Genomic DNA, 144,179 nt, shown 5'->3' with positions numbered 1-144,179 from the left:
AGAACATGAAGATGCTCAACATCATGGCTATCATCAAGAAGACAAGAGACAACAGGTGCTGGCAAGGAGGTAGTGAAAGGGGAACTTATGTACACTTTGGCAGGAATATGAATTAGTCCAATCACTATTGAAAACAATATGGAATTTCCTCAAAAAATTACAAGTAGATCTATCATACAATCTAGCAATTCCACTTCTGGGTATATAGCCAAAGGAAGTAAAATCAGGATTTGAATGATATATATGTACTTCTATGTTTATTGCCACATTGTTCACATTAGCCAAGATATGGAAACAACCCAAATTCCCATCAGTGGATGGATAGATTAAAAATATTTGGTACATATACACAATGAAATATTATTCAGCCATGAGAATGGAGGATATTCTGCTATTTGTGGCAACATAAATGGACCTTGAGCACACTATGCCAAGCAAAATAAGTTAGAAAGAAAAAGACTAGTACTGTATTATAACATTGATATGTGGGTCTTAAAAAAGTAAAGCCTTAAAAAAAAAACACACACAAAAAAAAGAGAGTATGTTGGCTACCAGCAGATGAAGGGGGTAAGATTGATGGTGTTTAAGGGTATAAACTTGTAATAAGTATTAAATAAGCCATAGAGGTCTAATGCACAGTGCAATGAATAAAGACAACAATATTATACTATAATTATGAAATGTGATAAAATATCACAACAGCAATGCTACAACATATAAATTTCTCAAAGTAAAATTCCATACATCTTAAACTTATACAATGTTAAATGTCTAATGTATTTAGTAAAAAAAGATTTAAAAAATGGATTCAGAATAATCCGCTTTTAACAAGTTGTGAATTACAAGAAGAAATACCAGCAACTAAATGAAATTAGGAAGACAATGCATCACAAATGAGAAAATTGACAAATAGAAACCTTAAGAAAAAAAAGAAAGAAATCCTAGAACCAAAAAATATAATAACTGTATTGAAAAATTCATTAGGGAACCCCAAAAGCAGACTAGCTCATGCTACCCAGAAGATAGGACAATTGAAATTATCCATTCAGGCAAATAAAAAGAAAAAAGAATAAAAGAAAGAATAAAGAAAGTCTATGGGAATTTTTGACACAATTAAAGCAAATATTCACATTCTCAGAATTTCAGAAGGAGAATAGAAAGGGACAGAAAGTATATTTAAACCCACAATGATTGAAAGCTTTTGAAACACGAGGAGAGAAGTAAAAGAATTATCCAAATACAAATGGTCAAAAAGACCCAAAATAGATGAAACCCAAATAGGGCTACAGCAAGACACATTAAAATTCAAGTGTCAAATGTCAAATAGAAAGAATTTTAAAGTGAGCAAAATAATACTGAGTAGTTACAGAAAAAGGAACCTGCATAAGGCCACTGGGGTATTTCTCAACAGAAACTTTTTGGAACAGAAGAGAATAGGATGACATATTCAAAATATTGGAGGGGGGAAATGGTCAACCAAGAATATTATACCTACAGAAGATGCCCTTCAGAAAGAAAGAAGGAGTAAAGATTTCTCTGAACAAACAAAAGCTGAGAGAATTCATTACCAGTAGACCTACCTTACAATAAATGCCAAAGTTTTTTGACTAAATATAAAAGAACACTAATTAAATCATAAAACCATAAGGCAGTTTAAAATTCACTAGTAATGATAAATGCATAGTTAAAAATATATTCTGTAATAAGATAATGTTGGTACATTTGCTGGTGGGAATGCACACTGGTGCAGCCACTCTGGAAAACAGTATGGAGTTTCCTCAAAAAATTAAAAATAGAACTATCCTATGACCTAGCAATGGTACTAGGAGGTAATTATCCAAGTGGTACAGGTATGCTGTTTCAAAGGGACACATGCACCCCCATGTTTATAGCAGCACTATCAACAATAGCCAAAGTTTGGAAGGAGCCCAAATGTCCATCGATGGATGAATGGATAAAGAAGATGTGGTGTATATATAAATGGAATCAAAAAGAATGAAATCTTGCCATTTGCAACTACGTGGATGGAACTAGAGGGTATTATGCTAAGTGAAATTAGCCAGAGAAAGACAAATATCATATGATTTCATTCATATGAGGACTTCAAGATACAAAACAGATGAACATAAGGGAAGGGAAGCAAAACTAATATAAAAACAGGGAGGGGGATAAAGCATAAGAGACTCTTAAATATGGAGAACAAACAGAGGGTTACTGGAGGGGTTGTGGTAGCGGGGGATGGGCACAATGGGTAAGGGGCATTAAGGAATCTACTCCTGAAATTACTGTTGCACTATATGCTAACTAACTTGTATGTAAATTTAAAAAAATGAATTAAATAAAAATTTAAGAAAAGATAATGTTTATGCATAATTCATGTACACCTCTAGCTTAAAAGTTAAAAAAAACACAATTAGTAAAAACCATGACTACAATAATCTTATTTGTTATGCAATACAAAATTATTTAAATGATTGTATCAGTAACCTAAAATATGAGGGGGAGAGGTAAAACTGTAAGGCTTAGAAATTATATTAAATTTAAGTTGTTATCAGTTTAAAATAGGGTAGTATAGCTTAAGATATTTTATGTAATCCACATGGTAACCAGGAGGGAAAGCCTTGTAATTACACAAAACAACATGATCAAAAAAAGTCAAACATACTGATACCAACAAACATCAAAACATACAAAAAAAGATGACAAGATAAGTACCAAGGAACAGTGAAACTACAAAACAACCAGAAAAACAAATGACAATAAAACATCCTCATTGTCAATAATCACTTTCAACATAAATAGATTAACTTCTCCATTCAAAAGAGAGAATGGTTGAATGGATTTTCTTTTTTTTTTAAAGATCCCATAATATGCTGTCTACCAGAAACTCATTTTAGCCTTAAAGGCACACATGGAGAATGAATGGATGGAAAGATTTCAAACAAAGGGGAACAAAAAACAAATAAGAAAACCCAACAGGTGTAACTATATTTGTATCAGACAAAATAGATTTTAAACTAAAAATGATAAAAAGAGACAAAGAATGTGATTATATAATGATTAAGGGGTCAATACATAAAGATATAACAACTGTAAATACACATGAACCCAATGTCAAAGCTTCTAAATATATAAAGCAAAACCAACAGTTAAAAGGAGAAATAAACATCAATAATAATAGTTGGGGACTTCATTGTCCCACTCTCAACAATGGAAGTCATCCAGACAGAATCAATAGGGGAACCAGATTTGAACAACACTACAGCCCAAATGGATCCAACAGACATATGCAGAACATTGTATTTGACAAATACAGAACTCACATTCTTTTTAAGTGTATATAGAATATTTTCTAGGTCAGACCATATATTAGGCCACAAAACAATCTTAGCAAATTGAAGATTAAAATCAGACCAAGTATTTTCTCTAACAACAATGGTATGAAACTAGTCATCAAAAACAAGAAAAAAACTGGGAAATTCATGAATACACGGAAATCAAATCAACGGATTAAAGAATAAATTAGAGGGGAAATAACAAATTTCTTTAGACAAATAAAAATGGAGACACTGCATATCAAAACTTATGAGATCCTGCAAAAGCAGTTCTAAGAAGGAAGTTCATAACAATAAACACCTATATTAAGAAAAAAGATGCTGGGGTGCCTGAGTGGGTCAGTTGGTTGACCATCCCACTCTTGACTTTAGTTCAGGCTGTGATCTCATGGATTCTCTCTCTCTCCCTCTTTCTGCCCCTTCCCCATTCATCCTCTCTCTCTCTCTCAAAGTAAGTAAATAAGCTTAAAAAAAAAAAAAAATAAGATGCCAAATGAACAACCTAACTCTACACCTGAAGGAACTGAGAAGAATAACTGAGCCCAAAGTTAGAAAAAGTAGAAAATAGTAATGATTAGAGTAGAAATAAATGAGATAGAGAACAGGAAAAAAAAATAGAAAAAATTAATCAAAATAAAGTTGCATTTTTGAAAAAATAAACCAAATCAAAATGACTCCTGCTAGGCTAAACAAAGGGAAAAAGAGATAACCCATATCAACAAAATTATAAATGAAAAAGAAAAGATATTACAACTGACAGCACAGAAATATAAAGGATCATAAGAGGTACTATGAACAATAATATGCCAACAAAGTGGACAAGCTAGACAAAATTTAAAAATTTTTGAAATACACAAACTACAAAGACTAAATCAGGAAAAAATACAACAACAAATTACCATAAGGAAATGGAATAGTTAAAATATCTCCCAATTAAGAGGAACACAGGGCCAGATAACTTCATGGTGAATTTCACCAAACATTAAAGAATAACTAATACCAATCCTTCTTAAACTCTTCCAAAAAATTGAAAACGGAGGACATTTTAAAATTCATTTTGGGAGACCAACATCACCCTGATCCCCAAACTAGAAAATGTCACTACCAGGAAATAAAACCAATATTCCTGATAAGTATAGATGCAAACAATCTGAATGAAATACAAGCAAACCAAATTTAGCAGCACATTAAAAAAAAATCATTCACGCTGATCAAGTTGGATATATCCCTGGGATAGAAGGGATGGTTCAACATATACAAATCAATGTGATATATCATACTAATACAATTCAAAAAATCCCATAACCATTGCAATAGTCACAAAAAAAGCATTTGATAAAATTCAGCATCTTTTCAGGATAAGAACACTCAAAAAATTACATATACAAGGATGACCTTGACATAATAAAATGGTATATGATAAGCCCACAGGTAATATCATAGTCTATGCTGGAAGTTTGAGTTTGTCTTTTAAGATCAGGAATAAAACAAGGATGTCCATTTTCACCACTCTTATTCAAAACCGTACTGGACATCTTTGCCAGAGCAAGCCAGTGTGGGCAGAGGGGAGGGCAGCAGGTAGAAGACATTATGATTGGAGAGGAAGTATTGATATTTTATCTACTTGTAGATGAAATTGTTTTATACATAAAAATCCCTGAAGACTCCACCAAAAATTTCTTTGATCTAATGAATAAATTCAGTAAAGTTGCAGGTAAAATTGACATACAAATATTGGTAGTGTTTCTATACATTAACAGATTATCTGAAAAATAAATAAATATCCCATTTATAATAGCATCAAAAACAATAAAATACTTTAGAATGAACTTAACCAAGCAAGTGAAAGTTCTCTACTCTGAAAACTACAAGACATTAACGAAAGAAATAGAAGAAGATACAAATAAATGGGATTAAATTTTGTGTTCATGGATTGGAAAAATATATGTTGTTAATATATCCATACTACCAAAAACCTATGGATTTCAGCCCAATTCCTTTCAAGATTCCAATGGCATTCTTTTCAAGAAGGAGAAAAAAAACACTCCTAGAAATTGTATGGAACCACAAAAGACCCTGAATGGCCAAAGAAATCCTAAGAAAGAAGAACAAAGTGGGAGGCATCACACTTTCTGATTTCAAACTTTACAATAAAACCATGGTCATCAAAACTGGCATAAAAGCAGGAAACATATCAGTGGAACAGAATCAAGAGCCCTGAATTTAACCCAAGTACATATAGTCAACTGATACTTGACAATAAAGCCAAGAATATTCAATGGAGAGAAGACAGTCTCTTTAATAAATGGTGCTGAGAAAATTAAATATTCAACATGTAAGGAATCATACTGGACCTGTATCTTATACTACTCATAACAATTAACTCAAAGTGGACTAAAGCCTTATATGTAAGACCCGAAATAATGATACTTGTGGGGAAAAAACATAGGAAAAATTCCCTGACATGGGTATTGACAATGATTTTTTGAATATGACACCCAAGGCACAAGTAACAAAATCAAAAACAGAACAAGTGAGACTATTTCAAACTATAAAGTCTGCACAGCAAAATAAACAATCAGCAAAGCTAAAAGATAACTCATGGAATGAGAAAAAAATATTTACAATCCATATATCTGATAAAGGGTTAATATCCAAAATATATAGAGCTCATACAACTCAATAGAAAAAAAAATATTCCAGGGACACCTGGGTGGCTCAGTCGGTAGAGTGTCCACCTTTGGCTCACATCATGATCTTAAAGCTCATGAGTTCAAGCCAGACATGGGGCTTGCTGCTGCCAGGTTATCAGCGAGATCATGCTTTGGATCCTCTGCCTTCTCTCTCTCTGTCCCTCCCCAGCTTGCGCTCTCTCAAAATAAATAAACATTAAAAAAAATTCCAAATAAAAAATGGGCAAAAAATCTGAATAGACATTTTGCCAAAGAAGATATATGAAAGCCAACAGTACATGAAAAGACACTCAAGATTACTAAATCATTAGAGAAATGCAAATCAAAACACAATGAACTATCACCTTACATGGATTAGAATGCCACCAGCAAAAAGAAAAATAGTAACATTGCTACCAAAGATATGGAGGAAAGGGAACACTAATGCATTGTTGATAGGATTGTAAACTGGTATAGCCAGTACGTAAAACAGCATGGAAGACTCTGAAATACTTAAAAATAAACCTATCATGTGATCCAGCAGTTATACTTCTGGAAATATATCTAATGAAATGAAAATACCAACTCAAAAAGATATCTGCGCTCCCATGTCCTTAGCAGCAATAAGCTACAGTAAGCAACAGTACAATAAGCAACAGTTAAAATAAGCAACAGTAAGCAAGAAATGAGAATAACCTAAGTATCCATCAATGAATGAATGGATAATAAAGCTGCAGTATGTGTGTATATGTATGTGCACACACATACATACACACACACAATTGAATATTATTCACAAAAAGTGAGAAAATCCTGCCACTTGTGACAACACAGACTTTGAAGGCATTATGCTAAGTGAAATAAATCAGACAAATAGAAATAAGTCAGAGAAAAATACTGTAGGATCTCACTTCTAAGTTAAATCTAGAGAAAGAAAAAGAAAGAGAAAGAAAGAAAGAAAGAAAGAAAGAAAGAAAGAAAGAAAGAAAGAAAGAGAAAAATTTATAGAAGGAAATCAGATTGTGTTTACCAAAAGTGAGGGCTAGGGAAAGGGGGAACCTGAGAAAGGTGGTATAAGATACAAACTTACAGTTTTGAGGTAAGTAAGCACAGAGGTGTACAGAGGTGTAATGTAATGTACAGAGGTGACTATAGTTAAAACTGCTGTATTATATGAGAGTTAAGAGAGAGAATCCTAAAACTTTTCTTTACAAAATTTTTTTCTTCTTATATTGTATCTATAGAAAATGAAGGATGTTAACTAAACTTATTGTTATAAGAGTTTTCACAATTTATTTAAGTCAAACCATTATGCTTTACACCTTACATGGTGAAGGATGTTAATTAGGTCTCAATAAAACCAGGAAAAAATAAAAACATTGTTACAGAAATAAAGAATGCCTTTGATGTTCTCATCAGTAGACTTGAATAGTCAAGTAGACAATCAGAGAGCTTCACAATAAGTCAACAGAAACTTCCCACCTGAAATGCAAACAGGAAGAACAGAATGGGGAAAAAAAACCCACCACCAAGATCTATGGGAAATTTTCAAAAGATGAAATATATACATATATAATTGGGATACTAAAAAAAAAAAGGAAAGGAGAGAATGGAGAAGAAATAATTTGAAATGTTACGGATGAGAATTTTCTGAAACTAATGACAGACAATATACTTCAGATTCAGGAATTTCAAAGAACACTAAGTAGAAAAATATTTTTAGAACTATACCTATGTATATCATAATAAAAGATTTAAAAGAGGACTTTGTTACAAATAGTAACAATACATTGGGTAACACATGACATGGCATTTATTGATGAAAAATGTTGACTCATCAACCTGGATAGAGAAGCTGTTGTTTTTCAGCTATTACCCAAATTATCTTTGATTATGTGCAGGCATCATGTAATGTGTCATAAAATGTTGACCTATCATACTGTTTGAGAATTTTTCATACTCATCCTAAACAGTTTACTGACTATAATTTTGTATGATGACATTATTAGTCTTATCAACTCTTAGCTTTTACTTTTCTGGGAAATAAGATTTACTGGTAAATAACTTGTGTTTGGTGCTTTTCACTGAATTTTTTAAAATAGGAGCTTTACTGTGTTTGATACTATAACAGATCATTAAGAAATAAGCACTTTTAAGGGTCACATTCCAGTGTCCTGCAGTTAAGTGTTGTTTCAATTTTCCTGGAGTCATTTCTGTATTTGTAAGTTGTTTCCCACGTACAGCATACTGTGAAATAGGACAATCTGAATTAGCACACCCCAGCCCATGCAGTAACCATCCATAAGCAGCTCTTGTTATAAACATGACATTTTTGTGTGTGCGTGTCCCTTGTAGCAGTAGTGTAGTGAAATAAATCAAAAGATTATAATTCATCATTATTTATTTTAGATAAGAACTTTATTGAGATATAAGTCACATGCCATAAGTTTCACCCTTAAAAGTATTCAATTCAATGGATGTTAGTATATTCATATGGTTGTGCAATCATCCACAATTAAACTTATTGGATCTACCCCTGGGACAAATTTGGAATTCTATTTTTCCTATGTTACAACATATTTCCAAAAATTGTCTCATTGGAACAAACACATCTTTAATGTTTGTTTATTATCTGATGTTTATTTATTTATTTTTGAGAAAGAGAGAGAGACAGAGAGGCAGAGAGAGGGGGAGACAGAGAACCGGAAGCAGGCTCCGTGCTATCAGCTCAGAGTCTGATGCGGGACTTGAACTCATGAACCATGAGATGATCTGAGCTAATATCAAGTCAGATTCTTAACTGACTGAGCCACACAGGTGCCCCAAATGGTTATTTATTTTTGAGAGGAGAGAGGGGCAGAGAGAGAGACACACAGAACCTGAAGCAGTCTCCAGGCTCTGAGATGTCAGCACAATGCCTGATGCAGGGTCTGAACTTGTGCACCACGAAATCATGACCTCAGCTGAAGTCTGATGCTCAACTGATTGCAACCCCCAGGTGCTCCTAAACACGTTTTTTTAATACAAATACTAATGAAATATAAAGCAAAACAGAATAATATAGATATAATAAGAATAACCAAAAATGAGATCACAAAAATATAAAACCTTGACAAAATGATTCAATTCTGAGCAATGCAATTCACTTACTGTAAACTTTACAATAAAGTAGAAAAGGGCAAATGACTAGAAGCACATAAAACTTCGAGTTTTAGAATGAACTTTTCCTCTTAATTCTTTTCTATACTGAGGGAACTTGTTTGTATAAAAGGAGATTGGGAAGATAATTTACAAGAGAGAACATGATACTACCAACCTACACGGTCTCCTTTGTATGATACAGTGTGGGCTCTTGACCAACACAGGTTTGAAGTATGCAGGTCCACTTATAGGTGAATTATTCTTGATAAATACAGTATATTAGCATCAATGCATCCTCACTTTCTGATTATTTCTTTTTTTTTTTAATTTTTTTCAATGTTTTTTTTATTTATTTTTGGGACAGAGAGAGACAGAGCATGAACGGGGGAGGGGCAGAGAGAGAGGGAGACACAGAATCGGAAACAGGCTCCAGGCTCTGAGCCATCAGCCCAGATCCTGACGCGGTGCTCGAACTCACGGACCGCGAGATCGTGACCTGGCTGAAGTCAGACGCTTAACCCACTGCGCCACCCAGGCGCCCCACTTTCTGATTATTTCTTAATAACATTTTCTTTTCTCCAGGGAACTGTATGATTACAGTATGTAATACATATAATATACAAAATATATATTAATCAACTGTTATTGGTAAGGCTTCTGGTCAACAGTAGGCTATTAAGTTTTGAGGTAGGTCAAAATTTATATATGGATTCTCACCTGCTCAGAGAGATTGGGACTCCTAACCCTGGAAATGTTCAAGGGTCAACTATACAGTGCTCAACTCTCTATTATACCTATCATTAAATCTATATTACATCAAAATCCTAGAATAAACTGAGTCAATGATCATGGTTCTACTGCCCACTGCCCAGAGGACTAAAAAAATACTCTGAAGAAATTGTTACTGGGAATCAGTCACTGTTATCACTGAAAATGCTAGAATCACACAATATATGATGCTAACAAACAAACAAACAGACAAAACATGTGTTTGTTTTTTCTCATCACTAGCTCTTGAACTTTTACTGACATCTTAAAGAACTCTGGGGTTCCATGGACCCCTGCCTGAGTGACAAGCACTGGAGATGTAACAGTATAATTGTGTTCTTTGCATGGATCGTGTTACACATATAAAGGGTATTCCTTGCTGTCCTCTTTTTCGGGATGATTTCCTAGGCTCACTCTCCCCCTTGTCTGTCACTGTCAGTTAACTGGAAAATGTGTTCCTCCATCCTCTAGTCTTATAAAAAAAAAGTCTAAAATGATTGCTTCAACAGTTGAGACGAGGAACAGATACTGGACTTGGTATCACCCTTAGGAATTCTTGATGATTAGTTACATTAACAGAATTGTAAATGCTTACAGATATTCATGGAAAATGAGAGAACCTGTTAGGCAATTATGATGACAGTTCTGTAATCAATTGTCATATTAGAATGTGTTTATGTTCAATCATGACATTATCATGATTAGGCTAAGTGACTTTAAGTATTAGAAATTCACTCATTCACATAACAGATTTTTATGGAGTGTCTGTCTACTTTTTGGCAGGCAGATTTGAAGCCCTGGGATATGCATAATAAATGGAAGCCTACCTCAAACTCCCTTCTCCCAAAGAGCTTTAATTCTAGAAATGCAAGAAAATTTATATGGTACTTTCCTTTTTTAAGAAATGCTCTTTCTCAGGCTCCAAATCTGTATCTTCATCTTTTCTGTTTGTTTCATATAACAGACCACAGGGACTTACCCTGTTTTACTTCCTCATATTAGCTATCATGATCCTTCTATTCCATTCCATTCAATCTAGCTGCAGAAAAGGAATGAGTTATTTCTCCAATATCACTTTTCTCTTGTCCTGATGTTAAATATTCACTGCTCTTAAGTTTTGAGATTTTGATGGCATTCCATATGGAAGAAGCAGGAGTAAGCATAGTTTATTGGTAAGATACTACATTAACAGGTAAACTTCAATATCTTAGTGGTTTATTTCTTGCTCAGGTCAAAGAAAAAAGCCCCTAAGAGTGGATGCCTTTCTTCCAATGCTGATACTGAGACCTAGGCTCTTTTCACATAATGGCTTTATCATCTACAACATTTTGGCTTGCAATGTCCCAGTGTCACTGTGCTTCCCTGAATCAACCTGGCAGAAAAGGAGACTATGGAGTGCCCAATGCAAGAGATTTTCATGAATCAGTTTTGTAACTTGTATAAATTAACATCTCATATTTCATCATCTAGAATTTAGTCTATATTCATGTCTACTTGTAAGAGAGTCTGGGAAATAGAGTTTAGATATATGCTCAAGAAGAAAAGAAAAAACAAAACAAAACAGGTTAATTAATGAGGTAACCAATTTCTGTCAAATAATGAAGATTCTAGGATTCTGGAGCATTTCTAAAACTACTTATAGCAGTGGGTTGGTGATTATGAGCCATAAATCTCAATAGCTGTGATTTTATTTAAATAAGATTTCCAGGAGGTCAGTGGTTTTGTCTTCTGACACAACCCAATACATGAAAGTGCTTAGAGAATAAGTGTGTAAAAGAAAGAATGAAAAAACTATCTTTTGACTCAAGTGAAAAACTTGCCTTCCTACTATTTCACACTGAATCTAGTAGGACTCTATATTTAGTTATCAACTCTTCCACTTATTTTAAGGAGAGAATAAAATAATTAGGAAAATAATAAAGTGGGAGAAAATCTTAATTAAATATCTTAATTAAATAAATATTAATTAAATATTAAATAAATCTTAATTAAATAAATATTGTAGTGATTTATACCAAAGTTGGCCCAGAAGAGCTGTGACTTCTAAATGACTGTGGGTGTAGATCTACCTATCCTTTGTTATTTGCTGTCAGCCCAGAACTGGAGACCCATCTTGGATGTTAATTTCTAATAAGTGCATTACAATGTAATTCACAGCTGCATATTTTCAGTGTTGTAAAATCTCTAGCTCACCATGGACATAGGTCTTAGCATACCGTACATACTAGAAGAATGACAGACATAAATATCAAGGATCACAACACAGTTAGACGTGTGCCATAGTCAATGTATATACAAAACATAATCATTGAGCAGGGTAAAGAAAAATCAACTTTCTTGGGAGTTGAGAAAGCCTCTCCAGAAGGATTCCTCCTTGAGCTGAAACTTGCCATGTAAACCAAAAGCGGGAGGTAAATAGGTATCAAAAGTGCATGCAAAGGTTTAGGAAATCAAAGGGAGAAGTATATGTAGCTAGGGCATGGAGTGACAGTTTTTAGAAGAAAAAAATAGAAAGAAGGTTTGGATGAGATGCTGAAGGGCCTTTCATGTTATGTTAATATAGCTGCATATTTTGTTCATTGCCAGGAATAGAGAAGGATGGCTTGGAAGGGCCAATTATAGCTGTTTTGACACAGAGGATTTTTTTCACATGTCAAAATTCAAAAGCTATTAACTTTTACAACCAAATAGCATGTGCAAGACACACTCTCATTCTAACTTCTATCCCCAGGGTAGGTTGGAAGTACAATGAGCCCTAGAGATGGGATGACAAAGGCAGTATAATTTAAGAGTAAGGATGAGGATAGTATGCGCTCAGGGATGACGTAGGATGTTTGTTCTGCACATTAGTACTTAAAAAGAGAGACATGTAATAAACCAAAAAAAAAAAAATGCCTGGATTCTGATGGTGTGGGTTATTTTGGGGGCCACGTCAAGTGTACCTGAGTAAAAATGTCAAGTACCCTGTACTAAAACAGCTTTAACTAACCATTTTGTGCCTTGCAGGAAATATGGAAAAAAAAATTTTTTAAAGAAGAAGCTCTGTTAACCAAAATACAGAAATATAATGGATTGCCTGTAACTAGAGGAGCATTTGTAAAATAAATTAAGACCACTATGTTGAAATTATCGGGATACAGAGCCTAGATAGTTATGTATGTATGAATGTATAACTGATAAGTAACTAAAAATACAAAATAACTTCCTAGTAGTGAAGACTTCTTTGGAAAACTGGGTCCCAAGAATGAAAATATTCATACACGGGCTTAGAAGATGTTGTAAAAAAAATAATTCTAGCAATGTATGAGTTGTTAATCATTTATGTCTTCTTCTAAATCCTAGGTTCAACAATAATTATAAACGGTGACTCAACTCAAATTTCTAACAAGCATTTTTTGAGATTCCAAGTAAGACACAGCCCTTTGTAGAACACAGATTTTGTGATAATGCCAAGATACATGTAAAAGAAACTCTACTGCCCAATGTCATTTAATATTTGTTCAAATGGTGTTTATTAGGTTTCTATTCTGTGCCAGGCATTGGTTGTCAGTACTGTTGATAGTTTTTGGACTAAAATCAATAAAATTCCACATAGAAAATACATTTTATTGAAAGAAAAATAACAAGTAAATAAACAAATAAGAGCGACAATAACACCAGTGTGGGAGAAGCAAAATGATTTAGGGGGAAGTTATGGGAGAGCAATTAAAAAGGTCATGGGGCAAGATTAATGAAAAGCACAGTAAGGAGACTGGATTTTAATCTAATTGAGTAGAGAAGTCTTTCAAGTCTTTGAACAGGAAAGGATATAATCTTACTTTTATTTAAAAAAAATACTGCAGCTGGTATGTAAGGAATAGACTGTAGGGGATAAGAGTGTGAGTGAGGAACAGTACTCCTCACAAGGGAATAATGGCTTATACTTATACTAATAGCAGTATTTGGTATTTGATTTGTATTTTGAAGTAGCTCTTTCAGGAATCTTTAGTCTGGATAGGATGTGGAGTTATGGGAAAGGGAAATCAAGAACAAATCACAGATTTTAATCTAGAAAAACCAGTAAAGGTGGCAAGATTTACTAAATGGAAACATGACATTTTTTGTTTACTAATTTGGCAAGTGAAGCATAAGTAAGACTTTTTTACATCTGTAAATTTTGAAAACCTTATTAGATATCCAAGTGGAAATGTTGAGAAGGTAATTGACTATCAGTTGACTATTACTCTGGATCTCAGGACAGAAATCAGGGCTATCATTGTTAAACTTGGAGTCCTTGTCATGTGGCTTCCACTTAAACCATGAGACTTGATGGGATTATCTGGAGTGGCAATTTGGGAAAAGGACAGAGAATCTGGACTGAATTTTATGAGAGGAAACACTAACAATGAAAGTCAGTTAAGAGAAAAGTGAGAATTGTATGGTTATCTTGAAAGTCAACTGAGGAAATGAGAAAGCATTATGTCAAATCATACAGAAATATCAAGAGATATGATTAACTTCTCTGGCTAGACTGTTCCTAACACGTCAGTCAGAAACACCCATGCACACTTCGGCATGTTCACAATGTTCAACATTACAAAAAGACTCCACCTACAACTTGTAAATTGTACAACATCTACACTCCATTTACAACTTGTAAATTCCCAGTGTCCCAACCCTGTTGGGTTTTAATTGTTCAGACTCCCTGATTTCATCCATCCCCTAGATCCAAAATTCTCAAAATTCCAAAGTGTTTTATTTTAAACATCTATAAAACACTTCTCCTAGTTGGTTTGCCCCTTCCCAAATCACATTTATGTTTCAACAACAGAATTCCTATATTCAAATACTACAGAATAAAACTGAGTCCTACTAGATGTGAATCCACAATGAAGTTTGAAAATTGGTTTAGGCCATATTTTTAAGGGCCTTGAATTTCAGGATAAGTTTTTGGAAATGTTTGCTTTCTATGCAATCTGAGTTTCAGAGAAATGATTCTGGCAATAACATAAAAGTGAATTCAAAAAAGAAGACATCAGAGACCAGGTAGCAGCCTATCTAATTATTCTTCATTAAAAAAAAAAAAAAAAAAAAAAACAAGGGGTGCCTGGGTGGCGCAGTCGGTTAAGCGTCCGACTTCAGCCAGGTCATGATCTCGCGGTCTGTGAGTTCGAGCCCCGCATCAGGCTCTGGGCTGATGGCTCAGAGCCTGGAGCGTGTTTCCGAGTCTGTGTCTCCCTCTCTCTCTGCTCCTCCCCCGTTCATGCTCTGTCTCTCTCTGTCCCAAAAATAAATAAACGTTGAAAAAAAAATTAAAAAAACAAAACAAAACAAAACACACAAAGCCTTATTTGGACTTGAAAAGTAAAAGTAGGCATGATACACAGCAGAAGATTTGCAAAGAAGTAAGAATGCAGGACTATGACTCAGAAGAGTGTTTGGAAATATAAAAATATAATGGAGATTTCCAGGCAAAGAAAGTACAGTTGATATGTTGAGAAGAATAAAATGAAAAAGAGAGGAAAAGGAAATGAAAGAAAGTTATGTCTCAAGTTTGATAATGTCTACATTTAGGGATTAAAGGAGAAATAGAAGTTAGTTAAAAGACTGAGAAGAATAGAAGGAGGGATTACAACAGGGAGATGAGGGTTTAGTGTTAAAAAATAAAAAATTTTCACATTTAATTATTTGGAGACCAAAGCAAGGCATAGGTGTGTTTCTAGCCTAGAGTAAGGAGATTCAAACTTACTGTCTGAATTGGGACACTATTAAAAGGACATACTAAACAATAGCCATGCTATTTGATTTACAATAGCTACACAAGTAGGACTGTCCCTGGAATACTGGAAATTCAGTCACTCTGGATAAGAGAAGAGTGTCGGGGGACAATTATAGACTATCTAATTGCTAACAGAAAACTTGAACTCAGAGGGAAGAGAAAATAAAATTAAGAAAACAGCAGAGTGGTTAGTTTTGATAAGAAAGGGGTGTGTTCTTCCTAAACACAAAGCACAGTGAGAGTAGGAACACAAGTCCCAGAGGCATTTATAAATGGAAAAGAGGGCACTGAAAGATTTCCCTTTAGAGAGCCTCGATCATTTCAATATAGTAGACCACATGGTTAAGTCAGGAGCATCACAGGTAGAGCTGGAGATTTGAAAACATCAAAAAGGTTTTCAAAGGACCACTCTTAGACATGGTACAGGAAGTCGTTATACATTAAACGCACATGTTACCAAGCATGCCCCAGGTGCCATTCAGGTTTTTGACTCTTCAGAACGTTAAATAAACTTCACAGTAATTCTACTATCTGTTGATTATTGACTCTGCTCTACTGTGCTTTACCTGAGTACTTTCATTTTAATCTCAAAGCAACCTACGAAATAGATGTTACTATTATCCCCATTTTACCAATGCAGATACTGAGGTACAGAATGTTTACATAGCAACCCATCAAAGGTCACACAGCTAGGATGTAAAGTCATGATTCAAATTTGGCCAGTCTGGCTTCAGAGCCCAAGGTCTTGACTACTGAACACATTGCCTCTCAATTTTGATGTTAACTTTGAGTTTATAAAACAGATTTTAGAGTGGTATTCATTCTTTGAAATAAAAGGGTTCCACAGATTATATACATATGTAAGGAAAGCCAAATGGAGAGCATTGCCCAAGGAAAGTGTCTCTCACTGTCTGCATTTGTTGAGGCTTCCACCATGATCTGAAATGATGCTGTCATTTCATGCCAAGTGGGATGTAGTCAGTCTGTCACAGGAAGGTTTATACTACGTTGGCCTATAGTTCTACAACTGAAAAGATGATTTTAGTCTGTAGGGTATCATTTACTAGCGTGGTATTTTCAGCACTTCAAAGAATATCAATCAGAAATCCCTGAAAGCTGAAATGTGCTTTCCTGAAGTGAGCAAGCTGGTACAATAATTCTTAAATCCTTTGTTGTTGTGGAGGAAATTTCTATGGATTTCATCGTAAAAAATATTTTATACTACAGCTAGCAAAAAACCCTATCAATCTAAGATCTAACATTAGTTTTTTTTATGGTTTGGTTGCTAGGTAATAAACGCATACGGAAAAATGCAGTTTGAGGGAAAAAATGCCCCAATAAAGAGAATTCCCCTAAGGTTTAGGATGGCAATCTCAACTAATATTTTACATTTAAAGAATCAGAGATAGAAGTTCCTAAGAAAATTACAAAGGTCACCACAGTTTTACAAAAAAGATAATTTTTAGCATTTTTTACATTTCTTTATTCCAGCCCCATGAACAGTGCTTGCGTTATAATAAGTTTTCAATAAACAGATATTGAATAATTAGGTAGATTTTCATTCTGTAAATTCTAAACTATATATAAACTACTAAATGAACATAATTTTTTATGAAGTTACTTTCTTTTCAAAAATCTTCCCTCTCCCACTAAAATATATGCATAGCTGATAAGATTATATGCATCTGAGAGTGTAGGATTTCCAATGTAGGTACTGTTATTCAGTCATCAAAAAGTCAGGCTGTCTTTGATACATATTAATTACTTTCTAGAGCAACAGAAAGACAAATAAAGAAACTGATCCCATTCACAATTGCACCAAGAAGCATAAAATATCTAGGAATAAATCTAACCAAAGATGTAAAAGATCTGTATGTTGAAAACTACAGCTTTATGAAAGGAAAGCTTACAAAGGAAATTGAAGAAGATATAAAGAAATGGAAAAACATTCCATGCTCATGGATTGGAAGAATAAATATTGTCAAAATGTCAATACTACCCAAAGCTATCTACACATTCAATGCAATCCCAATCAAAATTGCACCAGCATTCTTCTCGAAACTAGAACAAGCAATCCTAAAATTCATATGGAACCACAAAAGGCCCCGAATAGCCAAAGTAATTTTGAAGAAGAAGACCAAAGCAGGAGGCATCACAATCCCAGACTTTAGCCTCTACTACAAAGCTGTCATCAAGACAGCATGGTATTGGCACAAAAACAGACACATAGACCAATGGAATAGAATAGAAACCTCAGAACTAGACCCACAAACATATGGCCAACTCATCTTTGACAAAGCAGGAAAGAATATCCAATGGAAAAAAGACAGACTCTTTAACAAATGGTGCTGGGAGAACTGGACAGCAACATGCAGAAGGTTGAAACTAGACCACTTTCTCACAACATTCACAAAAATAAACTCATAATGGATAAAGGACTTGAATGTGAGATAGGAAACCATCAAAACCCTAGAGGAGAAAGCAGGAAAAGACCTCTCTGATCTCAGCCGTAGCAATTTATTACTTGACACATCCCCAAAGGCAAGGGAATTAAAAGCAAAAATGAACTACTGGGACCTTATGAAGATTAACGCTTGTGCACAGCAAAGGAAACAGCCAACAAAACTAAAAGGCAACCAATGGAATGGGAAAAGATATTTGCAAATGACATATCAGACAAAGGGCTAGTATCCAAAATCTATAAAGAGCATACCAAACTCCACACCCGAAAAACAAATAACCCTGTGAAGAAACGGGCAGAAAACATGAATAGACACTTCTCTAAAGAAGACATCCGGATGGCCAACAGGCACATGAGAAGATGCTCAATGTCACTCCTCATCAGGGAAATACAAATCAAAACCACACTCAGATAACACCTCACGCCAGTCAGAGTGGCCAAAATGAACAAATCAGGAGACTATAGATGCTGGCGAGGATGTGGAGAAACGGGAACCCTCTTGCACTGTTGGTGGGAATGCAAATTGGTGCAGCCACTCTGGAAAACAGTGTGGAGGTTCCTCAAAAACTTAAAAATAGACCTACCCTATGACCCAGCAATAGCACTGCTAGGAATTTACCCAAGGGATACAGGAGTGCTGATGCATAGGGGCACTTGTACCCCAATGTTTATAGCAGCACTCTCAACAATAGCCAAATTATGGAAAGAGCCTAAATGTCCATCAACTGATGTATGGATAAAGAAATTGTGGTTTATATACACAATGGAGTACTACATGGCAATGAGAAAGAACAGAATATGGCCCTTTGTAGCAACGTGGATGGAACTGGAGAGTGTGATGCTAAGTGAAATAAGCCATACAGAGAAAGACAGATACTATATGGTTTCACTCTTATGTGGATGCTGAGAAACTTAACAGAAACCCATGGGGGAGGGGAAGGAAAAAAAAAAAGAAGAGGTCAGAGTGGGAGAGAGCCAAAGCAAAAGAGACTCTTAAAAACTGAGAACAAACTGAGGGTTGATGGGGGGTGGGAGGGAGGGGAGGGTGGGTGATGGGTATTGAGGAGGGCACCTTTTGGGATGAGCACTGGGTGTTGTATGGAAACGAATATGACAATAAATTTCAAAAAAAATAATAAAAAATTACTTTCTAGAAAAATACCTCAAGGCCAAATTTCAAATTTTAAAAATATTTCTATTATTTATAAAATTCAAAAGGCCATTTATAAAATGTGGTATAAAGAACAGGGTTGGCAAAATCCAGTACCTACAATTGCCTGGAGGTAACAAAATGAGTGAAAGAATGGGCTGGGAATGGAGTTTCAGTGGCAAATTGCAAGCAAGCCTGTCAAAAGAGAATGGCTATTATTATTCTTGCTACAGACCTTTGCCATGAATGATGACCATAAGCGATTCTGGAAGGGTTGATTTTAACATAAAACTAATGATTTAAAAAAAAATATTTTAATACATTCAGTAACATTTAAAACACTGTGCAAGAAAGAAAATACCCTTGGGGAATATGTGGCCTGAGCCCACAGTTAGTTACTTCTAAGCATGGAGTTCAGAGTACTTCTAAACAGGGGTCATAATCTTGGCAGGCAAGGTATTGGACTTTACTCCCAAATTTGTCATGCCTTCTTTATATTGGTTGAATCAACTCTTGTTCTCATAAGATGTGTTATCAGGCTCATTTGCTACTTATGGTACTTAAGTTACAACCTGAAAGCCTCTGAAGTACATGTTGTAAAGACTGAAGCAGAGTTAATGATTAAAGTTGCCACAGTCTTTCTTCTTTAAAACAAAACACGCAACAAGCAACAACAAAAAAATACGAACAGCAATAACAAAACCACAATTAATGCTGTCATGCTTCAGAGTTAAAGTTCCTTTCTGCCATAGGAGCTAATTAGTGTATTCTGTAACCAGTATAAAAAATAAAGACCATAAACTGTCTGCAATGGCAACCTGATTAGATTATTATTCACTTTCATTTTTACAGGTCACCAGGTGTCCAACTATTATAATTGCCAGGACTTTAATGTTAAAAATTCATTTACCTAAAGCCCAGGATCTCTTAAGTCACTGTTAATTTGGGGAAGACCTAATATAATGTTCTCAAGTGAATAAAATGAATGGTTCTAAACTTAGTTGTAAAATAAATTGAGAGTGTTAAAAAATAATTCTGCAAGTGTTATAAGAAATATTAAAATATTAGTATTACAAGTAATAGTTGCTTAAGAATATGAAATGACAAGCCAGAGACATGGAGGAAATCTGGAAACACATACTAAAGGACTGATTCTAAAATACAAAGAATTCTTATAACTCAAACAAAACAAAGCAAATTACCCAGTTAAAAAAAATGGGCAAAAGACACAGAGACCTTACCAACACATATACAGATGGCAAGTAAGCATGTGAAAAGACGCTCAACATCACAGGTCATTAGAGAGTTGCAAACTGAAATGAGACATCACTATTCCCCTGTGAGAATGGCAAAAATCCAAAACACTGACAATATCATATGCTGCTGTGGATGTAGAGCAACAGGAACTCTTATTCCTGGTTGGTAAGAATGCAAAATGGTAGAGCCACTTTGGAAGACAGTTTGTCAGTTTCTTACAAAACTAAACATACTCTTACCAAATGACCCGTCCATTAGGTTCCTTGGCATTTATACAAGTAAGTTGAAAAGAAAACCTGCACATGAATGTTTATAGCAGCTTCATTCATAATGGCCAAAACTTGGAAGCAAACAAAATGTCTTTCAATAAGTGAATGGATAATGAAAGCATGGTATATTCATACAATGGAACATTATTCAGTGATAAAAGGAGTTATTAAGTCACACACACACACACATGCACACACACACACATTCACACAAACATAAAGCAAACTTACATATATTTTGCTAAATGAAAGCAGCCAATCTGAAAAGACTACACACTGATTCCAATGATATGACATTCTGGAAAAGGCCAAACTATGGCAACAGTAAAAAGTTTAGTGGTCTGGGGGGAGAGAGGAATCAATAGGTGCAGCACGGGATTTTTAGGGCAATGAAACTATTCCGTACGGTACTGTAGTGGTAGATCCATCTCATTATGTATTTGCCAAAATTCCAAAGAATGCACAGCACAAGGAGTGAGCCCCAACATAAACCATGGACTTTCGTTAATAATAATATATAAATATGGACTTATCACTTATAACAAATGTACCACACCAAAGCAAGATATTAATAATTGGGGAAATTGGGAGGAGGATGAAGGGTAAAAAGGGAATTCTCTTCACTTTTTGTTCAGTTATGAAATAGACTTACAATCACTTAAAACAAGACTGAGTTTTTAAAAAGTTGGCATTCAAGCAAAAACTTCAGTCAATTTAAGGAAGATTCTCTGGTAGTACTGTATACATTTCCTACATACTAAGGACAACATTTTTCACATAAAGAAAATTTGTTTTCTCAACCAATGTATTTCCATAATGCTGAGCCATATTATCCAACTGCATGAAGTAGATAAAGTATCATGCCTTGTGTTGAAATAACACATGGATTTCAGAAACTAAAATGTATTTACCTGTAATTTATTGAAGTATTTCTTTTATAGCCAGGAACAATTAATTGGAAAAGTACGATACTAACTCATTATGACATGTAAGTATATTTATTGATTAAACTTCGTTTCTCAAGAATAATAATAGTTGTTACAATTTTTACAGGTAGGTTTCTGAGAGGAGAAATCCTTATTTTTAGATTGCACATAAAACATCATTTGAATTTCTACTGTTTTTTCATATGGTAGAAAATTCATTTACTGTTAAATGGATTTACTTTTAAATTGAAATTAATTAAAAGACACATAGACATCTTGAAATTTGTAATATTAATTGATAGTACACATGAACTGATGGATAATATACAGCTATGTACATACGTATCTGAGATATATGTATACACATATATAGAGAATGTATACACGTATATATATGTATACACGTGCAAGATATGGGGTAGTAATGCTCAGAAACACAGATTATTGTTTTCTTCATTTTTAAGACATACCACTTTGACATTCTAATTTCTCTAAAATTGGGAGGGTCTTAAAATTAACATCAACTTACAGCAAATGAATTTTAATGATCACACTGTTAAAAGATAGTAGGCATGAGATATTTTGAGCTTGAGTTTAGTTTAATGGGAACATTTTTGATAATGTAAGTTTCCAGCTCTATTTTAAAGGATGCAAGATTAATACCTAGGTAGGAAAGAATATCACATTTCACTTAGGAATTTTAGTGGCTTTAATGGATGAGAGAATGGAAACAGGGAGCATTAAGTACATGAAGAGGGTTTCCCCATTTTCTAGCTCATCATCTGGATGCTACCTTTTTTTCCTTCAATGTGTAATTGCTCTATATAAAGTGCTATATCAGGTCTTGAGTTAATTTTTCAAGGAAATAGGACTCTGGATTCATGTTTTAAAAGAACTTAGAGATTGTTGAAAAAGATCATAGAATATGTTATATAACATTTGACAACTTCAGCAGAATCTCTTCACATTATATGAGTGCTAAGGTTTGTATTTATTTTTATTATAGCTTGGTAGTATTAATCCAGGGATACATATTAGAAGAAAGAATATGAATCAGAAATTCAAAAATTAAAGAGAATTTTTTAAAAATGTTTATTTTTGAGAGAGGGCAAGCTGAGAAGTGTCAGACAGAGAGATGGGGACAGAGTATCCCCAAGTGGGCTCTGTGCTGACAGCAGAGAGCCTGAGGAGGGGCTTAAACTCATTACCAGTGAGATCATGACCTGATTTGAAGTCGGACACTTTTAACCCACTGAGGCACCTAGGAGCCCCAAAGAGATAGAATTTTGATATTGAGGAGAATGTAAGTTGTTTCAGGTTGAACAAATGGCTTATATGTTTGAGATAGAATGAACAGATGCTGTTTTTTAAAAAAATATTTTAAAAATCTATTCCTCAGTAGTGAGATACTTCATTAACTTAATTACTAAATGCAAAAAAAAAAATTTCTATTTTTTTAAATTGTTTTAACATTTTTTATTTATTTTTGAGACAGAGAGAGACAGAGCATGAACGGGGGAGGGGCAGAGAAAGAGGGAGACACAGAATCGGAAGCAGGCTCCAGGCTCTGAGCCATCAGCCCAGAGCCTGAGGCGGGGCTCGAACTCACGGACCGCGAGATCGTGACCCGAGCGGAAGTCGGACGTTTAACCGACTGAGTCACCCAGGCCCAGGCGCCCCATTTCTATATAGTTTATAGGTTAAATGTTTGAACTGTAATAGCTTCTCTTATTAGGAAACCAATGATTTTCCCAGTACCTCCATAGTACTTAAACAGCCTTACTTATTCACAATGAAATACTTTAATAATTAGTAGTATGATATTTATATCTTTTTCCTCTAGTACCAGTCATCAAAATATGTCAACATATTAAATTATTTTTATTATTTTCATTTACTTGAACAACTGGTGATTTGCATGTAACATTTCAAGCAAATAAAAAAACCTTCTAATATCTTCAAATAACTCAGATCTTTTCCAAAGGAAACATTCTTTGAAGTGTATGAGTTGTGGCCTTATTTAAAAGCAATGCAATATTTTAATATGCAATACATTTAGAAAGGATTGTTTTCTTCTTCACAAAGTCAAATCAAATTGTGTGGTTCTAATTCTGATTCTATCATCTATTAGCTTAGGCAGAAACAGCCTTTTCCTGTTTCAGTACACTCTCTGTAAAACGGAGACAGTATTAGGTTTAAGTGAGAAAATATTTATAAGGCGCTTAGGTCAGGCTGTGTCAGCAGAAACAAATAAAATTCTGAAACAAATCCAAAAAATGGGCACTTATACACACCGATACCTGAGTGGAGAACAATATTACAATGATATTTAAATAAAATAAATACTTATTCATATGCTTTTGAATAAAATTTTGTAATAGGTGGGAATGCAGACTGATGTAGCCACTCTGGAAAACAGTATGGAGGTTCCCCCAAAAACTAAAAACATAACTACTCTACGACCTAGCAATTGCACTACTAGGCATTTATCCACGGGATACAGGTGTGCTATTTCGAAGGGACACATGCACCCCCATGTTTATGGCAGCACTATCAACAATAGCCAAAGTATGGAAAGAGCCCAAATGTCCACTGATGGATGAATGGATAAAGAAGATATGGTATAGATATACAATGGAGTATTATTCGGCAATCAAAAAGAATGAAATCTTGCCATTTGCAACTACGTGGATGGAACTGGAGGGTATTATGCTAAGTGAAATTAGTCAGAGAAAGACAAAAATCATATGACTTCACTCATATGAGGACTTTAAGAGACAAAACAGATGAACATAAGGGAAGGGAAATAAAAATAATATAAAAACAGGGAAGGGGACAAAACAGAAGAGACTCATAAATATGGAGAACAAACTGAGGATTACTGGAGGGGTTGTGGGAAGGGGGATGGGCTAAATGGGTAAGGGCATTAAGGAATCGACTCCTGAAATCATTGTTGCACTATATGCTAACTAATTTGGATATAAATTTTTAAAAATAAAAAAAAAGAATTATTACCCTAAGTAATGGAATAATTTGTCTCTGGAAGAGAAGACTGGCCTTGAGACATCACATGAGATTTCTTAATACTTCTTGATAATGAAAATCATCATGTATGATTGATCTATTCAAAAGACTCAAAGTGGAAATTTCTGTTCACATTCTGTGATTGCTAGAGATTTATAAAGTAAAAACTTTAAAACTTGGAAAGAAAAAAAATGCAAGGATCAACGTAACAGAATGGAGAGAACAGAAATGAGCCCACATGCATATAATTAATGATTTTACAACAAAGGAGCCAAGGATACACAATGGGGAAAGGATGGTCTCTTCAATAAATGATGATGGGAGAACCAACAGCATGTGCAAAAAAAAAAAAAAAATGAACCTGGACCCCTATCTTCAACCACACCCAAAAGCCACTTCAAAATGTGTTAAGGATGGAAACATAAAACCTGAAATGATAAAACTGCTAAAAGAAAATGTAGGTGGAATACATCCTGACATCGTTCTTCGCCATGATATTTTTTTGGGGGGCGGGGAGCGTGACAACAAAAGTAAAGGAAATAAATGTAAAAGTAAACAAGTTGGACTACATCAAACTAAAATGTCCTGCACATCAAAAGAAACCATCAATAAAAATGAAAAGACAACCTATTGAAAGGGAGAAAATATTACAAATTGTGGTCTGAAAAGTGGCCTGTATATATCCACATAGAACTCAATAGCCAAACAATGAAGCCCTGGAAGGTGCTGAAATATGTAATCAGCAGGGAAATGACAATCAACATCACAAAGAGCTATCACCTTGTACCTGTCATAATCGTTCTTACTGAAAAGACAAAAAATAACAAGCATTGCCAGGAATGTGAAGAAAACGGAACCTGTACACCATCAGTGGGAATGTAACATGGTACAGACCCTTTGGAAAACAGCATGGAGATTCCTCAAAAAATTAAAAATGGAACTAGAACACAATCCAGAAATTCACTTCTGGATGTTCATCTGAAGGAAACAAAAAACATAATCCTAAAAGATATACCCACACCTACGTTCACTCCAGCAATAATTACAATAGTCAACATCTGCAAACAGGGTACATGACCATAGATGGATGAATGTGTACAGGAAACATCACACACACACACACACACACACACACACACACACACACACTGAAGTACTATTTAGCCATTAAAATAAAAAAATCTGGTCATTTGTATCAACATAGATAGAACTTGAGATCATTGTGCTAACTGAAATAAGTCAGAGAAAAATACACATGATCACTTATATGTGGAATCTTATCAAGAAAAAAAAAGCTCATAGATACAAAGAAGAGATTAGTAGTTTCCAGAAGTGGGATCAGGAGGTGGGCAAAATGGCTGAAGGTGGTCAAAAAGTACAAACTTCCAGTTGTGAGATACATAATTCCTGGAGATGTAACTAATGTGCAGCGTGGTGACTGTAGCTAATGATCTTGTCTATTTGAAAGTTGCTAAAAGTTTATTTTAACTACAAGAAATATGGTAAATATGCATGGTGATGAATACTAAAAAAAAATTGTAATAGGTAAAATAATCATGTATATTAACTCTCAGAGAAATAAGTAGAAGGATTACAGGAATTAAGATTAGTCCGGAAGTACTAAGAGTGAAAAGCTTTAAACTTCAGGATTGCATTTTTCCTTTGATTAATGAGGTCTGTGTGGGTCTGACTCCACCAACTGTGATGGAACTTGAGAAGGGCACTAGGAAAGTCAAGACATGACATACTACAGGTTTTCACAGTCTGTACTCTAGAGTATCAAGTATGTCAGTGAGAATACTTTGTAATTTAGGTTTTATCTTGATAATATAAGCTAAAAGGCTAAGATGTCTAGGTTTTCTGGGTCATGCAATGATGTTCTCCTCCATGTACTCAGGCACTCTTAATATGAAGTATAGAAAATAGCACCTGAAATCTTTCAAATGCCAATGAGATACAAAATGATCTATGCACAGGTGAGAAAATCCTTGTGCTTTAACAAACAAGCCAAATGTACTTACCTACATCTGATTATGATTTGGGGGAGAAAAATTTGCATTATATCTATTTCCAAATAGTATAATTTGGCAGTAATTTCCTATTTCAGAGATATAGACATTTCTCCTGAAGCTAATTAAAGAAGTATAAAGACTTCGCTTAGGCTTTGAAATACTCAGTTTTTCTTTGAATTGAGAGAAGAAATAGTTTAATAAAAATCAGTGTGCCTCTTAATTATCAAGGATACAATGCAGGTACCTTTCCATGCCTGGGATAAAATTCCTATAGAGCATACAGGCCAGATGTAGTATAAAACAAAACCCAATAGATTAGTTCAGTTTCCTCTTCCAATGCCTACTCGATCGGGCTGCCTAGCACTTGGGAGCAAGTAGGTACTATTTAGATTTGCTTGGCATCCATGTGCATTATGTGAAGCAGTCATCTATTTTACAGCTGCATAAAACAGTACATGGATTTCATGATGCAGAAAAGCAGTAGTTTATTCCTCATTTTCCATCATGTAAATTTTTACTGAATAGATTTGCACGAAGAGTCACCCTCCCTTTACAATACAAATGAAAAATGCCATCATTATACACTTTCCTTTTTCTAAGCCTTTCTTTGTCAGAATCAAACACTTTAAAGAAGGAGAAAAGACAGAAGAACATTCTTTAGGATAAAATTGCCAGCCAGAACTGCAGCTAATTTTAAATGTTGCAAGAATAAGTTTTACAGCAGGAATAGAAGCAGGTATAGTTTGAAAATAGACTCTTTGTATTCATTAAAAAAAATGGTGAAAAATATTCTTCCTGCCTACAAACTAAGAATTATGTATAAAATAGTAGAGTTATTCTCACCCCATAAAGTTAATACATTCAAATAAAAGTAAAACTCATGAAAGAATCAGAATATACTTTCCTAATAAACCATAAATAGAAATAATCTACATTATAACAAAATATGAAATAAAAGCCAATTGTCATATATATTAACTGGGAGGCATTACTTTTATTTTTTTTAACTTCAATTAGTAGTTTAAATTACTTCATTTAATCATTAAATAGTATGAAAATAAATCTGATTTTCAGATATGTCAGAAATTCATACTTTCATTTCTTGGTAGGATGAAATTACAGAATACCCAAAATAAAGACTTTTTAAAATCTATGACTGCTGAAAGTGGCATATATTTTGAAGATATGAATCATATATAAAAGTGTGAGTTTTAAATTTGATCAGTGCCAAATGATCCAGCAACCAAAAAAGAAAAGGTGTGTTTAGAGGATATACAAGATAGTATGATCTCAAAAAACTGATGTTTTCAAAGACAATCTCTTGAAGAATTTGTGATAACCTTGAAGAATAGGTAAGATATAAAGAAAATAAGAAAGCAGCCCTGAAAGAAGAAAGCATACTAAGACTTAGACTGTAAGTTTCTCAACCGTGGCACTATTAATATTTGGGACTGGGTATTTTCTTATTATGGGCAGCTATCTTGTACAATATACAATGTTTAGTTGCATCCCTGTAGGTGTCAGTAACACACTTCATTCCCTGTAGTGACAACAGAAACTGTCTCCAGATGTTGCTAAATGTCCCTGTATGTGAAGAAAATCACCCTTGGTTGAGATTCCCTGAGTAATGCAGATAGAGTTACAAAATGGAATAAAGGATAAGGAAACCAATGTCGATGTGGCAAGGTTAAGATAAAGTTATGGAGGGCCTATAAACTCAGGTTAAGGAATTTTCAAATCTTATAAACACTGGAAAACTCTGAATGTTTCTAAGTAATAAACTAACCTAATGGATGTTAAGCTTTAAGAATATAGGTGTGTATAATTGCATATTGTAGGGAATATAGAACAGACAGAGAGATCAGTGAGCAGGTCAGTTATCCTAACGCGGAACAACAAGAACAGAAATTAAGATGATAGCCATGAAAAAAATATAAAGGTGGGGATGAGGAAACTTCACAATAAATACTGCCAAGAGCAAATGATATAGACTATGTCCTACTCAGCTTATAGTAATGGAGGACCCTCATTATTGAAAGTCAAAATAGTATATTATAGAAAAGCCTGGAATTCTAGCCTAGATATGTGTTTATGCTACCAAGTCATGTGTAACTTTCACTACTTAGGTGGCTTGTCCCAAGGATTACCTCTTATGGGTGAAGTTATAAAATTTATTGAGAAAAATTTCAGAGACTTTTCTAACTTCAAAAGCTTATGAAACATCAGCAGTTCCAGATTTGTGGTTTGGTGCAGGAAGTCTAATGCAGTAATTTCAAAAAAGCAGGGTCAGTTATTTTCTGAGGAAATCATTATTTTTCATTTTCAAGGCTTGAGTTCACAAGGAGAAGACTTGTAACTTGACTAAGAATCAGCTAAATGAACAGGACCAGGTATGTTGCCAGTAACACAGTGCAATGTTTCTTTTTTATTTTTTTTAATGTTTATTTATTTTTGGGAGAGAGAGAGAGAGAGAGACAGAGCACGAACAGGAAAGGGGCAGAGAGAGAGACAGAATCTGAAACAGGGTGCAGGCTCTGAGCTGTCAGCAGAGAGCCCTATGCGAGGCTGAAACTCCTGAATTGTGAGATCATGACCTGAGCTGAAGTCGGATACTTAACCGACTGAGCCACCAGGCCCCCCCACAGTCCAATGCTTCTGTATTAGTCTCCTTAGCCTGTTGTAACAAAATACCAGAGTCTGGATGGCTTAGTAACAGAAATTTATTTTCTGGCATTTTGAAGGCTACAAGTTTAAGGTAAATGTTCAGGTTGATTTTGTTTTTTGGAAAAGGCAGTCTCCCTGGCTTACAGAAAGCTACTTTCTCATTATGTCCTCCTATGGCCTTTAGCCAATGCACTTGTAGAAAGAATGAACTTGCTAATGTTTCTCTTTTAAGAATACTAATCCTTTTGGAACAGTGCCCCACCCTTATGACTTCATTTATTCTTAATTACTTTTTAGAAGCTCAATTTCCAAATAAAACAACACTGAAGGTTAAAACTTCAACATTTGAATTGGGGGAGGGAGACAGGCACAAACAGTAAGTCAGTAACAGTTTCTACCATTGGATCAGAAACAAAGACTCTCCATGATATTACTGAAGAAGAAAATGAAGATCTCAATAGATAATATAAGGTGTATAAAAACAAAAACCTCATGCCATATAAAAAATGAACTAAAAATGGAGTCTGCTTCGATTTCTGTGTCTCCCTCTCTTTCTGCCCCTTCCCCACTAGTGTGCATGCTCTCTCTCTTTCTGTCTCTCTCTCTCTCTCTGAAAAATGAATAAATATTCGGGATGCTGATTGGCTCAGTAGGTAGAGCATCTGACTTCAGCTCAGGTCATGATCTCAGTTTGTTAGTTTGAGCCCCCCAGTCAGGCTCTGTGCTGACAGCTTGAAGCCTGGATCCCGCTTTGAATTCTGTCTCCATCTCTTTCTGCCCTTCCTCCACTCACTCTCTGTCTCTCATTCTTTCTCTAAAGTAAATATACATTAAATTTTTTTCCAAAATGAATAAACCTTAATTAAAAAAAAAGGCAGCAAGAAACAAAAAGTTACCTACAAGGGAAAACCTATAAGACTATGAGCTGATTTTTCAGCAGAAACCTTGAAGGCCAGAAGGAAGTAGCATGATATATTCAAAGTGCTGAAAAGGAAAAAAAAAAACAGAAACAAGAAATTCTCCACCCAGCAATATTATCATTCAGATTTGAAGGAGAGATAAAGAATTTCTCAGGGGTGCCTGAGTGGCTCAGTTGGTTAAGCCTCCAACTTCGACTCAGGTCATGATCTCATGGTTTATCAGTTCGAGCCCTGTATCGGGCTCTTTGCTGACAGCTCAGAGCCTGGAGCCTGCTTCTGATTCTGTGTCTCCCTCTCTCTCTCCCCTCCCCCCTCACGCTCTGTCTCTCTCTCCTTCAAAAATAAATAAATATCAAAAAAAATTTTTTTAAAGAATTTCTCAAACAAAAGATAAGGTGTTTATCACCACTAAGCCAGTCTTACAAGAAATGTTAACAAGATGTCTTTAAGTGGAAAAGAAATGGCCATAATTAGACATAAGAAAATTATAAGTAGAAAGATGTAATATATGACAACATGTACATAAAATGTAAAACAGAAAGTATGAAAGGAAAAAGAGATGGGAAGAAAAAAGAGAAATAAGGTGTTTTTTTTTTCTTTTCATTTCCAGAATGTATTTGAACTTGCATAACCAAATTCATGTCAGTAAACTGATATTTACTTAAGATGTCATATATGGACCTCATGGTAACCACAAATCCAAAACCTATGATACATACATAAAATATAAAAGAGAAAGGAAGCCAAACATAACACTATAGTAACTCATCAATCACAAAGAATAGAGAAGGAATAAAGAAGTACAAAAAAAAAAAGAAAGAAAATAAATTAAAAATGGCAATAAGTACATACCTGTCAATAATTATTTTTAATGTAAATAGCCTAAATGGTCCAATCAAATGACATAGGGTGGCAAAATGAATGAAAAAAAAAAAACAAGACTGATCCATATACTATCTAAAGAGGCTCACCTTAGATCTAAAGACACATATAGACTGAAAGTGACATGAAAAACATTCACCATCCAAATGGAAGCAAAAACAAAGCCAAAGTAGCAATATTTGTATCAGACAAAATGTACTTTAAAATAAAGACTTTAACAAGAGACAAAGAAGGGGATTATGTAACAATAAAGGGATTGCTCCTATAAAAGGATATAACAATTATAAACATCTGTGCACCCAACACTGGAGCACCTAAGTACATAAAGAAAATATTAACAGACAAAAGGAGAGAAGTTGATGGCAATACAATAACAGTAGGGGACTTTAACACTTAACATCAATGGATAGATCATCCAGGCAGAAAATCAATAAGGAAGCAATGTCATTGAATGACACATTAGACCAATGGACATAACAGATATATACAGAACATTCCATCCTAAAACATCAGAATACATATTCTTTTTAAGTGCACATGGAAAATTGTCCAGGATAGATCACATTATAAACTGCTAAACAAGCCTCAGTATATTTAAGAAGATTGAAATCATACCATGCATCTTTTCCAATCATAATGAAACTAGAAATAAATCACAAGAAAAAACGGGAAAATGTGCAAGCACATGGAGACTAAATAACATGATACTAAACAACCAATGGGTCAATTAAACAATCAAAGAAATAAAAAATACATAAATACAAATGGAAATGAAGAAAATAAAGTGGTCCAAAATCTTTGGGACACAGTGAAAGCAGTTGTAAGTAGGGTGTATATAGCAGTGCATGCCTACCTCAAGGAACAAAAACAATCTCAAACAATTTAACCTTATACCTAAAGGAACTGGAAAAAGTCAAAGCCCAAAGTGAGTAGAAGAAAGGAAATAATAAAACTGTGAGCAGAAATAAATCACTAGAGACTAAAAAAAAATAGAAAAAAATAATGAAACCAAGAGCTGGTTTTTGAAAAGATAAACAAAATTGACACATCTTTAGCCAGACTTATGAGGAAAAAAGATCTTAAAAAATAAAGTCAGAAACAAGAGAATATCCGAGACTACAACGAATAAGAGAATATTATGAAAAATTATAAGCCAACAAGTTGGATAGCCTAGAAGAAATGGATAAATTCCTAGAAACATACAGTCTTCCAAAACTGAACCAGGAAAAAATAGAAAATCTGACAAAATCAATTATAAGTAACAAAATTGAAATGATTATCAAACACTAACAAAAAATTAAAGTCCAGGACTAGAAGGATTCACAAGTGAATTCTACAAAACATTTAAGGAAGAGGTAATACGTACTATCTTCAAACTATTGCAATAAAAGTATAAGGTGAAGGAAAATTTCCAAATAGTTTCTAAGAGGCCAACATTATCCTGACACCATACCAGACAAAGACACCACAAAACAAGAAAACCACAGGACAATATCCCTGATGAAAACAGATATAAAAATCCTCAACAAAATGTTGGCAAACCACATACAAAAAACATTTAAAAGATCATTCACCCAAAACAAAAGAGATCATTCATCAGGATTATGTAGGATTTATTCCAAAAATGAAAGGGTGGTATAATATTTACAAATAAATTGATATCATAAAACACATTAATGAAACAAAGGATAAATTTATATGATCATCTCCTTAGAAGCAGAGAAAGCATTTGACAGATTCAAAGTTCATTCATGATAAAAACTCTGAACAAAGTAGGTTTAGAGGGAACATACCTCAATATAATAAAGCCTGTGTATGAAAACCCACACCTAACATCATCCTTAATGGGGAAAAACTGAGAGCTTTTCCCAGATTGGGAACAAAACAAGGAAGTCCATTCAAACCACTTTTATTCTCCATAGTACTGGAATTTCTAGGCATGGCAAGAAGACAAGAAAAAGAAATAAGAGGCATCCATATTGGTAAAAAAGAAGTTACACTGTAACTATTTGCAGATAAAATGATACTATACATAGAAAATTGTAAATCCACCAAAAAACTATTATAAGCAATAAATGAATTTAGTTGTAGGAAAAAAATTAATACCCAGAAATTGGTAACATTCCTACACACTAATAAAGTAGCAGAAAGAAGAATTTTACAAGAGCATTCAAATTTGCACCAAAAAGAATAAAATGCCTAATAATAAACTTAACCAAGGAGATAAAAGCCATACTCTGGAAAGTATAGAACACTGGTAAAAGATAGTGATGATGACACAACAAAAAAATATTCCATCCTCATGGGTTAAAAGAATTAATATTACTCAAAGCAATCTCTATCAAAATATCAGCAACATTGTTTTCACAAAACTAAAACAAATCATATTAAAAATTGTATGGAACCATGGAGAACTCCAAATAGCCAAAGAAATCCTGACAAAGAGGAACAAAGCTAGAGATATCACAATCCCAGATTTCAAGATATACTATAAAACTCATAATCAAAACAATATGGTACTGGCAGAAAAGTATACACATAGATCAATGGAAGAGAATCAAGAGGAATTAAATAAACCCACATTTATATGGTCAATTAATGTGACAAAGGAGACAAGAATATACAGTGGGGGAAATGATAGTCTTTTCAATAAATGGTGCTCGGAAAACTGGACAGCCACACGTAAAGGAATGAAACTGGACTACTATCTAACACCATACATGAAAATAAACTCAAGATGGATTAAAGACATAAATGTGAGATGTGAGACCATAAAAATCCTAGAAGAGAACATAGTCCATAATTTTGCTGACATCAGCCATAGCCCCTTTTTTTAAATTTTTTAATGTTTTCTTAATTTATTTTTTGAAGGAGAGAGAGAGAGAATGAGCAGGGGAGGAGCAGAGAGAGAAGGAGACACAGAATTGGAGGCAAGCTCCATGCTCCATGCTGTCAGCACAGAGAGCAACGCGGGGCTCAAACCCATGAACCATGAGATCATGACCTGACCTGAAGTCGGACGCTCAACCGACTGAGCCACCCAGGTGCCCCTAGCCACATTTTTCTAGATAGGTCTCCTGAGGCAAAGGAAATAAAAGCAAAAATAAAATGTTGGGACTCATTAAAATAAAAAGCTCTACATAGCAAAAACAAAGCAAACAACACCCCCGTCCCCCCCAAAAAGCCTCAACAAAACAAAAAGACAACCTACTGTTGGGAGAAGACATTTGCACATCATATATGCAATAAGAGGTTACTATCCAAAATATATAAAGAAGTTATATAACTCAACACCAAAAAAAAATTAAAAAAAAAAAAAACCTTGATTAAGAATTGGACAGAAGATCTGAATGGACATTTTCCCAAAGAAAACATTCACAAGGCCAACAGGTACATATAAAGAGGCAACATCACTAATCAAGAAAACGCAAATCAAATCAACAATGAGGACCTTGCACCTATTACAATGGCTAGAATCAAAGAAGATAATAAATAAAAAGTATTGATAAGGATGTGGAGAAAAGGGAACCTTCATTCACTGTGGGAATGTAAATTGGTACCACCACTGTGGAAAACGGTATGGAGTTTCCTCAAAAAAATTAAAAATAAAAAACACCAGGGGCGCCTGGGTGGCTCAGTCGGTTAAGTGTCCAACTTCGGCTCAGGTCACGATCTCGCGGTCCGTGAGTTCGAGCCCCGCCTCGGGCTCTGGGGAGCCTGTTTAAGATTCTGTGTCTCCCTCTCTCTCTGCCCCTCCCCCGTTCATGTTCTGTCTCTCCCTGTCTCAAAAATAAATAAACGTTAAAAAAAAATTGAAAAAAAAATAAAATAAAAAACACCATATGATCCAGTAATCCCACCACTAGGGATTTACCCAAAGGGAAAAAAAAGCGCTAATTTGAAAAAATATATACATTCCTATGTTCACAACATTATTTACAGTAGCCAAAATAGAGAAGCAACACAATTGCCCACCAGTGGATGAATGGATAAAAAATGTGGTGTGTGTGGGTGTTCCATATATATGGAATGTATGTGTGTGTGTATATATATATATTCCATGCATACATATATTCCATACATACATTCCATACATACATATATTCCATATATATATATTCCATATATATATATTCCATATATATATTCCATATATATATTCCATATATATATTCCATATATATATTCCATATATATATTCCATATATATATTCCATATATATATTCCATATATATATTCCATATATATATTCCATATATATATTCCATATATATATTCCATATATATATTCCATATATAATTTATATATATATAATTTATAAATATAAATTATATATAATTTATATATATATGGAATATATGTATGGAATATATATATGGAATATATGTATGGAATATATGTATGGAATATATGTATGGAATATATGTATGGAATATATGTATGGAATATATGTATGGAATATATGTATGGAATATATGTATGGAATATATAATATGGAATATATATATGGAATATATGTATGGAATATATATATGGAATATATAATATGTATTCCATATATAATATGGAATATATATATGGAATATATGTATGGAATATATATATATGTAATTATATATGTAATATATAATATGTATATTATATATATATGGAATGTATAATATATACATTCCATATATATATAATATACATATGTATATACATACATACATAAGCCATAAGAAAAGATGAAATCTTGTCATTTTGTGACAACATAGATGAACCCAGAGGATCTTATTCTAAGTGAAATAAATCAGCCTGGAAAGAAAAAATACCATATGATTCCTCTCATGAGTAGAATCTGAAAGAAAAAACAAGTGAATAAACATAAAGCAGAATCATACCTATAGAGAACTCATCGTTGCCAGAGGAAAAGGGGTGGGAAGTTGAGAAAAATGGGTGAAGGGGAGTGGGAGATATAGGCTTCCAGTTATGGAATGAATAAGTCATGAGAATAAAAGGCACGAATAAAAGGCACAGCATAAGGAATACAGTCAGTGATATTTTAATAGCTATGTAATGGGATGGATGGTAGCTACATTTGTGCTGCACATAGTGCAATGTATAAATTTGTCAAACCTGAAACTAATGTAACATTTGTGCCAACCATACAAAAAAACCTAAAAAACAAAAAAAAAAAAAAAACAAAAACCAAAAACACAGTGAAAGACCCTAATGTCCATCAACTGACAAATGGGTAAACAAATGTGGTATATGTATACAATACAACATTGTTCACCCACTAAAGGGAATGATGTACTGACACATGTTGTATCATAGACAGTCATTGAAAACATTACACTCAGTGAAAGATTCTAGATACAAAAGAGTATGTATTATAGGATTCCTTTTACATGAATTGTCCAGAATATATAAATCCATAGTAGCAGAAAATAGATTAGTGGGTACCAGAGTCTGGGGAATTGGGGATGGGGAATGACTGCTAATGGATAGAGGGTTATGAAAATGTTTTTGGAATTAGACGGTGGCTGTGATTGTACTATTTCGTAAATATACTAAATAAACATTTAATCATACACCTTGGAAGGATGAATTTTTTGGTATATAAATTATGGATCAGTCAAGATTATATGAGAAATAATGAAGGCAAAATAAAGATAATTTCAGAAAAACAAAAGAAAAAACAGGGAAAAATAACTTATTTCCCTAGCCTGGGAGACAGTTCTAGAAAAATGTTGTGGGGCACCTGGGTGGCTCAGTCAGTTAAGCATCCAACTTCAGCTCAGGTCATGATCTCACAGCTTGTGAGTGTGAGCTCCACATCGGCCTCTGTGCTGACAGCTCAGAGCCTAGAGCTTGCTTTGGATTCTGTGTCTCCCTCTCTCTCTTCCTTTTCCCCACTCATGTTCTGTCTCGTCTCTCAAAAATGAATAAATGTTAAAGCAAAATTTTAAAAAATCCCTTTAGAAAAACACTGCAAAGGCTGATGTCAAAGATTACTGCCTATTTTGTCTTCTAGGAATTTTATAGGTTCAGATCTTATACCTAAGTCTTTAATTTTAAGTTTATTTTTATGTATGGCATAAGAAAGTTGTGTACTTTCATTCTTTTTCATGTAGCTGTTCACTGTCCCAGCATTAATTATTGAGAAGACCATCTTTCTCCATTGTATATTCTTGCTTCCTTTGTCATAGAGTTTTTTAAATATTTAAAAATTTATTTTGAGATAGAGAGTGCATGAGTAGGGGAGGGGTAGACAGAAGTGGAGGTTAAGAATCCCAAGCAGGCACTGCACTGTCTGTGGGGCTTGGACTCATGGACCTGGAGATCATGACCTAAGCCAAAGTCAGATGCTTAAGTGACTGAGCTACCCAGGTGCCCCCTTCATTGTAGATTAACTGACCACATAAGCTTGGATTTCGTTCTGGGCCCTCTATTCTGTTCTGTCGATCCATATGTCTACTTTTGTGCCAGTACCATACTGTTTTGATTACTACAGTTTTGTAGTATATCTTGAAATCTAGGATTGTGATATCTCCAGCTTTATTCTTCTTTCTTAAGATCAATTTGGCTATTTGGAGTTAACTATTGGCACTATACCAAAATAAAAAGGTTTTGCAAAGAAAAGTAAACCATCAATATAAAGAAAAGGAAACCTACTGATCAGAAGATATTTGCAAATGATATATCTGACAAGGGGTTAATATCCAAAATATATACAGAACCTCTGCACTCCACACAAAACACACACACACACACACACACACACACACACACACACACAGCTAAAAAACGGGCAGAGGATATGAATAGACATTTTTCCAAAGAAGACATACAGATGGCCAACAGACACATGAGAAGATGTTCAACATCACTAACCATTAGGAAAATGTACATCATAATCACAATATCACATTAAACCTGTCAGAAACCTGTCAAATCAAAAAGACAAGAAATAAAAATATTGGTAAGGGTGTGGAGAAAAGGGAACCATCATGTGTTGTAGGTGGGAAGGTAAATTGGTACGGCCGCTGTGGAAAACAGTGAAGGCTCCTCAACATATTAAAAATATAAATATTATTTGATCCAGTAATCCCAACTACTAGAGATTTATCCAGAGAAAATAAAAACACTAATTTGAAAAGATTATGTATTTCTATGTTTATAGCAGCATTATTTACAATAGCCAAAATATGGAAGCAACCCAAGTGCCAATCAACAGATGAATGGATAAATGGTTGGCATTTATGGATAAATGGATAATGGATAACAGATGAATGGATAAATGAATGGCAACCCAAGTGCCAATCAACAGATGAATGGTAATATGTGCCTATATGTATTAGCCATAAAGAAAGAGGAGATCTTGACATTTGTGACATCTATGGACCTAGAAGGTATTATGCAAAGTTAAATAAATCAGTGAAAGACAAATACCATATGATTTCACTTATATGTAGAACCAAAACAAAACAAATGAAGAAAAAAAAAAAAAAGAAACAAACCAAAAAACCAGACTCTTAAATACAGAAAACAAATGTGGTTGCCAGAGGTGGGTGGGAGAAGAGTAAAATAAAGGTAGTTATGAGGAACAAACTTATAGTTATGAAATAAGTAAGTTACAAAGATGAAAATTACAGCACAGGGAACATGGTGATTGATGTAATAACATTGTAGTTATATGGTGACTACACTTATCACTAACTAATGAGCACTGAGTAATGTATAGAATTGTTGAATCAATGTTTTACACCTGAAGCTACCTTTATATTGTATGCTAATTATACTTCAATTTTTAAACAAAGCCTAATGGAAAAATCTTAACAGATAAGAAATTTAGTGAATATGCTTTAAACCATTTGCTTTTCACCTTAACCAATATATAAGAAATGCCTGGTTCTTCTATATATTTTCCATCCCCCCTCAGACACAATGACTGATTATATATTATGAATATACAAGCCTAATAAGCCTGTTCAGATAAAAACCAGATTTGTAACTCACTTTATATTTTAAAGTCCAAAGTAGATGTTTGTAGGGATAATTAAATGCAAGGGTAAAATCATTAGTTGTAAGTATTATTACTTGTTACTGTAAAACTTTTCAAATAAGTTTAGGAACTATAATTCCTGAGATTGGCCATTGAGAATAAATTCACGTTTTTAGCATAGGGAAAGAATTTAAATCTCTGCATTTAGGTTTCTGCTCACAATTTGTCTCAAATTTTCCAGTAATCCCTGCCAATGTATTCAATAAGTAAAAATCTGAATTAAGTTACTGCTTGGTTTCTCACTGCACTGAGAAGGAAATAAATACTGATATTGTTGTGTAAAGCCTCTATGCCCCAATTTCCTCTACCTTATGTTCACCTTTATTGTACCACTCTCCACTTCACGTGGTTTTCTTCAGCCACATGCTTCTTCATTCTTGCCTATAGGAGATTCATGATTGATTATTTATTCATTGAGGTTCTGGCATTAGGCTGATTGGATTAATCTATGGAGCAAAGTAATCTGTGAACCAGTTACCAATGTATGTAATATTCTTTCCTTCAAGGAAAGTGATGACATCATTCAAATCCAGGAATATATTTGTCATCTTGGCTCTCTACCTCCCTACACCTCTCATGAAGCATATTCAGTCAGATTCCAAACGGAGGTACTGAGCATGTTAGGAGGTTTGAAGGTACTGATAGTCACATAGAACTACCTCTGTAGAGAAGATGGTAAGGTATCCATCAATGACAAATGTGGCAAAGGTGTTGAATTTTAGAGGAATATTTTCTCATATCCAGAAAATGCCGAAATTTGCATTTAACAGTATAGATTTTAACTTTTTGATTAAAACAGAGACAAAATACCCAGCTCAAACATGTTATGAGAAGAAAATGAGATCATATATTAAATGAGAGAAACAAATCAGCCTTAAAATGCAGATACTGAATAACTAGATGGACTGTTTGCTATAGCAAGCACACTAGCACTTTCATTTTTTAATAACCTTATTGTGTGGATGTTCACAATCACTCAAAATAGGATAAACCACATGTGCTGAAAACACGCACACATGGACACACAGGCTGTACTAAATATTTACTGCCATAAAATCTTTGAAGAGGTATAAATGAGCCCATTTCTGATAGAATATCAGATAGAATATCAGAATATGTAATAGAATACTTAAAACAGTGTTACGTGTGGCTCATAGCTAGTCTCTGAGGGGGAAAATTGTTCCCAGGGCTGCATCTGTTCCAGAGTCCCCTACATGTTCCATATGCATCCTCAACTGTATCATCAGTTGGGAATGATGTCTTCACATGATTCTCACTCCTTTCTCTACACTCTGGTTTATCAGTAAGGCAAGTGTTAAATAAGTAGCACAAGTAACCCAAGAACCAAATGTAAGCTTTTGCCAAATACAAACCAAAATGCTATTATATTGTATCTATAGTTCATTAAATGCTAAGGAAACAACATGCCAGCTGTCACTGTAGGATCCTATATTTTTGAGAAACCAAAGGTAGTTCTTCATATGAAGAACAAAAATTTCTAACATGAAAGGAATGTAAAATTAATAAAGTTCTATTATCTTATTCTAAAGCCAAGTTCACCATTTGCTTTTCCTTTTTCATACCAAAACATAGAAAAATGGAGGGATATGCATTGTTAGGTACATGGGGTTTTGATTTTATAAATGTGTTTTACTCCAACCCATCTTTTGTAATTTTATACCTTTCCAAGGAACTAGAGAGAAATATTGTCTAGCAATGCAGACATAAAATGCAGTGTAAATGTGTGGTAAATTTACATTTTTGGATCCAAGCAAAATTTTGCCAAGGTGCTTCTTTCTGGCATTGACTGCAAACAATACTCAAGACCTATTCTGAGAAATACTTTCTGTTCCTTGTAATTCCTTATACAGCAAGACTAGTAGTTTTTCCATTTTCTCTATTCATATTTTCATTTCATAAAGCTCACACTCAATAAATGGCTTGAATCTATACATGTTTTGGAGTATTCAGCACTTAAATTTGTTAAATTTATCCATTACTTTACAGCCATCCACTCACCCACTCATCTATCCAACATTTACTGAGTATTTACTATGTGCCAGGCAGAGTAAGTTCCACATGCTTGGAGTATATGGAGAATGAACCAAAGATCTCTGCCCTGGTAGAGCTTATATTCTAGCTAATAAGAGAGAAACCATCAAAAGTAAGTTTAATAAATAACAATATTACAAATATGTTAGGAGATGATAAATTCTATGGAAAAAAGTTTAAGTAGAGCAAGGCAAGTGGATTTACACGTTCTGGTGATAAAACAAATGGAACAATGTAGTACTAAATGATGTGGGAAGGTAGGGTTCATTAAGATACAATTTGAGCAGATACCTGAAGTAGGTTTGTCAGTTGGCCAAATAGCTATTTGGGGCAAGAACATCTAGGCACAAAGGAGAGGTGGGGCACAGTCCTGAAAGTGAGCATTGGCTTGATACGTTTAAGGAAGTTATTAGATGTCAGTATGGCTGCAGTGTTTAGGGCCAAGGAAAGAGAAGTAGAAGATGAAGGTGGAAGTAATGTGAGCCTAGTCACCTAAAGACTTAGAAGACATTTTAAGGACTTTGGATTCTACTGTGAGGAAATGGCCAGCCATTGTAGTTTTTAGCAGAGCGGTAACATGAACTTACATTTTTGAAGGATTCTGTCAGTTTTGGGTTGCTAGAACAAAACAACAAAGACTGGTATCTTAAACACTTATTCCTCACATTTCTGGAGCATAGGAAATCTAACATCTAAGTGTCAGTAGATTGAATTTCTGTTGAGAACCTGCTTCCCGGCATATAAGCAACTACCTTCTTGCTATATACCCAAATGGCAGAGAGAGAAAGCTCTCGTGTCTCTTCCTCTTCTTATAAGGACACTAATTCCCTCATGGGGCCTCTACCTTCATGACCTTATATGAACCTAATGGCCTCCCAATGGCTCCATCTCCAAATATCATCACATTGGAGATTAGGGCTTCAACAAGTAAAGGGAGTGTGGAAATCACAAACATTCAGTCCATAACAGATTACTTTGGTTTCTCTGTTAATACTAGATTGTAGGAGTGGCAAGGATAGACCCATGGAGACAAATAATCAGGCTATTCCTTGTTTTCGTTTTCAGCAAAATAAAATTCTGGTTTAGTGTTCAACAACATTGTTTCACACATACATCAAGCGGGCCAATGAATAAATAAACAAGCAGCAACTTCATAGAGAAAAAAAGGGAAAAAATAAACTTTTTATCTTTGGTCTTTTTAGCCATCTCATAGAAAGTAACTACTTATAGTACAACTAAAAACATATACAAAAAAAAAGTTACTGGAATTCTCAGAATAAGATTGTTTTATTGCTTTTGCTTTTTAGAACAAGGTTATTTTCCTCCTTTAAGATCACAATAAAGATGATCACACCACAAGTAAAGTCAGAGATAGGACAGGGAACCTTCTGAAGGATGATTTGGTCATCCAAGATCATTAAAAATGACTGACCCCTAACAATATAGAAAAAGATATAAAATGTAAATAAAAAACACAAATTTTCCTTTTTAAAGTGTTTTTAAGGAAAAAAAGAACAAGGCCTTGGATGTTTTGGTTCTTTTTTTCTCCCGTGTTGCAAATTCACGTCGTGGTTGTGTGTGACATCTGAGGGTGGCGCTGCCCAGGATGGGTGGGTGAGACCGTCCATGGTGACCACGTTTGGATTCTGAGGTGGGAAATAGAGGGTGAATAGGTCGCGATGGTCTTTTTCTCGTTTGACTTTTCCTTTTTTGATGTCTAGTCATCTGTGTTGCTTTTCTGCTTCTTGTTGTGGATACTGTCATCCTCATCATCTTCAGCCGTCCACTTGCCAGTAGCTGCCTCAGCCTCCTCAGCCTCATCTTCATCCTCTTCCTCGCCTCGCCTTCCTCTCCTCCTCTTCATATTCCTCATCATCAGCCTACTGCTCCCCATTTGCCTCATTAGTGTTCCCTTCAGCAGGAGCGTCCTTTTCATTCTCCACCTCGTCTACAACTTCCTTCTTCTCCTTTAAGTCCTTGCTGATCTCAGAGCTGGTGCCTGGAGACGTCTGGCTTGATGGGGTCATGCAGGTGATCCAATGCAGGCAGGGGATTAAAAGGAAAGCAAGAGTACGAGGACTCTGGAGATAAAACTGCCTGAGTCAGTCGTGGCGGAGGAGGTGTACTGTGGATGTGCTTGCAGGGAATCAGGGGCCGGGCTGGGGAACAATCTATTCCTTACTTAAATTATGAGATTATATTGGTTCCACCAGGGTAATATAAGTAGAAGCTATGTAAACTGGTCAAACTCTGGATATTTTTGGTGATGAAACCAATAGGATTTCTTGGAAGTTCCTGATAGGTGAAGTAGGGTTCCAAGGTCATGTATTAAGAAACTGGAAGGATAGAGTTACGATTTATGAGACGGGAGAGGCTGCAGGAAAAAACAATTTGGGGGTTGGAAGTGTGAGAATTAAAGTTGTAGTTTGCAGTTGAGGTTCCATTAAAAGGTGAGGTGGAGATACAGCTAGTTGGATGTATGTCTGGAGATCACAGGAAATATCAGGGATATGGATATAAACTTAGCAATGAATACACACGATGGCATATAAAGATCCAAGCATAGATGCAGTCAAAACATGGATGAGTATAGATAAAAAATAGTGATGGTCATGGATTGAATTACATATTAGACTATTCCATATTAGAATATTAAGAACAAGAGAAGAAACTACCAAAGCAGACTGAGAATGAATAACCAATGAGGTAAGAGAAAATTTCATGTGACATCTGAAGCTCAATAAAGTCTACCAAAAAAGGAGTGATAATGATACTGCTTATAGGTCAAGTATGATGAGAAATGTAAATGGACCATTGGACTTAGCATTGAGGTTATAGGTGACTTCAATAAGAACATTTCTAACAAACAACTCTATGAATCTCTTCCTGACCTCTTTACCTCCTGCCTAGCCATCTTCAATTCTAACTTCTTCCTATTATGATTACCAGTTATTAATTTTTCCTTTTGTTTATAATTAAAAAAGGAGTATATGCTAGTTGAATTAGTGAAATAATTTCACACCATTTTCCATATGAACCTAAATGGAAAAATGTACAATTCTATTTATTTAAGGGTCAGGTTTTTAGCTTGTGTTGACAAAAACTGGTCCTAATTGCTCTAATAGAGAAATATAAATTTGAATATCTTTAGTAGCTGCATTTACATTAATATGTACAAATCAAAATTTAATCCATTTGTTCTGAACAAATAGTTATTTCCGGTTTTTGTCTCTATAGATGGTACTGTAACAGTATTTTCAAATATCCTGATATACCTGTATTTTTATTTCAGTTGGGTAGTTTTTCAAAAGTTGAATTCATAGTCAAAACATATGTATATTTTACAGTATAATGGATATTGTTGCACCCTCACTAGTAATTAATGAATTTTTATAGTATAATGGATATTGTTGCACCCTCACTAGTAATTAATGTTTACCATACCTTTACTAGCATTGGATTGTACTAATTTTGTTTATTTTTTATTTTTTATTGTTTTAGCATTTTCTAATCTGAAAGATATATGAATTGTTGCTGTGGTTTGCATTTCTCTGAATAGTAATCAGGCCAAGCACCATATAATAATAGTATTTTGATTTTGCTCTTAAGTGAATTACCCATTCTTTCCCTTTGTTCACTTCTTTCTCCTTTTTTAAAAAGTTTATTTTGAGAGAGAGTGTGCACGCATGAGACAGAGAGAGAGAGACACACAGAGAATGTGGGGTAGGGGCAGAGAGAGACAATCCCAAGCAGGGTCTGCGATGTGAGCACAGAGCCCATTGTGGGACTCGATCTCACAAACCCTGAGATCATGATCTGGACTTAAATCAAGAGTCAGATGCTTAACAGATTGAGCCACCCAGGCTCCCCCGTCCATTTAATTTTTAAGTAGTATCCCAGAAACTACTTTTTTTCCTACTATAATGTTTTTTAGAACTCCTTTTATTTCTTCCACATATGCAGTTGCATCACCTTGGGCAATCCTAGAAAGGTATCTTTTTGCTGCTTCTTTTTTCCTTATACTTCCTCAGGATTGATAAACTATGTTAATTGTTTCTAAGAAAGTTTTTTCTTTAATTTAGTATTTGTTTGGTTGTCACAACAGAATGGTACTATGCTAGGCACTAAAACCGATATAGTTAAGGAAGTAATGTTCCTTTAATGGTACAAGAAATGGAAAGTTACAAAGATAATTACTTGAATAGGAGACAACACAGCATGCTCACACAGAGAGTTAAAAGCTTACCAGTTTTTTCAAAGTTCCTCTGTAGAGGCATACAACCGCTCATGAGTGAGGAAATATCCCAAAAGAAAGTCTCCATTTGCCACACTGAAGGAGGTTTTCATATCATACTTGTTCCCTGACCTTCACTAAACCATGTTGGAGATGGGAGGCTAGGTATCTGACATTCTGATAATCAGGTACAACTGGTGTCAACACATTCTTGAGTCTCAATTACATAGCTGGGCTGAGAATTTCCCAGTTTTTCGGGTCTCATTTTATTATTTCTCCTTTTCAACATTCATTTCTACTTCTCTTCCCTTTCTTTGGGCAAATAAAAGTATTGAATACGTTTGTAGTAGTGACAGGTAACTTTCACCCTTATCTGTTTGCTTACTTCTTTTTTTCTTATTAACTAATTAACAAGGCAGTGCTGCTCCTCAAGGTTTAAGATGGTCTGTACTTACCAGCCTTTTTTGTAGGTAGATATGGCTGTATGACTAAGTTCTTGCCAATGAAATAGGAGTGGAAGAAATGCATGCTACTTTCACATCATTTACTTAAGAGAAGCATGCTGAGCCTTTGTTTCCTCTCTTTTTGTCTTCCCCGTGAGTTTTACTATGTAGTGGTCAGCCAGCTTCCATCATGATAATAAAGGCAACTTAGTCTACACAAGATAACCAAACCTAAGAACCAGAAATTTTGGTGGCTGCAACAGCAATGATTTTGGCCCTGCGCTGCCTATCCACCTATATAGTAAAATGAAAACACATAAACTAACCAAAAAAAAAAAATGGTCTTGTTTTGAGCCACAATATTTTGGAGTCTTTTCAAAATATCACAGTAGTCTAGCCAAGGGATTGGCAAACTCTTTGTGTGAAAGGCCAGACAGTAAACATGTTCAGCTTTGCAGGCCTTACAGTTTTTGTTGTGACTACACCATCTGCCCTAAACCTGTCCTTTCAGGGTAAAGGGAGACAGACATAGATAATACAGAAATGGATGAGCATAGCTGAGTTCCAATAAAACTTAAAAAAAAAAAAAACACCCAACTTTTTAGTCATTTGTTTCATGGATATAGTTTGATAGTTTGATGTCTGCTGATCCAGCCCACAATATCATACAATCTTTTTGGTCATACAGGTGTTTGAAAAAAATATTTTTGTGTGAATATACATTTGTTTTAAATTTATATAAATTGTATTGCATTAAAGACATAATTTAAAATTTTGTTAATACCGTAAATTTAAGATTATATTATAATTTGCATTTGTTATTGATTACTTCTGATTATTGCCTGGATTTCCATAATAATTAGTTAGGAGACAACTGATATGTTAATATATTGAATCTTCTGATAGATGAAAATGATATAGTTCTCCATTTGTTTAGGTCCTCTTTAGTTTTATAGTTTTTGGTGAGCCAAACTTACACACATATGCTTAAATATTTGGCTTAGTAATTTGTATGTTTTGACACTATTGTTAGTAGGGCTTTTAAATTTCCATTTCTAGCCATTCAAGCCTATTTACAGAATAGTATTTGAATTTACATATTAACACTATATAACACAACCTTAATTCATCAGTAGTTATGGTATCTTTTTCTGTGGATTCCTTAATATTCTCTATAGAGATAATTACTCTGATGGAAAAAATAAAATTTTACTTTTTTTCCCCAAGTATTTGTGCTTGTATTTCTTCTTTCTCACTTCACTGTACATTCACAAATTTTCAGTAATGAATACAAGTAGTAAGTGTAGACATTCCTTTTTTGTCCCCAATTAAAATGGGAAAGCATTCAAATTTTCATCATCGCCCATTGTGTCCATTGAAAGTGGTTTTGAAGATTGCTCTTAAGCAGAATGAGGAAGTTCCCTTCTATCTTTAGTGTGCTGAGAATTTTATTATAAATAAGTATTGATTTTTGTCAAATGGTATTTGACATAACCATGGCCCTATGCACATGGTTTTCCTCCTCTTTTCTGCTAATATGGTGAATTACATTTTTATAACATCTTTTTTTTTGTGGGTGAATAATTTTCTACTGTATGGCTATCCTACATTTATTTGTCAGTTTATAGACATTTGAATTCATTTCACTTTTTGGCCATTATGAGCATTTATGTACAAGTTTTTTTTTATGAACATATGCTGTCATTTCTCTAGCAGAATCTAGAGCAATGATTGGGTTATAAGTTAACTGGATGTTTAGCTTTAAGGCAGTGCCATGCTGTTTCGCAAAGAGCTTTCACCATTTTACCATTCCCACGCAATATAAGAGTTCTGTCTCCTACCATCCCTGTCCTAAACACTTGTACTTACAGACTGCTGTCTGCTGGGTCACTTCATGCTTTTCTCAGTTAACTGCATTTTATCAAAACTCATTGGAACTGTCCAAAGATCAGTTTTTGCCACTTATACTGTAATCACTATGTTTAATTAAATGTTATGTCAACAATTAAAAAAATGCAAATAAAGAATTTGTTTTCTTGAAATCTAAGATGAATTCTTTAAAGGACTTCAAAAAAGCTAGTTAATAAAAGAACGCAGACAAATTAAGCATGGACAAGATAATGTAAGAGATTAGATGGAACTTCACAAAATTGCAAGAGGATTCTACACTCAGTTTACTTTGGAAGTTTCTGGATATTTCTCTACCACTTTTAAGAAAATAAATTGGAAATCATAATTGATATTTTATGGGAATAGTTACAAAAATGAAAGAAAAAAACTGAAGAAGAAGAAGAAGAAGAAGTCCCCCTCCCCCAAAAAAAACTCTATTCAGTGGATATGTTTATCAAAAAAGCATGCGCCTATATGAAGATTGATAAATGAATACATACAGGTGTTTATGTTAACATAAAATGTTTAAGAGTTTATTTTGTATTTTGATGATTCTCTATGTTTAATTAACGGTTAGTCAATGAACTACAACTAAGAAAACTATCAAGCATTTTATATCATTACATTGTCCTTGATCTTAGAGAAGGCATGTATTTTGCTGTTCTCCTCTTAAAATTTTATTTTCTGGATGTCAATCTTCCATCGAAATGGTGAAACTCATAAAATAAAATAAAATAATGGAAATAAAGAGGACTTGATCAAAAATGAGGTTGAGTATATTCAAGGCATATGTTGCTAAATTTGCTGGGCATATGTTGTTCATTTTAAAAATCATTGGATGAATGAGTGAAACAAACAGAATAAAAACTAGATTTCAACTTCTTGTTTGAAGTTGAAATGATAAAATATTTATCATGGTAGAAATATCTTATATGAATAAAAATATATGTGGTAAAACAAATGTGCTGATATTTAAGTACTCATGTGTGTTTATAAATTAAGTCACTCATATACAAGGGATACTCCTCAGTAACAACTGAACATATTCAAAGTCCTAAACATATAAAGGCAAAGAAAAACATAGTGGAAATATTTAAAAAAAATTTTTTAACGTTTATTCATTTTTGAGAGACAGAGAGAGACAGAGCATGAACGGCAAAGGGGCAGAGAGAGGGAGACACAGAATCCGAGGCAGGCTCCAGGCTCTGAGCCATCAGCACAGAGCCAAAGCAGGGCTCAAACTCACAGACTGCAAGATCATGACCTGAGCCAAAGTCAGTCGCTCAACTGACTGAGCCACCCAGGTGCCCCTATAGTGGAGTTTTTTAAAAGAGAAAGATAGGAGTAGGTCTCATATGGTAACATAAATTTCTAGGACTGCCTATAAATAGAACTTTTTAAATACACCATTTTTTAACATTTTATATTAAAACAATGGAAAGGTACCACAGAGAGTTCCTATATACCTAGCAAACTCTTTATTATCTGCTAACATTAGTAAGGTACAGTTGTCACATTAATGGAGTGGTACTGATGCACTGTTATGAAGTAAAGTCCATACTTAAAGTAGATTTCCTTAGTTTTTCCCTAATGTTCTTTTCCATTTGAGGATACCACATTATATTTGGTCATTATGTCTCATTAGGTCATGGCAGGTTTTCAGGTTCTTCCTTTGCTTTTGTTTGTTTTATTTTGTTTCGATAATTTTGACAACTTTGAATATTAATGGCCTGATTTTATTTATATATATATATATATATATATATATATATATACACACACATATATATATGTGTGTGTGTGTGTGTGTGTGTGTGTGTGTGTGTGTGTGTATGTAATCAGGCCATTATTCTTCAAAGTACACACACATATATATACACATATACATATACACACACATATATATTTTAGAATACCTCTCAATTAGCTTTTGTGAAGAAGACCTGAGGTAAGTACCATTCTCATCACAACATATCAAGGGTATTTACTATCAATATGACATTTCACTATTGCTATTAACCTGTAGGTAATATGGTTTTTCCACTGTAAAATACATACTGTACTCTTTCGAAGGAGGTTAGAATGTACAGCCTAGCTTAGAGTGTACAGTTAATCTCCACTTCCTTCCAGGAAAAATATCTCTGTCAATTAGGTTTATTTTTCACAAGAGGTTTGGCACTTCTACCTCTATTTATTAAATAATTTATGTCAGTATGAAAATTTATTTTATACATTAAGTTATAATCCAATACTACTTTACTGTTTTGCTTAAATTGTTTCAGCTTTAGATATTAGTGTTCTTTCAGTTGACTACTGTATCCCTTTCACTTACCCCTATCAATGTTGATGGACTTTTTTTTTTTTTTTTTTTAGCACATCCTTACTTTCTGGTACTACAGGATGCTCTAGACTTATTTTGTACACTTCTTGCCCCAGTTCTAAAATCCATTATCTCTCCAAATAGCCCAGTTTTTTTTTTTTTAACTAGAGGTCCATATTAGAAACAAAGATCTTGGTTCTAGGCCTGCTCATTGCTCCTGGGGTATCATTGCTTCTAGGCAATCTCAGCTAATACAGCAAGGAAACATACAGATCTATGGCAACCAGTGTATGTACATGTATCCATAAGTATATCCATATGTATCCATCTGTATATATATTAAGGTAAACTTAGGTTTATGCTGATGTTTTCACCTCTAACCCATTACCACATGGATCATTCTACCCTTCTGCCCTTGTTTACCTATAACTACTCACTCCAACAGTGAGAAACTGTCATCATTTACTTAATCAATTATTTTTACAGTCTGCATTCCATTCTTGGATTCCACAACCTTCTAAATGACTTTCTAAAACTAACATACATTAAAATTCACTCAGTGCTGTGAAGCTCTATGGGTCTTGGCAAATGCCTAGTGTCATTTATCTGCTATTATAGTATCATTCATAATAGATTTATTGCTCTAAAGTTTTCCATTTTCATTTATTAACCCCCCAAAAAAAACTGGTAGCCATTGATCTTTACATAATTTTGCCTTTTTATAGGTCACATAAGCATACAGTATTCAGTCTTTTCAGAATGGCTTATTTTACTTTTGCAATATATATTTAAGGTACATCCACATCCTTGGATGAATCTTATACATAAATTTGTATACAAATAGTATAAAGTTTTCTCCAACTTTTTTCGGCAGTTAAAAAATCTATACTCAAAACAATTCCATGTCAGTATACACAGACCACTTTGTTTTTAAAAGTATAATATACTATACCAGAGAATGGATAATCTACTTTAAACATCTCACTATTGGTGAGTATTAGTGGTTTCTAATTTTTTTGCTATTACAAATATGACCTCACTGACTCTCCATAAAGCTTTGAATTTGTGGTATTTGCCCAATTACTTTATAGGTAGAATGAATAATTGATTTTGGGGGTACTCCATATTGTTAAATTTAAATTTTTATTTTGAAATGATTTTGGATTTACAAGGGGGTTGCTTCTTTAACATCTTCCATTCACCATGGTTTTATATCTAGCATTTGATATATAATACATTTTTGCATTCCAAGGAAGCTGAACCAATTTATACTCCCTCTAAAACTATGTAAAGAAAACTCTATTCTATAACCTTTTTGTAAATTTTTAAAATTATTATTTTTTTAATTTGAGAGAGAGAAAGCAAGGGAGAGGGGCAAAGGGGGATAAAAGAATCCTAAGCAGGCTCCATGCTGGACGGTGGAACCCAAGAGGGGCTTGATCCCAGGCCCCTGGGATCATGATCTGAGCTGAAATCAAGAGTCAGACACTCATCCAGCTGAGCTACCCAGGCACCCCTCTATAGTAGAGGTCACTCTTAATTTTTGTGATTTGATGTGTATATATTTCTTGTGCTTAAATAGCATTTTCTTTATTTTAGTGAAGATATATTTCCACATGATTATTGTAATCTTTATAATACCTTGATGATTCTTTTATTTTCTTTGATCATTTTTTGTCATGTATCCCTCATGAGATTCTCTCAGCCTCACTTGCCTCCAAAATATGTTCAAGTGTTATCCATCTCAATAGCTAACAAATCTGTGCAGCTCTCCCTGACTTTGCTGCTTTAAGGCACACCTTCCATGCATCCAGAGTTTCTGGTTCAACCCATCATTTTTTGGAATTGGATGGGGTAACACAGCACAAAAATTGGGATTGGCTTCCCAATCAGGCCACGACATGCAACCTAGATTGTCAAGGGGCTAACTCTTTATGGAGGAACTTTGACAGATGGGAAAGAAGCAGGATGGTGTAGACAAATAAATTCCCTATCCATTCCTTGGTCAGATGGACATGGTTTTTGGATTGCCTGCCTTTGGTTTTCTTCTCTTCTCCCTGGCTCATTTATTTCCCTCAATCTTTCTGCCCTGAGATTGCATCTTACAATAAAATATTGCACACTGCATCTAAGATCGACCTCAGGCTCCTTTTCAATTGGAGTCTGCGTTAAGGCACCATTTTTCTCTTGGGTAGGGCCCTTCTTTACCAACTTGCAAAATACCATCAGGCATTATGGTCATTATTTCCTTCCTATTGTACATGTACTAAGTATTTTTGCAGTGTGTATTGGCCTAAGAAATTGATTGTATATACTTCTCGTTTGTGAGAGACAGATTTTTATGTTTGTTATATCACTCTTTCCCTTATGAGTTCTGGTGATTCCTATGTTGTTCTGGAAGGCTTTCTCGATTCCAAGATTATTTTTGAAATTACTAATAGAGGGGTACCTGGGTGGCTCAGTTGGTTAAGCGTCCAATTTAGGCTCAGGTCATGATCTCATGGCTTGTGGTTTTGAGCCCCACCTCAGGGTCTGTGCTAACAGCTCAGATCCTGGAGCTGCTTCGCATTCTGTGTCTCCCTCTCTCTGCCCCTTTCCTGCTCATAATTGGTCTCTCTCAAAAATAAGTTAACATTAAAAATTTTTTAATTACTAACTGCGTATAAGATCTTAACTTTTTCTCAATTCATTTGAAATGTATTTCTATAATGATGGAAGTCAGAAATTGATTTCAACTTCAAAAGTGATCTTCTAATTTACTTTATCCCCAATCCTTTTTGCTCAATAGTAGAAAGTCTCTGGAAACATGTGGAAATAATTTTGAAAGAATCTCCACTCAAATTACCAAAAAACAACCATTTTTCCTTTGGCTCCAACATGACAGACCTAACGACATAAATCAGATATAGGCAAGACCAAAAGCCAGCCCTCATGTAGGCCAGTTCTCCTTGAACTTCCATTTCAGGGAATCCATTCTCCTCTTTAATTGCTAATAATAATATGAAGTAATATCTTGCCGAGTTACATTTACACAGAACCATCAGCATACTTTTTTTTTCTTTTTCTGATCAGGTTGATACTTATAACACACTTCTATGCCAACTAGAAAAAATAAGTTGTTCCTTTCAGACGGGTAAAGCTCGGTAGGTATGCAGCTTGGCAAGCTCTCATCACTTCTGCACAAAGTAGAAAAGGGCTCCACCTCAGGATTAAAGCAGCCCCACCTCAGGCAAAGAACTTGGAGAGCAGAGCTCACCTGCATTTCTTTTCATACCAGCCTCCTCAGCCACATGTACCAGTGTAATGAACTTGCTTACATCTATGCTGGAGATCTGCTTAAGGCAAAGCTGTCCATGCCCTCTCCCTCAAATAAGTATGGCAGGACTGATTTAGTCTTTGAAGAAATGTAGAAGGTAATTTGAACATATTAGAAAAACAAACGAGGAAGAAGAAAGGTATGTTAAATATTCCAAGATCTTTCTTCTAAGATCCTCAACTCTCTGGAGACTCCTCAAAGGTAGAGGGTTTCCTTGAGGTAGACTCATCTTGTTATTTTGTGAAGATTAAATACAGCAACCCCATCCCTTCATTTCAATTTATGTGAGGATTTTTATCCTCTGTGGTTCCTTTAATTCTCCACAGTGGAGTGGCACAGAACATTCCATTTTTGTTAAATCTTTATTTTTTTCTTTTAATTTTCACTTAAATTTATGCATTTATATTTTAAGGACAGTGTCCTATCATATACTGAAATGTATCATTTCTCTGTACTTAAATAATTTATGATTTTTCCCACTTTATACTCCATTTTCTAATTCGATTCTTATCTTCCCACAGTGTCCATGATTTTATTTAAATGTACGTATTCCTGAAAAATATATGTTGCTGTTTTTGTGCTGTAAATCTTTTCTTACTTTTATATTCAACATGTTTTTGAGCTCAATTCATGTGAGTATATGTACATCTAGATCATTACTTTTAACCGATCCAGATTTTATATATATATAAAAATTTATATGTATATAAAATCTGGATCGGTTAAAAATAATGATATAGATTATATATACATATATTATATATGTATATTATATATGTATATTTAATACATACATATTATATAAATATATTAATACATACATATTATATACGTGTGTATTAATACATACGTATTATATACATCTGTATTAATACACACATATTATATAATATATAATATATAATATAATATAATATATATTATATAATATTATATATTAATACACACGTATACGTGTGTATCTATATTAATACACACGTATATTTAATACATATATATGTATTATATATATGCATATTTATGTATTACATGTATAATATTTTAACTTATCTATCCTTCCAGCATTGGATTTCTTGTGTTCCTACGCTGCAGCCTTTGCTAATTCTCTGTGGTTTTTATCTGCTTATAGTACTTCGTCCCCAGGTATACATTCTTAGTATAGTTAGTTTTCTCACTCTAGAGGTAAAACTGTCCAAACTGAAAAATCATATCTCAAAGATGTCCTTTGGGGGATGTATGCATGAGAAACAGAGAAGGCGCAAACAGTCCATAATATACCTATCCCACCAAAGATCTCTGTTCTCAGAAGCCATGTTTGAATCTACTTTTAAAATTGTTAGGGCGCCTGGGTGGCTCAGTCCGTTAAACGTCCAATTTCGGCTCAGGTCATGATCTCACAGTCCGTGAGTTCGAGCCCGTGTCAGGCTCTGTGCTGACAGCTCAGAGCCTGGAGCCTGCTTTGGGTTCTGTGTCTCCATCTCTCTCTTCCCTTCCCCTGCTCATGCTCTGTCTCTCTCTGTCTCAAAAATAAATAAAAACATTATAAAAAAATAAAATTTTTGTAACTGGACAATGAATCTTCAACATAGACTCTCAAAATCTGACCCTAGTATTATTCATCTTCAGTACTTTCAATGAAACTGACAGAATAATTTCTGCTACCGAATCAGCTCCATTTTATCACATCATATATTTTTTTTTTCTTTAAGAGACTGGTTATCCTTTTGGTTTTCATCTGTAACCCTTCCTGATACTCCTTTGCTGTATTTACACTGCTTGCCACTGCAAACAATTCATAATACTTTTTTGTGCCTTTGTTAATGACTGCCATCCAGTCTGAGAAAAAAAAATCAATTATACTTTCTTTAGCTTATTGTCCTTAGATCAGGTAGTGGGAATCATCCGTGGCTGCTATCCCATATCTGCCCACTCTGAGCAACTAGATTTGAATGCAGGTACACTACAATTTTATTATCACAGCCTCTGGCACATTTTGAGGAAAATGAGGCACTCAGCTCTACTCTGTGCTCCTCCAAATCTGACAACTGTGTGACAAAAAATGATATTATGGACACAGCCTACTGAAAAGAATGTGTTCTAGTGTAACATACATTTTTATTTTTAAAAAAATGCTTATTTTTAAGAGACAGAGACAGAGACCAAGCACGAGTGGGGGAGGAGCAGAGAGACAGGGAGACACAGAATCTGAAGCAGAGTCAGGCTCTGAGCTGTCAGCACAGAGCCTGATGTGGGGCTCAAACTCATGAACCACAAGATCATGACCTGAGAGGAAGTTGGATGCTTAACCAACTGAGCCAGCCAGGTGCCCCAACATACATCTTTAAATAGTAAAAACAAAACAAAACAAAACCTGTACTTCTAACTTTAGACTCTAAGAGGAAATACTCTCCATTTAAAGGGAGATGAACATATAAAATCCTCCTTCAGTTTCTCACTTAAGTATCAGAATAAAACAACAGAAGATAAGGCATGTACAGAATCAACAAGTAATTTAGCTCCTTTACTAGTTTCTATGGCAACCTTTCTGCATGCAAGCTAAGAACAAAATGCACTAAAAAATTCAAGTTTGCCTTGGCCTTGGTCATTGACACTTTCAGCATTACCTTCTTCAACACAATGTTCAAAGCAATCAAAAACCTATACGAGTCAAAGTGCTAACTCTCTATAGAAAGACTTTTATAAACTTGGATGTAGGACAGTGTTTAGTCAATGGGGCAAAAATAAAGTTTTCTTTTTAAAAGTCAACTTAAAAAATTATGAACTCTCGCCTGTTGACAATGACTGAAATAAACCAGTCTACAAATTGCCAGTCTGAAAGGGATTTATGCAGCTGGGGCAGTCCCATCAGCTCCTGAGATAAAGTGTCTTTCATGCTATTCCCCTGGAATTTTCTCTGCTGACCCCGAGTCACTGCAGATGAATGACTTCTCCAGGTTGTCCCAATAGAGTCGATAGCAGCCTTAAAAGCCTTCAGAATAGGTCCTCTGAGACTCTGATCCTTGAAAACAAAGGTGGACATTGAATTGTGGAGTCTGTGTGTTTGTTTCTATGAGAGGGAAGGTAATGCTGTAACACTGGCACTTGATTCACGGACTACAGAGCTCTAATATGCACAGACACATACATCTGATTCTATGGTCATGGCAATGCCTATAGTTCTATAGTACAATGACATCTGGGGTCAGTTTTTTCACATGATGTTTTCCTGCAATGTGTATTAGAGCAGATGATATTCTTGAGTGGTATCTTAGTCCAGACCCCTGACAAAACTAGAAATTTTTAAATGGGCATTTTCTTTCTAGGCTCATATGGCTTAAGACTTTATTTTTTTTCTTTCATATTTTTACTATTCACTGTAGATTTGCTTTTGCCTTTCCATTTGAATTTATTCTTAATATTTACTTCACCATTCTAAGTAAAACTTGGTTAAGCACATATTTATTGCCAGGCTCCAGGGAAGGAGTTGTGGATAACAACGTGTCCTTGCCATTAATAGATATATGTGTATGGTTCCAGAGAAAAACACAATTTACACCAGGGATGTCAAGAAAGTCTTCTAGGAACTGTTATTTTTGAGAAAAAAAATATCTGGGGGAGGAGAAATTATCTACTTAAAGAAATGAAGAAAACATTTTTGGCAGAAGGAATCTCAGGTGTGAGAGAATGCAAGTGTGAAAGAGATTGGCAGATGCAAGGAACTGGAAAGATTACCAATTAAATATGCCATACATGTGAGAGCAAAGGAAAATGAAGCTAAAAAATGTGGTAGGTAATGAAACCTATGGGACACTAAAACCCTATGCAAATATTTTGTGATTATCTTTGCATGGGATAAAGCTCATTTGTGTTGGGAGGATGTAATAGAAAGTAGTATAAAGCACAAGGTAACAGACATGGAAACCATTTGAGTCAATTTTAATAATTTATACAAGAATTAATAAGGACTTCAATACATGTAATGGAAGTAGACATAAGAGAACAGGAGATCTCTAAGGTGTGGTAAGTAGATTGTTTTGATAGGGTATTTGTAACTTCTTATTTTCAAGTAATTTTAGACTTCAAGGGCAATTGCAAGGTTAGTACAGTTCCTGAACACCTTTCTTTTTTTTATTTAAAAAAATTTTTTAATGTTTATTTTTGAGAAAGACAGAACAGAGCTTGAGCGGGGGAGGGGCAGAGAGAGAGGGAGACACAGAATCCAAAGTAGGCTCCAGGCTCTGACCTGTCAGCACAGAGCCTGACACGGGGCTCAAATCCACAGACCGTGAGATCATGACCTGAGCCTAAGTCAGGCGCTTAACTGACTGAGCCACCCAGGTGCCCCCTGAACACCTTTCAACCAACTTACTCCCAGTGACAACATTATATGTAACATTTTACATAACTGATTACATGAAATTAAGAAATTAACTTTGGCATAACATTATTAACTGAATACTGGCTTTATTCTAATTTCTTCCATTTTTCCACTAACATCATTTCTTTTCCAGGATCTAAACCAGACTACCTGTTATTACCTTCTATTTAATTTTCTTATGTCTTAGTCACTTCCAGTCTGTGACAGTACATTAGTCTTGGTCTTGGTGACATGGATACTTTTGAAGACCACTGATCATATATTTTGAAGAAAGTTACTCAATAGGAGTTTGTCTGATACCGTCTCAGACTGATGCTGTGGATTTAGAGGAAGAATATTGAAGATGTAAAGGGTCTTTTATAGTATCATTTCAAGGGATACACAATGCCAATAGGTCTTATTACTGATGCTGATCTTGATCACTTGGTTAAGGTGGTGTTTGCAAAATTTCTCAATTGGAAAGTTTTTTTCTTGACATTGTATTCATTAGAAAGGAGTCTTAGGTACAGCCTTTATTCAAAATGAAAGAAATTAAGCTTCACTTCTTAAAATTTGTGGACATATATTAAAACCACGAGAGTATAGCCAAAGGGTACTAATTTGAGGCTCTGCAAGTTTTGCCTACTAATTCTATTATTAGAATTACTATTCTTGCCTGTAGTCATTATCACGCTTATGTTATAATAGTGATGGTCTGTTTCCCTTATTTCTAAAGTAATTGCTATTTTAAGAAAGCCATCCCTCTCCATTTATATATTATTCAATTATTTATTTATACCAGAAATGACTCACACATACTTATATTTTATTATTGAGGTTATAATCATATACTATCTTACGTATTTCACAAATTCTTCTAGTTTTGACTACTGGAGTTCTTTCAAAATGGCTCCTGTGTCCTTTTGGCAAGCCCCCCGATTTTTTTTGAAGCATTGTATTACTTTTGGCACAAAAGGTGTCCAAGAATTATTTTTTCCTGCTCCTGTTTTTTTTAATTTTAACGTTTATTAATTTTTTGAGAGACAGAGCACAAGTGGGGGAGGGACGGAGAGAAAGGGAGACAGAATCCAAAGCAGGCTCCAGGCTCTGAGCTGTCAGCTCATAACCCAACATGGGCCTCAAACCCAGGAACTGTGAGATCATGACCTGAGCCAAAGTCAGATGCTTAACTGGCTGAGCCACTCCGGTGCCCCTCCCTGATCCTATTTTAAGATCAGCCAAGGAGATCTTTCATTTCAAAATGGTATTGAGAACCCTGGATCTGAGTGTGGGGTATACTTGTTGCTACTTTGATGTCCCTTCAAAGCCATCCCTCTGGACAGAGGTAAGGAATGTACATTTATATGCCAAGATGTAAAACAATTATATTTGTATCTATCTGGCTATTGGTAGGTATGTGCATGTATATGGTTTATATTTGTATAGTATATATACTCATATTGACATCTCAGACTCCAGTTTGGTACCAAATAGCTCATTCCAGAACTCTCTTTGTAACTATTTCTCTGAAAGCGAGAAAATGGACCCTCATCATCTATAATCTAGGTGTTCAAACCTAGGTATGCAGTTTCATAATTTCTAATGGGTACCCCTATAAGAAAAAAATTTACCAGTGAGAATATGGGGTTTGTATTCTATAAAATTTTGACTGTATGTGAGGAATAGGTAAAAAAAAATAATTGTAGGTCCCTAATTTGAATGGCTGGGTGCATGGTGAGGCCACTGATAGAATGGAGAATTCACCATAGAAAAAAAAAAACAATGATATAAGATGGAATTAACGTTAGATATATTTGGTCTGAACTGGCTACAGTTCATCCAAAAGGCATTTGGGAGGGTAGGTTTAAGGGCCAGAAAGAAGTCTCAATTAGAAATAAATATTTGAGTTGTGTCAAAGATATCCAAACACAGTATATAAAGTGAGAAAATAAAAGTATTAATAATTGAACACAATGAAAACATATGTATGCTCTGTGAAAATTTACTAGCTGTAGAATGGGGATAATAACTGCATCTCCTGAAACACACATTAAAAATTTATGGCATAATCCATATAAAAACTATTTGAAAAGTACCCAATAAATATTTTCTAATATATACATTTAATAAGCAACACTTGGATTCATTGTCCATGAATGTGGCTTGTGTATAAACTGCTTATGTTTTCTTATATATTTAAATATTCAGAGGTTATGTTTGTATTGGTGCTGTAACAAATTACCACAAACTTAGTGATTTAAAGCAACACAACTCTACTATATTAGAGTCCTGGAGGCCAAAGATCTGAAATGGATTGGCAGGGATCTATAATTTCTGTAAGATCTAGGGAATACTCATTTTCTTGTCTTTTTCCAACTTCTAGAATCGGCCCATGTTTCTTGACTTGTGGCCCTGCAGCTCTCCGATCTTTTCTTTCATGGTCACGTCTCTTTCTGATTATGGTACTCCTGCTTACCCCTTACAGTGATCCTTATGATGACATCAGGCCCATTTGTATAATAGAAGAAGCTATTTTAACACCTTCAGTTTATCCATATCTGCAAAATCCCTTTTGCTATATAAGATTATAGAGATTTCTGGGATTAGGATGTGGACAGCTTTGGGTGGGTGGAGGCATTATTTTACCTACCACAAGGGCATTAGAATTTGTAATATACCTAGGAGAAGGACCATGTGGGGAATACCGACACCCTGGGAAAGTGTTGCATGGGCCAGACAGTCATGTAGTGCCTAGCACTTCTGCCCACATTCCAAAGACCAGCACTCAGTCACATGTCTACATTTGACTGTAAGGCTAGGGAATTTAGACTAGCTATGTATTAAGCAGCAACAACTATTGAGTTTGGTGAGCAGATATCTGATTTCTACCACTCAACATGTTTATAAATAAAGGAACACTTCAGCATCTTTTAAATTAATACTAGTTTAATCTAGTAAAAAATAGACTAATTGTAAATTGTATAGTTATGAGCTGAAGCAGTTAGCTGAAGGATAAAGAGCTCTAAAGTCTCCATAAGATATAGGATATTTTTCCATTTACTATTATTTTCCAACTGGCATAAGCTTACCTGACAATTCAGACAGACTCTAATAAAGGAAATAATCGCCTTTTGGATGTGGGGGGATTTTATAGAATCAGATTTTAAAGAATATTTTCAAAAATATTCTATTAGATTTACATATTAGAGGACAATCTATGTGCTTGTTTAATACAGAAAAAACACTACCTGTTTAATTCAACTACACATTTAGTGAGAACCTTGTATTATAATTGTTGTTTCAGGAGAATTTTTTTCTGTTCGTAGTCACGAAATGGACTAAAATTAATATTCATTTATAACCTAAGCTGGGAGGTTTTTCTGTCATCCTAATGATGACATGATGATTAGGTATCTTAACATTCTCCAAATCTAAGACTATTTCTGTAGATCATTTCATAACAGCAATGGATCAAGGAGACATCCTAGAACTCATTAAACAATGGTCATCCTATCCCTAATAATTTTATAGGGCCCTTTGTAAATGATTTCCAGGGAAGAAAGCACGTGGCTCCATTGTTCAGAGCTGTGGAACTGAACCTAAACAACTATCATGACACATTGTATTTGCTGTCAGTGTTGTGAATATGTTCTTCGAATCAACATTTTCAGAGGTTTAAATTCAAGAGAAGAACAGTCTGTTATCAGGCAGAATTAGGATACCATAGTCATATTTAAAAACGTATGTAACAAATGTTTGTGACACCAATCTTTTCCCTGCTAATATAGCAACATCTGACAGTTTATTAAGAAGAAAACCAAGAAATCAACCCCAGTAGCATGGAGTGAATTAATTTGATATTTAAATGCATTACAGAATGATACTAATCCAATTATATGGAACAAAGTTTAAAAGAGAAAAATGACTGCCAGGATTGCCACAATGTGTGGAAGATAAGAGAAAATAGTCTTTAAAGAGCATTTCTCTTTGCAATGAATAGTCAAAGAAAAGAAAAAAAAATCCTGAAATGATCACATGAAAGCATAAGGTTTCCACTTTCCTCTGGTTTTGTAAAAGAATCTTAAAGAACTTGTGAAAATTGTGATAATTTAGTAAGGTTATTTCAAGCATTGCTCCATGTTTTTCCTTCCATATCTTTTATTTGCTTCTTCTCACTTATCATTTATATGCATAATTCTCCTCATATAGAATTTGTTTTCATTATACATGATACTGTAACAGTAAATATTTTCTCTCCTAATGTGTTACTGTGTGCCATTTTAAAATCACTATAATCGCAAGAAAATTTATGGGGCATTGTCTTTCATTCTAAAATTGTGAAATGTTCCATGATATGTGTCAAATTCATATTGTAATAATAAGAAAAAGAGGCCAAAAAGGCAATTCTGCTATTAGATTTCAAAACTGGGTTTAAAGTGTTTCATCAGCAGTGATAAACAATCTAGCAGTACTCTGAGCCTTGTATTTCACTATGAGATAAGAAATATAGATAAAACATCCTTTTCAAATATTTGATGTTTTAGAAATCATTTAGAAAGAGTGCATTGCTTTGCTTATTTATGGATACATACCCAAGCAACATTTTAGGTAATTAAACAGATTTTTCACCAACAAAGTCACAGCCTCAGTAAATTCAAAATTTAACACCCCATACTGTGTGGAAATGAGAGGATCAACTTAGATAGATGTCTACATATGGTCAAAATCTATTTTCTGATGTTTTGCACTATTCTTCATTTGCACCGTTAGCAACATCCCAAGCAGGAAATTCTGATGTGGGTGTTAAGTAATTGATACTAAATGGAAAGGGTTGTCTGGGCTATAAGAACTCTAAATTAGAAGATGCAGATGATGTGATAGAATATGTGGTCAACATCAGTAATGGGGAAAATTCATGAAATTCCAAGCAAAAATTTGGCAGATATGCCTGTTCTGGCATTAGAATATCCATGCCGCTTGTCAGATAGGTAGTTCAGCAAACCATCCTGTCTCTATGGAATAAATCCACCTGAGTGGGGGGAAAATGGTTCTACTCACACTGTGACCTTCAGCAAATTGCTTAACTTCTTCAGTTCCTCTAATAATCCACACAAAGTTCCTACTACTGTCCTTGGTTCATAGTAGTTATTTAGAACATGTATTATTTTTATGCTTATACTTCTCTGTTGGATATACCATGCTTGTTTCATTCACTACCAAAATTGGTTGGCAGAGGGAGTACCATGAGGCACCCAAACCTAAGACTTGATTGACAAACACATTCTACACTAGTGCTGTTGTGTAATAGCAGCCCTACCTTCTCCCCATGTTTAGGATCAGTTATATCTAATATAGCAATTTTTCTTCCTGCCTGCTTGCCTTTTGACACAAGGATCCCAAGGTAAGCTAAGATCACACATAGCTTAAAATGTAATCACACTCTTTCTGTAACCTCTTGCAGAATTACTCCCACTCTGGGAAACAGGTCTCTAGCCCCACAGAGTTCTAAACTGTTGGAATAGAAAGTAAAAATTCCCCAAGTAAATCACTAGGAGTGAGAACAAAGGGACCCCTTGTACTTCTGCCCCTTGCTTCCTAGATGTATGTATTCTCCTTACTTGGAGCATAGTGCCATACAAATAACTCTTCATGGAGGATTCACTTCATCTTGGTCAAATATCATTTCTGAGATGACATTTCAGATGTGCCTTCAGCAGGGCATTCCTATACTAAACCATAATCATGGTACCTACTCTCTTATCTCTTTTCTGCTGAAAGCTGGTCTGACCTGAAGCTAAATGAATTCTGTGTCAGTGGATCAAATAATAAGTTCTCAGATACTGGTGCTGGCTGGCTAAAACCCTGAAGGCAGAAAAGAAAGCTTATACCCAAAATATCTATCTACTTTCTTAGAATAAATTGTGGTCCTTCCAAGGAAGAAAAAGATCAATGTTCTTTATTTGCCACCAAAAGTTGCATTCTTTCCTTGAGAAATCATGCGGTATTAGAGACTCAGCAATGGTCTCTGTTACTGATAGGATGGTCATTCAGTACTGGCAGTAGACACATCATTTGTTGTCCATGTAGAGCTTCCATCCCTGCCACCATGGCCAATTCTTTCATGTGCCCATCTTGTCAACATTTAGGTGCCTGATTACAAAGACTGATGGAGTGATTGTGTGCTTGGTTGTTGAAGTCTCCTTTAAAGGTCTTTATAATGTAATATGAAGGTCTCCATACTTTGTACCTACTCCCAAATATTTATCAATATCTTTCTATTGTAGACCTTGATGACTATTTCCTCCTAGGCCTCTGACCATCATCAGCAAAGTGTGTCGGTGAGGGAGGGGGTGTTCGAGGGTGTATGTGTGTCGGTGAGGGAGGGGGTGTTCGAGGGTGTGTGTGTGTCGGTGAGGGAGGGGGTGTTCGAGGGTGTGTGTGTGTCGGTGAGGGAGGGGGTGTTCGAGGGTGTGTGTGTGTGTCGGTGAGGGAGGGGGTGTTCGAGGGTGTGTGTGTGTGTCGGTGAGGGAGGGGGTGTTCGAGGGTGTGTGTGTGTCGGTGAGGGAGGGGGTGTTCGAGGGTGTGTGTGTGTCGGTGAGGGAGGGGGTGTTCGAGGGTGTGTGTGTGTCGGTGAGGGAGGGGGTGTTCGAGGGTGTGTGTGTGTCGGTGAGGGAGGGGGTGTTCGAGGGTGTGTGTGTGTCGGTGAGGGAGGGGGTGTTCGAGGGTGTGTGTGTGTCGGTGAGGGAGGGGGTGTTCGAGGGTGTGTGTGTGTCGGTGAGGGAGGGGGTGTTCGAGGGTGTGTGTGTGTCGGTGAGGGAGGGGGTGTTCGAGGGTGTGTGTGTGTCGGTGAGGGAGGGGGTGTTCGAGGGTGTGTGTGTGTCGGTGCGGGGGGGGTGTTGATGCGGGGGTGTGTCGGAGCAGGGGGGGGTGTCGGAGCGGGGGGGGGTGTCGGAGCGGGGGGGGGTGTCGGAGCGGGGGGGGGTGTCGGAGCGGGGGGGGGTGTCGGAGCGGGGGGGGGTGTCAGAGCGGGGGGGGGTGTCAGAGCGGGGGGGGGTGTCGGAGCGGGGGGGGGGTGTCGGAGCGGGGGGGGGGGGTGTCGGAGCGGGGGGGGGTGTCGGAGCTGGGGGGGGTGTCGGAGCTGGGGGGGGTGTCGGAGCTGGGGGGGGTGTCGGAGCTGGGGGAGTGTCGGAGCTGGGGGAGTGTCGGAGCTGGGGGAGTGTCGGAGCTGGGGGAGTGTCGGAGCTGGGGGGTGTGCACGTGGAGGTGCGCGTGGAGGTGCGGGCAGGGGTGGGTGCGCGTGGAGGTGCAGTGTGTGTGTGTGTGTGTGTGTGTGTGTGTGTGTGTGTGTGTAGGTGCGTGGGGGGGGGTTGCGTGCATGCCGGTGCGGGGGGGTGTGCATGGAGGTGGGGGATGCATGCATGGTGTGTGGGCGGTGCGTGGGGGATTAGGTGACTGGCGGATGTAGGTTTGGGTTTCTGTATATGTGTGGGGGTATGTATATGGGGTGTATATGTGTGTGGGGGTGTATGTGTATATATGTATTATATGCGTGTATGTATTATATGTGTGTATGTATTATATGTGTGTATGTATTATATGTGTGTATGTATTATATGTGTGTATGTATTATATGTGTGTATGTATTATATGTATGTATTATATGTATGTATTATATGTGTGTATGTATCATGTGTTATGCGTATGTGTGCATATATATATATTTATGTGTGTCTATGTATGTTTGTGTGTGTGTACTATATATAGGTTACGTCAGATTTCCTTTTTTTAACACATGACAATAACCAAATACATTGCATGAAGTTCTGTTCATTAGGGCTATCCTTTTTTATTATTTTTCCCGACCATCCCCGAGTTGAGCTAGACTTCAGCTGTCATCATATATTCATCTTGAACTCACATAACAAAGTCACCTTACAAGTCATAGCAAGAATGGTAAGATATAATGCTAAGAGATAAGCATCGGTGCAACAGTTGTGATGACTTAGTAGTTGGGGCTACCTACCCATGCATATTGTTTTTGCTATTTGGGTTTACTCATGCCAAATACTAGATATAGAACTTCCATTTTACAATTAACCATTTCTGGACCCCTCCAACCTTATGACTATGTATATTTGAGAGAGCCCATTTCATGAAGGGTAGTTGTGGAAGCATGGTCACTTACCCTAGAAGCACACAAAGGTAGAATGACCTTTTAAAACCCCAGATTCGGCAGCACATTTCCCCACTGAAGCTTGTCAAATTTTCAGAAAGCATCACTTTCTCACCATTGCTAGCTTGTATCTGCCACAGTGCTCTTTAACCCTGAGCTCCACTCACTGCTGAAAGCCTTTTGTATCATGAAGCATGATTTGGAGCAATTTCCCCAGTTTGGAATATACTGCTTCAAAACCCAAAGAGGTCTTTCTGGTATTGTGCTTCCTTCCTCACGGTGAGAAGTACAAGACTAAACATTTGTCTTTTACTTCATATGGAATATCCTGACAGACCAACCACCTGGCCTCCTAAATATTTGACAGATGTATCAAACTAGAAACTTCATAGACTTTACCTCCCAGTGTTAGAAGTACATACATGTTAACAAGACTTCCAATGTGTTGGTCATCTATGTGTGAGCAATGTGCTTTTGCTCATCTGGACTAATTAGGATAATGTTCTCATAGATGCTGAAAGATGTGAAGAAAATCCGGTTTATTCATGCTCTATTATGTTATTGGGCAGGGGAACAAAGATAGTCCTTAGAGAGGGGTCAAGTATCTGTAGTGACTTCCATGTCAATTTGTACTGGTTCTAATCCTGTATTCTTTAGGAAGTAGAAAACAATGCATTTCTCAAATCAGTGGCAGCATCAGTGTACCGGAGACTATGTTAACCTGCCGGTATTGCAGTCCCAATTAAAGCTGTGAGTTAATTGAGTTTGAGGTCATCTACTGCTATTCTCTACTATCCACTTTTGTACAGGGTCACACTTATGAAGGTGGGAGGGGGCAGTTTCAGAGACTCACACTTGTTTTTTCCCATTATGATTATTCTTAGTTCACACACTGAGAACCTAACGTAGAGTTTTACTAAATACCATGTACGTCTATTCCAATTATATATTCAGAGACCAGGGAGATAACCACTAGGCAGATCCACCAACCCACACCCATTTAATTATCTAGCCTCCATATGGCCCCAATCACAAAGGAAGCCATGAGAATGCTTTGAGTTTCTGGGAGTCCATGTCAAGTTTAACTGTGTTTCCAACAATCCTCACAATACCAATCATAAATGTACAGTTGTGAAAGCAAATGGCCATAGTTTTTTTGGAAAAGGACCGAGACAGTCACCACCATGTATGGTAACCATGGTGTTGAAGAGTCCTTTCTCCTCAGAATCAAGCCTATCCAATAGTCAATGAGCTCTAGTCTAATCTGACTCAGGTCTGGAAGCTGTAAGGAACAGTGACTTCACTGAAGCAAGTTCTAGTAACCTCTTGATTGCCTATCCTTGGTTTATTTTGAGGGTATAAATTGAGCAGCACTCTTTTTGGCTACTCATCTATCTTTGCTATTGTTTTGACTAATATTCTATTAAGTTGCTGATGCACTGCATCTTCTTGACTTCAGCAAGGAGATTTATATATATAAACTATATATTTATACATACATAAACATTTATACAGGTATATTTTAAACTTGTTTTCTTTCTATGGGGACTCTGTTGAAAGCTCATGGTTAGGTGTTGACAAAACTTTTCTCTTTAATCTTATGGAAACTGTGTATAAAATGGTTTACTTCCAGCTGCTATGTGCTCACCAATCTAGACTCATGCTTAGCACTGACCTTATATGATTATTTTTCTTAGTCCATCCTGTCAATTCTTACTACATTCTACAATCCAGTCGTCTATGATCAATGGAAATAATGAGTTGTTATCTATATACGTTGGAGACAATGTTGGTCATGTTTCCATTGCCTTGGAAGGATACAAAATTTTAGTCACTTAAGCTATACTGTGTAAAGATAGCTCCACTTTGCATCTGCATTATATCAAAATTATTTTGTAGATAATATTCTCACAAACATTTTAAGTCACCAAGTATCTTGTTATCCCTTATAGTGTGTTTTGTAAGTTCATTAAATTACTTGACATCCATATATTTAGTTGCAATGTCTCTCAGACGATTCCATGATCTAAAAATGGACCATATTCCTGAACTATTCCCAACCACAACTATTAACCTATAAAAACTAATGAAGTATTCTATAAGTCCTCTGAAAATACTTCTTATAATTATATATAAATACATATGCATACACCTACATATGTACATACCCACGTATATATACATATAATATTTTACATATGTTTATATTTATTGTTTTCTACTAGAAAGTTTAATCCTGTCTTGTCTTACAAAAACTCTAGAAGCTTGATCTGGATCTTAAAACATTTAGATTATTCCTATTATTAATCTTAATCACAACATATTTGATCCTAAAAATAAATTTACAAGGTGCTTTAATCTGACAGTTTAGCATTGGAAGATACTGAGAAAGTAGAGACAAAAACCATTTCACCAACCAAAAGAGACTTTTTGTTTGATCTAATTCATCATGGGTATTCAAGAGGAAAATGAATAAAAGCATTTTATTACATAAATTGGAATTACTTAAATTAGAAACTCCTCAAATACATTCCAACACAGATGGTAAGGCAGTTACCAATATTGTCCCACTAATTTCCACAGAATTTTCATTTACTTACAAATGCCTTTAATAAAAGCAACTGAAATTAAATCTGTAGTAATAATCTCTAGACCCCATATATTATAGTTGCACATTTCCTATGAGAACTTGATTAATTACCTATACTTCCTTTAAATTTCAAATTCTTTCTTTGTACTGGTTTCTTCACTTAACCTCTATTCTACCTCTTTGAAAAACCACCAAATTCCCCACCTTTTCACAGCAAACCTAGAACTAATTATATGCAGCATTTATTTCCTTTCATTTATTCACTGTTCAACCCTTGCAAATGTGGTTTTTATACCAGTACTAAAAGAGAAGCTTCATTATGACAACTCTGTAGTTTACCCATCTAAATATCATAGTTAGACTTCAACTTTATTATAGCTTACAAAGTGCTTTCCCAAACAAACCCCTGAAACTATTCTTTCCCAATATTTTTCACTTAAAAAAATAATGGTAGCATCAACATCTCCCAAATGTTTAGTTTCAACTATTAGATCTATCTTTGATTTATCCTCTTCTCCTTTTTCACTCTCATTATCAGTGTCATGATTATTCCTTATTCTAGATAATTTCAACAATCCTGTGTATTCACTTCCTATCACTATTGTAACAAGTTGCCACAAAACTGCACGTATTTCTTACCTTACAGTTTGGAGGTTAGAAGTATGAAATGGATCCCCCTGGGTTAAAACAAGGTGTTGGCAGGACCACATACGTTTTTGGAGACTCTAAGGGAGACTCAGCATTCTTGTTTTTTTCCAGCTTTTAGGACTGCCAACATTACTTGGCTCAGTCACACATTTAATCTTCAAAGCCAACAATGGAACGCTTCTCATACTGCAGCGCTTTCTTTTGCGCCCTCTCTCCCATTTTTAAAGGACTTCGTGATTACATTGAAACCACCTGGATAATCCAGCATGCTGCTTCTATTTTAAGATCAGTTGATTAACAATCTTAATTCCATCTGCTACTTTAATTTCCTTTGCCATGCAAACTAATAACCCACAGGTTCTGGGGATTAGGATGTGGAGGTTCTATTATTCTACCTACCACATCCTGCAATAAACATTGACATATACTCTAATTAATAGACTGAAAACAACTATTTTCTAAACATTTGCTGTAGCGGATGTATTAGCGCTCTGCCCAGATTCCCTTTACTGGTTATACATCCTAATCTAGGAGTGGGGGCAGCCTACAACCAATAACTGGCCAAAGGACTCATAGTAGAGGACAGACTGTTGCAATTCGTGCTCTCAGCTGCTCATAGAGCTGCGCTGACGCTAGTCTCATTTTCTGCATTAACTGCATCCTCCCTTAGCTTTTTCTTAAGTCTCATCCTCATTCCTTCACTTCTAAATTCCTATGCCCTCTCCCAAGAAATCACTAGAATAGAAATCCCAGAATCTCAAGTTGTGGTCTTAAAGTAGCCTTCCTAAGACATATACTAATGCTGAGATGATTGAACATTTTTGTGACAGATATGACTGGTGAAGTGTTCATTTAAGATTAAGGCTTAAGCGTTACTTGGCCATCTGTGTTTCGCCTTCAGCAAATTACTTAGCTCCTTTGATCAACCGATTTATTAAAGTTTTTCTTATTAACTAGTAACATATTTATGTTAAAGATACATGTTTTTTAGTAATAAAGAACTGCAAAAATATTGAATTCCCACTTGCTTTTTCATTTATGAATAACTTTTCAACGTTTACTTAGGTGATAGTCTTTTAACAAAAGTAATTAAAAGTAAGAATAAGACTGCATTGTATTATTTTAGTTAATAGTCATCTGTCTTAGTGATTTTTTTGGTAAATTTATTGTAGGAATATTTTTTGTATTCTTAAGGATATACATTATATAATCTGTGAAACAATTTTATTTTTATTTTACCAATCTTAATGTGTTTGTTTAGTTTTCTTGCCTAATTGCCCTGGATAGAACTTGCTGTACAATGATGAGTATAAATGGCAAGAGTGGATGTCCTTAACTTGTTCCTGATCTTGGAGTAAAAGCATTCATTGTTTCCAACTTAAATATGACATTAACTGTAGGTTTTTTATTTATGCCCTTTATCAGGTTGAGAAAGTTACCTACTATTCATTGTTTTGCTTTGTTTTTATTATAAAAGAGTGTCAGATTTTGTCAAATACTTTTTCTGTATCTTTTGAAATGATCATATGATTTTGTCTTTTATTCTATAGATGTAGTGTATTACATGAATTTACTTTGAATGTTAATCTAACTCTCATTTTCTGGGATATATTTCACTTGGTCATGGTATAGTGCTTATTTTTTATTGTTGTTGATAGGTATGATTTGCTAGTATCTTGTTCATAAATTTTGTATCTATAGTCATAAAAACAAATTAGATAGTAGTTTTATTTTCTTGTGACATCTTTGTCTGGTTTTGATATCAAGGTATCATGGCATTAGTTAGAAAATATTCTCTCTTATCCTTTTAGAAAACCCTGTGAAAAATTGGTATGGTTTATTTTTTCTAACTATTTAGTAGGCTACACCAGTAAAGCTTTCTGAGCATTAGTTTGTGGAAAAAAAGTTTTTTAAATAACTAATTTAATTGCTTTACTTACTATTGGCCTATTGACATTTTATATTTATCCCAGAGTTGTTTTTGGTAGCTGGTATCTTTCTAAGAATTTGTCTTTCAATAGTTTTACTATGATGTATCTGTGTGTGAATATATTTTTGTTTATACTATTTGGACTTTGTTGAACTTTGGGATATATGGATCAATATTTATCATCAAATTTGTGAAGTATTCAGGTACTGTTTTTTCAAGAATTTTTTCTCCTTCTTTACCTCTTCTGTTATTCATGTTATGTGTTTTATTTTATTTTTTAATGTTTTTTTAAATTTTATTCTTGAGAGAGAGAGAAAGAGTGCGAGTGGGGGAGAGGCAGAGAGAGAGGGAGACACAGGATCCAAAGCAGGTTCCAGGTTCTGAGCTGTCCACACAGAGCCTGATGCGGGGCTCAAACTCACGGAATATGAGATCATTACCTGAGCCAAAGTCGGACACTCAAACAGCTAAGACACCCAGGGTCCCCTCATATTACATGTATTTTAAATTGGTTAATATTTTGCATACTTCTCTGCGAATCTGTTCATTTTTCTTTATTCTTACACTCGTTCTTTGGATTGCATAATTTCTATTGATCAGTCTTCACATTTGCTGATTTTTTCTTCTGCTACTTCATATCTACTGTTGAGATCCTCTCATGAATTTTCATTGAGTTATTGTACTTTTAACTTGAGTTTTCACTTGGTTATTTTAACTTAAAAAATATTTATGTATTTATTTTTGAGAGAGAGAGAGAGAGAGCACAAGTGGGATAGGGGCAGAGAGAGAGAGGGAGACAGAGAATCCGAGGCAGGCTCCAGGCTCTGAGCAGTCAGCACGGAGCCCCAGGTGGGGGTTGTACCCATGAACAATGAGATCATGACCTGAATCGAAGTTGGACCTTAACTGACTGAGCCACCCAAGTGCCCCAAGTTTTCACTTGGTTATTTAAAAAAAATGTGGATCTCTTTAAAGAGGAGTTAAGATGGTGGTGAAGTAGAGAAACCTGGGCTTTCCTAGTACTTCAAACACAGTTGTATTGAGGTCAGATCACTTGGAAATCAATTTGCAGACTGGCAGAAAGATCTCCACGGTTGGAGGGAGATAGTGGCAGATATAAGGTGCATGAGACTGAATTGGGGGACAGAAAAAAAATGGCAGTCCTGTGAAGGAGTGAGTACCCTTTCTGTAGAGAGACAAAAGGAAGGAAAGACAGAGGGATTGAAAGAGTGCAGCATCAGTTTGCACAAAAGGAAAACCTGTCTGGACCACAGACTGGGAGTGTTGCAAGTTTTTTGTTTTTCTTTTTCTTTTCTTTAAAAAATTTTTTTAACATAATATTTTTTTGAGAGACAGACAGAGCATGAGCAGGAGTGGGGCAGAAAGAGAGGGAAACACAGAATCCCAAACAAGCTTCAGGCTCTGACCTGTCACCACAGAGTCTGATGTGGGGCTTTAATCCACAAATGCAAGATCATGACCTGAGCCAAAGTCAGATGTTCAACTGACTGAGCCACCCAGGTGCACCTGTTTTTGTTTGTTTGTTTGTTTGTTTGTTTGTTTGTTTCAAACAGCATTCAGGGCTCACACTCTGAGGTTTTGGGGGGGGGGGTGTGACTTTCTCTGGAGCAGAGCTGTGGCATGTGCTCCTGGGGAGGAAGGAGCTGGCCCAGAGTGCATAGCATGGTGTAGAGACCCCAGGGCACATTGGGAGAAATCATTCTCCTTCCTGAAGTAGTTTTAGAAGAGGGTATTTTCCTTGCCTCCCCAAGGACAAAACACCATGCAGACACCAGCAAAAGGACTTTCATCAGCAGGGGACAGGGCACACCCAGAGGGAATATAGCCTTTTCTGCTTTTAACAGTGCTACACCATTGATTCCCTGCACTGAGCAGGCATGGAACTGTTTTTCAGGAACAAAGGACTTCAGACACAGTGTGGAGAGGCTCTACTCCAGAGAAGGGGGATGAGTGTGCAAGGTGCTGGGTCGTTTAGGACTTCGAGTGTTGAGTCCCAGCCTGGTGCCAAATTAAAAAAATTCAAGAGAGTTGTGCCACAGGGCAAGCCAATTGTCCTCGCTATTCTGTGAACAGCAGAGGGTCTGAGATCCTCTGTCCTGGGACAAGAGATTGGGGTTGCGCCATTTTCCCCCAACACCAAGACAGTGAGATTTTAGAGAGCAACACAGTTGTTTCCCAGTGAAGGCAGGACCTGTTCACACCAAACCCTGCCCACCATGTGCCTGGCAACTGCTTATTTACCGGGGCAAGACTGACTCTGACCCAAAGCTGTAGGCTCCTCCTCCAGAAGACCAGGACAGCCAACCTCCTTATGCACCAAGTGCACTAAAAATTGGATGCCTCAAAATGACACCTACAGCTCTGGTGGAACTGGACCAGGCTTACCTTTTTGGTTTTTGTTGTTGTTGTTGTTGTTTTCTGTCTTTTGGAATCAGACTCATAGTTCTGTTTGTTTTCATTTCCTTTTCTCTCTCTCTAGGATCAGGCTTCTTTATTTTTTTGTTTTTTCTTTCGTTTTTCTTTTCTTCTTTTTGATTGACTGTTTAGGTTTCTTTGTTCCCTTTCCTTTTATCTTTATTTGGAATCAGGTTTTTGTTCTTCCTTTTTCCCATGCTTGTTTTAACAACAACAACAACAACAACAACAACAACAACAACAAAATTGAAGTACACCTAATTAAAGTTCCAGGCACTTGCTAGCACTCTCCACTGCAAGCAAGGAGGAGATCTGCAGAAGACTGACCAGTGGGAAAGAGCATCCAAAAGACAACATCAGAGTGCACACAGCATACACCAGAAACACTTTCTGAAGTACCAAGCTCTGGACAGTGCATGACTCCTTTTTAATAGAGTAGTAGTTTCAGGTCCAGGAAACATAACAAGCTTTTAAAATACATTAAAGACAGAAACTTAGCCAAAATGACAAGTTGGAGGAATTCTCCCCAAAGGAAAGGTCAAGGAGAAATTACAGCCAGGGACTTGCTCAAACCAGATATAAACAATATATTTGAACAAATATTTAGAAAAATTCTCATAAGGCTAGTAACTGGGCTTGAAAAAAAAGCATAGAAGACACTAGAGAAACTCTATCTGCAGAGACCAAAGACCTAAAAATTAGGCTGAAATTAAAAAATGCCCTAACTGAGATCCAAAACTGACTGGATACGGTCACAATGAGGATTAAAAAGGTAATAGTAGATAAAATTGTGGAAGATAATGAAGCTAAAAAGAAGAGTAAAAGAAAACTATTAAATCATGAGGGGAGACTTAGAGAACTTAGTGATTCCATAAAATGAAAGAACATCCATATCAAAGGAATCCCAGAAGAAGTAAAGTGGGAAAAGGGGGCAGAAGGTTTATTTGAACAAATTATAGCTGATAACTTGCCTAATCTTGAGAAGGAAACATGCACTCAAGTCCAAAGGGCACAGAGAACTGCTCTCAAAGTCAATAAACATAGGTGAACACAACATATCATAGTGAAACTGAAAAGTCAGAGTAGCCATACTTAGACAAACTAGATCAAAGACTGTAACAAGAGGTGAAGATGGGCATTATATCATAATTAAGGGGTCTATGCATCAGGAAGATATAATAATTGTAAATATTTATGCCCCCAACCTTAAGGAAACCAAATATATAAATCATTTAGTAACAAACATACAAAACTCATTAACAATAATACTATAATAATAGAGGTCTTTAATAATCCACTAACAGTAATGGGCAGGTCATCTAAGCAGAAGATCAACAAGGCTTTGGATGATGCACTGGACTGATTGGGCTTTTTAAAAAATATTTATTCATTTTTGAAAGACAGAGAGAGAAAGAAAGAGAGCACATGACAGGGGAAGGGCAGACAGAAAGGGAGACAGAGGATCTGAAGTGTGCTCTGTGCTGACAGCCAAGAGCCCAATGTGGGGTTTGATCTCATGAACTGTGAGATGATGACCTAAGCTGAAGTTGGATGCTTAACAGACTGAGAAACCCAGGCACCACTGGACTGGTAGGACTTAACAGATGTATTCAGAACATTTCATCCTACAACAGCAGAATACACATTCTTCTTGAGTGTATATGGAATATTCTCCAGAATAGATCACATATTCAGCCCTCAACACATACAAAAACATTGAGATCAAAAATCAGCCCTCAATAGGTACAAAAACACTGAGATCATACCATGCATAGTTTCAGATCACAACACTATGAACCTTGAAATCAACCACATTAAAAATTTGGAAAGCCCTCAGCTACATGGAGGTTAAAGACATCCTACTAAATTTTGAATGGGCTAACAAGGAAATTAAAGAAGAAATAAAAAAAATACATGGAAGCCAATAAAATGAAAACATTACAGTGTAAACCCTTTGGGGTCAGCAAAGACAGTGCTAAGAGGAAAGCATATTGCAGATCTACCTTAAGAAGCAAGAAAGTTACTAATAAACAATCTAACCTTACACCTAAAAATAAAGCCTAAAGCCAGCAGAAGAAGGGAAACAATGAAGATTAGAGCAGAAATAAATGATAGAGAAACAAATAAGCAAACAAAAAAGAGTAGAACAGATCAATGAAACTAAGAGCTGGTTCTTTGAAAGAATAAACAAAATTGATAAAGTCTCTAGCCAGGCTTATCAAAAAGAAAAGAGAAAGAACGCAAATAGATCAAATTGCAAGTGAAAGAGGAGAGATCAAACCAACACCACTGAAATATAAACAATTACAAGAGAATATTATGAAAAATTATATGCCAACAAACTGGGCAATCTGGAAGAAATAGACAAATTCCTAGAAACTCACACACTAAGAAAACTGAAACAGGTAAAAATAGAAAATTTGAACTGGACCATAACCAGCAAAGAAATTGCATCAGCTATTAAAACTCTACCAACAAATAAGAGTCCTGGCCCATATGGCTTCCCAGGGAAATTCTACCAGATATTTAAAGGTGTAAATACTTATTCTTCTCAAGCTGTTCCAAAAAAATAAAAATGCAAGGAAAGGTTCCAAACTTATTCTATAAAGCCAGGATTACCTTGATTCCAAAACGAGACAAAGACCCACTAAAAAGAAGAACTATAGGACAATATCCTTGATGAAACTAGATGCAAAAATTCTCAAAAACATAGTTGCAAATTGAATCCAAAATTACATTAAAAGAATTATTCAACAGACCAATTTCCCTGATGAACATGGATGCAAAAATTCTCAACTAGATACTAGCCAACGAGTACTTGAAGAAACAATAGCTGAGAACTTCCTGGATCTGGGGAAGGAAAAAGACATTGAAATCCAAGAGGCACAGAGAACTCCCTTCAGACGTAACTTGAATCTATCTTCTGCACAACATATCATAGGGAAACTGGCAAAATACAAGGATAAAGAGAAAATTCTGAAAGCAGCTAGAGATAAACGTGCTCTAACATATAAAGGGAGACCTTTAAGACTTGTGACCGATTTCTCTACTGAAACTTGGCAGGCCAGAAAGGAATGGCAGGAGATCTTTAATGGGATGAACAGAAAAAATATGCAGCTGAGAATCCTTTATCCAGCAAGTCTGTCATTTAGAATAGAAGGAGAGATAAAGGTCTTCCCAAACAAAAACTGAAGGAACTCATCACCACTAAACCAGACCTACAAGAGATCCTAAGGGGGATCCTGTGAGACAAAGTGCCAGAGATATTCGCTACAAGCATGAAACCTACAGACATCACAATGACTCTAAACCCGTATCTTTCTATAATAACACTGAATGTAAATGGACTAAATGCACCAACCAAAAGACATAGGGTATCAGAATGGATAAAAAAAAGACCCATCTATTTGCTGTCTACAAGAGACTCATTTTAGACCTGAGGACACCTTCAGATTGAGAGTGAGGGGATGGAGAACTATTTATCATACCACTGGAAGTCAAAAGAAAGCTGGAGTAGCCATACTTATATCAGACAAACTAGAGTTTAAATTAAAGGCGGTAACAAGAGATGAAGAAGGGCATTATATAATAATCATAGGTTCTATCCATCAGGAAGAGCTAACAATTATAAATGTCTATGTGCCGAATACAGGAGCCCCCAAATATATAACACAATTACTCACAAACATAAGCAACCTTATTGATAAGAATGTGGTAATTGCAGGGGACTTTAACCCTCCACTTACAGAAATGGATAGATCATCTAGACACACGGTCAATAAAGAATCAAGGGCCCTGAATGATACATTGGATCAGATGGACTTGACAGATCTATTTAGAACTCTGCATCCCAAAGCAACAGAATATACTTTCTTCTCGAGTGCACATGGAACATTCTCTAAGATAGGTCACATACTGGGTCACAAAACAGCCCTTCATAAGTATACAAGAATTAAAATCATACCATGCATACTTTCAGACCACAATGCTATGAAGCTTGAAATCAACCACAGGAAAAAGTCTGGAAAACCTCCAAAAGCATGGAGGTTAAAGAACACCCAACTAAAGAATGAATCGGTCAACCAGGCAATTAGAGAAGAAATTAAAAAATATATGGAAACAAACGAAAATGAAACTACAACAATCCAAATGCTTTGGGACGCAGCAAAGGCAGTCCTGAGAGGAAAATACATTGCAATCCAGGCCTATCTCAAGAAACAAGAAAAATCCCCAATACAAAATCTAACAGCACACCTAAAGGAAATAGAAGCAGAACAGCAAAGACAGCCTAAATCCAGCAGAAGAGAAATAATAAAGATCACAGCAGAAATAAACATTATAAAATCTAAAAAAACTGTAGAGCAGATCAACAAAACCAAGAGTTGTTTTTTTGAAAAAATAAACAAAATTGATAAACCTCTAGCCAGGCTTCTCAAAAAGAAAAGGGGGATGACCCAAATAGATAAAATCATGAATGAAAATGGAATTATTACAACCAATCCCTCAGAGATACAAGCAATTATCAGGGAATACTATGAAAAATTATATGCCAACAAACTGGACAACCTGGAAGAAATGGACAAATTCCTAAACACCCACACGCTTCCAAAACTCAATCAGGAGGAAATAGAAAGCTTGAACAGACCCATAACCAGCGAAGAAATTGAATCAGTCATCAAAAATCTCCCAACAAATAAGACTCCAGAACCAGATGGCTTCCCAGGGGAGTTCTACCAGGCATTTAAAGCAGAGATAATACCTATCCTTCTCAAGCTATTCCAAAAAATAAAAAGGGAAGGAACACTTCCAGACTCATTCTATGAAGCCAGTATTAATTTGACTCCTAAACCAGACAGAGACCCAGTAAAAAAAGAGAACTACAGGCCAATATCCCTGATGAATATGGATGCAAAAATTCTCAATAAGATACTAGCAAATTGAATTCAACAGCACATAAAAGGAATTATTCACCATGATCAAGTGGGATTCATTCCTGGGATGCAGGCCTGGTTCAACATTCACAAATCAATCAACGTGATATATCACATTAATAAAAGAAAAGATAAGAACCATATGATCCTGTCAATCGATGCAGAAAAGGCCTTTGACAAAATTCAGCACATTTTCTTAATAAAAACCCTTGAGAAAGTCGGGATAGAAGGAACATACTTAAACATCATAAAAGCCATTTATGAAAAGCCCACAGCTAACATCATCCTCAATGGGGAAAAACTGAGAGCTTTTTCCCTGAGACGAGGAACATGACAGGGATGCCCACTCTCACCGCTGCTGTTTAACATAGTGCTGGAAGTTCTAGCATCAGCAATCATACAACAAAAGGAAATCAAAGGCATCAAAATTGGCAAAGATGAAGTTAAGCTTTCACTTTTTGCAGATGACATGATATTATACATGGACAATCTGATAGACTCCACCAAAAGGCTACTAGAACTGATACAAGAATTCAGCAAAGTTGCAGGATACAAAATAAATGTACAGAAATCAGTTGCATTCTTGTACACTAAAAATGAAGCAACAGAAAGACAAATAAAGAACTGATTCCATTCACAATTGCACCAAGAAGCATAAAATACCTAGGACTAAATCTCACCAAAGATGTAAAAGATCTGTATGCTGAAAACTATAGGAAGCTTATGAAGGTAATTGAAGAAGATAAAAAGAAATGGAAAAACATTCCATGCTCATGGATTGGAAGAATAAATATTGTCGAAATGTCAATACTACCCAAAGCTATCTACACATTCAATGCAATCCCAATCAAAATTGCACCAGCACTCTTCTCGAAGCTAGAACAAGCAATCCTAAAATTCATATGGAACCACAAAAGGCCCTGAATAGCCAAAGTAATTTTGAAGAAGAAGACCAAAGCAGGAGGCATCACAATCCCAGACTTTAGCCTCTTCTACAAAGCTGTCATCATCAAGACAGCATGGTATTGGCACAAAAACAGACACATAGACCAATGGAATAGAATAGAAACCCCAGAACTAGACCCACAAAAGTATGGCCAACTCATCTTTGACAAAGCAGGAAAGAACATCCAATGGAAAAAAGACAGTCTCTTTAACAAATGGTGCTGGGAGAACTGGACAGCAACATGCAGAAGGTTGAAACTAGACCACTTTCTCACACCATTCACAAACATAGACTCAAAATGGATAAAGGACCTGAATGTGAGACAGGAAACCATCAAAACCCTAGAGGAGAAAGCAGGAAAAGACCTCTCTGACCTCAGCCATAGCATCTCTTACTCGACACATCCCCAAAGGCAAGGGAATTAAAAGCAAAAATGAACTACTGGGACCTTATGAAGATAAAAAGCTTCTGCACAGCAAAGGAAACAACCAACAAAACTAAAAGGCAACTGACGGAATGGGAAAAGATATTTGCAAATGACATATCAGACAAAGGGCTAGTATCCAAAGTCTATAAAGAGCTCATCAAACTCCACACCTGAAAAACAAATAACCCAGTGTAGAAGTGGGCAGAAAACATGAATAGACACTACTCTAAAGAAGACATCCGGATGGCCAACATGCACATGAAAAGATGCTCAACATCGCTCCTTATCAGGGAAATACAAATTAAAACCACACTCAGATATCACCTCATGCCAGTCAGAGTGGCCAAAATGAACAAATCAGGAGACTATAGATGCTGGCGAGGATGTGGAGAAACGGGAACCCTCTTGCACTGTTGGTGGGAATGCAAATTGGTGCAGCCACTCTGGAAAGCAGTGTGGAGGTTCCTCAGAAAATTAAAAATAGACCTACGACCTACCTATGACCCAGCAATAGCACTGCTAGGAATTTACCCAAGGGATAAGGAGTACTGATGCATGGGGCACTTGTACCCCAATGTTCATAGCAGCACTCTCAACAATAGCCAAATTATGGAAAGAACCTAAATGTCCATCAACTGATGAATGGATAAAGAAATTGTGGTTTATATACACAATGGAGTACTACAGGGCAATGAGAAAGAACGAAATATGGCCCTTTGTCGCAACGCGGATGGAACTGGAGAGTGTGATGCTAAGTGAAATAAGCCATACAGAGCAAGACAGATACCATATGTTTTCAGTCTTATGTGGATCCTGAGAAACTTAACAGAAACCCATGAGGGAGCGGAAGGAAAAAAAAAAAAGAGGTTAGAGTGGAAGAGAGCTAAGCATAAGAGACTCTTAAAAACTGAGAACAGGGGCGCCTGGGTGGCTCAGTCGGTTAAGCGTCCAACTTCAGCTCATGTCACGATCTCACGTTCTGTGAGTTCGAGCCCCTTGTCGGGCTCTGGGCTGATGGCTCAGAGCCTGGAGCCTGCTTCCAGTTCTGTGTCTCCCTCTCTCTCTGCCCCTCCCCCGTTCATGCTCTGTCTCTCTCTGTCTCAAAATAAATAAACGTTAAAAAAAATTAAAAAAAAAACTGAAAACAAACTGAGGGTTGATGGGGGTGGGAGGGTGGGGAGGGTGGGTGATAGGTATTGAGGAGGGCACCTTTTGGGATGAGCACTGGGTGTTGTATGGAAACCAATTTGACAATAAACTTCATATATTGAAAAAAAAAACAAACCAGGAAAAAAAAAGGAGAAGGGCCAATAGACAGACATGGAGGGATTGAGGGAACAGGGCAAGCAAACATCTCCTATGCAATATTATCAGACATTGATCTGGGGATTTTATAGACAAGATCACAATATTCAAAAGGATATCAAGCAGGTTTTATCTGCATTTTGCACATGAGGAAATTGAGATTCAGAGAAAGCAAGTAACTTTTGTTTTTGAGGGAAAAAGAGTGAGAGGAGGGGAGAGGGGAAGAGGGAAAGAGAGAGAGAATCCCAAGAAGGCTGCATGCTCAGTGCAACCCAACACCAGGCTCGATCCCATGAACTTGGGTTCATGACTACAACTGAAGAGTCAGACACTCAACCCACAGAGCCACTCAGGCACCCTGCAAGTAACTTTTCATACAGATAGAACGTGAGCGAAGTTCCAGCCTGAAGCTTTCGTATGTCAAAGTCTTTGTTTATCCCTCTGAAACTTTCATGAAGAAAATGAGACCAGGATGCAGACTTTTTTAACCTGCATTCCAAACTCAAGAGGCCTGGAAAACAACCAGATTGGAAGAGCATGTTGATTGTTGACCTAAAACGTCTCCCAGGCATTCTGACTGGCCATCAACATGTCACCACAAATGTCTAGGCTCCGGAAACTAAAGTCCAAAAGAAAAAATTGCCTTAAAAATATGCTAGTGATACAAAGGCAAAATTAAAACTAAGTCTTTTTTTGAAAAAAAAAAAAAAGGGGGGGGGGCGTCTGGGTGGCTCAGTTGGCTAAGCGTCTGATTTCGGCTCAGGTCATGATCTCGCGGTTCGTGAGTTCAAGCCCCGCTTCCGGCTCTGTGCTAACAGCTCAGAGCCTGGAGCCTGTTTCAGATTCCGTGTCTCCCTCTCTCTCTCTCTGACCCTCCCCCATTCATGCTCTGTCTCTCTCTGTCTCAAAAATAAATAAAAAGGTTAAAAAAATTTAAAAAAAAAAGATACTAGCCAACCAAATCTAACAATACAGTATAAGAAATATCCACCACAATCAAGTGGGATTCATTCCTGGACTGCAGGGATAGTTCAGTATTTAAAAATCAACCGACGTGATACATTACATTAATAAAAGGATAAGAACCATATGATCCTCTCAATAGATACAGAAAAAAAAACACTTGACAAAATACAACAGCCTTTCGTGACAAAACCTTTTAAGAAAGTAAGGATAGAAGGAGCATACCTCAATATTATAAAGGCCATATAAAAAAGGCTCACAGCTAATATCACCCTCAATGGGGAAAAACTGAGAGCTTTCTCCTTAGAGTCAGAATTACAACAGGGGTGTCCACTCCCATCACTGTCGTTCAGCATAGTACTGGATGTTTTAGCCCCAGCAATAAGACAACAAAAAGAAATAAAAGGCATGCAAACTGGCCAGGAAGAAGTGAAACATTCACTCTACACAGATGCGTAATACTCTATGTGGAAAACCCAAAAAACTACACCAAAAAACAATGACCTTTGTATACACCAATAATGAAGCAGCAGAAAGAGAAATCAAGGAATCAACCCCATTTACAATGCACCACAAACCACACAATAACTAGGAATAAACTTAACCAAAGAGGTAAAAGATCTATATGCTGAAAACTATAGAAAGCTTAGGAAAGAAATTGAAGAAGACAAAAAGAAATGGAAAAACATTCCATGCTCATGGACTGGAAGAACAAAAATTGTTAAAATGTCAATACCACCCCAAGCAATCTACATATTCAATGCAATCCCTATCAAAATAACACTAGCATTCTTCAAAGAGCTAGAACAAACAATTCTAAAATTTGTATGGAATGAGAAAGGATCCCGAATAGCCAAGATAATGTTAAAAAAGAAAACCAAAGCTGGAGGCATCACAATTCCAGACTTCAAGCTTTATTACAAAGTTGTAATCATCAAGACAGTATGGTACTGGCACAAAAACAGACCCTCAGATCAATGGAACAGAGAACCCAGAAATGGACCCACAAATGTATGGCCAACTAATCTTTGACTAAGCAGAATATCCAATGGAAAAAAGACAGTCTCTTCAGCAAATGGTGTTGAGAAAACTGGACAGCCACATTTAGAAAAATGAACCTGGAAAACTTCCTTACACCATACACAAAAATAAACTCAAAATGGATGAAAGACCTAAATGTAAGACAGGAAGCCATCAAAATCCTAGAGGAGAAAACAGGCAACAATCTCTTTGATCTCAGCCACAACTTCTTACTTGACATGTCTCTGAAGACAAGGGAAATAAAAGCAAAAAATGAACTATTGGGACCTCATCAAGATGAAAACCTTCTGCACAGGGAAGGGAACAATAAACAGAACTAAAAGGCAACCAATGGAATGGGAGAAGATATTTGCACATGACATATCAGATAAAAGGTTAGTATCCAAAATCTATAAAGAACTTATCAAACTCAACACCCCCGCCCCAAAAAAACACAATCACATGAAGATATGGGTAAAAGACACAAATAGACAATTTTCCAAAGAAGATGTCCAGATGGCTAAGAGACACATAAAAAGATGCTCAACATCACCATCATCGGGGAAATACAAATCAACACAATACAAATACCACCTCACACTTCTCAGAATTGCTAAAATTAACAACACAGGAAACAACCAATGTTGGTGAGGATGTGGAGAAAGGGGAACACTTTAGCTTTGTTGGTGGAAATGCTAATTGGTGCAGCCACTCTGGAAAACAGTATGGAGGTTCCAAAAAAATTAAACATAGAACTACCCTATTACCCAGTAATTGCACTAGTAGGTATTTATCCAAAGGATACAGAAATGCTGATTTGAAAAGGCACATCGACCCCAATGTTTATAGTAGTGCTATCAACAATAGCCAAATTATGGAAAGAGCCTAAACATCCATTGGCTGACAAATGGAAAAAGAAGATGTGGGATGTATATACAATGGAATATTACTCAGCAATCAAAAAGAATAAAATCTTGCCATTTGCAATGACATGGATGGAACTAGAGTGTATTATGCTAAGCAAAATAAGTCAGTCATAGAAAGACAAATATCATATGATTGCATCCATACGTGGAATTTAAGAAACAAAACAAATGAACATATGGGTAGGGAAGGAAAAATAAGATAAAAGCAGAGGGAGGTACACCATAAGAGACTCTTAAATACAGAATAAACTGAGGGTCACTGGAGGAGTTGTTGGAGGGAGGATGGGCTAAATGGGTGATGGGCATTAGGGAGAGCACTTGGGATGAGCACTGCGTGTTATATGTAAGTGATGAATCACTGGGTTCTACTCCTGAAACCAATTGTACATGGTATGTTAAATAACTTACATTTAAATACAATTAAACATGTATATCTCTGTATTAATAGTTTATATTTGATGGTTGATTACCACCACGTATTTATTTACTTCTTTAAGCATAAGGTCTTTTAATTCTTTGAACATATATATGGCTGCTTTGAAGACTTTTTGTTAAAGCTGATATCTGAGCCCTCTCACAGCCAGTTTCTGTTATATGCTTCTTTCCCTACTATGGGTCACACTTTTCTATTTCTTTTCATGTCTAGTAATTTCATATCAAAACTGGAAATTTCAGATAATATATTGAAGCCATTCTGGATACTAAATCCCCATATCCCACACTGGGCTGTTGCTTTCCCATTTATCTGTTTAGTGACTGAGTTGGACATTTTTAGTAAAATCTATTTCATCCACAATATGAATCTTGCCCCTTTCCGATAAATACCTTTGACTGAGAGCTAGGGGATGAGAAGCCCCATTTTTTTGGCCACACCTGCCCAGAGTCAAGCATCCATCAGGATGAAGTTAGATGTATAGAGGGAGGAAGTGGGTTGTGGTTAATTACCAAAGACTATTGATGATCTTACTGATATTTGGTAGAATTTTTGAATAAATTCTACTTCATCTGTATAATTCTAGGACATTTCTGGGAGCATAAATACATGTTTGGTTCTTACAGTAACTTTCACCAGTTATATATAGTTGCTTTCCTCATAGGCAAGTCCATGATACTTCTCACACATCGTTCTAGAGGTGAATCTGTCCACAATCAGTCTTGCCTACTTTGCTTCCCTAATTTCAGCATTATGACCTTCAGTATACCTTGAATTATATCTTAGCCTACTAGTCAGGAAAAAATACCTATTATTCTTGAATCACTTACCCTACCAAGGATTTAAATTGCCTCAAAATGATATCAATTAAGATTCTATTTTGACCAATTACAAGTGAAATTTAATCATCTTGAGATGAATGTTTTGTTGTAATTATCCTATTAAATCCTTTCACTGTGATTTCCAGATATTCTTAGTTTTAAACAGTTCCCTTTTCCTGAATCAGTACTTCTCATCCACAGGTAATTTTGCCCCTTTGGAGACAGTATCAATAACTGTAGACATTGTTGATTGTCATGAGTGGGTCAGGAAAAGAATGTGCTTCTGGCATCTCGTGGGTAGGGGCACAGATGCTCCTCAATATGCTACAATGCACAAGACAGCATCCTGTAAGAAAGAATTATGTGGGCAAATCTCAGTAGTGCCAAATTTAAGAAACTCTGTGGTCATCCATTCATATGCCTTGTGCGTGATAGTACTTTAGTCATATCACACTTTCATAGTATATATTTCATCTTCCTCATAACCTTTATTAAATAGATTGTGTCTAACTTTTGATCCAGTAGAATTAACATAAAAACATAAGTTCTCTCCTGTAAGCAAACACAAAACAATTTAAAATAACATATAGAAAATTTAATGTAAAATTTTTCTCATATCTTCTTTGAAAAGAGGATAAAATTAAACCATTTACATATACAATTAAAAAACCCTCAGAGCCTTAAGACATTTCTAAAGAATAGATAAATTATTCATTCCAGAATAACAGCAAGGATCTTTCCTTTTAAGCAACCTAAGAAGCATTTACCTCAAAGATACAATAAGCAAAAAAACCAAAAACCAAAAAACAAAAAACAAACAAAAGACAGAGAAGAAAACAGAGTCAATAAAAATAAATATCAAATGAAAGGCAGGATAGAGTACCATAAAAATCAATATCCCAAGCTCATTTCAAGATGAAGATAAATAGGACTAGAAAAGGAACAGAACACTGTTAACCTAAGAGAAGAGTCTACAATAGAACCTACACATAACACTTCTTTGAATTCCTATTTAGTATTTATCCCAATAGAGTTTATTTTTTTAAACTTTTTAAAATGTTTTTATTTATTTTTGAGAGACAGAGAGAGACAGAGCATGAGTGGGGGAGGGGCAGAGAGAGAGGGAGACACAGAACTGGAAGCAGGCTCCAGGCTCTGAGCTGTCAGCACAGAGCACAACGCAGGGCTCGAACTCACGACCTGTGAGATCATGACCTGAGCTGAAGTTGGCGGGTCAACCAACTGAGCCACAGAGGAGCCCCATAGTGTTCAAATAATAATAAAAGTTTCCAGAAACTAGAAAAATATGGTTCATGCCAATCAGCAAACAAGCTTACATAGAATGGAGGCATTATATAAAACTCTTAAGTTGTTTTCAGGAAAACCTGTTCTGACATTATTTGTTAGTTATATTAGACTATGGGGAGAATCACTGTTATCTTGGGAGTTTTTGTACAGATATAAGAAATTATTCCTGGTTAACTTTGAAAGTTAACTCCATGTTAAATTTAGAAGTGATTAAATAGTTTATTGGGGCAGAAGTATCACTTAACTATGTTGGTTTTATAATCATCACTGTATATACACATTTGTATGTATGTATATATATACATATACATGTGTATATATATATACATACACATATATATTATACACATGTATGTGTATATATACACACATATATATATATATACATATATATTATGCACGTGTATATGTATATATACACACACAGGCACTTCCTATTTTAAGTGTCAGATAGTTATGGATATGCAAGAAGGTTGTAAAGAGTGAAGTCTTTAAATTCCTTAGGCTAGTACTGTTACTGGAGTAAAATATTCTTTAACTGATGGAAGAACAGAGAGCCTTCTTTTCTTCTGTTAATTGCTTAGCTAAAGATTGAACAAAATTAACCCCCTTTTATTTAGTTTTCTAGCATTAAGTGATAAACTATCTTATGGTCACTCTCCTTTAAGCCTTGCAAAAGGTGCAGTGTTGACCGTCTACACCCATTTTAAGAAGCGAAAATGGTACACACACACACAAGTGGAAAGTTATTATTGTGCGTAATAACAAGAAATTCAAATGTAAACTAAACCGTTTCACCTTAATTACAGGTTTATTTTTCCCTGGATTTAGAAACTCACTGAAGAGATTGTGTTATCATAATCACAAGGTTTTTTAATTCCACACTATGTGACCTCTGTAGATATTAGGAACTGAGAGAAATAGTTTTTTAGAAAAGTGAATCTTTGCCATTGAGCAGATATACAATGGTTAAGAGATTCAGCCTCATTTTTATATGCCTTGGGTTTGGCTATGCTATTTTCATAGTAAATTAGCCTATTCTTTTGCCTGCCTTTCTGAAATTCATCACTCTTTGTTTTCAGAAATCAGCAGCGTGAGAGAACTTTTGCTTCTCTTGTATTAGTTTACCATGTAGAAGTAGGATTCTGAAATAAATTCATATTGCATAAAGGGTCGAACACCTACATCCTCAGTTCATGTTTGATGTCATCGTTCTCCAAATTTAAGGGCTTATTTTGACATGAGAAATAAAGGTGTTGGAAGAATGATGGGCTAGGAGTCCGGAGAACTGGGTACTACTTTCAGCTCTGCCTCTAACCAGCTGTGGGTCTCAGACAAATTGCACCATTTGAGACACATAGTTCCCTCACTGTATGGTGAATGTTGTAAACTAGAGTAGTGCTTCTTGCAATTTAATGTTCCTTTCACATTTTCATTAAATTCACATTTTCATTAAATAAGTCTGAAATGAGGCCCTAGATTTTGCATTTTTAACAACTTCCCAGGTGATGTTCTTGGCATCAGTACTGGCCCCATTATACCTTGTGAACCTATCCTGAAAATCAAAGGCAGATTAATATCAAAATACTGGTCTGCCAAGAGGACACATTGGCTCTCTTCATATGAATTTCTAATTCCAGTTTATTGATACACCATTTGGAATCACAACATAGCATAATTTAGTGACAGCTTTTACCTTTGAGCTAACAATGTATTTAAGAATTGCTTGCCATGGTAAGTTCAAAAATGACCATGCTCTATTGTAAATAAATTGTTAATCTGTAGGTCTGTGGTAATTCTACAAAATGATCTATAATTTATCATGAAGTCTTTTGTATGTTGTTTCAGGGGCACAATAATTAGATACAAAATATTCTTGCAAGACAATCATTAGATTGTAATGATTTCTTACAATCATTAGAATGTAAGATTTCTTACAGTTTCACCTTGATGATGTGATAGTATGGATAAAGCAGAGTCATTTCTCTATAGAAGAGAAAGATTATCCAAACACAGGATTCTAGATTATAGTTAATTTTATGTAAAGTCTCTTATAAAATTTTAAGTCCTGATAGATTTTCAGTACTGAGCATATCCTCCACACTTTTATCTCTGGCCCATCTAAAATGACCACTAAAATTTTAGGAACTTGTCAGCAAATGATGTGTATGTGAGTGTATGTAATATAACACACCATATATACATTCCTTTTTTCAATAAATAATATTTTAATCCTTTTTTCCCAATAAATAATATAGATAATGGAAGGCAAGAGTCTAAAGTGGTGCTACAGATTCCTACTTGCCACTGTACACACTCCATAAAATCCCCACACTTTAAATGTTGTAGATATGATGGTATATCACTCTTCTAACTGTTAAATTACATGGGAGAGATATTTTGCAGATGAAATTAAGATGCATGATTGCTAGGGGCGCGTGGGTGGCTCAGTCGGTTAAGCGTCTGACTTCGGCTCAGGTCATGATTTCGCGGTTCGTGAGTTCGAGCCCTGTGTCGGGCTCTGTGCTGATAGTTCAGAGTCTGGAGCCTGTTTCGGGTTCTGTGTCTCCCTCTCCCTCTCTCTGCCCCTCTCCCACTCATACTCTGTCTCTCTCTCTCTCTCAGAAATAAACATTAAAAAAAAAAGATGCATGATTGCTTAACTTTGAGTTCATTCAAAGGGAGATTGTCCTGGGTGAGTCGGACCTAAGCAGAGAACCCTTAAAAAGATTAGAAAGATTTGAAGTAAGAGAAGTTCTCCTGCTAACATTGAAGAAGAAAATAACCATGTTGTGAGCTGCCTGTAGTGGGTTCATGAGGCAAGGATTTTCTTATGGCTTCTAGGAGCCGAGAGCATTATGTTGTTGATAGGAAGAACCCTGGGTCATCAGTCCTACATATGTAAGACACTAAATTTTGTCAACAACTGGTAATTTTGAAAGAGGATCCCAAACCTCAGATTAGATTGTAATCCCACCCAACATTTTGATATTAGCCTTATGAGACCCTGAGTAGATGACGCAAATAAGCCATGTCTAGATTCCTGTCCCACATAAACTGTGAGATAATAAATTGATATTATTTTAAGATATTAAGTTTATAGTATTTAAAAATTTTTTCATGTTTATTTTTGAGAGAAAGAGACAAAGAAAAAGAATGAGAGAGGAAGGGGCAGAGAGAGAGGGAGACAGAGAATCTGAAGCACGCTCCAGGCTCTGAGCTGTCAGCACAGAGCCTGATGTGGGGCTCAACCTTGTAAACTAAGAGATCATGACGTGAGCTGAAGCTGAATGCGGCGCTCAAACCCACAAGCTGTGAGATCCTGACCTGAGCAGAAGTCATCCACTTAACTGACTGAGCCACTCACGTGCCCCTATGGTATTTTTTTGGGAAAAAAATATATCCATTAGAGGGACAATGTTGTTGGGAGAGGGAATAGCGGTGCATGAGAAATGTCAACAATTTTTTGAAAGACTAAAATAATCCAAATAATTATAACTAAGGACCAAATAAAATGAATTCTGCATGCCAATAGAATTAGGTAATGATTAAAAATAAAGAGCTTATTCAACCTCACAGAGTACTGGAACTTGTGATTGAAAGGCAAAGGAGGTGGAGGTAATCAGTACCAAAGAGGATGGATTTAAAGGTCCCACTTTCTCCCTTCACCATCACTACTGAAGAACTGAGATTTAATTTTTGGAGAAATTTAACCAGAGCATCCCTATACATAGACTACTGACTACCATATGGGGCGCCTGGGTGGCTCAGTTGGTTAAGCATCCGACTTCGGCTCAGGTCATGATCTGACAGTCCATGAGCTCGAGCCCCGCGACGGGCTCTGTGCTGACAGCTCAGAGACTGGAGCCTGCTTCAGATTCTGTGTCTCCCTCTCTCTGACCCTCCCCCATTCATGATCTTTCGCTGTCTCAAAAATAAATAAACATTAAAAAGAATATTGATAACTGTAGAAGATGGGATGAATTTCAAGACTTAGAATTGGGATGGCAGAAACACTTCTCTCAGAGGTACACACAAAGCCAGAGATTGTAGGACTATTTTTTTTTTTTTTATAGAAACTGCTCAGTTCCAAAGAAAGAAACTTGATGGACTGGCATTTGGGTGTCTTCCCCCAAAAAGGCAACTTTCTTATTTCTCTGTAAATGTAGCCATCTATCAATAGATGTGAAGTCAATAATAACCAGACATTGAAGCAATTTCAAGGGAAACAGGACCCCAAAATAAACAGGAAAAATAAAAAAAAGAACTCATAGTGAACTATATTAGAAGACGGTAATGCCTTCAAAATTGTGAAAAAGAAAAGAATTTTAAACTAGAATTCTATAACCATATTAAACTTAAATTAAGTGTAAGGGAAGAATAAGAACATTTTCTGATACTCAAGTTTCAAACTACACTTCCAGTGCACCCTTTAATAAACTTCCTAGAGAATAAAGTTCAAAAATAAAGAAGAAAATAAAATTTTACTGTCAGAATATTACAGTGAAGATTCGGGGAAAGTCTGTGATATACATATTGAAAGTTAAGGACACAAAAATATGGGAAAATTGTAAAATAAATAAGATATAATTGAAGTAAATTATTTGATTCAACAATTTACATAGGCAAAAAAGTGCAAATACCATGATATCTAATTTTATATGTCTATTTGTCAGCAATTCCCAAATAGCTGGTAAAACATTATTTCTAAGTGTGTCTTTAAGTATGTTCCAGAAGGGATTATCATTTGAATCAGTAGCCTGAGTAAAGATAGCTCTCACTCATTTAAGTGGGAATCATCCAATCTGTTGAGAACCTGAATAGAACAAAAAGGTGGAGGAAAGGGTGAATTTGCTCTCTGAGCTAGCACATCTGTCTTCTCCTGTCCTCAGATACCAGCACTACTGACTCTTAGGCCTTCAGACTTGACTGGGACTTACACCATAAACTTCCCTGGTTCTTGAGCCTTCAGATTCAGACTGAATTATACCACCGGCTTTCCTAGCTTACCAGTTGGCAGACAGATCTTGCAATTTCTCAGCTTCCATAATCTCTTGAACCAATTCTTATAATAAATCTATCATCTATCTGTGTATCTATCTTCTATCTATCATCTATCTATCTATAAATCTTTTTTTTTCTTTTTCTGTTTCTCTGAAGAACATGGCTAATACAAATACTCAGGCTATTGATTCAACCAAAGTGTGATAAAATTACAATTAATGGGGAATAGAAAGTGGAAGGTGAAGAGAAAAATATGCCAAATCATGAACTAGTAAAACAGAAAGCAAGTATGTATCTAAAATTGATACATAAGAAGTTAACAATGTAGTCATATTATCTACCATTATAGAGTTAACAAATGAACAGCTTTAAAAAGCAAGGGAGGAAGAAATAATAGGAAATAAGACTAAAGATACAGGGAAAGAGAGGGGATAGAGCAGAAAATTGCTTCACTCTGTAATAAACCTTACAGTGTTAGTTCATTTTATTTAAATGTGTAATTATATAATTTTATATATAAAATAATTAAAAACTAAAGTTTTAGGAAAATAAGAACATGTACCCTTCACCATATATATTGTAATAAATATTATTATCCCATGCTTTTGATGAAATATTAAGGACATAAATTATTGACAAAGCTTATAAAAGGCAAAGTTGGGGCTCAAGTTTAAATTTGTTGATATGGTTTCAAAGTCTGTCCCTGATTTCCTACCCCACACTCCAACCAAAGTAAGGGGTTATGGACAATAATATATATTATTATGCAGTATTGTTAGTTTAAAACAGTATATATGAGAGCTTCCTAGGACTGCCACAAAAAAGGAATGGAAATTGGGTGTTTTAAAATAACAGAAATTAATTTTCTCATATTTCCACAGGTCAGAAAGCCAGGGTTGATTTTTTCCAGAAACTCTGAGGAAGAATACATTCTATGCCTTTATCCTGGCTTCTAGTGGCTGCCAGCATTGACATACTTAGTTTGTAAACACATCAGTCCAATCTCTGCCTCAGTCTTCACATCACTTCCCTCTTTATATGTCATTCTGTTGTCTTCTCTTCTAACTCATAGAAGGATTTAGGACCCCCCTGATTAAACCAGGATGATCTCATCCTGAGATCATTAATGCAATTACATCTAAAAGACATTTTTCTCTAGGGGTGCATGGGTTGCTTGATTGGTTAAATCCTGGTTTAAGAACAGTTTGCTATTGGAGCACCCAGGTGGCTCAGTTGGTTAAGCGCCCACCTTCTGCTCAGGTTATGATTTCACAGTTTGTTATTTTGAGCCCTACACCGGACTCTGCTGTCAGATCAGAGCCTACTTTGGATCTTCTGTCTTCCGCTCTCTCTTTCAAAAAATAAAAGACATTTTTCTCAAGTAAGGTCACATTCACAAATTCTCGGTGGACACATATTTTGGGTGGACACCACTCGATCCACTAGAATGTTTAGAGTTTATTTTTATACTCTTGCCTTTATAGAATTGTCCATTTTGATGACTCAGTGCAACTGAGCTGAGTTTTCTGTAGGCATATTTATTATTTAAGAATGGCAGTACGTGGGGCACCTGGGTGGCTCAGTCGGTTAAGTGTCTGACTTCAGCTCAGGTCATGATCTCATGGTCCATGAGTTCGAGCTCTGTGTCAGGCTCTGTGCTGTCAGTTCAGAGCCTGGAGCTTGCTTTGGATTGTGTCTCCCTCTCTCTCTGCCCCTCCCCCACTCACGCTCTGTCTTTCTCTATCGAAAAATGAATAAATTAGAGAGGGAAGGAGCCAAACCATAAGAGACTCTTAAAAACTGAGAATAAACTGAGGGTTGATGGGGGGTGGGAGGGAGGGGAAAGTGGGTGATGGGCATTGAGGAGGGCATCTGTTGGGATGAGCACTGGGTGTTGTATGGAAACCAATTTGACAATAAATTTCATATTAAAAAAAATGAATAAACATTAAAAAAATTGAGAATGGCAGTATGTATATTTTTCCCCAAAATATCACAGCCAGTACTATCTTTGAAAACCGGTAAAGTTGAAGTCAATATAATGTCATTTCCGAGTACCAGAAGGCCATGTGACTTGATTGTCAAAAGGACAGTCTCTTTGAATGGCATGATGCTGATTGAGAAGAAAGTGATATTTATAATTCTCTACTCCTTTCTAAGGTGGGTGGACCCCAGAAATCTAGAGGGTTCTTTACTTGATAGAAAAGCAAAATTCTGAATATGTGAATTTGGGAGAAATATAACAGTAAAATTAGCGTATTTTAAGAAGAAGAAAGAGAGGCACAGGAAAATGCTCAGAGAAAATAAAGAGCAGAGAAGGGTAGAAGAAGTAACACTGACTCTTGAATGTACAAAGGCAGGTGAAGAATGCCATGTTTGTGGACAGTTAGAGAGACACTTGAAGTGGAGTCCTGTTAAGAGAGGATTAAGAAAATTTTATTCCATGGAAGGAGTATTGCAAGCCCACACACTCTTCCCCTTTGAAATCTCTGTTAGTCATTACCGCCTCGTATGGTGAGTTCTTTTAAAAAGATGCTATGAAGTGCTGAGTACTACTTCAAAGTTGGCTTGGAAGAAAACAGAGGCTGCCCATGGGACACAGGTTACATTTAATATTATAGCCTGCATCTCCTATACATGGAAGGATGGATGCAATCAGTTGTTTTACCTTTAATATCTGGTTTTGCTAGGAGTTGGAGAAAAGACATCATGCTCTTGACAGATATAAAATAGAAGAGTAATGAAGAATAAGTCACTTCATAGCATAACTGGATTTTTTTGTGCAGAGATATTCTTAGAAAATACCTCTTGTTACCAATATAAAACCAATATATTGTATTTTGCATCATTCACCCTACATTGCCAAATCCCTTTCAACCATCAAGATCAGAGTATAATTAATGATTAAATAATGGACATAAGGGTAACTTCTCTCTCTCTTGAAATTGCAATATTATCTGTGTGTGATTCTTCATGGAGTACTGAAACTGTATCTTTTGATTAAAATAAACCATAAGGGAAATATATAAGTTCTATGAAATGTATGTTGGGGATATTACAAGACTCTTGAAAATGCTTTAACAAAGCATTTTCTTGTATACTCTGGCTCTAAACTAATATAAAAGAAAATATCTTAAATTTAGCATGTAGGAATATACAAGAAGAAATTGTGGAGTTTATTAGGGGAGAATTTTGGATAGGGCACTTGGGAGCTCATTTGGTTGAGTGCCTGACTTCAGCTGAGCTCATGATCTCACAGTTTGTGAGTCAAGCCCCACATGGGGCTCTCTGCTGTCAGCACAGAGCCAGCTTCAGAGTCTCTGTTTCCCTCTCTCTGCCCCTCCCCTGTCCACGCATGCTCTCTCTCTCTCTCTCTCTCAGAAATAAATAATTTTTTTAAGAATCTGCATATCTTTAAAGAAAAGCACAATTACAAATAATGGTTTCTAAGTTATTATTCCTTGATTATTTATTTCTGAAAGCCTTTCCCTTCAAAGTAGTCAGTCATCAGGGTGCCTGGGGGGCTCAGTCAGTTAAGTATCCGACTTTGGCTCAAGTCACGATCTCACGGTTTGTGAATTCGAGCCCCACGTTGGGCACTGTGCTGACAGTTCAGAGCCTGGCGCCTGCCTAGGAATCTGTGTCTCCCTCTCTCTCTGCCCCTCCCCCACTCACACTCTGTCTCTCTCAAAAACAAATAAACATTAAAAAAAAAGTAGTCAGTCATGATTTTGTTGAGGGTGACTTATTTGTGATTACTCACAATAGCCAACCTTCATTTACTTGGGTTTAATCCTGATTCTACTACTCACTAAATTTCATTATCTTGACAAATATATAATCCCTCTGAATTTCAATTTGCTCATGTATATAATGGGAGTGAATATACCAATCACATATAGCTTTTGTGAGAAACAGATTACAGTTAAGGTGAAAATAATAGAATATGGCCTAGTAGGAATTACAAATATGCAAACAGACAATAATAATAGACTATGCGAATTGCTCTGATATGGGATTTAAGGTACTATAAAGCCCAGCAAAATTTTCTAATCTAGACTTGAGAGATTTTTGTTTTTATTTTTCTTTTTATTTATGTATTTTTTTAACATTTATTTATTTTTGAGACAGAGAGAGAGCATGAACAGGGGAGGGTCAGAGAAAGAGGGATACACAGAATCTGAAACAGGCTCCAGGCTCTGAGCCATCAGCACAGAGCCCGACGCGGGGCTCAAACCCATGGACTGCGAGATCATGACCTGAGCCGAAGTCCGACGCTCAACCGACTGAGCCACCCAGGTGCCCCGAGAGATTTTTGTTTTTAAAAAAAGATAAACCAGAGAAAATTTCCTTTAAAATATGGTAATTAAACTGACATCAGAAAATTGACTAGCTATATTAAGGAGGTACAAAGGAGGAATAACTCCACATGGAGTGAACAGATATGGGGTAGTTCTGAGATAGGAGAAGACAGACTATAGATTATGATAATGATTCCCTGTATCTGTCCTTGGAACTCACTACTCTGTGATTTTGCTGTTTAAAATTTGTTTTCCCTGTTAAATTGAGTTCCATGAGAAAAGTGACCCATCTGTTTTATCCACTACTCAAACATGTAACTCAAAAAATATTTATGAACTACTGGACAACGAAACACAATTTTTGAAGATATTTCAGGAGATGGCAGAGTAGGAGGATCCTTAGCTCTTCTGCTCCCACTGACACACTGAGGCAACAACTACCTGTGATGTAACTCACTCTCAAAATGACCCAAAGACTGGTAGAAAAGATCTTCCACAGTTATAGTAATCCAAACAGTATGGTATTAACATGCAAATGGACAGGAAGCAATAGAACAGAATAGACATCTCAGACATATACCCACACATACAAGGTCAAATAATCCATGGAAAAAGAGGCAAGAATATATAATGGGGAAAGGATATTCTCTTCAATAAATGATTCTGGGTAAACTGGACAGCTGCATGCAAAAGAAAGTAACCAGAACTCTATCTTACAGAATGTACAAAAATTAACTCAAAATGGATTAAAAACTGGAATGTAAGACCTGAAACCATAAACCTCCTCAAAGAGAACAAGGTTGGTCAAATACTTGACATGAGTCTTAGCAATGGTTTTTTTTTTATTTATTTTGTTTTGTTTTGTTTTTCCTGAATCTGACTCCAAAGGCAAGGGAAACAAAGGAAAAATGAATAAATAGGACTACGTCAAAGTAGAAAGCTTCAGTATAGTAAAGGAAATCATCAGCAAAATGAAAAGACAATCTACTGAATAGAATAAGATATTTACAAGTGGTAAATCTGATAAGGGATCAATACAGAAAATATATAAAGAACTCATAAAATGTAATAACAAAAACAATCTAATTAAGAAAAAGGACAGAGTATCTGAATAGACATTTTTTTTTCCCAAGAAGATACACAGTTGGGCAAAAGTCACATGAAAAGATGCTCAAAATCACTAACCATTGGGGATACACTAACTAAAACCACGATGTGATTACCACTTTACACTTGTCAGAATGGCCAAAATCAAAAACGTAAGATACAAGTGTTGACAGGGATGTGGAGAAAAGGGAACACTTGTGCAATTTTGGTAATGTAAATTGGTGCAATCACTATGGAAAACACTATGGATGTTCCTCAAAAAACTTAAAATTAAAATTAAGAGCTACCATATTATCCAGCAATTCCACTACTGTATATCTATCCAAAGAAAACAAAAACACTAATTCAAAAAGATATATACACCCCTGTGTTCATTGCAACATTATTTACAATAGCCCAGATATGAAAACAACCTGGCATTTCACTGATGGATAAATGGAGAAAGAAGATGTGAGATACCCCCCCCCCCCCCGGCCCACACACACACTGGAACATTATTCAGCCATTAAGAATGAAATCTTGCCATTTGTGACAACATGGATGAACCTTGAGGGTCCTAAGTGAAATAAGTCAGAGAAAGACAAATACTGCATTGTTTCACTTATATGTGGAATGAATGAATGAATTAATGAATGAATAAATGAATAAATGAATAAATGAATAAATAAAACCTAAACTCATAAATACAGAGAACAGATTGGTGGTTGCCAGAGTTGGGGAGCCAGAGGGAATGGGTGAAGGGGATTAGGAAGTTCAAACTGCCAGCTATAAAATAAATAAGTCATGGAGATAGAATATATACCATATGAATATTCAGTAATATTTTATTAACTTTCTAATGTGATAGATGGTAACTAGACATACTGTGGTGGCCATTTTGCAATGTATAGAAACGACAAATCACTATGTTGTATACCTGAAACTAACATAATATTGTATGTCAATTATATCTTAATAAATTTAAAAAAACAATTTGAAAGAGAAAATCTTTAAATGTCAATATATGCAGATAAATTTAATTCATGCTTTAAAATGTATAATCCATTCATATGAAGATCAAGAAGTCGAAATAATGATATTAAAAATCAGAGAAATGGGAATTGACTGGAGGGCACAAAATGAGCCTTTTTGGTGTGATGGAAATATGCCATATTTTGACTGATGTAGTAGTTTCATGAGTGTATTCATTCATTTAAATTAATCAAATTATACACTTAGGTTGTACATTTTTCCAGATATAAACCTCATCTCTACTAAAAAGATATAATAAATGAATAAAAAATTACAAAAAACTCTACATTTTGGTTTACTCTTTTTCAAAGCTGATTTCATGGATTTTTAAAAAATGCAATTATGTTAATAAAAGTTCATTGTAAGTTATAATTAATTAAAAGTTGTTTAGCATTTTACCTTTTGCCATGTTTTATCAAGGCAATCAAATTGGTGAAGGATTTCAGCCTGTTAAAATATTTTTAGTTAAATAGTTAAATAGTTAAATAGTTAAATAGTTAATAGTTAAATAGTTAAAATAGTTAAATAGTTAAAATATTACTCATTTGGCACATAATTTCAGACTTCTCTCCATCTATAATTGTTTATATCATGAAATGTTTATTTCATGTTCTTCAGCATATAACTACTTTTATTTATTTAAAAAAATTTGTAATGTTTATTTTTGAGAGAGAGACAGAGCGTGAGTGGGGGAGGGGCAGAAAGAGAGTGAGAGAGAGACACACACACACACAGAATCTGAAGCAGGCTCCAGGCTCTGAGCTGTCAGCACAGAGTCTGACGTGGGGCTCAACCTCATGAACTGCGAGATCATGACCTGAGCTGAAGTTGAACACTCAGTCAACTGAACAACCCAGGCACCCCAGCATATAGCTACTTTTAGAGTATAATTTCAAGAGACTTATATCCTAATTTTAGCACATACATTTATAAACATTCCGTAAATCTTTAATTCCTTCGTAGACAAAATTAATATTTTTTATAAAGTGGTAACTATTTTGAAACTTCATTATTATTCTGCTGTCTAAAAGTACTTTTAGGAATTTTCTAATGTGGATTTTTAGTAATAATAACCATGAATTATCAGGAGAAGTGGAATTTTACAAACTTTTAGTATCAATTTGTAGCAAAATTTATGAGAACCAAAAAAGAATTGGATGTCTGGCCTATTTTGAAGTAAATAATTAGAAACATTTATCCTTTGAACAATTCTTGCTACGAATATTTCGAAAATTATTTTCTTTCTTTTCTGCTTCATTGAAAATTGTTTCCTAATTCTACTTAAGTTACTTAAGGACATAGTAAAATACAAAAAAGAGAAGTTTATCAGAGGATAAACCATGTTTCAAACTTCTCATAATTCATTTATAGTAAAATATAATGCAATTCAAGGAAACACCTAATACTCTCATAATGTTTGTTGCAAACATGATATTTTTCACTGGATTTTAAAAAGTTTTATTTACTTATTGTATTTTTACTTTTTGGGTCAGCAATACCATGAAATATTTGCCCGAAGAGTTAAATTAATCTTCTTTCAGTGTCTTCTGTTGGCAACAAGTAAATGTTTACTGAAATACATCTAAACAGAAGCTTAAATGTATTTGCCTAAATTATGCATTTGTATATGTTTTTAAAAGCATATATTACCAAACACCCCTTAAAACATAGGTTTGTGATTGATCTGTATTTCATGTGGTATAACCAGAATAAATTTGATAGTTTATAACCAGACACATAATATGGTTCTCATTAAATTCCACAAAAGCAAGATGGAAATTGAAGTGAGAAAGTGTGATGATCCAGTGAAGTTTTTTAGGTGAGAAGTTTACTTTGTTTCCTTTTAATATATTATTAGTCCATATCAATGATAGAAAAAAATTACATTACTACCTAATATTGGAAAGATAAAAGATGTCTTCTAAGAAACATCTCTACTATTATACTTACTTCTAATTAAAAGGAATTAAATAAAGAAGAGAAAATTGTACTCTCTGAAGTTATATTGATTACAAAAGTGGAAGAAAATTCTGTACCCTTCTCTGAATCTACCTTCTTGGACATTTCTACGTTTCTGCTCCACACATCATGAGGTAGAGTCTAGTTTCCTACTCCTCGAATCGTATCTGTCTTTGTGACTTGTTTTGACTGATACAGTGTGGAGGAAATAACACTGTGTTGGTTATAATAACAGACCTCAAAGACTTTGGAACCTACCTCTGCCATGAATATAAGTTTATGTGAGTCTATAGAAGGATGAGAAACCACATGCGGCAGAGCCCAATCATTTCCACCAAGGCCATTCCAAACCACTGAAACACCAGTAGGGCCACTAGTTTATAACAGATGCTGAACAAGCCCAAACAAAATCCACCAAACCTGCCCAGATTAATTTCCCAGCCTTCTGTATTTCATGCACAAAAATAAATGGTTGTTATTGTAAGTCATTAATTTCATGGTGGTTTGTTATACATTAATAGCTAACTTATATATCATCATTTAATTAAAGGTATCAAAGTAATTGTACCATTTATGCAAATACCGAGTCACCATACATCTCTACATTGAAGTTATATGAAACTTTAATATTATTCTTAAAGTTTAGATATATTTTCCATTTGCAGCTGAGATTTTGTATGTGTCTGTAGTCTAAAGAATCAATCTCTTAATGTAAGTATAATAAGCTTTCCTAGTATTATTTATTTTAGACTGTATTATTTTCCCTACTCATATGCAATTCCTCTGTTACCCCAATCCCTTATCATAAACCAAGCTATTAGATATGTACTAATATTGAGGGAGGGGTTCTAATAATGTCTTCCATTGTTGGTTTATCTCTTCCTGTGCCAACACCTTACTACCTTAAATGCAGTAGGTTTCTACAGATATTGATATCTGATAGGAGAATTTTCTCATAATTAGTCCCCCCCCTTTCTTGTTTAGAATTATTTCAGTTATACTTAGTCTTTTGCTCTTCCCTATAGATTTTGGGATTATATTAGCAAGTTTTTTTGAAGGACCTTGTTGAAACTTTAAATAGAAAAGTGCATTGAAAATATAAATTAATTTTGTAAGAATGACATTTCTGTAGGGTTAAATATTTCCATCCAGGAAACTTCCCTTTCCATTTATTGAAATTCTATGTCATATATTTGAAAATGTTAAAATTTATGCCTAAAAAGTAATGCATGTTTTTAATTGGAATTATTCTAATTATATATTTTTACTGCTGAACAGTATTTTGTATTACATTTTTTTTTACATTTTAAATGATTATTATTCGTATAAAGCATCACAATTGAAATTTTAAAATTTACAATCAGGAAAATTATTACACCTTTTAAAATTTCCAATAATTCTGCTATAGATTCTGTTTAGCTATTTGTTTATTTATTTATTTATTTTTATTAAAAAAAAAACTTTTTTTTTAAACATTTATTTATTTTTGAGACAGAGAGAGACAGAGCATGAACGGGGGAGGGTCAGAGAGAGAGGGAGACACAGAATCTGAAACAGGCTCCAGGCTCTGAGCAGTCAGCACAGAGCCCGACGCGGGGCTGGAACTCACGGACCACGAGACGGTGACCTGAGCTGAAGCCGGACACTTAACCGACTGAGCCACCCAGGCGCCCCTAGCTATTTATGTAGATAATTATACAATTCAAATAATAAAAGCTATGTTTTTTTTCTTTTTCATGCATATGTATATATATATATTTTTTTTTTTTTTCCATAGCACTAGTTAGGACTTTCAGTAGTATGCTGGACAAGCATAATATTAATAGATACCCTTCTTTTTTCATTATTAAGTATATCTTCTGTAGGGCTATAAAAGATAAAGATATTCTTAATCAGGTTAGGATAATTTCCTCCCATCCTAACTTGTTAACAGTTTTTATCAAAAATGTTTTTGAACTTTTTTGGATACTAATTCTGTAAATAGTAAAATGATCATATGCTTAATTTGGTTTAGTAACATTTTATTTAGGATTTTTGCATCCATGTTCATGAGATAGATTGTAGGTTTTTTTTTTTTTTTTTTTTTTTTTTTTTTTTTTTTTTGGTAGGGGCCTTTCTGATTGTGTGACCCTGATTAGGTTGGTATCATAAAATGCATAAGATCTGTTTTCCCTTTTTGGTTTTTCTCAGGAAGAATGTTTATAATATTGAAATTCTTTCCACTTAAATATTTGGTATCAATCTCCTAAAAATCTAGGACTGTTTTCCTTGGTGAATAGATTTTTAATTATTGTCTAAACTTCTCTGGTGATTAAAGATGCTTCTTATTTCCTATATCCTCTTGAGTAATGTTTTTTAATTAGTATCTTTCTAGAAAATTGTCCATTTTTGGTATTCAACTATTTAGGTATAGTTTTTCATTTTTATTTTTGTAATTTTTATATTTCAGTATTGGTATTACCTCTTCTATATTGCTAATAGTTTTAATTTTTGATTTCCTTTTTTTTTCTCAGTTTGTCATGAGTAATTGCCAATATTACTAGTTTTTTTCAAAGATTTTGCTTTTTTATCATTTTTATTTTACATTTTATCTATACACATATTATATTTATTATTTTATTTCTTCTTTTTTGAGATTGTTTTATTGTTTTCATGTAATCATTAAAGGAGCATTTTAGGTTTTTAAAAATTATTATTTTTTTTTCTAGTAGCATTTAAATAATATTCTAAGAACCACTTACACTGTTTTGTATAAGTTTTGGCATATTTTTTGTCATTTCTAAATAATTTTAAATTTCCAAAATGAACTTTTCTTTTTGAGTTCTAAATCTATTGGTCTGTTATTGTTTCTATCAATTTCTAATTTAATTGCATGACAGATAATGTAGGCTATACCTGACTCTTTAAATTAAAATCCATCGAAACTAACTTTATTATATGGTTAGTGTTCATAAAGTTTCATGTATTTTTGAAGAAATTGAGTATTTTCTTAAATGTGAAAATAATGGACCTACACTCTCATTGCACTCTTTGAGAATTTCATATTTTTAATTTTCCTTTTTGTTTGCTTCAGTCCAACAAAGTAAAGTGATCTGAAATCTCATTGAAATGATGGATGGTAGCTTGTTTCTTCTGGCAATTTATCTATTTTTAGGTAGCATTAATGTAACATTATTAATAGAATTATTTTGTATATTGTATGTTATATTTTGTATAATTTATGCTGCAAATATGTATACATATATTCACACATATATGGATACATAGTTATATATATACACACACATGTGTGTACATATATATGTGTGTGTGTGTGTGTACATGTATATACGTGTATATACGTGTGTGTGTATATATATATATACGTACACACACACACACACACACATATATATATATACACATATATACAGAGTGGTTTGTGTGTCTTGCTAAAATTTATTTGTAACCTTTAAATCAATACTTGTGGCACTTATTCAGTCATTCACGAATATATACAGAGCAGTGAAAAATTTGAGTAGCCCAATACACATTACCACTTGAGGTTGAACAAAGTGATGCTGTCCCTCCTTGTTTCAATTCTCATACTTTAAACGAATGTCCTTTTCATAATCTATATAGTTCCACATTTCTCACATTATTTTTTTGGTTTTTTGTTAGTGATTTCATCACTAAGTAGTCCCTGAGTATAGTGCCTGAAATGTTGCTAAATGCATGAAGGCTGTGATATGTCTTTCAGGAAAAAAAAAAAAAAAAAAAAAAGCATGTGTTATATACACTTTGTTCACACATGAGTTATAGTGCAGCTGGCTGTGAGCTCAATGGTATGGATCAACAATATATATTAAATAAGATTTATTTAAACAGAAACATACTCATTAATTGATGAAAATGTAACCAGAGCTGTTAGCATGAACCTAACCCTATTTTCCCAGGAACAATGTTTCAAATGCTTTCATATTGCCTACTTTGGTGTTCACAACAACTTTATAGAACGTAACTACTATGAAAAACTGGAATCAAATTTTGCATATGTAGATGTATGATAAGTATATCATATATATATCTAACATGTATGTAATTTCTAGTGATCTCTAGTGCTTTAATCTCTGTATAATTGCAAATTGTTTTTGTAAAGTCAAAGATTTTAATGTATTATAAAAAATATTAGCAAACATATTAACATTACTGTTTAAACTAATTTGAATATATTTTGCAAAGTATCAATTAGTTGGACTGACTGATAGAATAAATGAGACTATTCTTTGCAAGGTGATTTTCATATTCTTGTGATTTTTTTTTTTACAAATCCTATATGTATTGTGTATGTTAAGCTTCTACTTCAATTTTCTGGATATAGAACAGACTCTCAATTCTAAGTATGGCTTATCACAAGAGACCTGTATCTATTTAATGTGTACATTTCTAACTATCTTAAGTGTAAATTGAGCTATAAAGTGAATTTTAAAATACTTTCTGTAGGAAACTCGTATTTATGATTGCTAGAGGTCTGAAGGGGCTGGCGCTAACTCCATACTTCTTTACACTAACATATCTGCATTTTCACTTTGTCTTTTTTTTTAATTTTTTTTAATGTTTATTTATTTTTGGAGAGAGACACAGAGTGTGAGTGGGGGAGGGGCAGAGAGAGAGGGAGGCACAGAATCCGAAGCAGGATCCGGGCTCTGAGCTATCAGCACAGAGCCCGATGCGGGGCTGGAACCCACGAACCGCGAGATCATGACCTGAGCCGAAGTCAGACGCTCAACCTACTGAGCCACTGAAGCGCCCCTCACTTTGTCTTTCTGACTATAAAGGTCAGATATTTGTTGCTTTTTTCATTTTAGCAATTGCTGCTGTCTGTACACTTCACGTTATATAATCTCTTTTGTCATAGTGCTTTTGAGACAATTAGGATGTATGTAGATAAATCACATAAGTTTTTCTGGTTCATTTTACTAATTGATGGTGAGATATAGCATAGTGGCAGTTAAAAATCTTATACGATTAATAGATAACTCAAATAGACCCAAAGATATGATTGCAAATTGCTTAGCAAGTGTCCACTGCCTACACTTGCAGAGCATGGTTTCAGGTTTTTTAAATACCATATTTTTTTATTGAAAAACTACAATAATGCTATCTCCATTTTCTACTTACCATTGCTGAGTTATAGAAACATGTAATATATTTTCTTTTTCTTTTTCTTTTAACATTGTAATATATTTTATCTTCACCTACCTAAGCCTATCCTTAATAGATTGGAAATACATTGTTAGTTAGTTCATGGAAGGATTTTCCACATCCAATGTTCTTTTTTTTTTTTTTTTTTTGGTCAGGTGACTGACTATTCTTGTAACAGTTTGAACCCTTTTTTTCTGATAAAAATTACGCAATTTTTCATTTAGAGACTGTATTGGAGAGTGATCAATTACAAACAGAATGCATTATAATCTGTCTAAGCTAGGAAAGAACTTAATACAGAAAATTTGGTGCATATATAATTGATGAAATGGAGAGAGGTGACTACGTTGAGGTTCCAGGAAATATTTTCAGTACCCAGATCTGTTGTGCCTCTGCTCAGATCAAGAAAGTTATCTCATCATTGTAGAAATTGATTAATCAAGAAATCTGCTGGCGTCTGAACCATTCCACCACTGCCATGACCAATGATAGAAAAATGAATACCCTATACTCTGTCTTTATCTGATCAGTCTTGCATAAATGCATCCAATTGCCATAAACTGAAATATATCCCAAAGTCTAGATATGAAGAAATCGGGACAAGTACTTTATACATGTCTCCTATCGGCTCCTGAGAGATTACATAAGTGGATGTTGAGTGAGCCAATTCCAGTATTTGCCACCATCAAAACACTCAATACCATATTTTCTTTTTTCATTTATCAATGATTATTGCAAATAGTGTTGCAACGACCATGAGGTTACCAATTTCTCTTTGAGATTCTAATTTCAATTCTTCTGGATAAATTTGCAGAAGATTTTGTTCAATCATATTTTGTTCAAATAGATCAATTGGAGATCTATTTTTAATTTTTTTAAGTAACCTCTGTGCTGTTTCCATAGTGGCTGTAACATTTTGCATTCCTGTCAGAAAATACACAAGGGTTTCAATTTTTTAGCATCTTTTCCAAACTTTTCTTTTTTTTTTAATAATAGCCATCTTGACAGGTGTGAAGTTATATTTAATTATGCTTTTGATGTGTATTTCTCTAATGACACTGAGCATATTTTATATACCTGTTGGCTATTTGTGTGTCTTCTTTGGAGAAACGCCAATTCAAGTCCTTTGCCCATTTTTAACTGGGTTATTATTTTCTATTGAGTTTTAGAGGTTCTTTGTATGTGTTGGAGATTAACCCCTTATCAGATGCCAGGCTGACAATATTTTCTCCCAATTTGAGGGTTGGCATTCACTTTGTTGATTGTTTACGTTTTTGCACAGAATCGTTTTTAGTTTGATGTGGTCCCCCACTTTTTAATTTTTGTTTTCATTCCCTGTGCTTTTGGTGTCATATCCCAGAATTCATTGTCAAGACTAATGTCTTGAAACTTTCCTCCTGTTTTGTTCTAAGATTTTTAGTTTCAAGTTTATATGTAAGTCCTTAATCCATTTTGAGTTAATTTTTTACTATGGTAAGATGAGGATCCAATTACATTCTTTTGTATGCGGCTATCCAGTTTTCTCGACACCATTTATTAAAGAAATTATTCTTTCCCAATTGTGAAATTTTTGCACCTTTGAGATCACTTGACCTAACATGCATGTTTATTTTGTTTGTTTATTTCTGGGCTCACTATGCCGTTCCTTTGATTGATACATCAGTTCTTACGCCGGTACTATACCACTTTGATTATTGTAGCTTTCTAACATATTTTGAAATCTGGGAGTGTGATGCTTCCATCTTGTTCTTTCTCAAGGTTGGTTATGTGGTCTTTTGTGGTTTCATAAGAATTGTAGAATTGCAATTTCTATTTATACTAAAAAATTCTCACTGGTATTTTTGTAAGGATTATATTGAATTTGTAGATCACTTTGTGTAGTATGTACATTTTAATACTATTAAGTCTTCCTATCCATGTGTATGAGATACTTTTTTCATTTATTTGTGTCTTCTTTAAATTATTTCATCAAAGTTTTGGAATTTTCATTACATATGTTTTTCCCATCATTAGCTAAATTTATTCCTAAGTATTTTATTCTCTTTTGGTGGTATTGTAAATAAGATTGTTTTCCTAATCTCCTTTTCAAATAGTTTGCTGTTAGTTTGTGAAACAAAGCTGATTTTTGTACATTTTGTATCCTGCAACTATACCTAATTTATTAGTTCTAACAGAATTTCTTTTGTAGTCTTTAGATTTTTCCATGTAGAAGTCATATCATTTGCCTCCTGGACTTGTTCCTGATCTTGGAAAAAAAGTTTTCAATTTTTCACCATTAGGTATGATGTTAGATGTGGACTTTTCGTATATGGTCTTCGGTATACTGAGATGTTTTTCTTCTATTATTAGTTTGTTGAGAGCTTTTATCATAAAACTTTGTTGAAATTAGTTAATATTTTTGAGATGATCATGTGATTTGCATTATTTATTTATTAATATGATATATCACATTAACCAATTTTCACATATTGAACCATCTTTGCATGCCAGGAATAACTTTCACTTGATCCTTTTGATGTGTTTTTGAATTTGATTTCCTAGTAATTTGTTGGGGATTTCTGCACCTGTTTTGTAATAGATATTGTCCTATACTTTTCTTCTTTTGCGGCATTTTGCCTTTAGTATCAGGGTAATGCTTGCATTTTAAAATGTGTTCATAAATATGTTCTCTGCTTTAATTTTGTGGAAGCCTTTGAGGACTGTTATTAATTCTTCTTTAAATATTTGGTGTAATTCATCAACGAAGTTATCTGGAGCTTTGTTTTATTGATAGGGCTTTTTTTGTTGTTGTTGTTTGTTTATTTATTTATTTATTTATTTTGAGAGAGACAGATACAGATACAGCACAAATGAGGAAGGGGCAGAGAAAGAGGGAGACAGAGAATCCCAAGCAGGCTACACACTGTCAGCACGGAGCTCAATGCAGGACTTGAACCCACGAATCTGTGAGATCATGACCTGAGCTGAAACCAAGAGCTGGACGCTTAACTAACTGAGCTACTCTAATAGGTCTCTTACTGATAGGTTTTTCATTAACTATTCTATCTCCATTTTAGTTATAGACATGTTCAAACTTTCTATTTTTTATGATTTCATCTTGATGGGTTGAATATTTCTGGGAATTTATCCATTTCTTCAAGATCACCTAGTTTGTTGGTATAAAATTGCTCATAGTAGTTCCTTATAATCCTTTTTTTTTTTAATTTTTTTAACGTTTATTTATTTTTGAGACAGAGAGAGACAGAGCATGAACGGGGAAGGGTCAGAGAGAGAGGGAGACACAGAATCTGAAACAGTCTCCAGGCTCTGAGCTGTCAGCACAGAGCCTGACGCGGGGCTCGAACTCACGGACCGTGAGATCATGACCTGAGCCGAAGTCAGACGCTTAACCGACTGAGCCACCCAGGTGCCCCCCTTATAATCCTTTTTATATCTTTGGCATTATTTAGAATGTCTCCTCTTTCATTTTTAAGTATTTATATGAGTCTTATCTATTTTTGCTTAGTCTAGCTAAAGGCTTGTCAACATTTTCCAAACACCAACTCTTAATTTCATTAATTTGTGCTACTGTTTCTTATTTTGGTTAATAGCATAAGATGCTATTGTATTGAAAATACTATATATTTCTATTGATTTTAAGTGTGCTCTAATCTTTGCTATTTACTTCCTTCTATCACTCTGGGCTTAATTTAACTTCTTTCAATCTGCAGGTGAGTCTTTAGGTCTAAAATGAGTCTCTTGTAGGCAACATATAAATGAGTCCTTGTTTTAATGTTTATTCATTTTTGAGAAAGAGAGAGAGACAGAACGTGAGTGGTTGAGAGGCAAAGAGAGAGGGAGACACAGAATCCAAAACTGGCTCCAGGCTCCCAGCTGTCAGCACAGAGCCTAATGCGTAGCTTAAACCCACCAACCGTGAGATCATGGTCTGAGATGAAGTCAAACGCTTAACCACCAAGGTGCCCCTAGATGAGTCTGTTATTTTAATCCATTTTGGCACCCTGTCTTTTTTTTTAATGTTTATTTATTTTTGAGACAGAGAAAGAGAGCTTGAACAGGGGAAGGGCAGAGAGAGAGGATGACACAGAATCCAAAGCAGGCTCCAGGCTCCGAGCTATCAGCACAGAGCCTGACACAGGTCTCACACCCACGAACTGCAAAGTCATGACCCAAGCCAAAGTCTGGTGCTTAACCAACTGAGCCACCCAGGCGCTCCAGAACACTATATCTTTTGATTGGCATATTTAGTCCATTTACACCCAAGTAATTATCAATATATATGTATTTATGGCCAATTATTACTTGTTTTGTCATTGTTTCTAGAGATTTCCTCTGATTGTTTCTTGTCTTTGTCACTTTTGTTCTTGTTTCCACTCAAAGAGTCCCCTTTAAAATTTCTTGCCGAGCTGGTTTAGTGGTCAAGAACTCATTTAGTTTTCGTTTGTCTGGAAAACTTTACATCTCCTTTCCTGAATGATAGCCTTTCTGGATAGACTATTTTTGGCTGCAGAATTTTTCCTATTCAGCACTTTGAATATGTCATGCCACTCTTCTGGCTTGCCAAATTTCTGTTGAGAAATCTCCAGCTACTCTTATTGGTTTTTCCCATGAGTTAAGGACTTCTTTTGTTTTGTTGCTTAAGATTTTTTTCTTTAACACTGTATCTTGCAAGTTTAATCACAATATGTCTTGGTGTTGAGCTGCTTTTCTCAAAAGAGAGTTCTCTATGTCACCCGGATCCGCATGTCTGTTTCCTTTCCAGATTAGGGAAGTTTTCTGCTGTTATTTCTTGAAATAAATTTTCTGCTCCCTTTGCTCTCTCTTCTTCTTCTTTTTTTTTTTTTTTAGTTTTTTAAATGTTTTTTTTTTTTTTATTTTTGACAGAGAGAGAGAGACAGAGCATGAGTGGAGGGAGGGGCAGAGAGAGAGGGAGACGCAGAATCTGAGCTGTCAGCACAGAGCCCGACGTGGGGCTCGGACTCACAGACCACAAGATCATGACCTGAGTCGAAGTGAGATGCTCAACCAACTGAGCCGCCCAGGAGCCCCCTCTCTTCTTCTTCTAAGACTCCTTTAATATGAATGGTATTTTAATTTTGATGGTATCACTGAGTTCTGTAAGTCTATGCTCCTGTTGCATAATTCTTCTTTCTCTCCTTTGTTCAGATTTATTGCTTTGTATTAATTTGCAATCTAGGTCAGTAATTCATTTCTCTGCTTCTTCCAGCCCCCTGCATGAGTCAAGCATGTTTCTAATCTCATTTATTGTATTCTTCATCTATGACTAATTCCTTTTTAATTCTTTTATCTTTGTGGTAAGGGTCTCACTGATGTCTTCTATTCTTTTCTCAAGCCCAGTGAGTATTCTTGTGGTTGTTGCTTTAAATTCTCCATTAGGTATGTTACTTATATCTGTTTCACTTAGGTCTCTGGCCATGGCCTTATCTTGTTCTTTTACTTAGGATAAGTGCCACTGTCTTGGCATTTTGTCTAAGTCTCTTGCACCTTCCCTGTGTTAGAAGAGCTAGTTATGTTCCCTGCTACTGAAAGTAATGGTCTTATGAAGAAGAGTCATGTATTGCCAGGTCCTGGGGCTTCAGGGAGTGTCTTTAGTGTGTGTTGTGTGTGCTCTGCTGATGTGGTTTGGCTGCTCCATCCTTCAGGCCAGTTGTCTGCAGAGGTTCTCCTTGCCTTCTGTGGGCAGTGTTTGGTCTCTGGCCTGAATGTGGTGAGTTTTAACTAGGTGTGCTATGGTCTGCTTGTGAAATGAGACTTGCCAGTATCCATGGAACTGAGTCCCCGCAGAACTCTCTGTTAGGAAGACACGATGTGAGTAGGAGTTTAGTCTTGTCTTCTGTGGAGAGAGGCGCATCATGCTAGGAATGACACAAGCTTGACTGAGAAGGCCAGTCCCACCAGAGTGCTTAGGGATAGAGCTTGATGTAAGCAAGTTAGGCAGCCAGTGTGGTGTTGTTCTGCTTCCAGCAGTGACTCTGCTTATGCTGAGTGGCAGGGGATGGCAATGGTGCTAGCCAGCGCCTTTGTTCCTGAAGAGGCGTCTCTGTGAAGAGTGAACACTGCCTCTCAGAGATGCACCCTGGGAACAGTGAAAAATCTTCATCCTGTGTGGCCCAGGCATTCTTCAGATTGTTGTTTCCATGCTACCTGCCCTTGTACTGTTTGCCTGCCTTCTTTCCAGGAGCAGGCAAGCGGTACTCTCCAGGTTCTATCCTAGTCATGCCTGCTGACCTTTAAACACCAGGCTTTAAGACCGCTAGTTGTAAAAACTCAGGAAATTCAGCCTGTATTGTTTAGCAAGCCAGTGGCTTCAGGGAAACCTTCTTGTGCATTCCCCTGTGTGTTCTTATCTCTTTTCTTCTCTGTGACAATGGGTCCTCTCCCCATAGTACTGATCACAGACTGAATATGTAAGACTTAAGTAAAATTGAGAGGAATGATCCCATGACAATGGAGAAGATAGGCCACCAGAATTGTTTATTCATAGTGATCACATTACCAATATCTGATTTCTCCTGGAATCCTAATGAGGCTTGGGTAATTTGTTTTGTGTCACATCACAACATTATGCAAATGTGGAAATGATAGGGAATATTTACAGTGATGAAGACCCTGAAGGGAAGTATGGATCCAGAAAGACAAGTTCCTAGATATTTCTGCATTTCTTGTGATTTTAGACTCTCCTTCCCCCCACTCTTAACTCTGAGATTTATTTAACAATGGTTTTGAGACACTCAGAGTTTTGTTTGAATATCCTTCTATAACAGGTACCACTAGCAATGGTATTGGCCCGAGGAGTGAATGTTTTCTAGACATTAATTGGGGGCTTAATTCAGCAAAGCCACAGATTTATGCTTAAATTTTCTTCAGTAATTTCCTAGTAATCAAGCCACATCTAAAGTAGTCACATAAAGGGAAATATTGTGTGTGGTTATTTTTCTTATGCTATTTCTCTAAGTTTTTAGTCTCATGTAGGTAAATGCTTGAATAAGAATAAAGCCAAGAGAGGTAGGTGTCTGAGGTATGATGTATAACACTGCAGACTATTATTTTTACACAGGAAATAGGAAAGATTCAATACATACATATTCCTAGTCTAATATCTTCATATCTTACTTCACAAGATGCACATTTTCCTAGGCAGACCAGTCTCCTCTCCTGTTCTTCAGTTAAGGCAAAACTATGTGTTCCTCTTTCTTCATATATTTTTGCTTAGGAGTGCATTTTTAAAGCTGTTTTCGTAGTATTTATTTCCCTTCTGGACTTGTTTTTAACTTGAAACAAGTTGTAAAGATGTATGTTTTTACCTGATAGCTATACCTCTTTAGTTAGTTAAGAGGTCTGTCTAGTTAAGTCTATAAAAGAAATCTTGCATTTTTTTAAATTAAGTTAATTATGAATAAGTGTTACATTTTTAGGAGTTAGTTATTCACCACCAGTTTGATACCATCTCTAATTTGTGTGATCTGTTTCACCACCAGGCCTGTTATTGTCCATAACCAACTGTATAAGTGCTTATAATACAATAAATTGATTTTCTACATAAAAAAGAGCAAAAAGAAAGAAAGAAAAGACTTTCTTAAAAATCTTAATTGGAAAGAAAGAAGTAAAACTATTTCTATTCACAGATGATCTGATCCACTATATACAAAATACCAATGAATCCACCAAAAAAAAAGCTAGTAAAGCTAATAAATGAAATCTGAAAAATTGCAGGATTGGTTTCTATACACTAGAAATGAATATTTCAAAAAGGAAAATAAGAAAACAATCACATTCACAACACCGTCCAAAAGAATAGAATCAACAGGAATTAATTTAACCAAGAAATGAAAGAATTCTGCACTACACACTATAAAACAGTGCTGGAAGAAATTAAAAAGAACTAAATAAATGGGAAGAAATCCCTTGTTCATGGATTGTAAGACTTAATATTGCTAAGATGTGAAGACTATCCAAAGCAATCTATAGAATCAATACAATCTCCATCAAAATTCCAAAGGTGTTTTTTCAAAAATGGAAGAGCTGATCTTCAAATTTATATGGAATTTCAAGGAATCTCAAATGGCCAAAAAAAAAAAATACTGAAAAATAAAAGCAAAGGTACAAGACTCACATTTCCTGATTGCAAAACTTACTACAAAACTACAGTAATCTAAACAGTATTGCTCTGGCATACGGATGGATAAATCTACCAATAGAATAGAATTGAGCGTCCGACAATACGTTCATGTATCCTTAACCAATTTATTTATTTATTTATTTTTATTATTATTTTGTTTTATTTTTTGGACAGAGAGAGACAGAGCATGAACGGGGGAGGGGCAGAGAGAGAGGGAGACACAGAATCGGAAACAGGCTCCAGGCTCTGAGCCATCAGCCCAGAGCTCGACGCGGGGCTCGAACTCACGGACCGCAAGATCCGTGACCTGGCTGAAGTCGGATGCTTAACTGACTGCGCCACCCAGGCGCCCCATTAACCAATTTATTTTTGACAAACATGCCAACATCACTCAAAGGGAAAAAAATATTCTATTCAATGAATATTGCTGAGACAATGGTATGGTTCATATGCAAAAAAATGAAGTTAGATTCCTCCTTCACATTATACATAAAAATTAACTCAAAATGGATGGCATAATAAATGACATAAATATACCAGCTCTAACCATAAAACTCAAGAACAAAACACAAGAGTAAGCCTTCATGATCCTGATCAGGCAATGAATTCTTTGATGTGACACCAAATGTATAAGCAGCAAAAGAAAAAAATAGATAAATAAGACTTCATAAAAATTAAAAACCTTTGTGGATCAAAGGGTATTATCAATATAGCAACAAGATAATTTACAGAATGAGAGAAAATATTTACCAATTATATATATAATAAGGGTCTAGTATGAAAAATATACAAAAACAAACAACTCACCAACAAGAAGACAAATGACCCAATTTTTTTAAAAAGCTAAAATATTATAGACGTTTCCCCCCAATATATACAAATGGCCATCAAGCACATAAAAAGATTCTCAACATTACTAATCATTAGGGAAATGCATATCAAACAATAATGAGATATCATATCATACTTATTAGAATAACTATTTTTTTAAAAAAGGAAAATAAGTTGGTAAATATGGAAAGAAATTGGAACTCTCATAAACTGATGGTGAGAATATAAAATGGCTTAATCACCATAGGAAAGAATTTTGCGGTTCCTCAAAAAGCTAAATGTCGGGGTGCCTAGTTGGCTCAGTCAGTTGAGTGTCCAACTTCAGCTCAGGTCATAATCACACAGTTCATGAGTTCAAACCCTACATCGTCTCACTGCTGTCAGTACAGAATCCACTTTGGATCTTCTGTCCCTCTCTCTCTCTGCCTGGATGCCACTCATGCTCTTTCTCTCAAAATTGAATAAATAACTTTTTATAAACTTAAATGTAAAATTACTATATTTATTACCTCCCCCAATTCCACTCCTATGTACATATCTCCAAATGATTGGAAAGGAATGTTCAGACAAGTATATGTAAATGAATATTCATAAAAGCTTATTCCATTCCCTTATAGTCAAAAGTGGATGAAACCCAAGTGTCCATCAGCTGAAGAATGGATAAAGAAAATGTGGCATATACACACAATGGAATATTATTCAGGAATAAAATTCTGGATATACTTTGAAAACATTGTTAGGTAAATAAGCCAGATACACAAGAAATGTTTATTGTGTGATTCTATTTGTATGAAACATAACCATGAGTTTGGGTTTAAATGGACTTCCCCCTCAAAAAAAGGAAATAAATTGTGGTGATGGTTGCATTATAAAGGTAGTTACTGCCACTGAATTGTACACGTAAAACTGGTAAATATGGTAAATTTTACATTAAATAAAAAATAACAATAAAAGAAATAACCTAACAAAATTTTATCCAAAAGTATGCATCCTATAGATAATGTATACTAAGCTCTACTTCTAGGTATAATTTGTTGGGAAGGCCATGGAATTCTGATACTTTACTGGGAAAGTCTCATTAAACTTTGGAAAACTGCTGATAGCAAGAAAAATATGAAGCCTTGTTTATCCAAACTGTCCTATCACTGTTTTCCAAAGGAGAGTTGAGATACATGAGCATGCTTATATTAAGTAATTTAGGGTAGTTTGGGTAAAAATTACACTAAGAAGTTAATCATATATTTTGCCAATCTTATTATCTCAAATTACAGTTTGCCTATAAGATACTTAGCATCAATATTAAAGAGACAATTTAGGACTTAGAAGTTTTCTTTTTATGACCTTGTTCCTAATATGCCAAAACTGGAACACTGTCCTTGGTGTTATTGTGAATATTAAAACAAGTTTTGATGGAAAAATTTAAGAAATCATCTTTGGGTAAGTCATAAAAACTCTGATTTTCTGAATTTGTCGTGATCTGAAGATTGAAACATAAATATATATTTTTTTCTGTTTGAGCTCTTTAACACTTATGGGAATTGTGTCGCATTTACTAACAGTAAGCTGACTTTCACTAGTGTCAAAACTAATCAGATCAGGTCAAAGAGGCAATCACAGATTTTCCTTTCTTTGAAGTTCAGTGACTACAAACACTTCTCATACCTCTGTGTGGTTTATATTATGTAGAAGGTTTGATAGGTGCATAGAAAACCATTGTTGGGAGCTAGAGGAGCAAGCTCTAGGATGAACACACAATGGAGTATTATTCAGGAATAAAATTCTAAAGCAAAGCCCAGGTAAGGGCTCTCTGCCGTTGCCAAATTTGGGATAGCTACAACTACCACTTTATGCACAAGGCCACTGCTATCACTATTGCAATCAGAGCTGTGATATCAGAAAGGTACATCGCTGTAGTAAGCTGCGGAATCAAAAATATTCTAGTTTCAAAACCATCCCATCATGAATGTGCATAAAATACGTATCCTGCACTTCACTTCCCTTTTCACATACCTCAGCTTTGAATTGTCAGAACTGGTTGCAGAACCCAAACTTTAAGGAGATTGGAAAGGATGTTGAGCAAGTTAATCATATTTTCCATACAGGAAAAGCACAAATTTTGCATTTCTTTTCCATCTCTTTAACAAAATATAAAACTGATTGATTTTTATAAAATAAATTTTACTGACTCAAAGATCAAAACACAATTTCTGTGCTTGATCAGTCAGAATTTGAAAGTGAAAGTCAACATGAGTTATGGATATTACATGTATGAAGGGCAGTTTTATGGTTAAGAGATGCAAAATTTCATTCTTCCTTGTGAGTAGTACACAAGAGAGTTTTTGTTTATTTGTTTCTTTTTTGTTTTTTTTTAATATGATGATAATCATTTGAATGTATTAAATCCTATCCCAGAAATCCAACTCAACATAAAAACTTGAATACTATTCTATGATTAGTTTTCTAAGCCCTGATTATCTTTGGAGCACTGTCTATAGTTTAGATGTATCCTCTGTAAATTCCTACTGCTGTTCAGGGAAAAGATTTATGAAAGTATAAATCCAAATGCATTATCCTTATTTCTTATTAATCTGCCTTCCTACATCTAACTCCAAAAAACATTCTGATCTGCACAATGCATTAACTCCACAATTTTATCACCACCACTTCTGTCATGGAGTCTAAATCATTCTTAGTCATTTTGATTATTATAGGTTTTAGATTAAACAGGGATAATTTAAACAGCTATAATATTTTCTTACACAGATAATAAGAACCCCTGAAATTCAATGGCATCAGGAAAAAATGTCTTAAGCTTCATTAATAGATGCAGTTCTATTATTATTTCTGTTGATGTATTTTAAATGTGTTTTGAAGAGATAATGTTCTGATGTATCTATGGCATATGTGAGTGTGTGTATGTGTGTGTGTGTGTGTGTGTGTGTGTGTGTGTTTTACAATGAAAATAATTTCATATTTCAAGGGTGACTATCTGAGGATCAATCCTGTACATTCTCAAAATACCTAAGTCCTTTTGACCTCCTATTTTTCTTTCTACATAAGGTTTTGAAAACTTGATAAATTAATGTCATTACTAAATTGTTTGTCACCACAAATTGAATCTTTAGTATTACGGCTTTTATCATTGACCCTTATAACATGAGTGTCAAAATATCAATATTTATTTTCAATAAATAGATTTACAATTTTACCACTGTATGCCCTCAACCAGGAATTATAAGGCTAAGTAAAACAAACAAACACATAAACCAAACCACCTTTTAATGGCATTACAATATTTATTTTAAAATATTTTCCTGCAAGTTTGCTCAGAGTACTATCCTAACAATATTTTAATGCATCCGTATTTCCTTCTCTGAATATTATCTATTAAATATTTACTTTAAACTCAGAGAAAGTGAGAGAAGAGGGTGAGTATCAAGAGAAACAAAACAGAAAAAGATATAATACTTAATCAAAAGCTTTTCAGGCAAAGTTACATTGATAGAAAAATGAAGATGACATTAATATTAAAATGAAATTGCTAGTGCAGATAATGTACATATGAAACTGTTTATGATTCTTCTGTTTCTACAAATCCTTAAGGAAAAGCTTACAGAAGACTAAGTGAGAAAAGCATTGTCTTTTTCAACACAAAATATTTTCTGTGTTTTAAACTGTTCCATTTACTTATTCAATCTTCATCTACGGAAAAATTCTAAGTGTAATATTTGTCATAGTATATCTAACTATACTTTAAAAAATTATTTTTGGTATTTCATGATGGAACAAAATATGACAGACTAAAGATAAATTTTCAAAATGTGACTACGACAAGATATATAGAATTTGAACATAATAGAAAATCGGTATAGAAATCATAAAATTCAGGCTCTGGTTGAAACTTAACGAATTGGCAACCCCTAAAAGTTGTTTTGTTTGTTTTTGTTTTGTAAAAGTTGTTCCTTGGTTGGGAAGCACACATATGATACGTTATGTTTGCATGGGAGAAAAGTTGGAGACAGCAAGGAAAACATAAAGTGAGATAGATCATTGTTCCATGATCCTTAGAAGAAAGCTTTTGGTTTTGGGATGTTGCATTTGTGTTTGCTTGTTTTAGCATGGCTCTGCCTTATTATGAAGTGCTCACCATTAGAAAACTTGCTTAAAATCAATCTGAAAGCAAGCTTAAAACACGATATTCTCTCTACATTGGATTGCCTTATTGTAGATTTCAGTTACCCAACAGAAGGCAAGGTTGTAGACAATTGTTAATTTATCAGGAAGTCATTCTAGAAGCTCTAAAAGGAAGAACAGCTGGCACATGTTCTTGAGGGACAGTGTGTACCCCTATGACTAGCACTATATATTAATTAAACTTAAGAAAGAATAGGTTGTCTTCAGTCTTCCTCAGTTTTGATTAAGAAACAGGCACAAAAGTGGACTTCTAATGGATTAGAGACATAATTTTGAAAGGAAAAACTACAAAGCAAATAGAAGAAAATTTAGGAAAATAGCTTTGTGAACTGGAGTGGAGAAGAACTGCAAAAATTAAAGTCAGGAACAAATTGTATGACATCAAAATTATGGTTTTATGTTCAACACAGTTAACCAAGGACAAATTTATTAGGCAAACTAGTGAATGGAATTTGCAATATCCAAAAGTAAAAGTTGATTAATATGTACAATGTACATGTTGCTTCTCCAAAACAAATAGAAAAACACAACTCTGTCAGAAAAAATAATTGGCAAAGATCATGAACAGGTAATTTACGGAACAGAAAATTCTGAAAGCTAATATGCATATTGAAGAGATGGTCACATTCATTGGCAAACTATATCTATAAGGAGATTTTACTTTATGCAAATTAGGGAGCTGGCTAATCCAAACCTTTTTGAAGATAAGAGAACATAAGAAGTCTTATGTGCTGCTACCAGGAATGTAGATTGGTATAATCATTTGGGTTAGCTATAGAACTTTACCCACACTAAGTATTCACCTACCTTATTACACAAAAATTCTATTCATGGATATATACTCCAAGAAATTGTCACACAGGGCCATAAAAGCAACTTACGAGAATGCTCATTTTATCATAATGGTTGAAATGCGGTCAATCAATGTGACCATTCCTGGGACAAAGGTGAGGTAAAATATGGGGGTTAGAGAAATATGATGTATATATGGTGCATCTATAGATCTTGAAAAACATCTTGTTCAATGAAAAAAGCAAAAAGCAACAAAATACATAAGCGATTCCATTTACATAACTAAAAATGCATTTGTACAAAGCAACACTATTTGGTTTATGCAGACATATAAATAATATTTGGCAACACATTAGATAAGGTTATCTATGTCCTTGAACATATTTATATTAGCTGAATTAACATTCATGCCTCCTAATCCAATTTAAAGTTCCTGTCTCCTTAATAATCAACAAATATGAAGACCTATTTCTATTAGCAGCATATTCTCTCTGCTATGGGTCCCACTTTGTGGTTTCTTTGGATAACTAATATCTTTTTTATTGTTTATTGAACATTGTGGGAGATATTGCAGAGACAGTGGATTTTGTTATCCTGCTCTGGAAAGTACTGCTTTATGTTGAAAGAGTCAGTTAACTTCACTGGGCTTATTTTCTAAACTGTCTTTCCATGCAGTGGGCAACAGTTGAAACCTCCACTGAATTTTTTCAGCTATTCAGCTAATGTTAACATCAGGCCTCAGGTGAGAAACTTTATATAGAATACCTCATTTATAAATAAGCCAAATTAACTGAAACCCAGATATTTGAGGTCACCTTTTCTGTAGCTCTGTACTTTTGTGGCATATTCAACCTCATGTTTCAGCTACCTAAGCAATCCTAGTCTCCATCCATTGACTCCCCAAATCAATAACCCCCTGGGTTTTTCCTTAAGTTCCACCTATCCTGAGCCCTGAGTACTAATGAGTCCCTCAGGCAAAATGCCACATAAATGTAAATCTCACTTGGATCAAATATCCTCTTCTAAAATCTGGCTCACCTTCAGGTCTGTTTATTCATCCACAAGTACCTTGAAATGTATATTTTAAACATATTGTCCCAATTTTATCATTGCTATCTTGGAATAGTTATTCCAATACAAGATACTCTGATAATATTGGTACATATGAAATAATACATAAGTTAATACATATATAAACAAGCATTTCAAGAAAGCATTAAAATAATCTTCCAGCTTAGGGATATATTTATCATAACTTCCAAAGGTTTTCTACATCATGAGAAATTCATTTTGATAACTTTTAACACTGTGATAAGAATCTAATTAGGCAAATAATCTGAGTTTCTCCAAGACACGTGCCTACCTTTGTTTTGTGGACTTTCCTCGCAGCATGGGCCCCAAACACGTCTTCACTCCCTCCTCAAACCAAGAAACCGCTAGTGCCTCATGTCCCCAAGCCAGAAGAGACGTTGTCCTCTCAGCACTTGCCAAAGGAAGAAAAAGGACAGCAAGAAACAACTAAGCATATTGATGAAATACAAAATGAAATAGACAGACTAAATGAAAAAGCCTGTGGGGAGGTTTTTGAAGTAGAACAGAAATATAACAAATTCCACCAAACTTTTTTTTTTCAGAAGAGATTGGTTGGAATTGATCACCCAAATCCCAAATTTGGGGTAACAACATTTGTCAACCATTCACAAGTGCTTTCACTGCTTGGGAGGAGGATGAAGAGGCACTGCATTATTTGACAAGAGTTGAAGTGACAGAATTTGAAGATGTTAAATCAGGTTACAGAATAGATTTTTATTTTGATGAAAACCCTCACTTTGAAAATAAAGTTATCTCCAAAGAATATCGTACGAATGAGAGTGATGATCTATCTTCAAAGTCCACTGAAATCAAATGGAAATCTGGAAAGGATCTGACAAACGTTCAAGTCAGACATAGAATAAGGCCAGCAGGAAGAGACAGAGTGAGGAACCAGAGAGCTTCTTCACCTGGTTTACTGACCATTCTGATGTGGGTGCAGATGAGTTAGGAGAGGTCATCAAAGGTGATATTTGGCCAAATCTGTTACAGTACTACCTGGTTCCCTATATGGATGATGAAGGGGAACGAGAAGAAGAAGAAGAAGATGATGATGAAGGGTTGGAAGATATCGATGAAGAAGGAGATGAGGATGAAGCTGAAGCTGAAGATGATGATGAGGGGGAGGAAGGAGAGGAGGATGAAGGAGAAGATGACTAATGGAACACTGATGGATTCCAAGCTTCCTTTTTTAATTTCCTCCAGTTCCTGGGAGCAACTTTCAGTCTTTTTTTTCCCCTCCTCCTCTTGTGCTCATTTGCCCTATTTTTTGAAGACTTTTTTCTCTCCCTTTATACCATGTTTCTCAATTTATTTTGGGGGGTTGGGGAGGGAGATACCTTGAGCAGAATACAGTGGGAAAAGAATCTCTACCCCTTTCTGATCCAAATTTTTTTATATCCCTTTCTGTCTCAACAAAAACTTGATGGAATCAACACCATCGTGCTCTGTGGGAAAAAAGAAAAACCTTCTGCTCCCCTAGCTCTGTTGGAAGCTGGAGGGTGCTAGGCCCCTGTGTAGTAGGGCACAGAGTTCTAGCTTTTCCCCTCCCTTCTTTGTATATTGGGCTCAGAGATTACACTGTGTCTCTATGTGAGTATGGACAGTTAGCATTTACCAACATGTATCTGTCTACTTTCTCTTGTTTAAAGAAAAGAAAAAAACTTTTAAAAATGGGGTTTTAAAAGTTCAGGATTTGAGATGTTTGGGTGGGTTAAGTGGGCATTTTGACAACATGGCTTCTCCTTTGGCATGCTTGGTTGTGATGTTTCACAGACATCCTTGCAGTTGAAGGTAACTTTTTAAAATAAAATTCTCTCCTAGTGACTTGAGCCCTGTCACTCGATGGGAGAATCGGCAGAACCTGTAGGATCTTATTTGGAGTTGACACTGTCTATTGTAATAGACAATGTTTATTTGTATTTATTTTTAAGTAAATAAGTATCCTGTTTATTTTTAAATTTTCTTTTTGTTTTCACTGGAGAGGAAAAACAGTGCTCAGTTTTAAATGTTAAAAGTGTATAAGTTTCTTTGTTACAATAAAACCATATGTATACTCACATGCACAGACACACAGAATCTAATGAGGCAAAATATCAAGATACATTGTTAAATTATATTGGTAACATCTGCACTCTGAACTTCTCAACAGAGCAAAGTCCTTTAAAGTATGGATAAGCTTATATTTCCAACCTCAACATCCTAACTTCAAATCCAGCTTTATACTCTACACTCCTAGCCATATGGACTACACGGTTTTGTATATTTCCAAAGGCACCAATCTTGCTGTTCCTTAGAGGTATCATAATTTTCTTAACCTCTCCCACCTTCTACACATAGAATTTGTCCTGTTCTTCCCCAGGAAAGTTCACAGAAATAAATATAATTGCTTCTCACCTTGCTTATCTAACTTACATTGTTCTTAAGGATCCTCCTTAAATTTCACATCTTAGGAAGCATCTCCTAATATTTTAAGACAATATTCATGATCCCATATTACTATTTTCATCTGTCAAGTGAGCACACATTACATGTTATTGTCATCATTTTCTCTATCTTCAAAATGGAATAGAAATGCAATAAATACTTCTTATTCACCATTTTAGCCTCCATAATCTATACCAATGCTGAATAAAAATTTATTGAAAGAATGAATATAGATGAATAGATGAATGGATGAATTAATGACATTTTGTATCTCCCCAAAAGAAACTCTTTCAGAAAGAGGGGTTGGTATAGAGGCTGTGGAAGGAGTCAAAACATTTTTAGGTTATAAAACATCCCTCAAATTATGCCTTGTAGGTAGGCACTTCTCAATTTATCCTAAAATCTTACCTTGGCTACAGAGACAGTACAAAAACAGGAAATAATAATTCATATGTTAATTATGAGATGTACCAAATTAATTATTTGATTTAATGAATCTAACCCTTTTAAGCAACACTAATTCAATGGGATATAAAGCTCAAATGGCACCTTATAGACACAGAAATATATAATCATGATTAAAAAGGTGATATGTATTTCACTAAATTTTTGAGCTGTTATTTCTTTAATTCTCTCCATATTAAAGAGACTTGAATTTGAGAAAATAAGGATAAGGGAACTTTGAGAAACACAATTAAAAGATAGGAAATAGATTAACCTTCTTGTGAATGAAATAGGTGATTTTTCTCAAAGTAAAATTATTTTCATTATACTTAATTTGAACTTTTTTCAGAGTCTGAGGGCACGGAAATAATGGTAGAGTTGAGTTAATACATAATAAACAGTGCTGACTGATGTACATGGCTCTGAAACAGATTTACTTAAGAAAAATTAAATATATGCAATACACTGCAGGGAGTTTTCATATGAAATTCCATTTTATAATAGAATTTTTAAAATACAAATCTGATGAAAACTGATTTTATAAGTACCATTCTATATACTTTCTCTGAGCTTAGAGATAAGGTAGAATCCAGGAGTGACATAAATCAAATGTACAAACTTTAAAAATAAAAGTTTTCCATTTTAAATTTTCATTAAAGTTTAATCCTAATGTTTTATAGCACCACTCATAGTAGATTCTTGCTTACTTTTATGCTTGAATAACACACCCTAACATAATTATTGAAGATGTATAGACTGAAATATCCTAAATATCCTAAGTGATAACTATTCTCTAATTTGACAGTATAGAGAACATTTTCATTAAATTCATTGCAAAGGAAATTAATGAATATTGTGATATTTTGGATAGTTACAATAAATCTTATAAAAATTCTAAGAAGGAATCCAAAGGTCAATTCAGAATATGTCTGCATTAATTATCCTTTGCTGTTTTACATTTTAGTGGCTTAGGACAACACTCGTGTATTATCTCAAAACTCCTATAGGACAGAAAAGGCTCAACTGGGATCTCCGACTGTGGTCTTACAATGTGGAAATCGAGGTGTTGGGAAGGATGAGCTCTTCTCTGGAGGCTTTGGGGAAGAATCCCCTTTCAGGCTCACCTAAGTTGGCTAAATTCAGTTCCATGACTTGGAGACATGAAGTCTCTCCTTATTGACTATCAGCATGGACCACTCAGCGAGTAGAGACCACTTTCCAGTCCCTCCACATGATGCCCTGCATTTCAAGTCAACAACAGCATGTCAATCTCAGGCTTTCTATTTTTCTAACTTTCACCTTTTGTTAGTAGCTGGAGAAAACTCTCTTTTAAAAGGCTTATGTGATTAGGCCCACATGATAATCCAAAGTAATCTCGATTGTAATGTAAATTGACCATAATTATATATGCAGGGTCATTTAAAAAATTTTTTTTAAGATTTTATTTTTAAGTAATCTCTACACCCAACCTGGGACTCAAATCTACAACCCCAAGATCAAGAGTCACAGTTTCTTTCTCAGTCACAGATCAAGACTGACCCAGCCAGGAACCCCTCTTCAAAATCCTTTTTGCTATGGTGTGTAACATATTCACAGTCATGAAATATGATCATGTCCACAGTTTCAGGTATTAGTGCAGGTAATCTTGGAGGGCCATTTTTAGAGTACTGACTTCCATATTCATTAGAAAAAAAAACCTCGATTTTTACATTTATGCTAACAAAAATACATAATTTCTATAAATTTCCCTTTTTAATTTAGAAAAAGAAAACATTCCCTTTGATTTAATTGCCGGTTTTAAAGAACTAATTTTCAGATCATTTGTTCTACTAAGAGAATAACTTCAAAAACATACAGGTAAATTAATGGCTCATGAGTGTGAAGCAGATAAGCATAACAAAGATAAAGTAGAAAAGCAATGAGCAAATTGTTGAGCCAGGAAAGTAAGATCATCATTCCCACATAAATCACAGAATACCTCCAAAACACACACTATGCTCTGTTTCTAGTCATCAGAGAAATCAAGGGGCCAACAATAGTGTCAGATCATTCCAAAGAGATTTGTTGTGCAAGATGTTTCTTGGATGATTGCCTCCTTGGGAGTGTTGGAACATGTTTCTAGCAATTCAGTTGTAAACAAATACTTAGTGTTGTTATCTTTAATAAGCCTCTTAGAGAAATGATAAGTATTCAAGTCTGAATAGTTTTGGATTTTTATTAATGGGCCAAGTCTTCCTGGGAATTTCAGACATTGATGGAGGCAGTGTCTTCTTTATGATATTTAGACGTTTCATTAACCTGGAAAAAATATCTAACAAAACCTCAGAACAATATGGTTGAAATAGTGGTGGTTATAAAGTGTTATAGAGGAGGAATTTTTTCTATGAATGCACAGTGTTAAGGTGAGGTGAGTTACCTATAAACTAATATAAAATGCAACTTTTAAACTAATATCTTATATGTGTCTGTTTTTAATAGCAGGCTATTTATATCTTTATACTATGTGAATCATAATTTCACGGAGTATGTTCATTGAAAGCCAACATTAAATTGATTCAAATTTTCAGTCTAGCTCAATTTGATACCATACTTTTATAGCTATAACTTTTCTACTATACAGGTTGAATTTTTCTTGTGATAAAAATCTAGTGGAAGCCTTCAGTCAGTCATGTGCAACTCAGAGGGTCTAAAAGTGAGTTGTGCTAAGACAATATCTGTTGTATGCAGCAGGATTATCATGAGTCTTTCTCATGGCATCTGCACTGTGCTCTTCTGTTCTGAAGAACACATTTCAGAAAAAATGGAGATGGAGTCCATGTATTTGATTCAAGACATCTCTGAAACAAATTCAGAAGGCAGCATTACTTCCAAGTGAAACTAGAGATTTTTCAGGGGCAGAGTGGAAAGAACAAAGCCTTGAGGTGTTCAGATTTATCTCTGCCTGATTCATCTCCAGGACATAAATCCATCTGAGTTTTATACAAAGCCTAACAAATTGCCAGGCACATAATAATGTATAGTTAACACACAATAGACATAATAGACATTCAATTAGTATTAGGTATTGATTGAGAGCAAGGTAATCTCCCAACTGAATACACCAAAGTATGATAATCACACTCTTATTCAATAAAAATGAAAATGAAAATTACTTACATTCAATAAAAATGAAAATGAAAATTACTAGACAACATTCGGAGTAAAACTATTTGTCAGGGAAGAGAGATAAAGACCTACTCTAAGTAACTATTTCAAAACACTCCAAATCCTATATCTGACTAGAATGTCAAATAATAAATATAAATGTAAAAATTTCTTCACTGAACTATGGGACAAGAAAGTGAAAATTGCTTTATTTTGGTATATAAATGAATTATTTTTATGATGTTTATGATGTTTAAAACTTAAAAAATGTCTTAAATAGTTGAACAATCAACTACTTGTTCTGACTTCGGATTTTTCTGTCTTGAATTTATTGGTCTGCCTCATTTCCTGCCTATTAGCCATGACATAGGCACTTTATTTAAATATGTCAACATTTGTCTGAGTAAGGTCATCCAAAAACATGGCTGAAAGTACCGATAGAGTACACACTTCTTTATCCTGCTGTGTCTGCTGCTTCTGAGATGTTGAAAGCATTCATGATTTTTGAACTGCTAGGAAGGATGAATGACCCCAAGAAATTTTGTAAGGTTTATAAATGGTGTACTGTGGTAATACCTTTTATTAGTTTCCACGAGTTAGATTCCCTGTTATCTGCAAATGTTTTTAGTGTCTCTAATGTCATATTAGTTTCAGTGGGTAAAAACCTTTTAAGAGTACTGAGTGACTTCCAGACCACAGGGAAATAGTTCTATATACAGCTTTTTTTTTAATGAAATTTATTGACAAATTGGTTTCCATACAACACCCAGTGCTCATTCCAAAAGATGCCCTCCTCGATACCCATCACCCACCCTCCCCTCCCTCACACCCCCCATCAACCCTCAGTTTATTCTGTTTTTAACAGTCTCTTATGCTTTGGCTCTCTCCCATTCTAACCTCTTTTTTTTTTTCCTTCCCCTCCCCCATGGGTTCCTGTTAAGTTTCTCAGGATCCACATAAGAGTGAAACCATATGGTATCTGTCTTTCTCTGTATGGCTTATTAAACTTAGCATCACACACTCCAGTTCCATCCACGTTGCTACAAAAGGCCATATTTCATTTTTTCTCATTGCCACGTAATATTCCATTGTGTATATAAACCACAATTTCTTTATCCATTCATCAGTTGATGGACATTTAGGCTCTTTCCATAATTTGGCTATTGTTGAGAGTGCTGCTATGAACATTGGGGTACAAGTGGCCCTATGCATCAGTACTCCTGTATCCCTTGGATAAATTCCTAGCAGTGATATTGCTGGGTCATATGGTAGGTCTATTTTCAATTTTCTGAGGAACCTCCACACTGCTTTCCAGAGCGGCTGCACCAATTTGCATTCCCACCAACAGTGCAAGAGGGTTCCCGTTTCTCCACATCCTCGCCAGCATCTATAGTCTCCTGATTTGTTCATTTTGGCCACTCTGACTGGCGTGAGGTGATACCTGAGTGTGGTTTTGATTTGTATTTCCCTGATAAGGAGCGACGCTGAACATCTTTTCATGTGCCTGTTGGCCATCCGGATGTCTTCTTTAGAGAAGTGTCTATTCATGTTTTCTGCCCATTTCTTCACTGGGTTATTTGTTTTTCGGGTGTGGAGTTTGGTGAGCTCTTTATAGATTTTGGATACTAGCCCTTTGTCCGATATGTCATTTGCGAATATCTTTTCCCATTCCGTTGGTTGCCTTTTAGTTTTGTTGGTTGTTTCCTTTGCTGTGCAGAAGCTTTTTATCTTCATAAGGTCCCAGTAATTCACTTTTGCTTTTAATTCCCTTGCCTTTGGGGATGTGTCGAGTAAGAGATTGCTAAGGCTGAGGTCAGAGAGGTCTTTTCCTGCTATCTCCTCTAAGGTTTTGATGGTGTCCTGTCTCACATTTAGGTCCTTTATCCATTTTGAGTTTATTTTTGTGAATGGTGTGAGAAAGTGGTCTAGTTTCAACCTTCTGCATGTTGCTGTCCAGTTCTCCCAGCACCATTTGTTAAAGAGGCTGCCTTTTTTCCATTGGATGTTCTCTCCTGCTTTGTCAAAGATGAGTTGGCCATACGTTTGTGGGTCTAGTTCTGGGATTTCTATTCTATTCCATTGGTCTATGTGTCTGTTTTGGTGCCAATACCATGCTGTCTTGATGATGACAGCTTTGTAGTAGAGGCTAAAGTCTGGGATGGTGATGCCTCCTGCTTTGGTCTTCTTCTTCAAAATTCCTTTGGCTATTCGGGGCCTTTTGTGGTTCCATATGAATTTTAGGATTGCTTGTTCTAGTTTCGAGAAGAATGCTGGTGCAATTTTGATTGGGATTGCATTGAATGTGTAGATAGCTTTGGGTAGTATTGACATTTTGACAATATTTATTTTTCCAATCCATGAGCAGGGAATGTCTTTCCATTTCTTTAAGTCTTCTTCAATTTCCTTCATAAGCTTTCTATAGTTTTCAGTATACAGATCCTTTACATCTTTGGTTAGATTTATTCCTAGGTATTTGATGCTTCTTGGTGCAATTGTGAATGGGATCAGTTTCTTTATTTGTCTTTCTGTTGCTTCATTGTTAGTGTATAAGAATGCCACTGATTTCTGTACATTGATTTTGTATCCTGCAACTTTGCTGAATTCATGTATCAGTTCTAGCAGACTTTTGCTGGAGTCTATCGGATTTTCCATGTATAATATTATGTCATCTGCAAAAAGCGAAAGCTTGACTTCATCTTTGCCAATTTTGATGCCTTTGATTTCCTTTTGTTGTCTGATTGCTGATGCTAGGACTTCCAGCACTATGTTAAACAGCAGCGGTGAGAGTGGGCATCCTTGTCGTGTTCCTGATCTCAGGGAAAAAGCTCTCAGTTTTTCCCCGTTGAGGATGATGTTAGCTGTGGGCTTTTCATAAATGGCTTTTATGATCCTTAGGTATGTTCCTTCTATCCCGACTTTCTCAAGGGTTTTTATTAAGAAAGGGTGCTGGATTTTGTCGAAGGCCTTTTCTGCATCGATTGACAGGATCATATGGTTCTTCTCTTTTTTTTTGTTAATGTGATGTATCACATTGATTGATTTGTGAATGTTGAACCAGCCCTGCATCCCAGGAATGAATCCCACTTGATCGTGGTGAATAATTCTTTTTATATGCCGTTGAATTCGATTTGCTAGTATCTTATTGAGAATTTTTGCATCCATATTCATCAGGGATATTGGCCTGTAGTTCTCTGTTTTTACTGGGTCTCTGTCTGGTTTAGGAATCAAAGTAATACTGGCTTCATAGAATGAGTCTGGAAGTTTTCCTTCCCTTTCTATTTCTTGGAATAGCTTGAGAAGGATAGGTATTATCTCTGCTTTAAACGTCTGGTAGAACTCCCCTGGGAAGCCATCTGGTCCTGGACTCTTATTTGTTGGGAGATTTTTGATAACCGATTCAATTTCTTCGCTGGTTATGGGTCTGTTCAAGCTTTCTATTTCCTCCTGATTGAGTTTTGGAAGAGTGTGGGTGTTCAGGAATTTGTCCATTTCTTCCAGGTTGTCCAATTTGTTGGCATATAATTTTTCATAGTATTCCCTGATAATTGTTTGTATCTCTGAGGGATTGGTTGTAATCATTCCATTTTCATTCATGATTTTATCTATTTGGGTCATCTCCCTTTTCTTTTTGAGAAGCCTGGCTAGAGGTTTGTCAATTTTGTTTATTTTTTCAAAAAACCAACTCTTGGTTTCGTTGATCTGCTCTACAGTTTTTTTAGATTCTATATTGTTTATTTCTGCTCTGATCTTTATTATTTCTCTTCTTCTGCTGGGTTTAGGCTGCCTTTGCTGTTCTGCTTCTAGTTCCTTTAGGTGTGCTGTTAGATTTTGTATTTGGGATTTTTCTTGTTTCTTGAGATAGGCCTGGATTGCAATGTATTTTCCTCTCAGAACTGCCTTCGCTGCGTCCCAAAGCGTTTGGATTGTTGTATTTTCATTTTCGTTTGTTTCCATATATTTTTTAATTTCTTCTCTAATTGCCTGGTTGAACCACTCATTCGTTAGTAGGGTGTTCTTTAACCTCCATGCTTTTGGAGGTTTTCCAGACTTTTTTCTGTGGTTGATTTCAAGCTTCATAGCATTGTGGTCTGAAAGTAAGCATGGCATAATTTCAATTCTTGTAAACTTACGAAGGGCTGTTTTGTGACCCAGTATATGATCTATCTTGGAGAATGTTCCATGTGCACTCGAGAAGAAAGTATATTCTGTTGCTTTGGGATGCAGAGTTCTAAATATATCTGTCAAGTCCATCTGATCCAATGTCTTATTCAGGGCCCTTGTTTCTTTATTGATCGTGTGTCTAGATGATCTATCCATTTCTGTAAGTGGGGTGTTAAAGTCCCCTGCAATGACCACATTCTTCTCAATAAGGTTGCTTATGTTTATGAGTAATTGTTTTATATATTTGGGGGCTCCTGTATTCGGCACATAGACATTTATAATTGTTAGCTCTTCCTGATGGATAGACCCTGTAACTATTATATAATGTCCTTCTTCATCTCTTGTTACAGCCTTTAATTTAAAGTCTAGTTTGTCTGATATAAGTATGGCTACTCCAGCTTTCTTTTCGCTTCCAGTCGCATGATAAATAGTTCTCCATCCCCTCACTCTCAATCGAAAGGTGTCCTCAGGTCTAAAATGAGTCTCTTGTAGACAGCAAATAGATGGGTCTTGTTTTTTTATCCATTCTGATACCCTATGTCTTTTGGTTGGCGCATTTAACCACTTACATTCAGTGTTATTATAGAAAGATACGGGTTTAGAGTCATTGTGATGTCTGTATGTTTTATGCTTGTAGTGATGTCTCTGGGACTTTGTCTCACAGGGTCCCCCTTAGGATCTCTTGTAGGGCTGGTTTAGTGGTGACAAATTCCTTCAGTTTTTGTTTGTTTGGGAAGACCTTAATCTCTCCTTCTATTCTAAATGACAGACTTGCTGGATAAAGGATTCTCGGCTGCATATTTTTTCTGTCTAGCACCCTGAAAATCTCGTGCCAATTCTTTCTGGCCTGCCAAGTTTCAAAAGAGAGATCAGTCACGAGTCTTATAGGTCTCCCTTTATATGTGAGGGCACGTTTACCCCTTGCTGCTTTCAGAATTTTCTCTTTATCCTTGTATTTTGCCAGTTTCACTATGATATGTCGTGCAGAAGATCGATTCAAGTTACGTCTGAAGGGAGTTCTCTGTGCCTCTTGGATTTCAATGCCTTTTTCCTTCCCCAGTTCAGGGAAGTTCTCAGCTATGATTTCTTCAAGTACCCCTTCAGCACCTTTCCCTCTCTCTTCCTCCTCTGGGATACCGATTATGTGTATATTATTTCTTTTTAGTGTATCACTTAGTTCTCTAATTTTCCCCTCATACTCCTGGATTTTTTTATCTCTCTTTTTCTCAGCTTCCTCTTTTTCCATAACTTTATCTTCTAGTTCACCTATTCTCTCCTCTGCCTCTTCAAGCCGAGCTGTGGTGGTTTCCATTTTGTTATGCATTTCGTTTAAAGCGTTTTTCAGCTCCTCGTGACTGTTCCTTAGTCCCTTGATCTCTGTAGCAAGAGATTCTCTGCTGTCCTGTATACTGTTTTCAAGCCCAGCGATTAATTTTATGACTATTATTCTAAATTCACTTTCTGTTATATTATTTAAGTCCTTTTTGATCAGCTCATTAGCTGTTGTTATTTCCTGGAGATTCTTCTGAGGGGAATTCTTCCGCTTGGTCATTTTGGATAGTCCCTGGCGTGGTGAGGACCTGCAGGGCACTTCCCCTGTGTTGTGGTGTATAACTGGAGTTGGTGTGCGGGGCCGCAGTCAGACCTGATGTCTGCCCCCAGCCCACCGCTGGGGCCACAGTCAGACTGGTGTGTGCCTTCTCTTCCCCTCTCCTAGGGGCGGGATTCACTGTGGGGTGGTGTGGCTCGTCTGGGCTACTTGCACCCTGCCAGGCTTGTGATGCTGGGGATCTGGCGTATTAGCTGGGGTGGGTAGGCAAGGTGCACGGGGGCAGGAGGGGCAGGCTTAGATCGCTTCTCCTTAGGTGATCCACTTCAGGAGGGGCCCTGTGGCAGTGGGAGTGAGTCAGATCCGCTGCCGGAGGTTTGGCTCCTCAGAAGCGCAGAGTTGGGTGTTTGCGCGGAGCGAGAAAGTTCCCTGGCAGGAACTGGTTCTCTTTGGGATTTTGGCTGGGGAATGGGCAGGGGAGATGGCGCTGGTGAGCGCCTTTGTTCCCCACCAAACTGAGCTCTGTCGTCCGGGGGCTCAGCAGCTCTCCCTCCCTTTGTCCTCCAGCCTTCCCGCTTTCCGAGCAGATCTGTTAACTTATGACCTCCCAGACGCTAAGTCGCGCTTGCTGTAGGAACACAGTCCGTCAGGCCCCTCCGCTTTTGCAAGCCAGACTCGGGCTCTGCTTGGCCGGCGCGCCGCCCCTCCGCCCCGGATCCCTCCCGCCAGTCCGTGGATCGCGCACCGCCTCGCCGCCCTTCCTACCCTCTTCAGTGGGCGTGGGCCTCTTGTCTGTGTTTGGCTCCGGTGACTCCGTTCTGCTAATCCTCTGGCGGTTTTCTGGGTTATTTAGGCAGGTGTAGATGGAATCTAAGTGATCAGCAGGACATGCGGTGAGCCCAGTGTCCTCCTAAACCGCCATCTTGCAAAAACTCCGGCCTATACAGCTTTTTTTAAATGTAAGTTAAGGTTATATTTTATTTTTGGCTCCAGCCCAGTTAACATTTAAGTTTTTGACTTATAAAAAATACTTGACTTACAATAAAATATTTTAATTATTTGAATTTTTTTTTTCAGATCTCAAAAGCTATTTTCTATATAGAAAAACTGTGTCTGATGCAATACTGGAAATTGGAAAGAACGTGGTTGAGATGTGAAAATTTCCCTGCTTGATAAAGCTATGCACGGTGGAGGGAAGAAAGACAGTGGGGCAGACTAACAGGTCAAATGGCCAGGCTCTGAATGGATCTGCTAAGGAGGAACTGCTCCAATTATTTGATTTGTGTAATAATTTGTCATGAATCTTTGGCTATATATTTAGCCATATATTTATTCAAAAGTATGCAAGGCCATGGTGGTAGGCATTTCAGCCTCAGGATGAATGAAAGAATTTGTACATTCTAGATGACAATGGAAAAATAGAAAAATCAGTAAGAGAAGCAATGGGGTGGATATTGTTATCATAGAAGCTAGGGATTATTGGTTGAAAAAGATGTTGCTATAAAGAGAATTTACCTCTTTCTAACAAGAGACAGTTGTTCAGGAAAACCTATGAGGAGATAATATTTAAGTTGAAACTTGAAGAGTGAGAAACATCAATCATAGGTAGAGTAGGGAAAAACTTTTTAAAAAGAGAACAGTGCATGTGTGAAGAGTTTAAGGAATTAAAAAAAAAAGGGTTCATTTTGAGTAAATGAAGGACTAGTGGGCCTGGAACTTCAAGAGAAATGAGTCAAGGATGCAAATATAATATAGGCCTTGAAGTTCATTGTAAGGAGTTTGGATATTAATCTAAATGCAATGGGAAGCCATTGATAATTGTAAACTTTGGGTTTTCTGTTAAAATAATGGCTCTGGTTCCTGAGTGAAGACTAAATTGGATTGAAGAAAAATGGTAGGAAAGGAGACAAGAGAATATCACATATACCAAGGAAGGAATATTAATGACATGCTGCAGGATTGATGAGGTGGAGACTGATAAAAGTGGATAGATTCATCATGTAATTTGGAGGTCGAATCAACAGAATTTGCTGATGAAATGAATGTGGAGGAATGAGGTAAAATCAGAAATCAAAAAGGAAGGCTCAGATTTCAGGCTCAAGCAATTATATGTATGATGAGACATTCACCAAGATTGCGGGAAATACTATCAAGTTCTATAATGATGGAGGCTGACACAATGAATTTCTCTGACAACTGAAAATCCTAGGGATACTCACAAGGAAAATATTGTCTTGGGAGGGGGAATTTTCTATTATTTAAATTGTTAGAAGTAGTCTAATGTGCATTATCTGATACATAAACTTATTATTCATTTTCCAGTCTATTATGAATTACTTTTTTGTAACATGAAGAACAAGCCTGATATAAAATTAATGTGTGAGATCTGAGTGAAGCAAGACAAGTTCATACCACCCACATTTTTTTCAGATACTCTATTTTTCCACAAGTGTGAGCAAAGCTTTCTTAATATTTATTTTATTGTGGTTGGTATAAAATTATTGGAACAGCTCATGAAATGAAAATATCAAGAATCACAGAGTAAAAAATCCTGACAAATAGATTACATTGGCAAGATATTTAAAATAAAAACCTAAGGAAGACATAAGTAATTTGGGTCAAAATTTAATTTGACAATTTATTTTACATATTTCTATTGTGGGAGCTAGCCTCCAAGATGGCCCCAATAATCTTGACCTCCTGGTAATCACATTCTTTTACAGTCAGTCCCCTCCCACCTTATATCATGGCTAGTCTCTATAACCAATAGAATATGCCAGAAATGATGGCATGTCACTTCTAAGGTAGATCTTTAAAGACATTGTGGCTTTTTCCTCTCTGTCGGATCAGTGGTTCTGGGAAAGCTAGTTCTCACAAAGTAGGAAGTCCGTGTGGTAAGGAACTGAGGTTTCTGGAGACAAGCTAATAAGGGACAAAGGCATCCTATCCTACTAGCAGCCACATGAGTTAGGAAGCAGATGCTCCAGCCTTCCTGAGTCCTTCAGAGGACTGCATCTCTGGCCAATATCTGGACTGAAACCTCATGAGAAACTCTGAGCCCCAATTACCAAGTTCCCAGCTTATGGAGGCTGTGAGATAATAAACACTGTACGTTTTGGGGAAATTTGTTATACAACAATAAAAACAAATATGTTATTTAAAAAATACAAGAAATTAATAAATCTTTCAAATATGTGAGCGTTTTATATTATACACTTGGACAAAATATTGATATATTTTTGAGATTCAAGTCTACTGACATTATGTTAAATATATCCTTTTGTTCGTTTTGAGACTTCTAGTTAATTTCCTATTTTTTTCTGGTGTATGTTGAGGAGGAGATAAGGGAGTCATAAAGTCATGCTCACAGGTGGAAATTCACCTGTGAAAAGGGACTGATGGAGAAGCTGTCTGAGAAGTAAGTATTAGGACTTGCAATGTGACATCTGTAGCTACAATTATGAAAAAAATAGTGCTGCCTGGATTCAAGAGTCACAGACCTAAATGTCTTATCAATGAATTGAAAACTTGGGGATAAAGAGAAGAAATGAGACAAGGAGCAAAAGGCATGGGGCTAAGATTTGGTATCAGTGTTCTGCTGATACCAGATGTGTGACATGTTCTGGGAAGAAAAAGAGGTGAGTGAGATATTTTGAAAATACGGCACAATCTCTTTGAAAAAATCACAATGGGGATTTGCACAGTAAAGAAACTTATTTACCTAATTTTCACCTTCTTTGTCAGTCTCTTTGGAATGCAATAACAAAATACCACAGGACAGGACGGATGGCTTAAACAAGAGAAATTTATCCTCTTATACTTTTGAACCTTTAGTCCAAGATCAAAGTGTTGGCAGCTTTGGTTGATGCTGAGGCCTCTCTCATCTTGCAGATGGCTGCCTTATTATGTCCTCATCTGTCCTTTTCTCTGTGTGTTCATGTTCCCTGGTGCCTCTTTTTTGTAAGTCCTATTCTCTTCTTCTTATAAGGACACCAGGCATTTTGGATTAGTGCCACCTATATGACCTCATTTAACTTTAATTACCTCTGTAAAGGCCCTATCTCCAAATATAATCATATTCTGAGGTACTAGGGTTTAAGGCTTCAACATTTGAATGTAAGGGACACATGATTCAGTCCATAACACCCACCTTTCCAGAAATGATTTGACTGTGGTAACCTCTACTCAGATTAAAGGACATCTCTGATGTCTAAGAATTCATCAGATTGGTTTCCAAAGTACCTTTTATTTGGGAGAAATAAAAGTAGTCCTTATATTACAATATTCTCAAAACAGTCTCTTAAAAATTAGTGTCTATTCCCACAGTCTTCAAGGGGAAATTTATCCCTGCCCAATGTGATTGACATTTCAGTCATTGGGTCAGTGTGACACAATCAAGAAAACAGAAGTCATTTTGCTAATTTCAAACAGGCAGAATTTAACCCAGATTAAAAAAAATAGTTCTAAAGTTGTTGAAAGAGCTACAAGAGCAAAGGAAAAACAAAGGGTCCTTAGATGAGCAAAAGAAAGGTAATATTGAGAAATTGTTCAGCTCTTATTCTGGAACTCAGAAGTATGCAACTGCTGCCATATTCTGGACACTTTGTTACATTTGGTTTTGGATCCAGCCCAAACAGTGCAGCTGTGACCAGAGCTAGGGTGTCAACAGGCGTGCTGCCTCTGCTCAGGTTGCAGGAATCCTAACTTACCTTATCCCTCCTGTTGCACAAGGCGACCTCCAGCAACTCACATATTTACAGAGAAAGAAGACAGATGTTTCTCTCTTTTTTCTGCCTTGTGATTTCCCACCACTGTTTCCTGTTGGCAGTGCCTAGAGAAAGCCCTTAGCAAGGCAGACTGGGAAAGAGTGTGAGACTCTCATCCTCAGCAGTTTGACACTGAAAGACAGGTAAGGAGCTAACACAGCAGTGGCACAGCCTGTGGCTGATCGTATCGTATGGTTAAACAAAGCAAATACAGTTACAGTCGGTGCAAATGAAAGGAAAATGTTGCAAATAACACAATGACTGAATATCAAAGTGTTAAGAAGCCTTTAAGAAAACTGAATTCATTTTCAGATATTTTTGCAAAAATGATCATGGTTTTGTATATAAGTCAAATGTGAAATCCAGTAGGTGATCCCATCCTATTGCATGGTATTGAAAAATGGTGCAAAAATCAAGATGCTATCCTTTATTTCTAAAATTAGTATAATGATAACCTAAAATTTGTTAAAAAGGTAATGCTCTTAACTGATTTCCATTATTTTTCATCTTATTTTGTAAGATATGTGTGCAAATCAAAGTATTATAATTATTTACCATGCAATTACCTTCTGTAAGTGGATTCAGTTAAATTGGACTTTTCCTGCTACCAGTTTTACTGAGATAAAGGGAACTTCTCTAACACCTGTCAACATGCTGCAAAACCATTTTTCCATTAAATGTATTTTGGGGAACACTGGTATAAAAATAAAAGATTTGACACAATGGCTGCTTTTATAGAAACTGGAAAATTTGGTTTGCTTTATGATTGATGTGAATTTTCAGGAGTATGTAACTAGGTACAAGTTTTTTTAAGGGTAAAATATAAACAAAAGAATTTGTGTGTTTCTTTTCTAGCCAACAATTCTGATATATGTGCTCTGGGCTTTAGTTCAATATTAGTGTGTTTGTTGCTCATGAGTTCCTAAAGTTCTGTACTCCCATGATGTAGAGTAAGGTTAGCCTAGAGTATATTTTTTAAACAGCATAATAACATTTCATTGAAGGTCTGTTCTTACCTTGTGTGTTTCACTGATATCCACATGATTTCTTAATTTTTTTTCTATATTACTAAGGGAGGTAGGCAGATGGTTAAATAAATGCTTCAAGCATGTTAAAATTAAACCTGACATTTCTGATTACCTTAGCAGATATTGCCACTGACTTGCTACAATGTAATTTTAGGATAACTTATTCTAGACTTTTCATATTTTACATAAAATTTAATTTCAAGCATTAAAATTATTACATGGCAAACTATATTTGTATGACGACAGAGCTGGTAGCCACATGCATGCTTCTTAATTTTTTATGATACTGTCTAAAATTATGAAACTCTTTTTGAATTATAATTAGGATCTTAAGACAAATTAATACTTTCATAAACTTAGTAATATTGTCAAGTTCACAAAATTTTTAGTGAAAAGTCACTTGGAGCCATTCTGAACTGTGACCTTTCTGGCGTCCAAATATAATAGTCTCTTACGGGTTTCATCCCTGAAAGTATGACTAAGCCATGTTTGGTTGTGCCAAGTGACTAATTAATCATAGGAGGAATATTTAGGAGGCGTGTGGTGATCCATCTGGCAAGTGACCTAGAGAAGAAGGAACTTTGCTCATCCCTATATTGCCTTCTTTGGAAGTAAGGTGTTCTATTTCTGCCTTCACAAACTCATCATCTTCCTTGGAGGAAGACATGTACAACCTCATTTGTAGGCTAACTGCAAGAATAAAATGGCCATTCTCAACTTTGGTGAAATAGGGAGATAGACACAGGACCGAAATTTAAGATACGCATCATGTGTAAGCACATAAACTGAGTTGCTTAGCTGTCACAAATGGGATCAATAATAAAGCTGCAATTAGTTGGGCTAACATTTAAAAGAAAGATCTCTATGCTTGGTTACTGAATAGTGAGTGCATTTATAATCCCCTACGTATTATTGGAATTTTTTTTTATTCTTGGAATTTTGAGACAAGATGGTAGCATTAACACATTTTAAATCTGACAATCTGTTTCAAACTTATGAGAGTAATTAAAAAAACTATTAAAATAAATGTCAGTGTGTAAAAACAAGATGAAGTCTTCCATAAACCTATGTTAAAAGGAAAGCCAAGCTTCCGAGTTAGTATTGAAGTCACAAGGTCCTATAAAAGTTGGCATAAGGTACAAGCTTTAAGAACTAGTGTTTTTAGGCCTGAACCGTCAGGTCAAGTACGTATGATCAATGTCAGAAAAATGATACTGACACCCATGTTTGAGGTGAGTACTGAGATTACACTTGTGAATGATAAGCAGGAGAGAAAAGGTCTCCACCCATTCACCTAGGAAGATTCAACAGAAAATTTACAGTTGCTTCCATGCAGAAAAAAGAATCAGAGGCACATATTAAAGGTCGGAGACAGAATGAGCCTCTGACCTATAGTTGTTAATACAAGATTCAATGGAGAAATGAACTGAAAAGACCTTGGAACGAAGTAATTGATAAAGACTATTGAACAGGGAAAGAAAGCTCTTCTCATAAGTCTGCATCTCAAACAAAAATTACAAAATTCATTAAGAAAATCTATGCCATGAGAGGTAAATCCAAATTAAAAAACATTCAAAAAATGGAGAGAATATAATATTTGAAAATATGTTAAATGAAGCATGATCAAAATCCTCAAATGACACGTAGAATAATATCATCTGAGGTTCTGAATTAACAAGTAGGTAAGATTTAAAAAGAATCAGATGGCAATTATTTATTGCAAATTATGGTCTTGACAAATTGAAGAGAGGATATTAACTTAAGAAACAAAGTTATCAAATCTATTTGTAGGAAAAGTGGAGAAATGAAGATAAAGACAATATAGGTAAGAGGTTACAGACAGGAAATTTAATCCAAATGCATCCAAACGAATGACTATAAGGATGTTCTAAAGGTATTTATCATTATTTATAGAGATAATTGAGGAGGAAAAAAATGATACAGAAGGAAATACCTGAAAGTATTCTGGAACTAAAGAATATGATTCTCAAAACCGAAAAATTTCAGAGTGTTGCATGTGATTAGGAGGCTAACAGCAGAATGGTAGTATTACATTCATTGAATTTCAAAATATTTCCTACAAATACAGGTAGAGCAAGTAGGCATAATAAAACCCTCAGACAAACTCTGCAACAAAACTAAGTGATAAGATGTAATAATTACCAAGATAGAAGTGAGTAGTGTCAAATCACCTACAGCAGCAAGATATTGATAGTGTCAGAAACTTGTGAAAAAAGAAATGAGAAGTCAGAGGTACTTATGACATCCCTGAAAGCTAGACACCCCACTATGGGTCCACTTGTGTGCTTGCAAAATATGTTGAGGCTCTCACCCCCAGTACCTCAGAAAGCGACCTTATTTGGAAACAGGATCCTTACCTAGATAAATTGAAATGAGATCATTTGGGATGGACTGTAATCCAGTATAACTGGTGTGCTTATAAAATAAGGGATTTGGACACAGAAACAGATATGCACAAAGGGAGAATGTCATGGGATCAAGTAGGTAGGGATCAAGATGATACATGTATAATCCAAGAAATCCCAAAGACTACCAGCAAACCATTAGAAGCTAGGAGATAGAAATGGAACAGGCTCTTCCCCAGATGGAAAAACTCTCCTGGCAACTTTATCTTGGACTTCTAGCCTCCATAACTATAAGACAATAAATTTCTGTTGTATAGGACCCCAATTTTTGGTATTTTGTTACTGCAGCCCTAGCAAACTAATATAATACCAAATATCAATTGCTAACACCTTGTTATAGAATGTTGAGAGTTCATCTAAGATCAACTTCTGAAAAAATACTCATTTTGTAGTGAGTTTAAGGAAACCAGTAAAATGTTATCTGACTTTTATGATCTCTTATCCATGTGGAAAAAGCTTCACCCTAAAATACAGAATGGCCACGTAGGCTCAGTCTCCTAATGTTTTTAGTTTTACAGTTCTAACTCTGTAATTCTTCCAGAAGTTGTGCTGGTTTCAGTGTCCTCCAGCAGCAGCTCTGCCTGGGAAAACCTGGATTCCCAGCTTCTCGCTCTGCACCCAGAATTGGCAAATGCTTTCCAGAGGAAAACAAAATGCAGAATTTTGGCTCAACGTTTTGGCCTTCCCTTCTTGGTAATATTGGTCTTTCACATCCTGGCTGCTTCAGTATTTTCTGATGCCTGTAAACAGGTCATTTTTTTTTTAATTCCAACTTTTTTTTTACAGTTTGCCCAGATTTTTGAATTATTTGTGAGGGAGGTATTTGTGTATTCTAAACTACTCTATCCTACTCAAAAATAGAAGTTAATGTTACCTTACGTTTGAACCAATAATACATACTCCAAAATCAACTTGAGTGCTTTTCTCTCATATGTATATGACCTTTTGTATTTTTATTCATACAGTTATATGTTGGTTTTAATATTCTAGTAAGAAGCATTAAGTATGATGTGTACATTTTTAATAGACCCTGAAGATTAACAATACAATGAATATCAAAAAGATAAATTCTATATTTGGTTTGTATCCAAAAAACACACTAAGTAAAAAATTCAGTGACACAATTTATGTATTGTTTCCTCTTTTCAAGTGAATTTAATTTGTAGTCTTATATTTTCCTGAAGAATCACTATTTAATATTGTGACTCTCCTTAGAGTAAATGAGATAAAACTCTTTCTCAGCATTTGCTCATTTAAATTTATCTCAAGGAGAAGAGAGAGTCTGCAGGTTCTTGTCAACAGTCAGTTGAACTTGTTGATGTGTTTGTGTTTGAAGTGCACCTAAATTCTGTGACTGACTTGCATGTTGTAAGTTTATACCTATTATATGTTAAACTTGACATATTTAATAGAAATAACTGAGGTGACCCCAGAAGTGAGTAGCTTTCATTCTTTGAGGTTAATTTATAAAATGAGAAATATCTGAACCAATGCATTTTGGCCACACTCTTCTATACTAAAACATGTGAATTGTCTCAGAACTCATAAAATATAAAACTTCATATAGAGTTTTTTTCTGGACTTGAAAGATACAAGATTTTCTCTCTCATCTCTTCTTCTTGTTACAAAGTTTGAATTCAAAGTATGAATCCACTTACATTAAGGAGCAAGTTACCCTAAGAAAAAAGAGAAAGAAGAATTCAAATGCTCCCACTACCCAACCCACCACAACACAAAAATATAAATAATTCCTCTTAAAATTCATTCACTTGAATGGACCACAATTCAGTTCAAGGCAAAGGCTGCCTAGCAATGCAAAAGATAAGCATAAAGTATTCATTTCCTAATTCAATATTTTGTTATATATAGTTTTTCTTTTTATTATTAATAAGAAAATTATTGTAGTACTCTGACAATTACTAGGTACTTGCAAACAGTCATACTGACAGTTTATTTAAATGTTTTATAAACTGTTTGGGTTCATAAATAGGATTATTTTCCACATGTTATAAGAAAGGTTTGGCACATAATGCTCACGAACAATAAAATGACTTTGATGACTAATTTCCTTTGCTACTACCAGACTGGAAAATTTCCCATAAATTTTGTGTTCCTCTGTTTGTGACAACCATCTGCTTAGCCTTCACACCATTTTGTGTTTCAGCCAGGATGAAATTAAAATTGACAGAAGTATCCACTTTAAAAAAAAGTAACACAGATAATTGGTGAGTGGAATGTAGTGTACAACATTGCTTTGTATCCAGCACCTTCATTCTAACAGTGTTCTGAATTCAAACATTTCGAGAATTACTGAGGAAAACTGGTTTATAAAGGAGTGTTTAAATATAACGAAATCGAATGTTGAGTATATATAAATATTTATTTCATTAAGTTAAAAGGTTAGCAATTTAATTTAAATCTTTATTTATAAAGCATTCCTTTGGGTTGAGGAAAGCAAGATTGGCCCTCATATTTATTTACTCCTTAGTTACAGGCATGATATTGTGAAATGATATTATAATTTAATGATAAATAAATTGTGAACTACACAAGACTGGCACAAAAACAGCCACATAAGTCAATGGAACAGAATAGAAAACCCAGAAATGAACCCACAACTATATGGTCAATTTATCTTCAACAAAGCAGGAAAGAATATCCAACAGGAAAAAGACAGTGTCTTCAACAAACAGTGTTGAGAAAACTGGACACCAACATACCAAAGAATGAAACTGAACCGCTTTCTTACACCACACACAAAAATAAAGTCAAAGTGAATTAAAGACTGAAATGTGAGACAGGAAACCATAAAAATCCTAGAAAAGAGCAAGGCAGTAACCCCTTTGACATTGGCCATAGCGACTTCTTACTAGATATGTCTCCTGAGGCAAGGGAAACAACAGGAAAAATAAACTATTGGGATTTCATCAGAATAAGAAGCTTCTGTGCAGTGAAGAAAACAATAAAAAAAATGTAAAAGCCAACCTATGGAATGGGAGAAGATATCTGCAAATGTCATAATGGATAACAGGTTAGTATCCAAACTATATAAAGAAGTTATAAAACCCATCACCCCAAAAATGAAAAATCCAATTTAAAATGGACAGAAGACATGAATAGATATTTTTTCCAAAGAGGACACACAGATGCCACACAGACACATGAAAAGATGCCCAACATCACTGATCATCAGGGAAATACAAATCTTCAATGAAATGTCACTTCACACCTGTCAGAATGGCTAAAGTCAACAAAAAAAGAAACAACAGGTGTTGGCGGGGATGTGGAGAAAGGGGAACCTCGCACTGTTGGTGTGAATGCAAACTGGTGCAGCCACTCCGGAAAACAGTATGGAGGTTCCTCAAAAAGTTAAAAATAGAACTACTCAGCAATTGCACTACTAGGTATTTACTCAGAAAATACAAAAACACTAATTCAAAGGGATACATGCACCCCAATGTTTGTAGCAGCAATACCTACAATAGCCAAATTACGCAAACAGCCAAAATGTCCATTCACTAATGAATGGATAAAGAAGATGTGGTATATATATATAAAATGGGATATGACTCAGTCATAAAAGAATGAAATCTTGACATTTGCAATACAATGGATGGATCTAGAGAGTATCATGCTAAGCGAATAAGTCAGTCAGAGAAAAACAAATAGCGTATGATTTCACTCATATGTGGAATGTAAGAAACAAAACAAATGAGCTTAGGGGAAAAAAAAGAAAAGAAAAGGAGGCAAACCAAGAAATAGGTTCTTTTAACCACAGAGAACAAACTGGTGGTTACCAGAGGGGAAGTGGGTAGGAGGATGGATGAAATAGGTGATGGGGAGTAAGGAGTGCAGTTCTTGT

At 35.5% G+C, this 144,179-nt stretch overlaps 1 pseudogene; it reads left to right on the top strand.

Annotated features, from left to right (window-relative positions):
• The first annotated feature begins 53,379 nt into the window (after positions 1-53,379).
• On the top strand, positions 53,380-121,898 carry LOC122469184 (annotated as a pseudogene).
• The last annotated feature ends 22,281 nt before the right edge of the window (positions 121,899-144,179 follow it).

The sequence above is a fragment of the Prionailurus bengalensis genome, chromosome B1 (genome assembly GCF_016509475.1).
Source record: "Prionailurus bengalensis isolate Pbe53 chromosome B1, Fcat_Pben_1.1_paternal_pri, whole genome shotgun sequence".
Classification (NCBI taxonomy): Eukaryota; Metazoa; Chordata; class Mammalia; order Carnivora; family Felidae; genus Prionailurus; species Prionailurus bengalensis.
The sequence above is the reverse complement of the archived record's forward strand: the minus strand, read 5'-3'. Positions and strand labels throughout refer to the sequence as shown.